The sequence below is a fragment of the Manduca sexta genome, chromosome 21 (genome assembly GCF_014839805.1).
Source record: "Manduca sexta isolate Smith_Timp_Sample1 chromosome 21, JHU_Msex_v1.0, whole genome shotgun sequence".
Lineage (NCBI taxonomy): Eukaryota > Metazoa > Arthropoda > Insecta > Lepidoptera > Sphingidae > Manduca > Manduca sexta.
Window position 1 is genome coordinate 2622607 of NC_051135.1, and position 135709 is coordinate 2758315.

Consider the following 135709-nt stretch of genomic DNA (forward strand, 5'->3'; position numbering starts at 1 on the left):
AACTAAATAACTCATTTGCGGAAATGTTAAAGGAAACATATTGTAATCAATGAAAGAGTAAGAAGACAAGAAAGATGTTTGTAGTTCCCCGAGCTTATGCGATAGATGTCGGGCTTGTAGTAATATAAAATAGAGATCAAGCGAAAAAAAAAATAAATTAAAAAAATTATAGAGATTACTTTGCTTTAAGGAGAGTTTAACTAAAAACATTAAACAAACCATCTTACAAACAAGTACCTACTTGATATTTTTAACAGTGGAATCAAATAATGTTAATTATAATTTATCTACAAAATAAATATCAAGATTATGGGGTTTTTAAAACATATTTATAAAACAATTTAATATTACGGAAACTTTGCGTTAATTACCGAAGTTATTTAATCCTTTATGTCAAGTATGCAATGTATTTTAATCAACCTCTGAGCCGCATACACTTGGAAACAGCCACCCACCTGCAATACCACAAATTCTTTTTTTAAACTTAATAGCTGTAACGTCTAACCAATGTTAACTATTTCTTAATTATATACTTTTGTTTTATAAATATGTTAAAAATACCTTTTTTATTTACGTGTACGAAACTAGCTGTTGATCATAACTCCTGAAAGACCTTTACCTGTTATAAATACTATGTATTTTTTTTTGGAATTAAAAGTGGTCTTTATCCGTGGTCCATGTATGAAAAAAAAATCATCCGAAGCCGTTCAACGGTATTGGCGTTGCTTCTAACAAACATTCAAACATATTTAAAAACTTTTGAATTTATAATAATTAGCAACACAGTTTTTTGTTAATTACTTAATTGTTGCTACAATTGTAATGTGGAGGGCGATATAGTCTTTGTCTTCTTTTTCATAACTTTTAAAGTATACACTTAAGTTCACTGCGATTATAAATAATGAAATAGGTGCACTTTGTAATTATTAAATATAATTAATATTATTACTTCGTAGGATGACTAAACGTATTAATCATCCAAAATGAAGTCCTATGATTCGTTAAAATTTCATGCCAAAACTCACCAACGCTGTGTAATGGAATGTTTTCAGTCGCGGCCCGCCCATGTTTAAAAGCTGTCAAGCACCAAGATCTCAAGTTCAGAAATACTCTACACTCATACAAAACAGACCAAAGATGCCCCATCACATATTTTTTTTATGCCACAATACCACCCGGGCCGATCTCGTCTTTGATATTGGTTGAAAAACGGCTACAAGATATCTCTACCATATGTAAATCACTATACCGCTTAATTTGTATGCTTAAATAATTGACACGTTTGATGCACATGTTAGTATTGTAGTAGTATTTTATAGTAAATTTTAAGAAAAAAAAAACTGTTTTACTCAATTTCAATTGTTTCAAAACGCTGGACTAATAGTCTAAGATCCTGCTGCAGAATTAGTGCGCTCATCGAGTATATGTTAAAAACTACATTCTTACACATATTTATGCTTAGAAGAATATAAATCTACTAGGTTGCCTATTAAAACTTGGCCGCAAATATTTTTAATTAAATTATTGTTAATTGATTTTTCGGAAAACATTTCATTCATTTGTTTTTCAAATAAAATATCGTCCACTTCATGACAATACACATAAAGACTCTGAAAAACCGCGGTTGCCGTTGCGCACTTGGCCGCACCTCTTCGCAGCCAGGTGTAAGCAGGTATGATTATGATACATTTACTCGTTCATAATGTATATTTATTAGCTATACATCAAATTAAAGCTGAATTTTTTCTGTTGATCATGATACACGGTTGCCTAATTAAATCTGGCCGCAAATAAAGGCTGCCGACTCTTAAAAATGATAAATATTGAAGGTAGAGTGAAAGAGAGCTAGCGCGTTATATTACCAGTCAGAAAAGGATAACATACATAGCATGTAGTACATAATAAGGTTATATTCCCGTGACACACGTCATGTAGCTGTCATGTTTGCCGGCAAACATTCCGATGCTAAATGGGTTAATAAACTTCGAATAAAATTCATGAAGATGAAGGCGTGTTTTCTGTGTGAGATAAAAATGCAATGTACTTGACTTTGATGATGCATCATTCAAAAAGTGTTTGCTAATGTTATTATTTCGTCGTAAAAAATATAAATACAATGATATTATATTAACAATTGAATCTACCTATGACTTTGGATATCATACAGCGTGTCTTAAAATAATTACAGTTTTAAAGCATAAAGATACAGAAGAATTCTACATGGTTTCTGGGAGATTCAGCTCCAATGCAAGTTGAAAATGTCCTCTGTGATTCCACGAACAAATCTTCCGATAATAACGATGATTATGATATTTCTAGCGATGAAAGTTATGAAAGTGATAGCTTCTATGATAGTGAAAATGAAAGCTCTGATGGTTCAGATTTTTAAATAAAATTTACGGATAGATAAGATACGTTTGTTTAATTTTTGAGTTACTTAAATGCTTCATTTATATGTAATAAGTTATTGAATACTTTAATAAAATATAATATTTACTCAAACAGTACTTGCACAATAAAATTTTATTTTACGTGAGTAACCCTAATTTTATTTTTAATGGATAGTAATTTATTGTGGTAATTTTACATTTATCAGGTTGAGAAGACATTTTTGGAGTATTTATTAAGTTGTATCTACTATTGTTTTAACTGGTGGTTGAGAACACGATCATCAGGCGTATGCGCAATGGCTCAAAAGTGTCGTACAGCTAGTACTCGCTATCCTTTTCTGACTGGTAATATTACGCGCTAGCTCTCTTTCACTCTACCTTCAATATTTATCATTTTTAAGAGTCGGCAACCCTTATTTGCGGCTAGATTTAATTAGGCAACCGTGTATCATGATCAACAGAAAAAATTCAGCTTTAATTTGATGTATAGCTAATAAATATACATTATGAACGAGTAAATGTATCATAGTCATACCTGCTTACACCTGGCTGCGAAGAGGTGCGGCCAAGTGCGCAACGGCAACCGTGGTTTTTCAGAGTCTTTATGTGTATTGTCATGAAGTGGACGCTATTTTATTTGAAAAACAAATGAATGAAATGTTTTCCGAAAAATCAATTAACAATAATTTAATTAAAAATATTTGCGGCCAAGTTTTAATAGGCAACTTAGTAGATATATATTCTTCTAAGCATAAATATGTGTAAGAATGTAGTTTTTAACATGTACTCGATGAGTGCACTAATTCTGCAGTGGGATCTCGTACTATAAGAACGGTTTGCAGCCCGTACGGTTTTTTATACTTATTCTTTCTGAAATATATATCCATACTTCTAAATAAGAAAGTAAATGTGTCTGTCCATCTGGCTTTAACGTTTTCACGGCTGAAACACTTGTAATGGAAGGATTAATATATGTTGAGACGTGTTAACGGTTTTAGGTTATTTATTTGACTACCTTCATTATACTGACTAAATACTATACATTACATGACTTATATACTAACTACACATACTGCACACTGAATCGATAATGATCAAATTTGGCATGGAGATAGTTTGAGATCCAAAAAGGACATAGGCAATAGATAGTATGTTTATATAGAGAAAATATATAGCGTGACTTTTCAGAAAATCTTTTTGACGCGGTTGGAGCCGCGTGCAAAAATTAGTGAGTATATAAACCCTGACACACATTTAAATTACTATATAAAACATGCCAATGATGTCACTTTATCCAAATAATGCAAAATTTAAAGTGCATTGTGTGGGTATTTAGTGCCCTGTTTTGCTGATAGGGGATATTAATTTAAGCCTAAAATAAAGGCAAAGGAGCCTACATAAAAACTCTACATTTTAATAAAATTTGGAATAAAATATGTATTTTTTAAACAAGACCGTTAATAAGTGCTTTTAGCGATGTTTATTTTTTATACTCACCTACACTCACGTCTTTTATCCCCGATTTGGTAGGCAGAAGAACTACTAATGCACCCACTTTCAGCCGTGTGTAGTCCGGTTCCATAATGTGATTGGGGATGATATTTTTGTTTTTTTTATTTTGTTCCGGCAATTAATTATAATCTCGTGCAATTATGATGTAACGTTTTCCTAGTAACTCTTAAAAGACATTTTTTTATTTATTTATTAACACTTTGTACACATGGTATACAGGCGGACTTAATGCCATGGGCATTCTCTCCCAGTCAACCTTGGGGTGGTGTAGAGAGGACGGAAGTAGGTGTATAATAAAAAAAAGTGAAAAACAAATAAGAAGAGTAATATATTTTACTTTTGGAACGTAATATTTGTTTATTGAACAAAGTAGTAAAACTATAATATTTTATTAAATCAAACCACAAGTAGAAACTACTACCAACTTACTATTTTTATCGACATAATACCTATGTAAAAAAATGAGGAATGTAAAGCCAAGGTTTCGATAAAGATCATTCAATTTCCGACGCTATTTTGATCCTTTAATATTTTAGATACAGTACCCGATACTGATATTATCTATTAGGAGCTAGAATTTAGTTATACAGTAAAATATTGACATTGCGTTACTTAATAAATTCACAAGAATATAAGTTTTGAAAATAACACAAAAAATACTCCAATCTTTGAAGTAAAATAAAAAGTGTAAGTTTAGAACAAAGTAAGCAATTTTAATTTTATACATACTAATGTTTCTATTACTACTCGAAGACAATTAATCGTAGCCGCAACATCACGAAAATACTCTCATGAACACACCATTTTCGCACCAAACTACAAAATGTTAAAAAAGTCAGAAAAGTAAAACTGGCATTTTTGGTGAAAATGATCTTCTTTCATTGATGATTTTCGCACAATATTAGCAAAGGAAGACCAGGGTGTAGTTTCATTTATTAAGGCAATATCAATATGACCATAGTATACTTTTTTTATTATAATTTTTTTCATTTGTATGAAGATATGCTAACAAATTTAATCTGTCTTGATTTGTGTATTTTAGTGTCTGTGGTTCGATTTACCAAAACTTAAAACTGAACTATACATCGACACCAGCACATCAATGTACAGGAACACACATTAATAAATTTAATATAAGTACGAAAATCCTTCATTATTCCGTACAAAATATCTGTCGTTATTTTTGATTTGGTACGTATTTCTGGACCTTTTCTTTTATTATAACAGTTTATTGGATTCTTTGTTAGATTTTGTATAATATTCTTTTTATAGAATTTTAATTGTTACTAATATTTCTAAATTAGGTGCTTAAATATCAAGTCATACAATATTGCTTAAAACTAATGCAACCATACAGACAAACACGCATTTTACGCCGATTGCAAGACAAAAACTAAGCTAATGTTGGTTAAGGTTAGCTCGCATAGCTGAGATATTTTTCATATTGGTAAGCAGACCGCATACTATATAAAGTTATGTATTTTCCATGTATAATACTGCCAGCTACGCGAGATAAGCAAAACTGGCATAGTTCTTGGTCTCGTATCCACATTGATCCTACTTTTGTATATTTGTTTAGGTCTTTATATGTTCATTAGAAATAAACGCATAAACAACAAAAATGTTGAATGAAATTTCTTACATAGATTCACGAAAAGTTCTAGTTTAACATGACTAGGCTTTTTCAATGGTACCCCAAAATTATACACTGTGATTTTTAATTCTGAGAATATTATCACGCGGATGGACCGTTGAGCAAAAGAACTTAAAAGTTTACGTAATTTCTATTGTTTGTGTTCCTGTAAAAGACGTATTTCGTACTTATTATCAACTTTTTGTCTAATTTTGTGACAAATCTCTATTGACATACGAAGCACATATGTTGTGCTAGATGCTCTGTTGCTTGTAAACGAGTAGTTCCCTGCAGTTATTTCTGCTATAATTCCACAAAACTACTACTGAATCTGCAGTCTCACCGGAATATGTAAGAACAAAGAATACCTGTGTATTGTGCACACACTTGTGCACTATAATATCTCCTGCGTGGTTGATCTCCGTTTAGATTACCCGCCGTGGCCGACATTCGGTTAAAAAGAAACTATCACTGTTGCTGCTACATCTCCGACAAGCAGAATACTGCTTGCGGATGCTGCAATTGTATTTTAGCCAGTATTATTAGGTAAAAAGAGACTATTATCCAATACCTCGGGTGACAAGCGCAATATAGACACATGCAGTGCTTTGTAATTCAAATATTGGGCTGTGTTTAGGCTGTTTACACTAGTAAACAGCACACAGACGGATACCTGTCTACTAAAACAGGTATCCGTCTGTAGAGGTTTTAATCGTCTTATACAGTTAAATTAAAACTGAATCCGGGTAAATATTACATGCTTCTTAAAATATGTAGAATATTAGTACTAAATCTAATTTTTTATGTTTCTATATATATTAATAAGATGGTGCGTTTCTCGTATAATTTTTTTCTTTACAGTGCTAGGTTTAAGTATCATATGTTGGAAGAATATTGAATCCTGAATAATTACCCATACTTATATAATGGCTGTCACCGATCACAGTTCAATGCCATCCAGTTATTGGTACTTTGTTATGTCGGAGTATGAGTAATAACAATATGTTAAGAGTATCTCTATATTAGATCTCTACATGTTACCGACGTACTTATTAGATAATCTTAAATAAAAATAGTTAATAGTTTCTGTATTTTAAGACTCAGTAAACCCATCTGTCATATGACAAATAAATTTATTACAATACCAGTAAGAAAAGTTAATAATTAACAAATTATTTTGGTGAAAAAATCGCATACCAAGAAATAAATAATTGATAATTTTACCTGATATGAGGAATTATATAATATCTAATTAAAATATTTATGTTTATCTGAAAAATAAATCAAAATAACATGACAAACTCAACGTCAATTTCAATTAGTCCACCCCGAACCAACCATATAATTTAATAAAACCCATTGAGTACTACAATTTTCGTCTGTCCCGCCATAATCGTACAAACTTTGTGAACCAAGCAACGCGGCCCTCGCCCCGCCTCTTTCATCATGGTGGTACCTCGTGCTCTTAGCATATCATTTCAACTGTCACAACTAACAAACATCTGCTTATCTCCGGCCGAACGAGATATCTACATATAACAACACGCGGAGTGGAGAGAGATAACGGCTAATGTGCGAGTGAGATGACTACATTTCAAGGTGCACTCCATACCGGCGACGCGTTAGTCAATAGAAACTAAAATAATATTCATTTACATTGCAACTGCAACCTTATCACTATTGTGAGAAAGTGGTATTTGCATTGTACAAGTGCATCGGCGGTGTCATTCGAATGGAGACCGGTTAGACAAGGTGCGATATACGTTTATTACATTATGTAGAAAAGGAGAGAAAATTTAAGGAAACGCTGGCCATGTTGCAATAAAGTTTTCCAAATCCTCAGTAATGAAGTTTGCAGTGCGTATAAAAGATGGCGCTACGCGTTCTTTTTGCGAAGAATATCCAGGTATAATGTACTAAAGCACAAATATTGCACAAGTAAGTGTAGTTTTTATTGACGACATAACATTATTTAATACTTTTTTAGGTATTTTCTTCACCTGTATATAATATTTACATGAAATTATATAATATAGGCATATAAAAGCTACGTACACAAGCCTTATAAGGTTAGATATTCTTACATTACACATCATAAAAACTAACATTATCTTCATTCATGGAATTTGCTTGAAGTATATACTATATATGTAGGTATATGTAACACTAGATAGTAGGTATTAATATCTATTTATACATAATGCAGTATAAAGTAGATATAAATAACACACAAAGCTAGTATATAAAATATATTGTACCAGAAAGTAAAGTACCAAATATGCTTGTTATCTATGCAGATAATGCTTATCAGTCTATATTATTTTCTAGTAGGTACCTATACTAAGCACGTTAACCTATTACTAAATCATTGTATATCTGATAGGATCATCAAACATTTAAAACAACATGATAGTATACCACATCTTAACATTTACCTCGTGAAAAAGATTTTTATGCCTCTAAATAAATTCACCGTTTACACACCTTCAACACTTTAAATTACGTGACAGATACGCGCAATTAATTACATCGAACACAAAAATAAACGCTGTATTTATTTAAATTTCAGCCGCCCAAACGTTTCGATAGCATAAATTAAACGCGAACAACGTGGAAACGGCAAATGGGCGTGTTTAGTGAACTTTGAACGGTGTGTATATTTTTATCAGTTCCCGAACGGCATTCCGAGCTTTAAATATTCAAATTCGGTACTCACAGTTTGTTTTCTACGGCGTGGAAACGTCAAACTCGTAGGAAAACACATCGCGTGACGTCGAGGCGGCGGAGAGCGGCGACGTCCGCGCGACAACACAGACTACGACACGTTTAACCTTGTTTTTATGCGAAAAAACGCATGTATTCACACAAAAAACACTTTCATATTTCGGTAAAAGTACGGAGCGAACCGAGATGTGTCGTCCGTGGCCGCGTTCGCATCTAAACGGCCCGAGTTTTATGTTAGATTACAGACGTAACTTTTATAGATCCTCGGTGCTATATAACGCGGTGGGCGGGTGCAGGGGAGACTGGCCCTTGCGTGATTGTTTGAGAGGCTATATTGCCGTGTGCCGGTGGTTGCACGGGTGTCATTAAATGTCGCGCGCCGAGGGGCGCGGCGTGCGGAGGTGTGCGACTAAAGTTTTGGGTATTGATTGAATATGAGTCGGATTAGTGGCTAATCATCAACAATTGGCTATTGGGAGTATTAATTGATGCAGGCGAACACGTGACGGTCGTAGGGTAGAATTATATTTATTTTTGGAATTATTTTCACGCCCTGTTAACGAAATATTGTGTAGCTCCTAAACTAATATCACTAGAGCTTAGAGGCGTGTAATATTACAGAAACCGTTTCATTTTACATTTATATCAAGGTATATTTCAAAGATAAACAAAGTAAATCACACAATCACTGGAAGATTAATGAGACATGTACTTACGTAAGTAAATTGGTTGATAGACCCATCACATAAACCGGGCTGGAGTTAATCTAACCGCAGCCGGGCTAAGCCCGGTGTCGTGAGTCGACACTATCAGAGCAAGTTAGTGGGACATTGTCGTGCATTCCACGAATGTCTATATCGTGGGCGTATCTATCTCCGTATCTATTACGTAAGTTGAGATGGTTAGTTACATGTTGTATACTTTGTATAAATTTAATTGGAACGTGAATTTACTTACATTGAGGTAGATTGCGGAGTATAGTAGAGTTTTAAGTGTTAGATTATTTATTAACTACCTTATTAGTTTTTGTACACATGATTATCTCATAAAAGTATTATCATATTGTGTAATATTTAATATTGAACGTAATATACATAGACTCAGGATGAAATTTTGATTACCCGTAATCTTATTAAAAGTTAAGCAGTGGCGAAGGGTGACATATTCCTAAAGAGTACCCGACAAAATGTGTAGGTACTACTAATAAGAATAAATGCGGTTTGTACATATTTCAAATGATAATGAAATTTTACATATGGTTAATTTTATAATGGTTATATGGACTCTTTGGCATTGGAAGTATCTATATAAACTGATTGTAAATCTATCTATAAAAAATTATTTAGAATAGATATATAAATGTTCTGTCATTCCAAATAATCACTTTTAAATGTATCCTACATCCATCATGGATAAAAATGTATGGGACAGACAGACGGACAAGTAAAACAAATATAGAGTCTGAATTACATTAACACGTCGGCGATATCGGATCGATCGCTGGCATGCAATCAACTCGCTCTGTATTCACATCATTTCCAGTGCGTTGCCGGACAAAAAAACTATGTACGCATCGCAAATACCATATAAAATATAAAGATATTTTATTACAATTCTACGAACGTGTAGAACGAACTCAAGTTTTTATCTATACTAATAATGTAGTGATATAAGATTTGATGTGCTTTTTTTTAATTGAGTAATTGAAAAACTTAGGTGTGGGGACCCGAATTCGAATCCCGGGACAAGCAAACGGATATTTGTTTTTTTTCTCATCAGCCCGGAGTCTGGAATTTGTACCTGATATGGCGATAGGCTCACTCCCGATAACAGCATGGGATGGAACATACTTTGTGAAAAGTGGGTGCTCTCGTTGCATATCTACCTATCCCTTCGGGGATAAAAGCGGGATGTATGTGTATGTGGTAGAGGCTACTTTTTGTCCCGTGAACGGGCGTTAACATGAGCGGAACTGCGAGCAAAAGCTAGTTAACAGCAATCAGTGATTTAAATAAGATAAAGGCTTATTTTTAAATTATCAGATACTACATTATTCATTGGATAAGTTAATATCTTCATACATCATACCTAAAGAAATCAAAAATCTAATAGTAAATAAAATAGTTAATTTATCTCTTTTATATTCAGACAGGTTGTAATTTATTTGACTAAGAACGGTGTGAACGTATATATAGCACATAGGTATATTGTTTTTTTCTTTTAGATCCTTGATAGATGACGTCATCAAATTACGTAAACTACAAAATTTGTTTTTACGTGTAGACTACAATTTCGCATTACAAATAACCTACTTAAACAATCTTAAGTGCGAAAAAAATATTGATTTCATATTATTCCTTTCTAGAATCAAAAAAAATCACACTGAATACAAAAAAGCCTTTTATTTTACGCACCTTTCCTTCTTATGTCAAAAGCAATGAATATAAAAAACACACACATTTCACTTTTTCTTTTATGAATACAACCAACCACACAACACCGAGAAGCAGTTGCAACTAAGGTGCAAAGTCCTACCGACCGTTACCAAACATCAAAATAGAATAACTAATTGCGTTTTTATCGCTCTTAGCACTAAGATCTTAATTATACCTACTCTAAGTCAACAACTTGTTTATATGATTTCTCTAAAATGTAAAATACTGACTGTATCTCTACTGCCACTATGACGCACCTCTGGTTGATATTCAATATATACCTAGATATTGTAGATAGGTATATATTAACTACAAATAGGTATAAATTCTTAAAAAAATATTGGCTAACTTTAAGATGGATTATGAAAGTTGATATCTCACCTTACGCTGTTCTTACCCAATTTTGATTCCATTTAAATAAAAAAATTAAATGAAATAAATATCATTATTTAATATCATTAAAACTGAACACATACGAATATGTTGGCCTCCAGTGTACTTCTACATCAAACCCTCTCAGTTTTTCTCTCGCATACTATAGGTGTCTCCTTCACATCCTCACTCACATGTACAACGATAAATGTTTCTACCTGCTCGCCCGCGCCATACCACGTACCTACGAATACGGAATAACAAAACGCTTTTGAGGAATATATATTTTTCTTTTCAAAGAACATTATTCCAGCTTATTGAATGCTTTATATATTAATACACATACCTACTATCCCAGCTTAATATAAGACTATATACAATGTTTAATTTACCAAAACAATTTATTATCGCAGCGCTGAATTTAACATTAATTTCATAAGCTGTTAAACGAAATACAGCCGAATTTAAGCAGAATACCCGGCTAATATCTTCATTATGCAATCTTAACATTTTATTATAATTCTCAACCCTTCCTTGGAAATGGTAAGGAAAGCGGAAATTTCCTAATGCCGCAGAAAGACCGCCATTAGGGGGTCTTAAGACTAACGCTTTAGTTCCCTCGGAGGCATTGCCAAAACAAAGAGCTGTGCAGACGGGTTGGGAGGGAAGATAGGGGAGGGCCGGGAGGGAGATGGGGTCGTGGCTCCAGGGTTGTAACAGTTTTACGATCGGATATAGGGAGTGCTCATGCGCTCTCCTCACGTCTAGTATTTGCATCAGATTATCGACGGGATGTCCAGTAGGTAACGGGCAGGTCGGTACGAGTTAAGGACGCTTCGCTTCCTTTTATTGTGTAAACTTGTATAAAATATTCATGGCTGTAAAATAAACAAGGAGTTTAACATTTGTAGAGATGTATGAAATATGGCTGTACATTTATCAAACAGTCTTTTTCAAGATTTTTTTAATATCAAATACAAAATATGTAGGTATAATTCCGAATAAACGTTTTAAGTTTTCATAATCTTCAAATTAATTTTCTTAACAATTTCTTAGTAGTTTTCAAAGTTAGTTGTTTATACCATTCTTATTAATAGCACAACCGTCTCAAATGATCCCAACGATATGATTCTAAGAATCTGTTAAATAAATTAATCTGCAGAATGAACACAATGGCTTGATTGTAACAAGCTAAAGTTTGTGGTTTCTTTCGCATCTTTCGGTTAAAAGTAAATAAAACCTATCAAAAAATTTCGGTAGCATTATACACTAACCAAAATATTCAACTGCAATAGTTAATAGTCACCATAGAGCCAAAGCTTTAAGTTAACCAATCCGAGTACCTCCTAGGATATACACTATATACCCTCGTCATTGTCTTTCTTAAATAAATGGGCGTCAATGACCCGTACACATTCATATCTATTATTTCATTACATATGTCTATAATTCACAATCTAATCAATTGACTACGGACGGAAAAATGTCACGAATCAATTGTTCATAATGCGATATGACATTTTTAATTAAAGGGCTTATTAAAATGACATTTTGTTACGGAGAAAATAATGAGTATGAAAGTTTTTATGAGTCTTCTTTGTCTTAATAAATAAATAAAGATATCTATGAAGAGAAAAATGTAAATTGTAAAGTTATAATAAGTTCTTCTAGTTTTATTAAAATGATTAAACATACTATTAAACGGATTATATATTTTCTTATATAAATTACATTTGAACACTAAACAAGACAGGTATCTTATTCTACTCGTATAAACTAATAGTTAAACGAATTATTTATTTATTATCAAACATCAATAAATGCGGAACAAGTGGAACTATTTGCCAGCCACACACATCTAATTAACATGTTTATTATGTGTTATTAAATGCTATTAATACATTAAATTAATGTTTCTCTGTCAATACATTAGCAATAAATTGTGTATTGAATCGATACCTAACAAGTCACATTATAGCTAATGAAACTGATTCCATAAATTCTCAAAAGCGTTTTACCACACAGACAGACAAATGAAGAAAAACAACTGAGTCTAAAAACAAACCGAGACCATTGGACGAATAAGTGCGATCCGACTAAAGGTTGGCATTCATAAAGGAAACCAAACGCCGTACGACTGGATTTTATCCGACAATTTAGGAGACAACTCTGACATTGTCTGCGATCCGGATCAGGGCTACATTGTTGCAGGCTGTAGGGTTGTTAGCCTTGTATTATTCTTATGAACAATCATGTCATCGGTGCACCTGAGTCTGTGACTCAGATATATTGGGTTTATTTTTATAAAATAAATTGTAGGTATATAAAATGTATTATTGTAAATTCACAGTGAAATATTGGTCTATTACAAGGTAGTGTAATCTATTTTTGCAAAAACTATGTTGAGTTGCATGTGCAAATACAAAACCTCTTTATGTTATATTATTTAAATTGTTGGAATTAGAAAATCTAGTTTGCTTTCACTCCCTAAGCACGCTTATTCTGCTGTATAACTCTACCAGGGCCGCCCATAGACCAAGAAACAAATCAGATAAAGGACATTTTATTTTTAAAAAAGTATATGAAAAAATAATAAGAGAAATGACCATTGATTTAATATGGAACAAATACAAACTGACTGTCGAACGAGACAATAAATGTTTACGAAAATATCGCCTATTCTGAGTATTATTATTTTACCAACATTTTTATATTGCTTTAATAAATTCTGTATGAATAAATAGACCGTTTATTACATTGTTGAAATGTCAGCAGCCCTGATTGCAATCTCGAATACATTTTATGTCGGTGTTGATATCGTAGTATTTACATACGGGTACATACTTGTAAATGCAATGTCTGCTTTTAAAATACACATCCAATGCACTCTACTTTATAGTTTTGTTTGTTTTTATTAAGTATATTTAAAAAGGAAAAACATATTTCTTCGCTAACAAACTGTGACAAAATTCTTCAATCCGCTGTGCACTTAAATTGATATTTATTGTTTTGTAAATTAATGTTTATATTACAAAGTATGGAATATGTGGTAGATAATTTGTTAAAAGTATTCTAATAGTATTAGAATCAATAGTATATTTATGAAATGTAATACACTTTTCACACAATATTCAAGCCTTAACTAGATATTTCATCCACAAAAGGAATGTCAAAAATATCTATGATAGCACTATCACTCCACACAAAATTGAAAACAAAACGCAATAATGAAATAAACTTTAACACTAGATTCACTGATAACTGTTACGATTGACCATCAAAAACATTTTGGCAATTCCCAGCGTAGGAAGGCCGTAGTAGCCGTTGATTTACATCATAATAGTCACCCCCACCGGGTGGGAACAAAAATTGTTAGCGACCTACTTTCTAAATTATTCTATTGTGTTCCACAGGAGAAATCCACGGGAAGTTTTATATTTAAATATGAAAGAAAGTTTTGTTTTGGCGTTTATTTGTATTGAGTTGGCATATATTCTGGCGTAGATGGACAAATTAGAATACCTACTTCTGTATTACCAAGTGAAGCCATAAAATTACGTTTAAAATCAAATATTTTATTTATATAACGTGCTGTATTTGCAAAAGAAAACTTGTGTTAGTGATTTATTATGTTCAAGTTAAAACATATTATACAGCATATTTTCATACGATAAGGTGATAAATGGTAAGCCTAACGCTACATCGCACAGATATCCCAATTGTATGGTGTACACCACAATATAGTCTTTTAATGTTGTTGAGGTGGATTTGAAGTCCAAGACGATCACTTAGCGATTTTGTATTTGAGTTCACAAAAGTGATTGTTAAAAACAATTAAAATGTAGGTAATGTTAACTGTGATGGCGTCAGGTGAACTGATGCGAATACATTGATATAATGAAAGTGACATAGCAACGTAAAATGCTGACTCGCCCGTATATCTATAGGTACATGGCGAGTTACAATGTGTGGTTTGTAAAGTAACCGTACACCAATCTAAGACAAATTATATGTCTTTTTTGTTATAATAGAATAATTTCAAAAAATTATAATAGTCCGGCCTGGAAATCAAAACCCGGACTTCTAATTCACGAATCGAATTCACTACCTAACGCCGATTCTTTTCCAACAAGGCGGGAAATAATTAAATTTTATAGCTTTTTAAAGGCTGAAACAATAATTTACAACCAGAATCTCTTATCACAAAAATCGTGACAAAATTTGCATGTGATTTTAATGTTACGCGAATTAATATACAAATGCATAGATAATATGAGTTTAACCTTTATAGGACCATGGTATTATTATAACTTAATTGATTAATTAAATGACTTTAAGGCTTATTAAAAAACAATAAATCAATTTAATGTAAGCAATTCCAACATAATACAGTAATTAATTAATGGCAGCTGAAAATGATACTGTTTTTATAGAGTACTTTATAAAGCGCAGTTAAATTGTAATTTAATTGACATAAATATCTAGACACGTGGCTATATAAGTTTATAATATGTTCCTTATTATATTATGTATTCGATAGTTTCTTCGGATCTTGGGTGGTATATGCATTAAGTATTGCATTACAACTTCAATTTATAATTTATACAACTAATATTCCATTTAAGTGTAAATTCAAGAGAAGTGGTAATACAGGAAGGTAGAATTAATATAATGTTACGCCACACTATTTGATATTATGCATATGCGAGGTAATGTGTACTTAAATACACGTCTGCAAGGCAGATAGCATGCATGCAATTTAATAGATATGAGTTGTGACAGCTAACAAGTAAATATATTATCATAAACATGACAAGGAACTATTATAGGCACTAATGCCCAACGCGGTAAATGGAGATGATTCCTTACTTATAATGTACCTATACATACTTATATATACTATGTAATAATTTCCAGTTTTTAATATTTGATATTTATTTTTTAATTAGAAAATATATGTTATGTTTACGATAACGATTCTTATGAGGAAAAGAAGCATATACATTATTTTTAATATCTATATTTTATTAATTCTAATACTAACCGCGTGACAAACTTACCTTACGTACTTGATAGTTATATTATAGTAATTCAGTTCAGTATTTCATGAAACATCATTTCATGTATGTACATAATATAATTAATTCAATTACAATAAATGAGGCTATTATAATGCATTATTATTTAAAAACCCATTTTTAAAACAAAATACAATCACTGTGCTTTAAAATTCATCTAAAATTATAAATACGCCGCAGAATACAAAACACCATATACAAAAGAGAAATCTAAGAAAAAATACTTCACACGTAAACGGAAATTATATAAATTTGTATTCAAATTGGATATATTCTTAGAATATCTATTGCTGAGTCCACATCTATGGGGTATATAAAAATCCGGGACGCTTACAGCCTTCCGTTGTTATGGTAATGAGAATGGAATGCTGACTCTGTGAGGGTGGACGGACGTTTACGTTAAGTGAGTGGACTGAATATCCTTATTGGTTTATTGGCAGTGGATATGAACTGTGAGTTTTGGGTTTGATTTCTTGGGCGAAGAAATAAAATTTGAATGCGTCGATTTAAAAAACATTTGCGACTTAATATTGAAATTTATATCTAAATACCTTTTGTTCGCTTCTTTACCCGAGTTAAAAAGGTTTTCGGGATAAAACTCCCGATATATATTTCCCCGGGATACAAAAGAGCCGTTTAGAGCGTTACAGTGGTTCACCCGTGACAGCAAAACATACAGATTGGATTCCACTTTTATAATTATAAGTAAGAATGGACATAGAGATAGGTTCACTAAGTAAATTCATACAAAGGAAAATATAAAATATTACTATATTTGTTACGTCTCTGTCGACTCCTAGATGTTGATAATGTAATGTAAGTAAATTCTTTATAGACAAACGAAAACAAAAATAGATCTATAATTTTTTGTTACGACATGGAAACAATTGAATTAAATATATGCCAAAATTAATTGAAAATGTTTAATTGAAAAGGTGTGAAAATGTTCGTTAAAAATAAACGTAAAATCAGCTGAACGTATTTGGATGAAATTTGGCATATAGGTAGACTATGTCCTGGATTACATAGGCTAATTTTTATTTAGGTAATTTGCTAACATGGAAAAAAAATGTACTGGTGTCGTTATAAATTACTATGGGTGTTACGAACTTTTGTAGCTAAACAGATTCTTCGTTCCAGTAATACCTAGTAAGCTATAAAACCTAAATTAACATATACATAACATATACATACGTGAATAGGTACCTATTTATTTAAAATACGTTTCTGTAGGGAACAGACAGCTAAGCATGCATAATATATTTTATTTTGTAGAAAACGAGTAACATGTACACACATCTAACTTTCTATTACCTCAACTATCAATTCAAATCTTTGTATCTGTCGATGCTCATCTTTTCGAAATTTCTGTCGAACACAGAAAAGTAGAGATCGAATCACATTTTTATGCAAATAAGTATCGATGCCCGAAACACAATAACCCTTCGGTTCGATTGAAACAAATTGCTTTTGGGTTGCTTTTATGATAATTTTGTGAAAGTTCAACATAAGGACAGTTGTAAATGTTTTTACATTTGCGAGGACCAACAATATATTGTTTAGTAAAGCGTTACTTTTAAGATTTTATGCAAATTATACAATATCTTTGTTATGCTTATTATGTTGCGTGGGAGTGCGATAGTTTGTTGTGTAAAACATAATGCGATGCTGCAATTCTTTTTGTTCGACTATATGTATTAAAAACCACTTGATTATATACATAAGTAATATTACATAATAGTACTACAACCTAAAGAGGTTGTAAGAAAGAGGTATAAGAAAATATATAGGTATACATATATGGAAAAAATAACAAACTTTTATATTACTATCTACCTGGTATATGAGTAGTCATAAATATATATAAATAAGTATTGGATGATACATTTAAGAAATGCATCTACTATCATAATATCATCTATTATCAAAATTTTATTATGAGCTGATGTTATTACTTACCTACTGTACTCACATATTGTTTTGTAACTTATATAAAATCTAATAATCACTAGAACGTTTTGCATACCGCATTTATACATATTAGTAGGTATCTATATGTTGTGTCGGATTCCCCTTTGGAAAATTTCACTCATCGCCACTGTAACCTATAAGTAATATGAAGCTACATGCCGATTATTTATTCTTTATCAATTGTCATTTTTAAGCGGCGATAGCCTAGTTAGGTGTGCCGAGACGAATGTCCACAGATTCAATGCCCAACGGCACCCACCTCTGACTTTTCTAAAATTATGTGTATTCTTTGTAAATTATCACTGAAAGAAAACATTGTGAGGAAACCTGCATACCTGAGAAGTTCTCTGAAGGAATTTTGAGGATGTGTAAAGTCTACCTATCCGCATTATGCCAGCGTGGTGGACTAAGGCCTTATCCCTCTCAGTAGTATAAGAGGCCCGTGCCCAGCAGTGGGACAGTATATAATACAGAACTGACATCATTTTCAAACATTAACGTATTTTATAGATGATATAATTATTTTATAATAATTATGTATATAAGGTCGTAAAGAAAACAAAAATCATTCTCAGTTAACATTAACTTCACACTCTAATTGTAAACGCAGAACGTCTTTAGTTTATGAACACATAGTATCAATAATTATGTATTGAACAATAAATATTATCTAATATAACCTCCCTTGGATACAAAATTGACCTACAAGTATAATAATAACCACTAAGTAAACACATCTTACTTTGTATTATAAACATTTATCAACTGACACCAAGACACTGAAGTTACTTATATCTATGACGCGTAACATAATATTCCTAACGTGGGTCAGTATTATCGGATACACAGACATACAAATAAAAGACGTTATCTCGATATAGAAACCGGTTAACATCCTCCACTCGACTGGAAAGCGCAGTGTTTGTACATAATGTCTGGAGCATCGACGTATTTTAGGCGCCAAATGTAAGTATATAAACTTCGTTATCTACATGAACATGTATATTAAACAGTTTTCTCGCGACTAACAAGAATTTTTAACGTCAATTTGTATGTACAAGCTTTTCGCTAAAAACAGTTATATTAGTTGCTTATCGTTTTGAATCAAAGATACATTATTATACATTTTTAGTTCTACAGATGTCATGTGGGACAATCTGAATTTGATTTTCCAAAACAATTTACAATGTCTACTCATGTTGATACTAACGAAGTTTGTCTCAAGCTACTCACGTGGTTGCAGCCGGCAGTCGCGTAGCAACAAGTCGCGTCTCAACTACACAATGCACCGTGTCCTTCCGTTTTGACACTATCACTCGCGTATCTACACTCGCGAATGCGGACTGATTTTTTTCTCGGGTAACGGCCCATTAAACTCGTAGATTTCTATCTCGCTCACAACGCGATAGCATTAAGAAGCGAGACAAAGAAAGGTTGTGGTTTATGGGTTGTTGATAGAATTGGTATCCGCTCGGTAACGTACCGCCGTGTTGCATATTTTTATGCGCGGTAACCTTGTCGGGTGACGAAATTGAACCTCGATCATTGCAAATAAGGGTGTGATGTGAATTTATAATGAATTCTTATCTAGAAAGTGAAACTCTTGCGAATCTATTTTTATATTACTAATACAGGATAGGTTAATGGTTAAAAAGTGACGTTGGAAGTTAAATATGATTATATAAAAATACATAAAACTACTTAAAAGTTTTGGTGTTCTCGCCCTAAAAACTCTACTTATAATATACGAATACATAATATAAGCTGATGAAGATGTATCTAATTCTATATTTAAATATAACTTATATTTGTATACCCTATATCCTCACATAACAATGAAATGTTAGAAGAGATACGTTTTGAAGTTACAAGCCTTCCCGCGCTTAAACTAATTTACATATAAATTTAGTCTTAAATTATCAACAGTCAAATCAACTACATTTAAACTACTCACCATATCAAACACGACCTCGAATGATATACCTCGCCGCCAAAAACTCTATGCATTTTGAAAAAAAAACTGAGTACGCGCGTACAAGGCCACGTCGCACGGAATTATAACGCCGAAAGATGTTTAGGAAATATAGGCGTCACCCAGAGCGCAGCCGTACATCTTGCTTTATATCGTCTCTACCAGTATTGGAGAGCAGAACATCAAACGACGTTATGGCCCCCGGACGTGCCGACCGCTCTGCGCCGACAGGGATGGAAATATAAGAGAAAATGGGTAGAGGGATATTTTTGCAGTTTCAATACTTTTATTATTCGCTACACAAACAAACATCCGGATGAACTATAAGTATGCTCTACACGTAATATCGAGTTATTGCCAAGAGCATGGTTTGGTGACAAGTTCTGAGAATTCGCCGCCGTTTTTAGGCGTAGCTACATCGCTGACATTTTAAAACGCTGAGAGAACGTCAGCGTAGTTCTCTTATCGTAGCATTAATATGTATACAGAGATATAAACGCTACGCGTCGTAGTCTTCCGTAGACTTATCTAACGAGTAAATGGGTTCAAATATCTCAACTTATCTTATACTTTAATACAAAAATTAAGTAATATACGAAATGTATAAGTATATTCTAAATTTATTGACCGTTAACAATAATATTTAAAGTCAGGAATTCAAACGGGGTATGCGGGCGCTAATTAAGATATAATTAGAAAATTATTTATACTGGTCACATAGAGTGAATAGTTTTATTTTATTGACAATAAGATACTATATTTATAACGGTTTGAAATATTTCAACCATTCCGATGCTAATATAAAAATACCTACTCGCTTCAGACACGCAACTCAGAACGTTTTATTTACATTCGCACAAATTGAATCCTTGGTTCAGTGCCAAGAGGAAGCTCGTTCACATATTCATCTGCCAGAGGGGGCAGGGGAGTGCAGGGAGGTAGGAGGGTTGAGATTCGTTTTGCCTAATAGCGGGCGCGGTGGGAAGGGCACACTCAATTACGTAGAGTGAGCCGAGGTGTCCCGAAACGCTCGGTACATTATTACATTATCTGATAAACGGTTAGAAACTCGACAATTTCCCTCGTGTGTAAATTTACTTTTTTATTTTAAAGATACGGTTGTCACGAACTTGCACATTTTTAAATTATAAGTTTTTATTAGGAAACATTAGTAATGAACATCAATATCATAAATAAGTAAAACAATGACATTATTGTTTAAAAAAATATTTGTAATCTTTAAAAAATAAAAACGTTAATCGCAATTTATAAGTGACATAATTGTCTTCTAAATTATAATCTAGACGTAACAAGCTCTTAAACCAATCAAAATATTGAAAAAACTGTAATATTTAATGTTCCTTACAATTTCTAAGGACAGCGAAGAAATTCTCTTAATTAACAGTTTACGTCGCCGAGAGTAGGTACGCGGCACGTACATAGAGCAGTGAGTTTAGGCAGATGTCTTAACTTTGGTATAAAGTGTTTATTTTATCTTTCCCCAGAGGTTGTTCACGTCTTTAGTACAGTTGAATATTCCGGTTCATAATTACGAAAGTGTGACCATAAAATTTTGATGTCAACGCCACTGTATGGTTTGGACTTATAATTACGTTTCTCTGTATTGGACGGCTTCGATTTTAATTTTCAAGTCCATAATAAGAAGATACTCTCGTCTTATCTTTATCGAAAATATTGGGATTTCGAAATGGTTATACGAATTCGTAATGGAGTATATTGTTGGCATTTTAGTATGTTTTCGGACATGTTTAAAATCGAAGTGCAAGTGTCTTTTATATTGCAGCGCCGTTTTGGGCATCGAATCACTATATATTTTTGTTTATGTTATTAAAATTATTCGTGAAAAGGGTACAGGGGCAATGATGTGACGCAAAAGCAGAATAAGATAAAATTAAACACATTCAATACAAAAGGCACATAGGTATATACGAAATTAATATTTTAACTATTTTCTATAGTACGACAAATAATATATTTGTGCTATAGAAATTAATGCACTCAAAAGTGAATATTCTTTAAAATATGAAACTGTTTTAACATCACAAGACGTGGTGTAAAATAAGCTTTTTCTAACTCCTTTTATTTTTATATTATAGAGAGTGTCTAAAATTTTAATATTGAATATTGAAAATATTTTTCAATAAGCATGTCGGTTATTGACATTTTATAAAACATTGTCAGTTTCAATGCGGCATTAAAAATGTCAAGTGCATGAAAAAACTTAAAAACTTTTTTCAAAAGATGCGACCATGTAGCAGGTGTGTTATAAATTAAATTGCCGCTCGATACGCCTGGGTTAATATTATATGGACCTAAGTCCGAAGAATTTATACCATAAATTAGTTTTATCCCGTAATGCCGATCAATATTTTATGCTCATTTTACGAACAAATCACCGTAAGTGAATAACAAAATAAGCCATGCTTATGTTATTTTTATTATTTTCCCGATTATTAATACATGGATTAGGCGACAAGGTACATATGAAATGACCGTTGAATATCAACGTGACATGAGGGAAAAATATTTAACATAATATTTCCTTACCCGAACCCAATAACACTTAAAAGCGGATTTCATTAATGCATATTAACTTTGTATTTGCCAGACACTTTGTTGTTAATGTTACTGCTTAAGTTATCAGATAAAAATGTACTGGCCGAGTATAATATTATGCTGTCGATATTTTATAATAATCATGAAGCGCGGGCGCAGATTCAGGGCTGAGAACGAGTAGGGTTCTTTACACCGACCAATAGGAACGAGTTCCACATTTAAACTGTAAAGCGTCCAACAATAAAGGTCTCCGATATCAATGTAAAAAAGGAACAGGGAAGGTTTTTGATAAACTGGTGGTGTAATATGAAGTTGTTTCGGTTCGGTTCATTTATATGCTAATCGGTGAGGAGGCGGCTTGCTCCAGAATAACCGGTAGAGCGGCGCGGGCGCAGCGTAGGTGCATACCGCGCCGGTTACATTGTACAAACTTGAGTTTATTTATAAAGCTCCGTACAGATCTGTATCGCGTTCCTTTTATAATCCAATGTTCCCATCGGGTAAGATATTACTATGGTTCGAGACACGCCTAACGAATTTTATTTTAGTGGCTTTACCTATAATTAAATATTATATATTATTATGTATCACTTAGTTTTCCCATTCATAAATGATAATAAAGAGAGTGATATTTTCAAATAAGTCATTAAATAATAAAAAAATTCACAATTAATTATTAAATCGTGTGAAAATTAAAATAAAAATACAAATCAAACGCTAAATTCAAATTTTTATACTCATTCCTATTTAATTTAAAAATATATTCACGTGACGGCAATTCTTTAAAACGGATAACTAATTAATTCTGTAAATATCCAATTAGACTTTAAATATACCCATCATTTACTAAATAACTATGAATAATGTATATTCAGAGTCTTGTAGGAATAGCCATTAAATATCTATATTTGAACACCTATTTTGAATTCATTCACTGATATTCTTGCGTAAATTTGCTTAAAAATGGCCTTATAAATATCCTGGCTTATATTGTCATCTAAGTGGCAGATTGGTTGGAATTTAAAATATATATTTTGTATTCGTGCCTAGTAGATATGCATAATTTATGTTAATCTAAAACAATAATGTCATGATATTCTTCCCACCTACGATGATCCTTTTACATAAAAACAAACGCACCGTATGTGAATTTTTTTATGTGCTTAATATGTTGGCTTTATTATTTTAGTCTGTTATTACTTCCTTATCTATTTATATTTCATAGTAAAATACAATATTAGATCTTCCATGCTAGTTGAAAGCTTAACCAAATTAACATCTGGAAATACGTCAACAGATGGCGCTTTTGTATAAATATAACAATATTCCAAAACTCACGCAAACTATCTTATATTATTTGTTGAACATTTTAATCTTAAAATACATTTTTCTTTCGTCAGTACATCGTAAAAATATTATTTCTGTCTCTAACGCTGCCCTCCCTAATTTTTGTTACAGGTACTTATTGAGGGCGACACTAGCAAGCTACGAACAAGAAAGCTTTCTTCATTACAGTTTCTGAAAACTAGAATTTGTTCAATATACACATAAATATTTATACACCAAAGTAATGTATAAACATTTTTTTTCTTTTTTATAAATAAAACACAATCGGTAATTAAAAGCTCGTTTTATTGTTTGATAACATTGTTGCTAAAATTATCGAGTCACGTACTGATTTAAGAAAACATTACGCTAATATTTATTTAGTCAATGTTCATCGTATTTATATTTATTAGTGTCTGACACTATGAGTTGAATGTTCTTTTAAATATGTACAGTCAGCCATAAAAGTAGCTGAGCAAAACTTTAGTTTTTCATCGTCTAGACACGTAAAGTTTAATTGTTTTTTTGGAAAGAAAAGAAAATTGTTGTTAAGAATACAATATTGGACTGGCGATTTGGAATTTTAAAATTTGTTCAGTAACTTATGTGAGTGACTGTACAAGGTAAAGTAAACGTATGCATAGTCTTATGCATAGTAATTGCATTTGGTAGTGGACACTGACTTTGTTGTTTAACTTAATGACAACATCAATTTATTAATAATAGATTTTGTTCAATGTATATATGAACTTGCAGATAATATGTCGTCTTGCGGACACTGCAAAGTGATTCCATTGGTCGTAGTAAGGCACCCAGCTAGAGTAGCGTCTGACGGAAATGGTTATAGTCGTCAGTCGATACAATTATATCGCGTTTGCTATTATTTAAACTTACCAGTAACACGCTCGCTTTCAGGTCGCTTCTAAACAGTGGGTCTTGATAAATAATTTAACTCCATGAAAAAAATATTGCGCTTTTATAGAAACGGCTTAAAAAAATATTTCTATAAATTAATTGATGGATAATTATTGAAGCTAATAGATTAAATACATTTTAGGGGTGTAAGAAATTTTTAAATCCTTTCATAAAAAGCTATAGAGCCTTACTTTAGATATTAATGGCGGGCTCTACCATTGCCCCGACTTTCATAGAAAACCTGTGTAAAGTCAAAACTTTACTATTTCCCTTTATATGATGATATTTTTGGGGACCCAAAAAGCTCCTCCCTTACTTAATCCATATTCCTTTCAATGCCGACAACGCAGGGTTCTTCTAGCATTATAAGTGTCCTATGGGCGATGAACACATCAGCTCTACCACGAGAACGTTCGCGGAGTTATGCCAGTAAAAATAAAAAAATATATATGTCTAATATAATCAGCAATTTATAACCTTAATTATAAACTGGAATAGAATTATGCTGCGTGGTAAGGAACAAGCAGATGGAGTATTTTAAATTCATATGAGCTTCCGAGAAGGAAAGGAAAGGTAAAATCTTTTATTCGAAACAATTTTTGAGAATAAGTATTTGACGTCATTCACGATACCTTTTAATCACAAATTTAAAACATACTGTCTGTGGTTTTGACCACATTTTAAAGTTTGTACAAGGCTTATATTTTTTTACAGTATTATTTATTTTATTTGCCTCTACGATTTTGAGCTGTAGTATTCATTATGTTTGGAATCTTAACTCCCAAATCGCTTTATTTACAGGCATAATTAAAATAAGATTTAATTATAAGTCGGGATCACCGTGCAACAGAGAACGTTTATTCGTATATTTTTATAAAAAGAAATCGTAGTTATTTTTAAGTTAATACATACATTTTTTGAACATAAAATAAACTTGTTATTATTCTTATGTCCTGTCTGTTATAATAAGTTGGAATTTATCTAATTAACAACCGAAAGGACCCAGTCTGCAAACATTTCAGGACTCCATTAACGTTTGTTTTATTGACACAATACCTTGGAATAAGCGCATACCATGTTCATCACTCATTGCACCTAGATTTTTTTTGTAACTTAAAGTGCATCTTCAATGATATATTGCAATTCAATATTTATAAATATTTAACAATTAATTGACCAGGCTTTCATAATATTAAGGCAACCGTATATTACGCAAATAAATCAGTGTCTTGAATAAAAGCCAAATAATTATTTTTAGGTGTTCAAAATTATTAACGGGTCTGATATTAACTTCCTACAATAATGTTCTACGATTCTGCCCTAAAAATCCAACTTTTACAATTATCTTCCATATATATTATTTCAGTATAAGTTACACAATTATATAGAAAATACGTTCCAATTTTTTTCTGGGAAATTTCGAGTGATGTCTGAAATTTGAAAATTTTTATTTTGTATTCAGTTTTTTAATCGTAAAACCTGAGATTGGATGAACGACGAATGTCCACAAGTTCAAAACGCAAGGGCACATTCCTCTGAGTTTTCTAAAAAAAATATGTGTGTATTCTTTAAAAGCGAAGGAAAATATCGTGAGGAAACCTGGGTGTGTGAGGTGTACTACTAGGACAGCGTGGTGAACTAAGCCCTAATCCCTCTCAGTAGTAGAGAAGGCTCGTGCCCAGCAGTGGGACAGTATATAATACAGGGCTGATGATGATTCTAAACAATATTTTATTTACTTGTAAATCGTATGTGATTTCTATAGTAGATTACAAGTACCACCTTGGGTTAGGTTTTACGTGTTACAATAATATATCTGGGTTAAGTTATGAAAAATAAATGTCATATGAAATTTTTAATACTGTCAGTCTCTAATACGTTAGTCAAAATTACCTTTTGTAGGTGAAAAGTGATTCCTGATTTCCTCGACTGCCTACCTCTTTGGCGATAAAGGTGCGACATTAAATTTGACTATACAATACCTAGTTGATTTAAAAACTTCAGATAGCATTCATATTTGGAATTATCCAATATTTGAATTGGAATTTTGTAGGAATTAAATAATGATAGCTAGATGTCGTAAATACTGCTTTTTATACATTATATATTTTCATATTAAACCTACTTATTGACATTCGGTTTTCCATTATGAATACCTTAATCATTCTATTTTTAAAACTGGGTTTTATTTTAGACCATTGTGTTGTCAAATTAGATTCTACGTTTTTTATAAAGCATCGAGATTTCAAGGATGATACTGATAAAAATCATTTCATTACTGTACAACATATTGTACAAAGTGATGTAGGTCCACGTTTTAAAACAAATAATAGTCAAAGATTATTTCATTTTATACTTTTATTACCTTCTGGGAGCAGGTGCTCAAGTATTAAAGTACTATAACTTACGTTTTCTCAAGTCTGGTCAGCTACTTACCAGTTCAACAAGAGGGTTTAAAAAGAAAATAAACCAAGACACGACGAAGTATTTAATTTCTTCACCTTTCGTACATTCTTTTCTAAATTCGTCATAAAACTGTCGAGAGCACATTTATATTTTATTATACTTAACAAAACCTCACATTTTTTGCCGTGATTAACTACATTAATTTATCTGTACAATAATAGTTAAGAGACCTTTAATTAAAATTATATAGTTTAGATAAGTATGGTACTACGTGTAGTGTCTACTGAATCGTTGAATACACAGTCCGTAATATTGTAAGCGACGTCATTGTGAATGTTTATCTGAAAAGCAAATTACTGTATGTTCAGAGGTTACAGTTACTGTATCGATTTAAATGAGGTTTCAGCGAGAAACTTTGCTTTTCAGACAAACGAGATAAATAAATTCGGAATTATAATTTATTAACAATACAATATATTTAAATATTATAATCACTTACATTATCCGATTCGTCTAAGGAAGAATGCAAGGTATTCCTTGTCCTCATTTATGTAGAAATTCGGTCACCTAGACGAGGTCGCCATTTTGTACAAAAAACACCTAATTTTATTCACTATCATATTTACGGGACAATACAGATATAATGAAATAGATTCGAGTAAACTACTAAGTTTACAATAAAACATTTATTAGGTAGGTACATAGATATAAAATAGGTAGGTAGCTAAATAGTACAAAGATGATATTTAAAACTGGGATGATTTTTTGTCAATTACATACATTTATAATCAAAATAATAATACACAATGTTTAAAACGCATAAATCGTTAAATGGAGAGCAAGATAATTCACAGATTGCATATAAGTGTATAAATAAATAATAAAATATTCAACTAAAACAAAAAATAAAAGTAATAGACAGGCTAAAGCGAACAGTGATACGATTAAACGAGGACAAAATTAATGCACTTGCCCATATTACCTAATTGATTATAACATCAACTTCAATATTTAAAAAAAGTCATAACAGTAACTTAATGTATAAAATCTACTGGAACCGAGTTAAAGCTTTGTCAGAAATCCATAATTTAATTAACAAAATTTACGAATTATTAGATAAGAAATAAAACAGCAATAAATATTTGATCTTGTAGCGACTGCTATTTTTGCTAATGGATCTATATTTAAATAGATAATTGTGATGCGTCGATGGTAGTAATAGGTAAGTATCTATAACTATAACGGCTGCTTTTACACCTATATAATTATATAAAATATTATACACGTCGAAGAAATATCTATAACTGCCACCAAAGCAACCCGAGTAGTTCAACAATTTGGTAACGAAAATAAAAGTTAACTGATTAAAACTAGTCCACCCTCTGAACAGCGATACGAATACAACAATAAGCAGTCTCACAAAATATTTTACAAAATTTATTTTCAATAAACTATCTAGAAACTATTTATCCATCGGTGACGTCTTTAATATTTTGTAATTCGTACTTAAATAAATTTCAAATACATAATTAGCGCTATTACTAGACATTATTCATATCAGGAATCGATATCTATTCACTTAGTCTCGTTAAAATTACAAGAACATAATTAATACTATACACAAATCGACAACACATCATTTTACCTTAGCGTGAGATTCTCTGGGACTCGAGGCGCGGCCGGCGCCGAGGAACCGACAAAGCGTCCGCACTTCAACCAACTACGGTACAGCCGATACAACGTCTCTCTAGTCTACGGGGTAACAAACATTGGACGTTAATTCAATCCTTTAAGTACGACCACATTCCACACTTGAGTCCTATGGAACTTCTCCTTTCCAGTAGATCACGCAACGCGTTTAACTTGCTATACCGTGATGAAGGGGGTAAGTCCCAGAGAAAGGCGCGGGTCACTGATGGTGTTTGGAGGGCGGAGGGTGGTGCAGCGCAACGTGGTGCGGCGCATGGTGGTGCCCGCCGTGGTGGTTATGGTTGTTCGCGTTCGAATTGTTGTTGTTGTTCTGAGCCGCCTGAGCCGCCTGTCGCTGCGAATTCTTCTTGTTCTTCATTCGTCTATTCTGGAACCATATCTTCACCTGTCTCTCCGTCAGGTTAAGGTTTCGCGCGAGCTCCCACCTTTTCTGTTTCGACACGTAAGCGTTAAAGAGGAACTCTTTCTCTAGTTCGAGAGTCTGGAACTTTGAATAAGGTTTGCGTTTTTTGCGCACCGTCACTTGGCCGGTCCAATCCAATGGGTTCGAGGATCCGCACCCGACGCCGACCCCGACGGACATCGACAGGGAACCTGCACAAACACCACGGTTATTTTGGTTGTAAGAAACAGCCGAGCTAAATTAGAGTTGAATACACATACAGTACAAACATTTGCGCTAGTCAAGTCATGGAGAGAGCGGACGAGTAAATATCTGTTGGCACGACTGCACAGCTTTGGAAACTAAACAAAGACAGTACTGAGAAATTTGTTATGAAATGTAAGACGGATGAGATCACGTTTTCCTTTCGGACGGTTGGTCCCTTTGACGTTATCGTTTAATTAGCTAGAACCGAATGCGTTTGGGCCGCACATCATGTTTTAAATGCGCAATTTCTATGCAATGATCATAGAAACAATCGAAGACTCGTGTACGGCGCGTTAGAAGTTTCACATAGCGCGATTTATGTGACCGGTCCTTTTGATGAGATCACCGCTAGTAAACTTTGTATGCGCCCCGCGACCTTCTCGATATTCGATGCGTGCAACACACTGCACCATTTCCTATTATTCGAAACGGTACTCATATAACCATTGCGAAATATATGCTTCATTGTCTAGTATGAATGCGTTGTGTTGTAAGTAAGAGCAGATTTACATCTCCGTGTCTGACAAAGATGTTCTTTGAAATGAACACGACACGAGCCTCGTATATTATACCGGACATTGACCATGATGAGACTTTAAAAAGATTTTTATAATTTCTTAATATTGCTAGTTTTGCAAGGTAAAAAAGTACTTTAACTATTTAATTTTTGAATAATTTTGACTAATAAGGTGTTCATGAATAAAAAAATATGTTAAGATAATACATTGACAACCGATTTCCAAATATATATATCATGGAAATGAAATACACGGTCCGCAAGACATCGTTTTACAATCTGCGTACCTCGGCGCATCGTAAAACTGCCCTACCGCAACAAATTTAACCCAAGTAAGGCTTACTTATCGTATTATTCCTTTACTAAATATGAAGTATATGTTTAAGTTAATTATCTCTTTATAGTTGAAGCTAAATATCATTTGACCCGTGGACATCTCATATGAGATAAATAGTTAATTAAACAAGTACCACTCTCTATTCATTACGTAATACTTAATGTCTGACGATTATTATCAAGTGTATTTGAAATAAGATGTGTTTATGGTTGCTTAATTTTGTACAAAAATATTTTCAACTGATATTAATTATGTAAAATGTAAAATTAATTTTGATATTTAATCAATGATGGCAATTGTTTTGTTTTTGTAATATTCTTGATTAGTGTCTTCAATTGTTGATTAAGAAAAGACAAAAAAATATATTGAAAGATATTAACATTTATAATAATTTGTTCAAACACACAATAAATTATCCCCGTAAATACACTGTTTTCATCGAAATACCTTTTTAAAAGCCTCGACTGATTGAAAGAAATAAACATCAATAATTATATTGCCTTATAATAGTGTTCGAGTGTATTTTTATTTCTCGTACGACAGAAGCCAATTGTTTAAAGAGAACGTAATGACAGTTCAGTTGTCAATTATGAGGGAATAGGTAGCGATCACTGGCAATAAAAGTGCGGGTTCTCTGCGTCCATAAAAGCTACCTACCCGCCGCCGAGCATTGTCTAGAGTCCCGCAGATACTTCGCATTCTTACTAAAGGATTTTAGTGGATATGTAAAAGGGATACGGTTCAAAATCATCTGCACGAACTCCTTATACGTTTGTGCTTAAGGACCAAGTAAGTATGTTCGAAATTTAAAAAATGCTAACATTTGAATAACAATGCTTAAGGACAACGTGTCTGCATACTTTGTAGTATGCAAATGTGATGCCGAAAACATGTTTGTAAAAAAAAATATGGACATATCAGAACTATGAACTTGATGAGGTGAGATATAGTATGCAGTAATCCAGAGCAGGCAATCTGCAACCGCGAAGTATGAAAACGGTACGCACCAACGCGTCTCACTAACGGAGCTGTTCCACAACCGTTTACTAAGCCGTAAATGCACAAATCAAAGTCAATGTCAACCTCAGGTGGGCCGTAAACACACAATCATAAAGTGACGCGAACACTCGTATAACTTTTTCAACAATTGTTTCCATTTAATGGCCCATTATATGCGCGTTTTACGCAAAATTATGTCAAGTTACACCTCTGCCGTAACAGAAGCGCGATAAACCCATCTTTATGGTTAGGCGGCGATCGAAAGTGAACTAGCAGTGAGCGTTTATGAATGGAGTCTTTTTATTGCTCTCATATTGACATGGCGGTTGTAGTTTAGTAATTACTACTTACTAGCGCGATTTGGGGAAGAAACCAGTATTATTGCATGTCTGTGACGTCGACGCGGTTTTATGATTCATAAAAGTGATATGTATCTACGCGAGCGGCCGGTTCACGTCTGAGCCGTATGCACCGGCCGGCCCGCGTGCGCTCGGAAGCAATCCTCAGGCTCCTAGTTTTTTATCGTCTCATCAACCTGTAATGTGTTTATTGTAGCAATATTTGGTTTATTACCACTACTCAAAGATCGGTTTATTGTCTTAACGCTCAGGTATCGTGTTTATTTATTAGTTATACATTTTTATTGACGCTTTATTTTACGTAAACTTTAATTTATTGTCGGTTGTATAGCGCCGTTTTACATTGCCTATAAAAAGGTGCTTACGGTACGTTTTTAAACATTTGTAGCACGTGTTTCGTTCATTCATCAAATTTATAGTGGCCTGTGGGAAAATGTTTTGTTTACGAGTTTTAGGTGGCTTTAAAGGAAAGAAAGGATGACATACCGTACTCACGACAAACATGTTTATATTTACATAAACAGAACTAGCTCAGATATCATAAATCGTAACTCAGCGGTCTATATCAACGCTAATCTTACCTGTTGATACTCTGATCTAATTTTATGATATCTAGTGATGTACTGAACTTCAACCTCGCGTGTTATACTCACATAATTTGATCCCCGTGAGCGTGATAATTGAAATGCATTCCCCTTATACCATCCATCGCGTAGAGATTCGTGAACTGCGTTGTGCAATCGTACCAATCAGCTGTCTTCGATTAGGTAAAGAATGCGGAGCCGAATATTGTGCGTGTGGTGTCGAGTGTTGACACGACACCCCCACACAGCGAGCGAGATGAAGAGCGAAACATCTCTGTGTGCGTGACCCACACATGCGAACCGCGTGCCTGTGTGTGGGTGAGGCAGCGCCATCTATTGGCAAGTGGCACTCAACTAACGGGTCAAGGTTGACAAACCCGTAATTATTTACAAATCAACTTATCAAATTCAGCTTTACATAGTCCTAAAAATATCAAAAATACAAAAACACTACAATATTCTAACAACACTTTCACAAACAATAAAATCTCCAAAACTTTACGAATCACGTTTGTAGACACCGACTCGTTGCTCTATGTTTATAAATTTCGAAAAATGTTATTCTGGCCGATGTGTTTTGTACTCGTGCCACCGATAACTATTAGTATTACAAACAGGATGCAGTCGAGAAACGTTAACACAAAGTTTTGGAAAAGTAATATATAAGTAATTGGATTTACTAACCGGGTAGAGTGCCTGGAGGCGGGTACGGCGCGCTGGAGACAGCGTCTGGTGCGTAATTTCGCAGGCCATAAGCATCATGTGAGGAGAAGCCGGACGCCTCGGAGACCGCTGTCCGACGTTCATCACCTCCGACATAAGGTAGCGGCTGGTCGCCGCGGGGAGCTCCGTATGGATAATTCCAGCATGACTGCGAGAATCCCTGGTGACATCCGCCATCAGTGTAGGGTTTATATTCGCCACTGCCCGTTGGCCAGAATGGCAATGTCGACTTGCGTTCCCTCTCCACAGGTAAATTATAGTAGGTAGGAGCACTCGGATACTGGTGCTCAAAGGAGCCCGGCGCGTCAGGCGGATAGCCCCATGGCTGCTGCGCGTGCCTGATGACTCCGGGTTCGGGCTCGTATCTCTTGGCCGGGATGTGCAGCGGCGGCTGAGGCGGGTTGGAGCCGACCGAGGCCGGCGAGGCGCTGGAGGCGGAGGGTGGCGCCGCGGCCGGTGCAGCCGGTGGCGAGCCGCCGGGGGGCGACGCGTGCGCCTCCTCGTAGAGCGCGCCGCCGACCCCGTTCATCATGGTCCACCAGGCCGGCCCGGCGGAGTGGCCGGATGCGGGCGCTGGCGACGCGGCAGCCGCGTCGCAGGGCGCGCCGAGGCCCCCGACATGGTTGTCAGGGTACAGGGTGGCGGCCGGGCAAGCCACGGGGGATCGGGAGAGAGACCGGCCGGTTCACGCGCGTCGCGGGCACATCGCACCGCGGACACACGCGTCCCACACGCCGAAGCGGCACATGAAAATTAAAACGCGATTCCCGATTTAGCCAGCCGACCGGACGAGTGTTGACCGCGCCGTAAACTCTCCAAAACTATAGTTCAGCTCTGAAGGGGTTTTTATAAACTTATTTATCAAACAGTCACTGATATGATAAGCTGTCTCGTAACCTCGACAATATTAAGTCCATTTGTTGTCAAACTGTCTTTAAATTATGTTTTATTTTCTAAGTCCGTAGCACACTTCTTCGTTTAAGGCCGTTAATGCCGAATAGAGCAGCGGTGACGCAACAGTTTCTTATTTAGTTGAGCCGAATGTATGTGAGTGCGGCGTGCGTTGTTGTCGCGAGCTCGTCGTATGTATCGGGCCGGGAGCGAGTAACGATGAATACGCGAAGCGCGCGTTCGGCGGCGCGGTCGAGCGCGGAGTGGCAGCGGCGTGTGCCAGTGTGACGGCGCACACACGCGCGCATCTTGATGCCGCACGGCCATCTAGCGGCGGGCGGCAGAACCAAGCCGACTCACTTTGCTTGCTCTAGCTCGTAGGCGGGCGGGCTGGCCACGCGCCCAATTTACTCCGCTAACCTATACTACAATAAAATACTGCATTTGAACGCGACTCTACATTTAAACATATTTTTTTAAGGTTACGCACTTTCCCATGGTGGTGACAATATTGTTTCCCATATAGTCCGAATGCATAATATTATGTATTTTTTGTCGCAAGATTAGCTCTACATTAGTACAAATGTGTACGATCTGAAGTTTTTAACGAGTAGTGTCACGCCGGGACGCTCAAAGGGTTGTCGAAAGCGGAGGCGCGGGTGCGTACTAAAGCGATTAATGGAGGCAAAATAGCCATAAACTGCCGTTTAACCAAACTGCAAGCGTCACTTTGGCCATCGTCGAGTTACCAATAAAAAACGCGAGACTTTATGACGGCAACTCACTCACATTTTATTGTGAGTATAAACTTAATTTTATCGTCTGTTAATTTCACCACAAATAATGCTAGGCACTAGATTAAATTATATAATTTTATTTTATGACTATTGTCAGTGGCAAGGCCGCGGTAATAATTTGATATTTCACTTTTTTAGTGGAGTTCAGTGACATAATTTCTTATTGTTGTTTTCTAAAAACATTTTACTACCAACATTTTTAACTTGCTTATAAAAATCGTATATTTTGGTCTATTATTCATATAATGAAGATGATTTAATATTTAATGCTTGCTTCCTAACACGTGCTTTCAGAAATAATAAATTATAGAGTTAAAAACATTTGTTCATAATCTAATTTTAAACGTAAAATTAGCAATCTTAAATAATGAAACAATTAAGATTACATACGTCATTTAAAAAACGTCATAAATTTGTGATTGTGGCAAATCATTACGAACACAAAAATTTTTTTTGTCGACGTCAAAATATATCAAGATCAATAAAGATATCTCATAGCATAACCAAATTAGTAAAAATATTTAGTTTTGCGTATAAACGTAAAAAATATTACGTATGTCAACTCTCATTGTTGTTATGCTCGATTCTCACAATTAGTATAAGACAAAAAACTACTATGTTGAAGTTAAAACAAAGATAATTACAGTTATTTTATATAATTTTACTTATTAATAAAGTAATTAAGAAACAATAGACGTAACTAGTAAAAATATGCTAGTATCATTTTTTCCTCAACTCTTCCTTATTTGTATTGAATTTTAAGATCCTATCTCTCCATATCCATTGAGTTATGTAGTTACTGATGGATTTCAATAGAAACTTTGGTAACTGCGAGGCTAGTTACGAGTTTTAGCACGTTGACTACTCAACATCAAATATGAACTATTGTTCATATTTGAAATATACTCCATGATATTTAATGGAGTATGTTTCAATAAAAACATTTATCCTTTCACCTTACCATACTTTGGATAAACACACTATTTCTATTACTTTATTATTTGACTGAATTAATTCTATTTAAAATTTATTTACTAATTGCACAATGAAAATAGTCATTATAATTCTGATAAATCTTTGAACTTAATTGTAAACACTTCTCTTAAACCTAATCGAAGAGGCTGCCACGGACTATATACCTGGTGCAAAAAGTGCCCATAACGCCGACAACATCACCACGCTGTATAGAAAGAGATATCTGCTTTTAATTGGTGTCTTGATTTTCTTAATTAATTGGTATCAATCATATAAACAATATTGAATTGGAACCTAAATTACCTTCAGATATCCTATCCTTTACAATCTCAACCGCCATTTTAAAATGGCATCCAAACAAATAGAGGTCATAACACATTGTCAACGGAGAAATTTGTTAATAACCTTATACGTAAGACACACCCCTCAACTCGAAGCAAAAGGGAACAATAGCTCGTAACACCAATAAATTCGTTCACAATATTTCACACCTTTAGAACATGTAATGTTTACACAAGACACGGCTATAAAACATATCAGTTAACAAAAGAAAAACATACATGACGCCGTAAGTAATGTGAAGTCTTGTTAACATGCCAACTTAACATACGTATTATGGTAATGGCTGCTGAATTGTCAAAATATAATGCCGATCTTGTACACTGCTTGTAGTGTAAGCGACTAGCGTTAATTGAGAAAGACGAATTTTGATATAGGCCGATTTTCCAATAATTTGTATAAATTAATATGAAATCGAGCTACTAACCATTGGTAATGTTTTTACGAACGGCGATTTTTTTTGCATTTTCTATTTTATACCGTGAATAACTTTTATCAGGCGACTGAAAAAAATTGATTTTATCTATCTTCTTGAGGTTTTATTAAAAACTCTTATACATTGTAGAAAAATAATATTATGCACAAATTTTATTGATATTTAACTATCATGTAAAACATTGATGATCTTTGACCATAATATTATTATCATCTATGAATAAATGCATGACTTTTATAAAAAAAATCAGCGTGTCATCTTCTTATTAATATTATAAATGAGAAAATTTGAAAAAATGTTTGGATGTTTGTTAGAAGTAAACTTAGAAACAGCTGAATAGATTTTGATGAAATTTGATACACGAATAGACCATGTTCTGGATTAACACATATGCTACTTATCATCCCGATAATATGCTCCCATGAGAAATAATGTTTTTATTTAATTGTATTTTAAGAATACGACGTTGGCGTCTTAAATTGTTTTAGGAAGGTTTGTAGCGGAAGAGGCTTTTTACGGATAAAGCCGCGGGCAACACCTAGTATCTCATAAAATGAATACGTTTTAGCACCTAGGAGCTAGATAAAATCTTGCAATGATTATTTAAATATTAAACATAATTTATAAAGTCTTAGTTTTGTAATTTGATGTTATCTTTATACTATATCGTATCGATTTATAACACGTAAAAACTATTTTATGCCAAAAATAACACCTTTAGCATAAAACAGAGTAAATACAAAAAACAACGTTTAATATTAAAACAACTTTGTAAATAACCATGTCTTAAATTTAAAGAATTTTTCGTTCTTACTTACAAGTTATAAAACGCTACCTCTTATAACTCAACATGTATGGTAACAATAACGTTAATTTCCCACACTTAGTACATTGTGACGTGGTTGTAATTATGTGCTCGACAATAGCTAACGCCGTTGAACGACACTAAAGCGATAAATTCGCAACATTTTGTGAACGTGTCAGCAAAACTAATAACAAGGATTATTGTGCTTTATTGAAATTTTAAGTTTATTTTAATTTATTGGAGCACCTTGCTTTATAGTGTTATAGTTACTGGTTTGTATTTTTATAAAATAGTTTGGAACTTTAACGTATTTTTTGGTTTATTTTAGTTTTATGTGCATTAGGCATTTTCTTATAAGCATAGTACGTAGCTGTATATTATTTACTTTTTACAATGTAGGGTTTTAATTCATATATTAATTAGTGCCGAGTTTGATCTAGTTTTATTTGTTTGCCAAATATATATACTCTTAAATATTCCATCGACTGTACTGAAAAATACTGTCTATAACACGCGCCATGTCACTCACACAGGAGAAAGCGCTCTAAATAGTTTCAAAATGAAAATAACATTATCTGTTGCTGCGCACAAACAAGCAGACGCGATTCAAGCGCGTTGAATGACATATACAAACATAGGAACAAGTGTGCGCCTGCGCCCGTCTATAAATATTTACGTTAGGAAACTCTACAGGCCAATGGTCGCCCATACATCGCACGTAAATAAAAGTACGCTTTCTTATCTCAAACATGTGTGCTTGCGCAAACGCAGCGTTTGGGACTATGTATACGAAGTAATATTTAAAATAAAGTCTCATGCAGCGACTTATTTCCTGTGATTTGTGTGCTAGTTTTGTTCTTTGTTCGAATTTTAAACGTCATCGTGTTTTGATTGAAAATAGTTTTATTTCTCGAGTTAGATAAATTTTATACATATACCTATTAAATTTACTAATTCGATTTTTTTGATAAGATCTTGTTATGGATTCCTATATTGATAACTTAACCTCAACTAGTAATAATATTCATAAAATGATAATTATTCTCATACTTATAGTAGGCGAATGAAACAGAAAAGAGTAGCCGCTTCCCTGATAAGAAGCTATACATAAAATTTCTACTACACTTGGGTGGTAGTAACGGTATACGTTTTAAAACGTATTTACCGGTACATTAAATAGAGTCTTATGCCGCGTATTGACATGAGCCAATTCTGAAACTTGTTCGAAGCCGATATCGAAGGTCTGGCTTTCTCCGACCTCGTGTTAAATCGCTTGTAAAACTTCAGTTACCTGATTAGAAACTGTTTGCCACCGTGCAGAATCGAGGTTACGAGTGACAGCTTTCTTTCATTTTCGAGGAATAGAGAGGTTTTATATTTATGTCTGGGGGACAGTTTTTATTTTGACATTATATGTATATTAATAAAATTATTTACCCATATGACTATATGACACAATATGGACGCGTAATTGATTATTTTATATAAGCATGCAAATACATATACAATGTAATAAAACTTAAATTGTATGGAATGAAACAGATTCTAAACACGTACAACAAAAAATTTAAAATAAACTGTAAAATATTTGAAGCTTAAAAATTATAATATATTTTTTTATTAATTTTGAATTATTGATTAAATACCAAATGACATAATGTAATAGCAGAATGTAACAATCACCTTGTCGTAAACTGGCTAGCGACGTTTGCGTAAAAGGGCACGGTAACCTGCGAACAAAATGAAACAAAATTGTTTTATATAAACATGATAAATAAGCTAAATGGAAAATAAATTTAAAGCTTGTCAAGTATGCTAAGCGATTGAAATACTTATTGCATAAATTACTCATATAAATCTTGCAATCAATCGAGATAATGAATAATTATAATTATTATGCATTCGCTGCATTTTTATTATATTGCGTTTAAAAAAAGTAATTAACGAGCTATACCAGTTACTTTAATTAATTACAATTTGTCACAATTACATCTTAATTAATTAAATAATAAAATTTTATTTATTGTGCATGCATTTTTGTATTTAATTTGTTTTACATAAAGTATAATTTGCAAACTACAACTTCATTTGATTTTATTTATTGCATAATTATCATTTTATTTTCGAATGAGGGAAAACTGTAAATAATAATACCAACCCCATGGCATATACTTTTTTACTGTTGGGCACAAGACTTTATTGTACTTTATTTACTACTGAGGGCCTTAATCCAACAAGCTGGCTTAATAATACTTGGCAGACATTACATGCCTTCCAAATTCTAGGAGAGAATACTAGGGTATGTAGGTTTCTTCGTGATGTTTTCCTACAGCGTTAAAGCAAACGACAGTTGATAAACACTATGCACATAATTTCGAAGTCAGTGGTGTCTTGGTTTACAAACCTGGAGACATTCGTTTCGATAGTCCCTTCCATTCCCAACTAAGATATCTTCACTTTAAATAACAATTTCTTATTCGACTACATAATATTGCACGGCAAACATAATCGCCTCACATAATTTATCTCTAAATATTCTCTATATGTTAGACATTTCCATTTTATTCAAACCAATCGGAGGACGTTCACTCTTAACGCTTGCCCATAAATAAGTGTTAAAATATAGAGCAAGATATTTTACACATCTATTTTTATCTCCCCTCTTTAACATTTTACATCAACGAATTGGTAACAAGCTACATTATTTAACATTTGATCGAAGAACTCTGGCTGTTAGCTCACAAATATCCCATTGACGTCTATGGTTTCAATTCATTCCCTAACTCCGGTTTGGTACAAAATAAATCCTTTCTAAGACATTCGATATGGTAGAAAGTCACGAAGTTTACATAAAATAAGTGATTTGCTCCGAACGCTATGTTTTTTGCCGATATTTCATGGGGGTTGTATACCCGCCTATGTTCGAGAGTGAAAAAAACATGTTTACAAGCCTTTTTAGGTAATGTGCATGCGTGTTGTCGCTCGTAAAAATCTGTTTTGTGTTACCTAACAATTACGGAGGAGTGTTCCGTGATAATTGATTTACGTTTCTTTCCCATAAAATATAGAATCTTATGGGCAAAATATATATTTTAGAATATAGACTAGTAGGTATAATATTACTATAAACTTTAGATAAACATAATTTATTACTTGCAACAAAAATTAATTCTATATCAAATAATTGTAATAACCAAAATTAGGGCTGCTTGATAGGAATAATCCTTCACTTTAATGGTTTTAAATCATTTGTAAGCATACATCTGCGCAAATAACACGGAATTAGCGGTTAAATCCGATGCTAATTGGAAAACTTTCTCATCCCTAACTCCCTTCATCTAAGTTTCAACTCATTCCAACTCCGTCTAAAAGTTCCCGGTTAATCCAGACGCGTCCTATCCCGGTATTTTTCGTCAAGTACGAGTAAATAGAACATCAGAACTATGGCGTAGTCCACTCGACGTGACATTTACGACTCAATCCCAAAAGCACAGGCCGCCAGCCGGACAAACGGGTACACAATCACCAATTTAATTAGACCCTCCCTTAGTTCAACGCTACTTTCGGAAATACGTCCGAAATAGATTATAAATGTGGCATGGGAGCTCTTTTTACGCTAGTTCAATGTTGAATTCAATAGGCCCAGTGACAGGACGAGTTCGGCCGCATATTACAAGCTGTCAAGTCGCGTTATCGTACCCACAAGTATATGTTATCGGAATGTCTCTCCCACGGTTGGACGGGCAAGCGACTGAGTGCTTATACCGAATGAATTTATTGACGATGAGTATCTTAATTAAACAGCGAGACGCAATCAAAGAAAAATCTTTAAAATATTTTTTTTATTTACAGTATTTTGTTACGGTATCAAGAGTCTACGCTTAATTAAATGGAAAGAAAGAAAGAACTTCTTACTTTCTTTCTGAGCTTAATTAAATACATTTCCATTTGGCATTCTCATCGGCTAAACTAGCAAGAAAGTAGTAGATAAAATATACCTACTACATACGAGGTCATAGCAATTTGAAGAGAAATGTATCACACACAATTAGAGTGTGTATAGGTTGTTTATACTATGTATTTACAATAACAACATCGGGAGTGGGCGGAGGTCCGAGAGGTTAATGGTGCGAAAACTGACTGGATCATATCCCTGGGTTTACGACACGAGAGTAAATGGCCGATTCATTTGCAATTCTAACTGCGACTTAGCTATGAATCGCTTGTGCTCCTCAAATGTACCCAAATATACCCTTGGATGTTTTAAATTATGTGCGAATTTAAATTGGTAAATATTTAGTAAAATAATATTCAAATCTTATTATAAGTTTAAATTAATGCAAACAAAATTTACATTAAATGTCAGTAAATATTATTTTAGCTTAGATAATAATACCCATTTAAGAGATTTAGTAGTGAAGAAATTAATTTAATATATTTTAGATAAGGTTTCGTTTATACGAACTAAAAATAAACACGAAAATCATTCAACGGAAAAATACAAGTTCAACGTAAGGCCATCGTAGATATAAGACAATGCCTCAATCTACACAAAGTGAATGCATATTACTACTAACTATGAATGAAACAACGCCTACGAATTAATTTTCCACGCCCGATGGCCATACATTACTGTTTGTACAACTATATCGATTGGTCGGTGGTCTTCTTTATTTAGTATTCTAATCACTATCGTAGACCGATGCTATCTTCAAGGACACATATTGTGATTCGTAATCGTTGTCCCGACCGGAATAGATCGAGCTACAGATACGAGAATGGCCGATCGATGGATCAGAATGTCTATGAATTCCATGTTGCGTTTGCGTGGAGCGATTTTCATGCGTCAAACAGATTTGAATTTACTGTTTGCAATACCTATGTAAATTTATCGAGCATCAGATTCTGCCTTTCGGAAGTGAGTATTAAAATAAGCTTCCAAGGCTGCCGTGAAAATGTAAAAATATTGTAAGCACGAAGCGGGGAATGTTATAAAATATGTGAATACAGGGTTTGTTCCAAATATCTTAACGTTTAGTATACAGCCACCAATAACGTGAAATTTTTATGTTTCGAAAACTAATATAGCAATGAAATTAAGTGGAATTATTTTGTAATTTTTCCTAAACGTTTACAAATTCTATCTTCATATTTCAATGCGCTAACTTAATTTCTTCTAGATACTTTGTTTTCAAAAATATCTGCACATGATGGCAGTCAAATCCTTGTGAACACATTTGACAATATACATCCGTCTCTCTCAATTCTTATTGAAATAAAAGAGGTAGACAGGTCCTCTAAAATTCCGAAGGTGGATTGGGTCACTGCAGATTACATCGTCGACGTGAATAACACAATCGCAACACTGTTGTGAAGTTGATTTCTTTTAATAACCACCGAACATAAATTAATCTTTGAATTTAAGTGACAAAGCGACGACTTGGCCGCATTAAAATGAACCATATTACATCCCGAATGCAACAACTAATTATGTATTATAGATTTTAAACAACTTAATTAAACTTGTATGCTATAAATTATTTCGGCATGTTCTGGCAATTAAGTGTAAAACATTTATATTTTTAATATTCTTTTTATTCCATATAAATCATGTAAGATTCCTACTGGGTATCGTAAAGTACCAAATCATTAAGCTTAAATAAGCAAAGCGTACTTAAGCAATAATTATAATTAAAACTGCAAATATTTTCCAATTCCTTGCAAGCAAAGAATCACTATAGATGACATAATTTGCAATTGCGATTAACAAACAAAGAAAAATCTTTAACCCTACAATGTTGACTGCGACATTCTTGACATTTTTCCGTTGTTATTCTCATGTTATTTCACTAAAAGTAATATAAAGAACATTGTACAGATATAGTCTAAATGACTTCGAGGCATATGCAATAAAAATGCAAATTATCCGGTGGGCCGACGCAGTAATAAGCGAGGGATGCACGCTTGTGATTGCACTTCTTTTATTTAAGTTGCTACCTGAGGATTCGTTTTTTTTTGGATGAAGTTTTTAAGCCAGTGTTAAAATGAAACTCATTGGTTCATTATCAACGACTAATTGATTAATAAAGTGGGTAGGATAGATAGAAAATTACGTTAATATTTTTCTTATAATCGATGTCAAGCGATTTTTTTAATCTCAGAGATACGAAAATATACCTTTCACCTAAGGCGAAGAAACTTTTGTTAGTTCTAAAAATATTGATCAGTTTTATGTTCATAAATATTAACAAGACAATAATTATATTAATAAAATATTTTCGGTATCGTGAGAAACTCTACCTATACTTAGAAAAAAGAAAATGAAAACAAAGAGTACGAAATATAATTATAAAAACAATTCCGCCGAAAAGAAACGCAATTTTCATAAAAACACCAGTCAGTAATGAAGGCTTAGCGTTAATTGTGGACTGTGATTAAGCTTGAAAAATGAAATGCGACTTTGAAAGATGAGAAATAAAGTTAAAATTCAAACCTTAGTATCATGTTCTGTGTGGCGTCGCCGCCTCACCTGTTAGTAAGGTCGACCGCGAGGAAGCCGCGCTCGATCCTTACCGGCAACTCTCCTGAAACAAACAGAATAAATAAAGATATTTTTGAATTTAGAATTACCCAAGTCATGACTGCTTTGTTGGCGTAGTTGTATTGCGGTACGGCTACAGTGCAGTCTTGGGTTCGATCTCTGGGTCGAGAAAAGTTATATTGGGTTTTTCTACTCAGTATCAGCCTGGAGTCTGGAATTTGTGCCCGATATGGCAATAGGCTCGCCCCTTTTACATTATGGGACGGAATACGCACGGCGAAAAGTGCGTACACTAGTGATGCCTCTGCCTACCCTTTCAGGGATAAAATGTGTGAATGTGTGTGAGCACGTCAGGACACCATTTTGGCAGACAATATTAAGCTCAACCATATAAATAATTGCTTACATGTATATTACACTCTTTTTAACAGGGTAAGAAGAAAAAACATTACAATATTTCATATACTATATTTCATATACTATAACTTGGAATATTGTAAATTCCAGCTACCTAAACATACAAAATGAGGTATCAAATTATAATTAAATTTTAAAGTGTGATAGGTCATTCATACATTCACATTAAGAAAAGGATACTGGCCCACCAACCTACACTGTAATATTGTTGCACAAACGACTACAGTAAATTAGTCAAACACACTTATAGAAGTTTACTGCGTAGTAAAACTTTAAAAATATTACAATTATCTTGCAACGTAGCCCTTAACAGGACAAGTGTACATAATATACGTCGCTTATTTTATGTTTTTCTCAAAGATCCAATTGAACAATATTTTCTTTGTTTCACTACAATGTAATGTAATTACTGAGAACTCAACGGTTGAATGCCGTAGAAAATTGTATTTCTTAGCTTCTTACATATTTAAAACCATATTTACACTTAAGGTTTTTTCCTTGTTTACAAATTTATGACCAATAACGTACATCTAAATTAAATTAAAAAAAGAATAATCATTGAAGTTAAAATATCTTATAAATATATTATCGATATACGAAATACGTGACACACGAAACTGTGTATACTTGTTTCAATAAGCATTATGCAGTTACTTTGAGAAACCTCTAGACACTATTTACAGCATAATATCAAGGCGATAGCCTCAATGCACGTTGCCAATGTGTCGTAGTAAAACAGGAGTTCTCAATCGATAATACATTATGTTTTGAGGCAATATCTTTACAGTAATATCAGCAAAACTTTCACTCGAAAGTATTAAAGTTATACGCACTTTACCGTTATACAAGTACTGATGATGGAATTAAATGAAAATATTAATCTTTATTAATTTTAATCGCTGTATTTATTCCTATTATAATTTTAGATAAAAATAATTAAATGCCGTCATAAAAGAACTATAACAAGGTATATCTTTGATATCCTTAATCACAAATACAACATTTAAAAAAGGTAAACATAAATTAATGGTAATAACAAAAAATATGTGTATTAATTATAAAGATTTTAGACCAAGCATTAACGCGCAAAGCATGTTTTATTTGAGGTCTCACGGCAAACTTAAAGGTCCGATAACGTTAAAGCTACTTGGCATAACTTGTGATAAATATGTAAAATCATATGCATATTGATTAAAAAAAATTAATTCAATTTATATTTTTTGGAAGCTTTTAGAGGTGATTAAATTTTTTTTCTTTATCTCGAAAGTTGAACGGGCGAATCGTAAAAATCGCGTGTCTTTTATAAAGCCGGTCCGAGTGGTTACACACAAAATTGTGTGCATTTACAAAGTAGTAGTAACTAATTAGGTAAAAGGCATCGCGTCGTATCGATTGTTTTGCTATCAGTCCTAGCGTGTTTCCATTAGCTTTCAAGGAAAATGGGAGTGTGATACGGCAACCCTCCCTACATAAGCTCTAGAAATCTCAGCAATAAATGCCCGCAAGCGCTAAATTTATATTTATCGTTTGTTCCACTTAAGGTATAAGATTGAAAACTGTTCGCGACATTTTCCTCGGTAATTTGTCCGAGCGTTTTTTCTTGGAGAGCAATAAAATATTTACGGGGTCCCGATGAATTCTGGAGTGGATTCGCGAACGTCCTCATTCTTCCGCTTCGACAGATTAATTCATTTTCATGAACAAACAGACATAAATATTCAATATTTATTCATTGAGTATTTTACGAGCTGATGAGAAAAAACAATGGCTGGTCTCATTATATCAATGTGCTGGATAAACAAAACGCTATGATTTTTATTACAGACGTCTTGGGTATTACGTTGATTAATTCAGTTAAAATTTTCCAAATAAATTAATTGCTTTGAATCATAACCTTTGTTGATTAATAAATAACACGAACATTGTTTTTAGCTGTACCTACATTTTCTATTTACCTACATATATTTATTATGGTATCCGAGTAACATATGTATATAATAATATAAATATAAAACTTCACGCGAGTACTAACAATGCAAAAAACCAGTGCATTGCACTTGAGCCTTTCTCAGAAGTGCAATATCAGAGATCTCTGTCGGCTGCCAGTCGTTATTCTGCGGATGCAACGATGCACTTTCAGATAGCATTCACCGGCACGCCCATGTACCTATATAACTATTGCCCTACAGATTTTAACCCTTAAATCTTCACTAACGCAAAACGCATATTTAACAAGAAAATAATAGTTCTTCCTTATTTTATAATATTCCCTAATGTAATTAACATGTTTGATTACTTCATCAATTTATGATATTACAATTTTTTTGAAATCATGCAGTTTTAAATTCATTACACATGAGACAGTTTCATTTGTATATTTTCTATTTGTAATATTTTTAAATCAACTGAACAGAAATACTTTATCGATATAAAGATTCTAATAACACGTTCTATCGACAGATATATTTATTTATTGGAAAATATATAAAAATCGAGGTAATTTAAAGTATAATAAGACAATTTATTCGATTTTTATGGTTTGAATAAACGCATATCTGTCAATAGGTGTTAGTCTATCTTATAAACAACAAGAAAAACGTCTTGAAGACATGTAAAGCTTACGCATTAACATATTTACATACATAGATATCTGGTTTTACTGGCATATATTTCACCTTGTGAACAGAATTCCAATGGATAGGTAACAGGTTCCTCAAAAGTGGACATTTTTCATGTGTTAGATAGAGTACAAAGTTAATAATCCATTTTAATTTTTATAAAAAATATCATATTATTATGAATAGAAGAGGGAGAGTAGAAAATTCACAAAATATAATCTAGAATTTATTAGTCATTTCCCGAAGCGTTTTACAATGTGAGGCTACACACACTCAACCATTTAACACGCTCTAAACATTTGAGTTTTATTCTTATTTATGTCATATACTGTTTTATGTTTCCTTTATAAATCATTTCACATCGAACGTTTACAGAAGTGTTAAAAAGTCGTCATCAACATTGCTATCGTTTTCGTTTCGTGTGAAACGACAATAATTTATTAGAAAACTTTGTTGTTAGCTTATTTAGTTAGATGAAGTGACTTTTGGCACGCTAGTATTTGTCACGCTACTTACCATGTTAGGTAACGAAATATAATTTTATTTCTCAATTACGTGATGTGGTACATAAATGGAGTTATTTATTAAAAATATTATTTCAAATTGTACTAAAGAAAGGCAGAGAAATGAACTGGATGACATGACGTCTTACTAAGATTAATTTAAATAGTTAACATTTTAAAAACTACTTTATATTGTAGAGACTACAATTTAAAATAAAGCTAACAACATTTTTAAAAACTTCTTAAAAATATACTAAATCACGTGTATAATATCCCCACGATTACAAAAAAACATATTTTTGCGTAATATTAAAATACCTTACACCAAGCAACATTGCGAGGTTTAAACGTAAGTTATTGTTATGCGAAAGACAAACTGCATGCGAGTGCATTATGGCATTTATGAACGACATGGAACGCAAGGACATGATATAAATGTGTGTTTGTTTATCTTAATATGCGGGGTCACGACCAAATATGATATCTGCGACATGACTCACGTAAGTCTCATGCAAGAGTAATCACGTCATGAAAATACTTGAAAAAATATTTGTGTTGGAAAAGGTACTTTGTGGGTATATAAATTGCAACTTATTTTGAATATGATTGATTTACTAATTACAAAAATTGTTTCGGTATAGTGTATTAGTATCTATGAGTGGCTTTTAGTCTCACAACATTAAGTCCAAAATAAAATATATATTTTATTGGAAAATTTTTTGTCTTGTTCGTCAGCTCAATGCCCTCTGCGCTTGAAGTCATCTCAATCTTATTCTTACTGATATTATAAACCCAAAAGTTTGAGAAAATGTTTGTATGTTTGTTAGTAGAAAACGGAGTAATAACTAAATTTATTGGAATAAAAATTTTACACAGGTGTAGACCATGTTGTGATTTAACACATAAGCTACTTTTATTCCGGTAATTTGCATCTATGGGAAATAAAAAGATTGGACTATGAGTATTAAATGCATGGCAGAGGCGCCATTCACTATTTTAGGGACTTTTGTGGCAAAAAAGAGACGGGCACAGCCGCCAGCAACACCTAGTAAGTCATAAATAAAAAATAGACTAAACAAAATAAAATATGCTACACAAAAATTAATGTATCCTAAAAAATACTGAAATACAATTATTTCGTTAAACTAGTTTTACGTTACTTACGCTATTATAAAAATACTACGAAGTTATTATTACACACAAAGCACCAAGGCTTCATAACAAGATTCCCATGTGATAAAATTCTTTATGTACAATGAAAAAAATACCATAACATAAGTTCATACGCTAGGAAACAACCCACATAAACTACATATAGGAAAAAGTAAATGTCTATAACTTTAAAAATTGTCTTCAGGGCCTCGCTAGCATAAACTATTAGACTAATAATCAAACACAATGCTCCCATATATCATCTATCTTCTAGATCAGACTATCTCCAACAAAAAAATATAGTGGAGTAGGTATCCGAACTCATAGTAAGAAGACATTATCTCGCTAACTTGATTAAATTGTCTCCAATATAAAAAATAGTACGCTACGCACCCGAATTCATTGTAATAAGACAGAGCGAAGAGGGGGTCCGCAATGATTCAATATAATCCGACCGGCACATATGTCTCAGACTTATGTCGACTTTTATTAAACCGACTTATTTGGGAAAACAATATACGGGGGAAGAAATGTTCGTTGTATTTAGTCTGTGGGACTTTTTATTGATCTGTCACTTGTTTATGTATCAATTACTTAAGTGAATTGCACTTACATGAACAGGGTATTACTGATTGAATGTACCTAATACCTATAAGCTTACCTCTATATACGTAACTTACCTACTGATATATTATTACTACATTAACTACGTATGTATTATCATAGAAATTATCTAAGTCTACCATCATTTGCAACCTAATATTTTGTCAAAGCTGTTCCAGTATTTAATGCATTTGAATAATTGTATACTAAACTATTTTCACATTTACGCACCGTCTAAATATAGTTACGAAAATTCGTTACATCTGGAGTGAAAATTATTTTAGCAAAACTCACAATTTTGGTACATCTGCGATGAGCTTAACAAGAACGAGCCAGCGGCGCGCTTTTCATCTTTGAAGCGCAACATTTACATTTTCGTCTCATTTATTTGCTATTTCGGGCCGAGCCCTCCCTCTGCGTCCCCACTCACCCCTCCCACGCCCTCACTCCAATGAATAAGTCTCAGCGTGCGTCAGACGAGAGTAAAACGAAATTGGGAAGGAACGCTCTATAAAGTCTAATTAAGTTTGAAGTGAATGCACAAATGTAAGGAAATATAAAAATGTCCATAATAAAGGGAATTTATTTTGCGGCGAACGCTATTCTGAAGAATTTTAAGTATGTTTTGTCTAGGTGACTAATTCATTGGGTTTATGAGGAACGAATGAACGCGTAGTAGTATTATATGTTATAAAACAATCTCTCATCCTTTTAAATACCCGTAAATCATTCTTCATTGAAAGTAAATCAAAACCAACAAAACAATACCTTTCGACGCTTAAATAAAAGAGGAAGCTTGACAGCGCATGATCAGAATGTAATCGCCTAATTCCGGTTTTTATTAAGATATTTTTACGAAGAAAAAGCCGACGTTTTGTTATTCCATAGCCGTTTCATATAAAAATAAGACGTCCCTTGGAACAAACCTTTGTTTTGGGGCGGCGCTCGGCTCTCTAATAGATATTATTTGGTCGCCACCCTCTGTTAGTTGACATTCGTGGCTTGCATTTGGCAGGATGCAACTGTATGGCGTGATTAGATTTTTAACTAACAAGCATCTAATTACTTTGGAGAATTTCCTTAGTTTACACTTCAGTCTGGGTTGAGATATTCTTACATGCGATATTAAAATTTTAATTATATTATAATATATTAGAAGATATCATTCACCGTAATATGCAATATTTGTTAACAAATCAATAAATTCTTACTAGTCGCATTTTTGTGATAAGCTGTTTTAAAGTAGGTATATAAAAGTGTTTAATTATGTACTTATAACTGCAGTGTGAGAATATCCATACAACTAACTGTAATTCAGCGCCAGTCGTCAATATTAATTCAATGTATTACTAAAATACACAATAGGACCAATCAGCCGGAATATTTATTTGCATGATATCTATTGCTATAACACACCTTATTACAAATATACCTAAGGTGAAATATTTAATAAAATCTCTCATAATTATTATAACAATTTCAACCATCAAATACATCTCGAAAAGTTTAAAATTCCATGCGTATAAGCAATAAGGGAGCGAGTTATATAAAATTTTGAACGCACACATCGGCCCAGATTTTTGTGATAGAAATATTGGAGCCGAACCTCCCCCGAATATAAATCGCTTTGTTATATTTTCCGAGACATTGGGATTCATGGAGTTTGTGGAGCTTGACGATATGGTTTTACACAAATAACGTTTTATGCTTTGTATTCGCACTGTTATAGAATGGTAAAAATAGTGTAAAAATATAAATACAAAGTTGTATACTTCGATATCAATAATATTATATAAAACTTTGCTAAGCTGTGCCTTTTAAATAGACGTGAATTTTTAATCGAATAATTCTATGGAATTGATTTTATAAATTCTAGGTGTTCCTAAATAATATACGGAAAAAATATATATTACTTAAACTGCATTAATACTATATTACAAGTCATGACTCAAACATGTAGCTATACAAAAAAAATCAAGCAAATGACTCTTCGAAGTCTAAAATCAAGGTTTTAAATTAATATAAATCATTAATTAGCCTTTAAAATTCAACAAAATACAAGCAAAAATTTAAATAAATATATACTTTTTGTTCAAACATGACACATAAATGCATTATAGGTGACTACATTATCATCAACTATTTTACATCTTAGTATTCAATTATAACTAAGATACGCAAATATGCTAATCCCCACACGCTAAATGTTGACCGACCTTTATAGGTAAATTGAAATGTCACCTTTTTTCGACCATTATTAAATTAACATAATCTTATTGATAACTTACCGGTCATAATTTAAAACACATTATAAACATATATTTGCATACAAATTTCGGGCAAATGAAGACATTTTGTAATATATTATGTTTATGTTAATTATGAGTTTTTTTTCTAATCCGGTTAACGTTTTGTTTCAAAATAGTTTCATGTGTGTTCCGCAATATGTCATTATATTAATATAGTTTGTCGTAGTTATACCGCACTCAATATACTACTTACCGTTTTGCTATTTTATAACTGCATACTTGTATATTACCCAACTTCCTTTATACATTCTATATGTATTAAAAATTCAATAAGTTTCGATTACTTTTAGCATTCTAATTTAAAGGCCTTAAAATATTAGAATGGTATCAATTTCCGTAGGTATTTTATATTGGACCGAGCCAATGTCCGACGCTGCATTAACAGTTCAGTAGATAATTTTATTCCATCTACGGCTAAAGTGGACCTCCACTAAAAGCCATCTGAGACAGTAACGTACTTTCATTTCTAAAAAGAGAAGCACTTGCTTTTACAAGCACTAAAGCGCAATATCGTCGCTTTTCATGATAAACGTAAATAATGGAAGCAAGCGAGACTCAAATACCCAGTGGATTTGCATACACCGTGTTATGTTCCTGTATTCGCAAAGCAAACATTGCGAGTAAACAGGATATCTTTGAACAATCAATTCGTATTACATAAACGAAACTTACGTACTAAAACAGGGAATAAACGAGCCACTGAAATGAAACAAATAGAAGTACTAAAACAATGTATCAAGAATCAGTTTAAACATAATATTTTAAAATGAAATATTCGCATCTATATAAGCTAAAAAAATAGCTTTAAAAAAATAAAACATAGAGCACAAAAATACGCAAATTAAATACGTTATGACATATATTATCTACACACCTATTATCTTGTTGAGTCCCACAGCACTATGCCTATTTCTGTGACATTACTATGTTCTAATTTTAATAAAAAAAGGCCTTAGAAACCTTGGCCTGCCCGGCCTCTACTCGACTTAATCTGCCTACGTAAATAAAATATTATAGGCCATAGCCAGAACCAGTTCGAGAGCAACAGTCGAGTTGATACCAAGTTATTAACATTAGTATGTAAATCAGCCATTTCCTACAGTACCAGCCAGCGGAGCCTTTATCTTCTCGTTAAGTACGAGATAAGTAAAGTGGATTTCTTTTTTCCGTAATCGTCCCCGGCACCTTGATTTTTTTTTGTTTAAAAATATTCACTGCTAATAGCTTATTCATTAAATTAAATATGTTAATATCGGAATTAAGACGTTTCGGTTGATTGGGGTCTTCGTAACTGCGTATTTCTCTATGTATTGTTAATGTAAATTAAGTTATTGTGAAACCGGATTGTATTTTGGTTAATTAGTGAAGAAGCCAACAGAAACGAAAGCTTAAAGAATTTTAGAAATCTATTGTATCTACGCCTACATTGGTATGCAAATTGACGTATTTTCTAACTATTTGTTTATCACTCAAAACGGCACAAAAAGCTATTCAATGTTATTAATGAGGTTATAAATTAACGGAAGAATAAAGGGGTAACAAAGCGGCGTTGCGTAACATGGAACAAAGGGCGAAAGGCAGTATGAATATGAATGGGCTGTTTGGTGAAATTGGACCGACAAGAACGTCGAAAGAAGCTACTTTTGTCTATTTTTTCATGACGGCAAAATTTTTTGCCGCGGCGAAATTGTAGCAATGATAAAACTCATTTCATATTCTGAGGATAAAGCATTTTTTTCATTGCAGAATTCTCTTATTTCTTTAATCAAGTCTGTTGGAAGTTAATGAAGGTTTCATAATATTCGATTTATTCGTGTAAATTGCACGTACGTTTACAACTTGATATAAACGATCCGTGACGTGTTATGAGTCATAAATCCTATTTACCATTATATAAAAATCATTTTCTGAGACGTGATATCGTTATCATTGTTTCGCTTGCCATTTGTAGTAAAATGTTACGATAGAAATATTATATTGGTGTGCGTATATACCTAGGTAGTTTTATTTGTAAATGTGAAAGTAACTATCGACGCATTATCGGCTCTAAAAGATAAATAAGTGACAATTATAATCAGGTATTTATGAACAGTGACTTTTTAACACTAAATTATTTCGTTTTTATTATTAACTCCTACTTAAAAAATGTATGCTTAATTAAGATAAATTATAAAGTTATATTACTAAACTCCGCTCGCAGCTTCGCCCGCGTGGATTTCGGACTTCAAAAATGGAGGGGGTGCTCAATTTGTCGGGATGTTTTTTTAATATATGGTGGTATGCAGGTGGTCCGATTGTCCGGTCAGGGTCTGATGATGGGATCCTGGTGAAATCGAAAGAATCTTATAGAATGATTCAGTATTCACGCATGATGGCTTATTATTAGCGTATTTCATGTATAACTTTGGTGTTTCTATACCGATTTCTATGATTCTTTTTTATGAAATATTTAATAATGTTAACTTTTTTAATTAGGGATGACTGAGAGTGTTATAAACGTAAGAGTAGACAAATATAATGAGAATGCTTCGAACTGCTAAGCTATCGGGAGTTACACGTGTTATTGTGAGTCAACCATAAAAGATAGACATATGCTGTCGTGGGATATATTTTACATAATTTTAAGGAGAACATTTCCGTCATACATGATATCTGCGTAGCTTTAACCATTAAGGTTGCACACGCGACGGAAGCTTAAAAAATGGAGTAACTTCTCCCGTTTTCCTAACATTTCCCTTCACTGCTCTGCTCCTATTAATTGTAGCGTGATGAAAAGTATACTATAACCAGCGCAGGAGTATGACAAATAATTATACCAGGTTTCGTTAAAATCCGTCGAGTAGTTTTTGTTTCTATAACGGTTATACAGACAGACAGACAGACAGACAGACAAAAAATTTACTAATTGCATTTTTGGCATCAGTATCGATCCCTAATCACCCCCTGATAGTTATTTTGGAAATATATTTCATGTACAGAATTGACCTCTCTACAGATTTATTATAAATATAGAAGAAGAAGTATAGATAAAATCTAGAATTCATAAATCTAAACTGATCTCTACTAATAATATATCTTCAGTAATTAAAAAGTTATTTAATTATACCTTGTATTATTGATAAGTTAATACACATCAGTAAAATAAAGGGTGTAAAAGATTTCCTGAACAATGAATAAACTTCATATGTTTTCGCAGCGAGTTTCCTCAATTGTTTCGGGCAGATATTTATTAAATTACCAGGAAGGACGTTACTCTGTAACAGTGAGCTAAGCTCGGCTCGGATCCGCTTAATAAGGGCGCTCTACTATACTAATATGGAATAGCCTCCTGTTAAAATTATTTTTTAGTGTGTAGGTATGTTTTAACTATCAATTAATTATATTCTTGTATCAACTTGCTCTAAGTTGCACTGGTAGAGAATATTTCAAAGAATCCGGATCTATGAAATTATAAGCATAAAGTTAAAGCAGCCTAAAGAATTATAACATAATATTATGATGGGCCGGTTTATAAATAAATTTTCTTTGCAATATTATAAGAACAAATGAGACGCCTAAAACATGTGAGTACTATGTTTTCTATTAAGTACCTACTCTATTATCATCGGCCAGTATTTCATAATATCACAACCATATAAATATGGGAACATGCTAATAAATACTGTATAATTCTATTATAAGCAGTTATACAACATTTTGTTTCGATTCCTCTGACAAAATTTTATTTATTTATTTCTTTGCACTTCATATACAAAAATGTACATAGGCGGACTTAATTCCGTAGGCATTCACTCCAAATCAAAATTAGCTTTAAAATTTTCACGAAACCTAGCGAAAGAAACACTGAATAAATATTACAGGCATATACAGAGATTGTTAATGAGGCGGCTAATGTATATTCAATATTTAATGTATTTAACTGATTCATATGAAACATCCACGATATTGAGTGCTCATATAAAGGAACACCGCACCCGTAGCTCCCGACGCGTCCGGAAACGTTATCTCGCTAGAACTAAACAACTCACTCCAAGTGAAATGTTAATATGCCACACGAATATCATCTCTACCAAACGCCCTTGATGTTCCAATTTCTATTTTATTCTTTGCAAGTTAAGGTCGAATATTTACTGCTATAAAAAGGAGTGAAATACTATTTTGCTGTAAATGAGAAAGTTTGCTGGCTCAGTAAACCTCTTCACGACGTTAACCAGTTACCACAAAACTGAAACTATTCAAATAACTCGAAGGTAGAGCTATCTCTTCCACGCATAACATACGATGGGTTGTTTTTAGAAATTAAGACGTGGATTATTGTACTTTATTTGTTCGGGTAAATACTTAATCATTTTTAAATAGAAACATCTGTTTTTAATTTGTACCAAATATTTGCTTTTAGTTTTGTTCAAGATTTTTCCGCGAATAAGTTGTCAATCAACATCTTGATTGATAGATCAAAAGTTGCAAAGTGTTTACAGCTAAACAAGCATTATTGGGCCTTGATGTAAATTAAATCAAAAACAGTTTTAAAGATGTGGTAACGCCGTAATTTTTCTTTTAATTTAAGAGTGGAAAAATGTTATTTCATTAAAATTACGAGACATCGGATTGTCAGTTACGGTCGTGGCTGTATGTGCTGAATCGGCGAACGCCAAGCGGATCGTAAATCTTGTGAATTCTGCGTCGGATGAAAATACACGACACAGTCCCGAAGCGGAGCCACATTGCCCGTTAAACTGGATGCCAGCTCTCGAATTTAAAAAAATCGGTACTTGAAAACATTTTCTTGTAAAATTAATTGACTATCTTGTCTTACATAGATAAATTGTATTCAAGGGTCGGTAGTTGAAAGTTCCCACTACAAAATATTGCAAAAATTCCCTTTTCTTTTTTATTATAATAGAAATTTTTTTTGTTTAAATTTTAAATGTCAATAAAAATACTAAAGTTGGTTTAGCTACTTGTAAAAAAGCATACTTTAATAAGCCCCAACACGCCTGATTTAAATATGCAGAAGAAGTACTTATTTATAAATATTCACTTATATTACTACTTTGTCCGTCCCACTGCAATCTATAGGCAATCCTTACCCGTACAAACGGTCAATGGGCTTCAAATCACATCTCTTACAAATATAACACTGGCGGCCATATTGTTTCGCTAGCCAATAAGAGAGCGCGATACGTCGAAACAAACATGGCGGACAGGTACGTACCTACTCGCTCGCGTCATTCTCTATTCTGACACGACAGCGATTGAACCCATTTGTTGGATTAAAATACAGATTTCATTTTTTTCTTTAGTAAAGAGTTTAATTGATGAAAAAAGTACTCCTTATGTATAAAAAAGAAAGGATAATTATATTATTGTCGTTATTACAAAATATCATCAACGCAACTCGTTCTTTAACTTTATACAACATAGTAATAGATAAAATTATTTTAATATTATTTTAGTATAATCGTATTATGATGGTATAGCTAGTTATATATAAAGTTATAAGTAAGTAATACTACCGACGGTCACATTTTTTTCCTTTAATATATACTTTTATAAATCTCATAGTACAAACAACAGCACCTCTAACTACTCTTTTCGCTATAGGGACCTAAAGCGTAAATGTTTAAAAATGTTTCTATTACGTAGAGTCGTAATTTTAGATACATGCATTCATAATAAATTTCCTCAAAGTTTTAGGTCGACAAAATAATTTTTGATTGCTTCAGAAATACGTTCAATATTTGTCATGTAACAATTAACACAAAATTACAATCGCCCAACATGTTACATAAACATTTAATTCACAATAACACGATAACATGTCTTGCAAGTATTTAGGTTCAAGTGCAATATAATATGTTGATAACTGTGAAATGTGTGAACAGATGTTCAGGGTGAATGCCCCGGCACCGTGCGCCCGCGCATCCAGAATCGTTGATTTATGTATTTATTGCCTCCATAGTTTGTATCGATACTTAGATAAATTGAATATTGTTTATAGTTTAACTTATAATAAACTTGTAAAAACTACAATCTATAAAACATTCTGTTTTATTTAATGTTAACATTTATAACGTATCATAATTCTGTATGATTAAGTATTGATTTATTATAAAAGTTGTAGTTGCCTATTCGTTAAATTTTGACGCATTAGTTAACATGCATAAAAAAATATTATGGCGTATAATAATCAGTAACTTAAAATCCAGATTAAATATTCAGACGTACCTATATCCTTTTAGGCCAATAAGCACTCTATTTTAAGAAAAAAACAACTCAAAACCATAGATAATATTACTGCATCCCGTATTCAAGGTACCAATTTTCTACCACAAGATAACTACACCGAACAGCCAAGTCTCTTTGTCTCCAAGACTATCATTTCGTAGATAATAAGTACTTTCGTTGTAACAGAAGGGCAGAGGAGCGAGGTGATTTAAGAAAATTACATTATAAAAAGAATAAAAAATATCCCGAGGGACAAGGGCGAGGCGGCGTCGCTTCAAAGGCATTATTATAAAAATGTACCAATTTAAATTCAAAACATAAAGTAGCACTGCCAATGGTTCAAGTCCACTAGGTATCTTATTATAGAGGGTCGGTTTGGAAACAAATTTATTTTAAATGTTGTTTAGTCACGCACCAAATTACTATAACACCTGAACTTTAAAAAAAATCTATGAGCGTTATACATTATGAAATATAAGTTGTTTTTTATTTAAATATTATTTTAATTGACATTGGAATAAACGGAATATTATTGTACTTATTAATATGCTCTAATTAAAGATGCTTGCTATCATGTTATAATTGGAATATCTTGTTGGCAAGTTCATATTTCGTTTTAGTACCATTTGTAATTAATAAATTTCATATTACTAAGGTTTATTAATAAATAATTTTGGTGTGCCTCATTTTGTGATTAAATGGTTCCTAAATAATTTAAGTAACATTTTAATGTTCTATAATACAATATCGCAACGCCAGCGGTGCGCTTTTAATTTAAACAAATTTAATCAGTGCATATAATAGTAAAATTCTTTAATCATTGAGATCCGTAATTGAAAAAATAAAAATAAAATAAAGCTATTCATTCAACAATTCTTATAGAGCTTCGTCCATGTAGCGAGTTTTACTGCAGCCTTTTTCTTAAATTGGAAAAGCAGACAGGGTTCACGACGTAGCAAGAACTTGTACAATAAAAACTTTTCTTTGTTACCCTGATACTATCAGTATTGGTAAAAGAACTCTTTCATTCAACTCCTAACGCCTCTATTCAGGGGAAATGACTGAGTCCACAACTTTAAATGACGGAAAGGATCTATGCTTATGTAGCTAACATAAAGTTTTTTTGTCGGTCTCAGAGGCGTTTAAAAGACTTCATAATTTTTCGTGAATAAGTTTGAAGTTTTTATATTTTTGGAGATGTACAAAGTTTTATCATAGAATTAGATAATTTTATTTGAAAATAAGGTATATATTACATATTTATTCGGACAGATATGAATATTCGGAAGAATACAAAATAAAATATTTCATAGTAGTTTTTGTTTTGTATTTCACGCTACTTTAATATATTTCCGTTATATATCACAAAGTTAATTACGAACGCTACATGCACATCTAATTATCCGATATATTAAAATTCTATTATCTCTGAATACATCTAATTAACTATATTTATACCATAAGATGCACCATAACGACTAAAGGTATATAACCCACCTAATCCCATTTTATAATTCAAATAAAACAGTGTAACAAATTCCGTACCGCTTCGGCCTCGGGGTACAATTACAAAATATTCTCTCGAGATTCCAATTAAAGCGTGCCATCCGCAAAATTCCACGAGGTCGGAAACTTTCCGAATAGCGCCCCATCCGTAACACCGGGAGATAATTGCTCGCCCTACATTCCTCGAATGTCTCACCGGCAACAGTTTCTTGTTCCCGATTCAGATTAAATGCTGACGCAGTATTCATGTGGTTTGAAGCAAATTTATCGCGTCAAATTTTTTATCATTTGAAACTGGGAAGTAGATAAATATTTTTATAACTTCAATAATTGTAGCAAGCGATATTGGATAGCCAAATGCTACTTTAAAGTATTATTTTTTCACACGTTAGAATACTTTGCGTTTAAAAAAAACTTTTTGTATAAACAATCATGAATTATTATATATATACTATACTTACACAATTTACATGAAATTAACTTGCATGAACTTTAACTCAGTACTTCCAAGACGTATCAATCAACATAGTTCATAATGTTGAGTGTAAGGAACTTGCAACCGCTTAATCCCTGAGGCGGTGCTCTTAACACGCAACGCCAATATTTATAAATAATAACATAAAACAATATAGCAGTTGCTCTTAAGAGAACTACATAAAGTTCGCCCTAAGAATAAATGGATTATTTGTGTCCGCCGCACGCCATCTAGCGGGGGGCGCGTGAAACAGTATGAGTTATTGTTATTGCATGGATTTCCCCACTTCCGAACGTAATATTTTTACTTACACCCTACTTACAAGGAAGCGTCGTAAAGCCCGGAAATATATTTATTAAATTTATTGTATTGAATCTCAGACGCCTTGAGTGGTTAATTTAATATGCGGGAGTGTGTCTCAAACGCAAAGTAATTGCATTATAAGTAATTGTTATTTCAATGAATATTGTAATAAGACCGCTTGTTATATAAAACTAGCTATTGCCCGCGGCTCCGCCCGCGTTATAAAGTTTTTCAGGCTAAAGTTTTCCGTTATAAAATTAGTAGTTTCCCGGGAGCCTCTCAAACTGTCTCCATACCAAATTTCATCTTAATACGTTGGGTAGTTTTTGAGTTTAACACGTTCAGGCAGACAGATGCAGCGGGGACTTTGTTTTATAATATATTTTTAGAACTTTTAAGAGGAATAATCCCGTCATACATCATTGTTGCATAACTTTAACCGTTTACGCAGCGCACGCAACGGAAGCTCTCAAAACTAATAATTTTTCCCCGTTTTTGCAACATTTTTCATTACTGCTCCGCTCCGATTGGTCATAGCGTGATGATATATAGCCTATAGCACTCCAGGAACAAAGGGCTATCCAACACAAAAAGATTTTTCAGTTCAAACACGGTAGTTCCTGAGATTAGCCATTACTGCTCCGCTCCTATTAGTCATAGCGTGATGATATATAGCCTATAGCACTCCAGGAACAAAGTGCTATCCAACACAAAAATATTGTTTTCAGTTCGATCTGATAGTTCCTGAGATTAGCCATTACTGCTCCGCTCCTATTGGTCATAGCGTGATGATATATACCCCTTATAGTACTCCACGAACAAAGAACTATCCAACACAATTTTTTTTTCAGTTTGAACCGGTAGTTCCTGAGATTAGCCATTACTGCTCCGCTCCTATTGGTCATAGTGTGATGATATATAGCATATAGCACTGCACTAATAAAGAGCTATCCAACACAAAAATATTTTTCAGTTCGAACCGGTAGTTCCTGAGATTAGTCATTACTGCTCCGCTCCTATTGGTCATAGCGTGATGATATATAGCCTATAGCATTCCACGAACAAAGGGCTATCCAACACAAAAAGAATTTTTCAGTTTGGACCGGTAGTTCCTGAGATTAGCCATTACTGCCCCGCTCCTATTGGGTATAGCGTGATGATATATAGCCTATAGCACTCCACGAACAAAGGGCTATCCAACGCAAAAAGAATTTTTCAATTTGGACTGGTAGTTCCTGAGATAAGCGCGTTCAAACAAACAAACAAACAAACAAACAAACAAACTCTTCAGCTTTATATAATAGTATAGATAATAACCAACACAAGCATCATGCGCTAAACAGAATCCATAAAATAGGACTATGTGTGTTATCTTTTTGTAAAATTAAGAAACTATCAATCTTGAAGTAGCGTCAAAGAATCCTACAAAACTGTCTTATTGAAGTAAACGATAGTGCTTATTAGCAGTAACGAGGCCGTAAAGTCGTTCGTTAGCTAAGGTTGGCTAGCATGCCCATAACTTAGCGGCAATATGGGAACACCCGCGTCGTACGCTACCGAAAAGCCAATTATAAGGGAAAATATTCACCTAATTATACGAGGGATTGTGTGATATGCATCGCGTGCAATTGGTTTATTTCGATATCTTGGGGGAATGCGGTAGCTGGAATACTTTTAAGTCAGACTCAACAGTAAAGATGTTATATATAACTATTTTAGCTATACATGTATATGCAAGATTTATATTTTTCAACTGAAGTTAGGAAGTACGTGAGTTATTTATAATTAATCACCACCTTCTAGGGCGACATGTTCTTAGTGGGAACGTTATTTATTCTCTAGAAAATTGCAATTGAAATTGGAGCTTTTATGCCTTAGACGACATAAAAACAATCATGGGTGTATGTTATGCAAAGCATTTGTATATAGGTTGTCTGAAAACCGATGATGGGTAACATTAAAGCTGATCCATTTATTGTAAATAAAAATTCGGCAACGACTCTACATTTTCAAATTGTATAACCACTCTGACAAATGAATATGTTTTAGTAGATTAATTGCTTATATTTTTAATACCAAATTTTTTTTCTTGACGCTTACAATACTGTGAAGTCTACCAATATTATGATAAAACATGATATAAACGTGGTGTTGAAAAGTGCATTAAAAAAAAACAAAGCAAAGGGGCCGTAGTAGCCCGCCAGCTTTCCTTTGTTCAATAATTGTAATAGAGATAAGGAAATGAGTTCAAGTGTGTAGATTTATAAACTAGAGGTTAACGAACGATAAGTTAATTTTAAGGCACGACAACATCAAGCTTTGTACACAAACAAAATAATTCATGAAACGCAATGTAATGAATATAGTTTACTATTTTACAAGTAAATACCGAAATAAATATTGCAAGTCACTCTTCTGATAGTGAGAACGACAAGCTCTTTAAAAATAATGACACAAGGCAGAATTTTGAATGACAAAATTCAGTTATATTGCATTCAACATGCGATATTACAATAAATCTCACAATGCTTATAGTAAAGCCAAAACAGCAATTATACTGAGTTTAGAATGTTAATTTCAACATATTGCTTTAGGAACAAAAGAATATAGGTAATATATTTCCTTTTACCCCGGCTAACCTGCATTATAAATATTTATAGAAATCCAAAAGAAGAAACAAACTAGACATATATATTTAAATATAAATACAGTAACGTCCCACAGAAATACCTATCCCTATGTAATCACGAGATAATTAACAGCTATAAATTAAGAGTTTTAAGATCATTAAACCGTTCTGTCGGGCGTATCCAGTCCTTGAATAAAATACGCCCGGAGACCACACACAACGGGTAATTTTGGACTTACAATTTATTTAATACCATGCCATGAATCCATTACAAATGAACTAGATTAAAATGTTAACGTGAACCGTGGAAAATGTATGGGTATCAATTCTTAGGAGCATTGGATTTGGTTTATAGGTTTGAGAAAATGAAATTGATGTAAGTATAGATGTAGGGTGTTGTAAATCGTTAAATGTATGAATTTTCAGAACAAAATGAACATAAATTAATAAATTCTTGCGAGGCTTAAGTATGTATAGATCGGTGTAGCATCCATAACCCATTTAAACATAAATAAAAACCAACGTACCCACATAAAATTTACAAACGAAAAAACACTCACGGAAATATTTTTTTTAAATAAAAACGTTGCCAACCATGTCCGCAAACATATTTCTTGTAAACGAAATCAGCGTGTGAGCCACATCAAAAAGTTGATCAGAATTTACCTAGTTACTGTTTTCCATCGGCATCTGGGTGCGCCGCGTGGCGGCAGCCGCTTGGCCTCGCGCCAAACGCCACCCAACCGTACGTTCGTAGTGTTTACATTAGGATTAATTTTTAGAACAAAAACAATGTTATATTCGAACATCATTCCGACACAACGCGACACTACACTCACGTATAAAATCTAAATGTACACTGACTGCACTCGGCTTTCTCTTTGCTCGCAAAAAAACTAATTTGAATTTTTATAGAAAATTGGGTCAACACGCCTTTCTAGGAAGCGTTTGCGCAGCCGACGCATTGTCTATTCGAATGTAAATCCTTTTAATGGTGAAAGGAGTTTTTGTTACGATATTTTAATATTTTGAAAATATCTGTAATATAATATTTCTGTATTGGATAAGAAGTAGTGGGTAATGCTGCCTTTAAAAATACAGAAAAAATACCAAATACTAATCGTAATAACTACTATTTAGATAGGTACTAATATATTTTCTATTTAATGTTAAATGTTTATTATTATTTCGATAAAATTGATTGTAGCTGTAAAATAAAGTGCATTCACACATAATCCAGATACGGTAGCACGTTGGTCACTAGGCGACAAGCGGCTTAACTATTTTTAAAAGCTAACTCTCAAATCATTTTATTACAAAATATGCACGATACTGCATAATGCTAGTCAAGTTGAGACATCACCATGGTGCACATTAATTGAACTAGCGACAATGCCCTTCAAAGGGGAACAGGACTGGACTTGACTCTACTCGGCGATAGAAACAGACAAAGCAAATGTACTCACTCAAATAGATTCTAGCATAATATGAATACAAGCTTACCATGAACTATCCAAAAACTATACCAACCATAAATATAACTGATTATATAAAATTCCCATGAATTCCTAATATTCCTTTAGTTTTCTTGATGTTTAAAATAAACAAAATAGTTATCATTTGTAAAAAAAAAATATTATTGTAGGAAGTAAAAATATTATTTAAAGAATCCAGTACGGAAACGCTCCGTACATTAGCCTTTTGAAGTATAAACGTAAACTGAGATATTGTGTTTGGCGCCATCTATGTCATAACGGATGAACTTAAAGCTAGAAGCTTAAAGCTCTTCGACTTTATAACATCTCTGTACAGATAATATTATGATTGAACTGATATGCATATCGGTATTTTAATTATTATTATATTCCAGTACCTAACGATGTCTATATATATTTTATTAAAAATGCTATAAGTATATTTTTTTGTTTTAAGATACGGACATATATTTTTTATTTAAGTTTAGCCACTAGTCACAAATAGGTGTATTGGTTAAAGTACCTATTTTTTACTATTTGAATCATAATATACATATAAATTTGAAATAGGTGAGACATACAATCTGACCACTAAACATTTTTGTTTGGTGGTCAATTTGCTTTTGCAAATAAACACTTAATTTAATATCACTCAAAAATTTACCTTAACACAGGATTCATATGTGCAGGCTCTCATATCTCAACTAGTATTCCCCGTAATGTGCTACGAAGAAACCTACTAATAAATTTTCTCACAAAGCTCAGTATTAATGAATGTTGCTTATCTTTATATTTCTGTGTGACGTTAAATGGTCACTGGTATTGGTGGTTAAAACCAAAAAAAAAACTAATATTAAATAATTAAATTAAAACATAATACAAAATCTACGCTGTCGTGGGAATAAAATAGTATTTCCTTTTAGGCACTTGTGACAGAACATCTCTACAGAACAAACTATTATGGTACAACGCCATCTATAGCAAATTGGTGGTATTACGAGGATAGGAAACGAAACAGAGGTTTTGAACATTTTGTGTCAGAATGACAAAAATATAAACATCGCTGTCAAACATATTTTATAAACTTTAATTAATTATTGATAATAATTAAGTAGAGTCATGAGACTCTTAATGTCCTTTGTCTGTTCCGAATTCACTTTGTGCATATAAATGCACCAAGTGAATTCGAAACAGACAGGATATTAATATTTTTCGGATTCATTAATAAATAAACCCCAATTCTTGACAATATTAATATCAACATTTTGTTTATTTTAAAGAAATTTTTTAGTTAGACATTTTTTTATATTTATCATTAATATTGCATTGGTAAATTAATGTTTTAATAATTATTTTCAATTCAAATAACACAAGAGGCTATGAAATTTTGAGGAATTAGTTTTAAAATAAAAGTTATAATAATATAATCTCATATAAGAAATTTCATGTACATGGTGTGCTTTCCATTTTTTCAATATTTTCGACAACAAAACATTATACTTACCGTAATGCGTTCATTTAAATCAATGACCCGCCAAATGTTCAATACAACTGAAATCAAGACCCACCCAGCCAAATGTACGACGAAAGCTCACATACAAAACTTTCCTTGTGTGCTTCGAAATTTTTGTTGTGCCCCTAGCTCGTCCTCGCGACGCCATTTTAGTTTATCCCCATCTCTCTTTGCCACAATGTACAATCCATAAGTAGAATGAGAAGGAAAGAATTATTTTATCTCCCTTTATCAATGAGTTGACGATCGGAGTTTTTAGAGAAGGGGAATGAAAAATTAAAAGTAGAAGTATGGCCACAATTTTCGATGCATTGGTAGGTTCGTTGTGAACGGGCGGAGATTTAAGATAATGTGATGTGTGTAATGGCGGACTAATGCATCGGATACGACGAACGAGATTTAAATTCCGTAGGCGAGACAATTATTAAATGTTATGTTAAGTAAATTTTATATTAGTTCATAATATATGGAATTACAATAATTATGAATCAGAGTCACTTCGCTGTCGGAATAAGATAAATAATTTTTCGACGCAAGTCATGTTAAAATATGTACTTGAAATATTATTTTGTTTGAATGTGCTACTTAACCTAACCTTTACCCCTATCTAATATAATATTAGAATTAGGTATATAAAAATCTTATCGAATCTATTATCCTCTCCTCGTTTTCCTTTTAAACTCTATCTCTCGTTACTCTCTCTCCTCCCCTTTACTTCTATTTCTTACCCCTATAAAACTAATGTCATCTAGGACTGTAAGAGCAAAAAGTCTACGAATGATGTGCTAACGCCATTGAAATCGTAGTTGAGTTGATGACAAAAAAGGAGAGAAAGGAAAACATAATTAAAATAAACTTACCTTTTAGGCAACGTCTTGTAACGCCTTTGAGGTTTTTTTTTCAATTCATACCATCTTGACAGGATCTGGAAAAGAAACAGTAAAATATTATTAAATTTGATACACTTATAAATCAAAAATGTGTGACAACAATTTTTTTCAAGTATTAATTTTTGAAGATTGATTAGGTTAAAGTAAATTTTTCGTATTAGTGTAAGAAACGATATTTCATAAATAAAATGGTTGGTGCGGTGGTGTATTTTCTCTAATTTTCATTTCTTGTAGCGCGATAGTTTAATATAATGTTATTATAAAAAAAACTATATTATTCCTATAGCACTTATTTTCTACTAGATTTAATTAAAATTTTAATTAACTACTATATTCGTTATTATATTTAAATCTTATTACTATTGAAACTATCCGCTTCAATTATCCGCTTAAATACATAAGTTTAGAAGAAAATCCAGTGACGAAGCGAACGAACTTCACATAAATTAACGTGCCAGTACACAGTGCAGTAACATCGATTATTTATAGCCACATACCACGGAGATAATCTCTACTAAGTGCACGTTTTACCGGTTGTTGCCGGTGTCTCGCCACTTCGCTTTATGGTAAGTTAAGCAAATATTAATGGCGATGGATTTATGATGCCTACCTTTAAAGATAGTGCCGCTTCTCGTTTCTTGAAAATTTTATTTCAATGTTAATGATTAAAGAATTATAATTCAAATTCATGTAAATGGTTAGAAAGTGATTTAGATCGTAAGAAATAAGCAGCGATAGCCAATTTTTAAAAATATTACTTTACTTTGGTTATGAAAATATCCCTGAAGTTTGAAAAAATATGAACATACAACCAGGAGAACATAAGTCTTCAAGACAGAGGTCAAACTGTCTTAAGTAAATCCCAACAACATTGTAACAACGTCGCTAATCAAATACGCTATCAGCGACAGGTTCAATATACGAGCAATAAAAATATTAACAACTTACCTACACTAGCAAAGGTCAGATGCAAGCACGGGCAAGACGCAACTCGCAGACCAGTCTCGCTTCGTGATTGATAAGCAATAAAGCCGGATTTATTACAAGAATGCCATAAACGCACGCCTAAATGGCTAATCATCTATTAATCGCAATTTAACGCATCAACACTGTCAAATAATACTTGAAAGAACAACCGATAAAAGTTTATTGCGCAATCGTAGCGCGTGAGCTGTGGCATGCGCGTGCGCTTCTAAGCTTTGTATGAATCTTCCAAAAAAATAATGTTCATACGAAAAATAACTAATTCGATGTAAGTTGAAATTTTTTATAATGTGGCTGATGATGGCATATTCTTAAATCTTTTTATTTATGTTCGATTGCCACAGAATTATTTCATGTGTAATTTTTAATCCATTTTCCCAGATTCACTTATAGTTCCTAATGGATTGGCCTTCTTTTGAATAATCCTAAAACCTATACCAAATATTGTGGAGAAAATGTAAACAAAATACATTTTGTATCCACCCCATTTTAGACGGATTTTCACAAGTTTGAATAACGGATCAACCAGGTCGCTAAACTGCAAACACAAAATATAAGTTGCAACACTATCCAATACTTTCCATTACAAAGCTCTAGAGAGCACTGAAATGCGCTGATCATTCTGAATCTTTATATATTATATTGTAATCACACTAACTAATAACTCTGAATGCATAACATAACAGCATTTGCATACTACTTTGCTTTACAAATACATACAGCACTGATATTTCTCCGGAAGAACTTTCCAATTTCAGAGACTTTAAACCTACCGTTACTTGGTGATGTTTTACATATTGTTATAATAATAATACCAACTTTTGTATTATATATTGTCCCACTGCTGGGCAGGGGTGTCCTCTACTACTGAGAGGGTTTAGATCTTAGTTCATTACCGACCTGGTGCGTGTTGAAAGAATTCACATACCCTCGAACTTCTAATGTTGCTTAGGTATGAAGATTTCCTCATTCATTTAATTTATTTTGTTATTTTAAATATAAAAGAATATTGAAATATGACGTCATCAATAAAAAATAAAAACAACTTTAACCCTATAAGGAAGGACCGTAACCTACCGCAAAAGCTGGACATTATGTGAGTAGGCAGTATAATTCCTTTGTTTATCGCTTACAACTGCCCACTCTTGGACGTTGAACTTTAAATCGATTGATTACGGTTTTTTAATGGTTGAACGCGAATATTTGTTAATATTTCATTGTTTGGTCCATTGTTTTGGTACTGCGGCACTTGCTTTCTTCGAAGTATTGAGTTGGTTAAATAGTACCTATAATATAATTTTGTGTAGGTACCTATTGATTCCTTCGAACAACTTTATAATAAGTACATGATTATAACCTCTATAGAAATCAGTTTGTAAATAAAAATAAAAGATAATCTGTCATTTTTTTTAATAATATTGATTGTTGAAGCCATACTTAGTATGAGTACTTTAATTTAAAAAAATTGCGATGTTTTTAAATTTATTTTTATTTAGAAAACCAAGGAATTTTCATTTCAAAGCTATAAAACTATCTGTAATCTATAAAATAAATTTCACGTAACCTCTAGCAATGGCTTTCATAGATGAGCGATTTTATTTTCTCCACGCCGTTTGCAGATGAAGCGAACGACTGGAATTGTGTGTTTGAGCGTAAAAATGGCGAGTAAGCAAAAGTCCGAAATATGCTCTATTTTTGCTTTTAGGTTCAAATAGTTTGTTAGAGTGAAATTAACTATTAATATGGGGATTATATTAAAAATACCTACTGAAGATTGCTAAGGAAAACATTTACAGGAAAGAAAAATCTAGCATCTAAAACAAAGTTATCATTATCTATATAGTTTAGAAGAAGCATTACTTTAAAATTCTAAGAATTAACATTGGCACGGAATATTTGCTAGAAATTAGTGATGTATGTGAATTACTCATACAGCATACATATGTTATGAGTATTCGTTGTAAAACCGCGATGAATCTCGCCATATTCTCGGCGCATAAATACCAATGTATGGAATGGCTATTAGATACGTAATGTTCCATTCAAAGGCGCGGGCAACGTATCTCGATCGCCCAAACACCGGTTGTTTAGTGATGTTGTAAATCAAATCATCAATTATCGACAATCGTTTACACTCGTGACGCCGCCGTGTAAACAATCCCGGACGTTAAAACTGCTACCTACGTTTTACGACTATTCAATTTGGGGGAAAATCGATTTTATTCGCTAGCTTTTCAATCGATTCACGTGTAAAGTCGCTCGGTGATCGCGCCGGGCGATGTTTGGATTTTGATTTTTTTTACTTCAGTAAGGAAGTGGTTGGCGGATACAGCGTGAACGAGGAAGATGCGCGAGGTAAACAACAGCGTTGTAAACTATGGTTTATTTACTTAACCCTTACATCAATTTTGGGAGGGAAACTTTACGTACCTTGACCGCTTCCAGAATCTGGTCTATGGACAGAACACACTTATTTATAGTTATGACTCAGAGTTACGTGAAACGATGGTCGACACATTTTACTAACTAAACTTCATTGAGATTGGCACTTTCATATATAATCACTCTTAATTTCGGTGCCGAGTGTGAGCACCGAAGAACAACTGAATGGTCGTCCATCTACGATATCACATATTTATGCCGCGAACAAAACACAACAAATTGATATGTTTATCTACAAAAGAACTATAAACTCATTCAGAGCGGGCCCACCCTTTAGCGAGGGGATCCACCCTTCTGATTAAAAAAATTGCAAAATATAACACAAATCATAAAAAGTTCCCCCATAAGATCCCATGCTATCTACGGTGGATATAATTTTTGGCTAACTCGTAGTTCCGGGGAAATGGTCTGTGAAGCATTGAGATTCAAATTTTTGTTATACATTATTCATGATAAAGTTTAAATATGCGAGGTTGTATATACTGGGACATGATTACATGTAGGGAAATTTGTTCTACTGACAATAAATATATTTTGTATAATGTAGATATTTTTTTTTTAAATAAATATTTATATCTACCATATTAAACTAAAAACAGTTACAGAGTCACGTGGTAAAGAATTTAGCTTTCACATGTATTTATCAAAGTTTTGTTTTCATCAAATACCTATATTACAAAAACTTTGGTTGAAACTAATGTGAAATCTTACCGAAACTTATTCAGAATATATAGAATACAATTCAGTGAATACGGATTCATTGGCTTATACTCATTCACACTATATACTTTTACACAACCAACTACGTTTAATTACCCGCACTATACTAAATCATTTTCACACCAGCAATTTTGAACTAACCCTTAAACGAATCACATGGCTATTAAAAATATAACCCCTCACAAAACAGGGGTGTTCCACGTTATATTTTGATAGCTTGATGGGAAAAGTTAAAATAGTTTCTGAATACTCGCATTTAACACAATGGTTAATTACTCGCATGAGAGTTGAGATTAATTTGAAAATTACGTTCAAAGTATGCGATGAAGATAATCAACTTGAGATCTAGAGATATCACTATAATAGCAATAAAAACATAATTGCAATGCTTTATAAGTTGAGTGTTGATTCGTCTCGATAGGAGGCGTTGAAACCTTTTATTGCCATGTCTGTGATGTAGGAAGATACGAAATCATAGACTTATAAAATTAGTTGGTTAATTGAAAAATTGCTAGTTGTGGTTGCCTGTGAGAGGGTAATATGATTTGTTTAAGTTCTTAATCTATCGCCTACTGACGATTCAATAAAATATAAATAATCTCCAAAAGCATTACTGAGGTTTAATTAATAACAGTAATGTTTATTTATCCAAAATATAGATAAGTACTGAGTACATAATTCTCTTTAACGGTGATGCCCACACCAGGCTATACCTGTATCATTGACATTGGTTGTAGTATAACGAGTTCATTCAATGTAAGTAATCTGCAGGTTAGAAAAGCAGAAATGGCTAGAGATCTGATACTATCATATCTGTCTAGATTTGACTTTCATTAGACACTGAAATAGTTGAGTAATTGTTTCCTTTTAAGAATTTTATATTAAACGTTAATTTTATTCGTACGTAAATTTAATATTAATCAAATGTGTCTACAAATATTGTTGTTTCACGCGTTACTTAGACGCACAACTCTATATATAAACGGGCGTTTTTGTTTCTCCGGTTAGTTGGGGCACTAATTCTGGTGCGTTTACGACTGCCAGATCGGGCGTTCCAGATGCCGCTCCCACGCCGACACTGTCCCTTCACAGTGAATCACACTAAATGAAACAACCATTCTGTTACACCTACTTGAATCGATAAATTTTTATGAACGAAGCGATACATATAAAAATATAGATGATTAAAATATCATTTAAAATTGCCAAATCCCTTGTTTCACAATGGCAGATGGCTTTTGTGAATTAGTAAAATGAATCGCTACAATATGTATTCAAATATCATTTTTATTATCTATAATGTTTTACCTCCACGAAAGGATATTATCGTTATGTGTTCAATATGTGTATGATATATCAAACCCTGTATCAGTATTGATATTATCTTCAACTACAACTCTGTACTACATATATTACCTTGGTGACGTACTTGTAATGCGTACGTAGTATAAATCCAACCGCCGCGCTAAGGTCCTGGGTTCGAAACCCAAGTCAGTCCAAAAATAATAATGACTGGATCTTTCCATCTAATAATTACTCAGTTGCAGGAAGTTAGCGGTTTGATCTCCCGTTCGCCCTATGCCTCGAAAAACACGTTAAAGTATCGTCTAATATCTCTTAGGTCATATTGGATTCCCGCCTCCCTTGCCGATGGGAATGAAGGAACAGAGACTGCCCCTGTGTATTAAACACACGCTTGTACACTGATCGCCGTTGAGATATACGGTTTGGAGGGATTCATTTCATAGTATTGTAATTTGTAGTAACTAAATGAACTCCACAATGGTCAGAAAATTTTCCTCTTATTATGCATTAAGTTTTTTTAAATAATGTTATATAAAACAATACAAAGCAGACCATTACAATATAGAACTAAAAAATATTATCAGGCGTCCATATACAATTATAAAAAAAAAAACACATTCAATAATTTACTAACCCCATCCCAATTAAATATGTGAACGCTCTCGATTGAGTTTCATGGTATATATTCCCGATGCCCGCATTAACCTAAGTGGATAAACGTGTTGTAGATAATACAAGCCGAGATTTTTGTTTGTTTATCTAAACATTTTTACGGACTCATCCTTCAGTGCAGGCTTTAAATTAATTTATTTAATTGGACTACAAATATTACGTTGGCGATATTTAAATCAAAATACTTTTCAATTTTATTATGTTATTTGCTGTTGCAAATGATTTCATTGTTATTTATATGTAGATGGTATTTCAAGTTACCAACAACAATAATTTATATAAATTTTTCACCTTAATTAAAACACACAGTATCTGATCCCAAAATAAGATTATAAGTACAATTTTCAAATTCTAAGTTGGAATGTTAACTTTCTTAGTCCCTTAAACGATCTTTTATAAAATATCTAATAATAATAAACACACTATTTAGTCAAATATTTACATACGCAATTATCTTTAATCCATTGATTGCATATAAAAATAAATAGTGAGAAGCAATGAAACCAGAGTGTTGAATTAAATAACACGCGTCCGACGATCATAATGCATAAGCTACCTATTCGTTATAAATCTCAACTTTTTATGTACCATTAAAAACGGTTTTATTAGTTATTAACACGTGTTAAACGGGTAAAAGACTAAAACATTTGTAGAAAACTCCGGTCATTAACATACGAGTGTGATGCACTAAATGTCTATTGACGAATCGTAATGATTAGCGGATAGTGGTTGCCTCAGAGTAAGTACAAGGAGCGCGAGGGCCTACACAATGTTCCCAGTCATTATTATAATGAGAGTTTGTTACTTTAGATGTACAGGATAGTGTCCAAAACTATTTGATTTTTAAAATTATTTTATTTATTGAAATGTACATTATCATTGAATGCTAAAGTTTTAAAGTGCTAGAGTTTTTTTACTTAGGGATTTTAAGCGGGTAGAGTCGTAAGCAAAACCAAGTTAATAAGTACCAGTGGCGGAAAGTGAAATTTTCCAAAATAGAACCCGGCACTACATATAGGTACTAGGCACTAATGCTGTCTGCAAATCGTCCTGATGATAATTTGATTCTACAAAAAGTGAAGCCGGCAGATATCAGATTATAGGGGGACTTCGCTACTAATAGGAATACACTTAAGTATGTCAAAGGATAATATTTACCATTTGCATAAAGCTAAATAATGTATATAAGCTAAGAAAATCTAACTCAAAGAAGTTTAATAGATAATTATAATTCAAAAAATTATTACAGTCGTTTTCGAGGATGCCTTTATAAATGTAATATTATGGCGGAATAGTATATATTTTGTTATACTTACAATATTAGGCGAAGTCTAAAGTATTTGCTAAAAAAATATATTTAAAGAGTCTTCTTTAGCAATATAATATCACTGTATTAGCAATAAGTTAACAAAACGCGGAAGAAACACGTCCTTTTACCTCGTGTCTTTAGAGTTAATTTATTCATTAATTTTATACTGTATTTTAAATATAATTTTGTTTTATCTTTACTTCTTTTTATATAATAATATAGTAAAAATCTTAAATAATAGCATCGTGAGTCAATTCTTACGTATAGAATACATTAATGAATTATTCATATAACCATTTTACTCGATTTCTATATATAAAAGATAATCGTACTATAAAATAGAATAGTATATTTTGAAACCTCATCTATTTTTAAGTGTGAAGTTTACAGTCCAAAAGTGTCGGCTTAGGAAAAAAATATAGTTTTTAATGGTAGCAATAATGTTATTTAACACGATATCAAATTACCTAACATTAATAACCGACGTAAATCAATTATTCGTTTCAAACAGTCATCGACTTTTAAATCGTAATAAAATGTACAAACGGCAGTCAATTTATTTATTGCCTTTAAGTTGTAAAACGATATTACACGCTATAATGACGTGTGTTATTGGCATTTATTTCAACCATTTTACCATCAATGACCACTTGTTCACAGTTTATGATTATTGTTTAATTAAAAGCAAATTAGGTTTACAAAATAAACTCATTGATTGCGTTTGAGTTGCGGTCGCTTCGGTCTCTTACGTGAACCTGAAAAGTCATACTATACTATTCAGAAGGTAAGTATTATGTATATTATCTACGTGGTACATAAGGACGCAAACAAGAGATGTCGCTACATTGTTGTCGAATGCCACATGCACCGGACCTAATAAAGTGCTTGATTTATTTATTACTCCACACAAAATGTCAACAATGCAACAATTTAAAAGTGAAACGAAAAGGATTCAAGAAAGGGTATAGTATTGTGCGCCTATCCTGTTATGCAAATCAGTACTCTGAAACCGAAAGTGGAGTCGCATCCTAACAAAGCATCGGGTTTGCGTAACGCACACATAAATTATTGATACGCATTAGGCAAATTACCAAAGCCTTCACATGAATACAATTTGAAAACTGGACAAAACTTGTTCCAAACCAGCAAAAAATTCCGATATCATCGTCCTCTATTATCCAAGCGCAGTCGTTAACTCACAAAGAGAAATTTGCATAATTGGAATCAGAGATTTGGTAAAATATTTTCGTTTTTGTGGTAATGACACTTTCGTTTTCGTAACGTTCGACAGTTTTATTTGGAGTAACGTTTTTGCATCGTAAGTACGTTTGTGAGTGCGTGATCTTCTATAATTTAGACAGCGGAATATTTCAGTACGGCGAAAGCGAGCGTGAAAAGCTTTCATAAATAGCGATTGTGTCGTACATATCTCGATAAGTAATACTAGTTGTTGTGATTTATATTCCTGTGTGTTCGTGTTACCGGATAGTTAAGTTTTTAGTGCCACGATAGAGGGTTCGGCTGAGTGTAGTCGACGATTTGTTTATCGGTAAAGCCGAGGCGACGACAGCCGACGACACGATATCACCTATGTAGTATGTACCTGGGATCCTTTTATGTGTAAGTGTTACGTTTAGTGCCTCATTTATAGCTTTTTGGTTGCGTCGAACTATCATAGGTGAGTAAGAGCAGCGTGAGAATTTTTTCCCTCCAAGATTTATATTTTACGGCTTTTTAATCTCTTCTTTGATATATATATTATACTAAGTGAGTGAGTCGAGAGATTAAAATATTTTAGTAAATATAAATTACAGATGGATGTTATGTGTTTACGACGTATATCAAAGTTAGTATGTACACATACTAATCATAAAATGCACAAATTCTTCTACAGAAATAATCAAGGTGGATAATAACAGAGTGCTAACAACGTATCGTAGTCTGAATAACGTGTATCTACAGACTTAAAAATATATACCGAAGGTTATATAAATACGTAGACCACATAGAGCAGCATGACCTCACACAACTTTGATAACTCACACGTTCTTCATAAAGTTTTTTACAACTATATTCTACTAGAGTTGTCACAAAGGCGACCACAATGGCAAACTCAATAAAAGATGGCGTCAAAAACCGCACGAACTCATTCATCAGGAGGGAGCTGTCATAAAATAGAATTACTCGGCCGGATCACAGGCTGTCTCGGCCATGATTACTATGAATCACCATAAATCAATCCCTCAGAGGCCCGCAGCCCAACTAATTGCACTAGATCTCGTTGCTATAATAAATCAAACATTTTGGTATGTGCGGGCACAATTTTTTTATAGGTCGGTTTTGGATGTCGTAAATCGCGACTGAAACTTTTGGGTTTAATGACGCGACTTTTATTTTATAAAATATTTGCTCTCTTTCCAATTTATTTTCTCTGGGTATGTGTGATTTATTATTAAGATTTCAGTCCTAAAAACTTTGGCTCTATTAAAGTTATGAGTATTTATATTTTTATTAACTACGTTTAAATTAAAATTACATTAAAATCATTTATATATTCTTTTCAAAACCTTAATAAACCTATTAATACTGAACATATTTTTCAAGTAATAAGAAAGAACACATCACACTACTTGTGCAAAAAGATTTTAATTTAACGCTCTTTCACATTTCATTAGTGAACATTATTGTGTTTTATAACGTTTAAATCCAATTTCATTGTTTAATTACTGTAACCGATATTATTATATGACTTAAATATACGCTTGTCAAGTGTAATAATGTAACAAATATATTTCATTTAATTAAATAATAATGTAACAAATATATTTTATTTAATTAAATAAAAAGCTAACAACTCAAGTGTACTAGAAAACTTAGTTAACTCCGAAGATGTCATTTTGATTTCTGTAAAATAAAATTCAAGACTTGAGTAATAAAGTTATAGCTAAAAAATACTTTCGACAGACTGGCTGCTAAACTAACCCGCATTACCTATATTAAGTTGAATCAAAATATTTTGTAGCAAAAATATTTCTATATTTTACCTCAACGTATTTTTAAATCATCATAAGAAATACTGCATAACAAGTTATCGTTATTTTATATCCTAGACAAAAGGTTGACGAAACTATGACGAGACTGTTTCCATTTAGTTTAGGTTTTAGGTACTGCTTGTAAAAAGCAAAACATATAACAGAACAATATTGATACGATCAATACTTTATTGATCAATCATATAACAATAAAAATGTCTATCAATAAAAAACGGCACGAGTCGACAACTTCACACCTACAAAATTCATCGAGTTAATCCCACTTAATTGAGTCTCTCTCAGAAACCAATAAACGGTTATTGAGTGTACCAATAAAGTCTCACAATTAATGCCGTATCGGATACGTTATCTATAGATATATAAACCTATAGTCTGACAGAACCCTTGAGGCGATGGCAAATATAGTATTTCTGCAGCACTTTCATATGCCTTTTACTAGCTTCAAGCACTATAGTTGTACTCAGAGTGATAAAAGTTGATGGTTAAGGTTCAATTTCCTTTGCTTTTTGTTAACCGCTAAATCCTTAAAGTGCTCTAATAATTAATACTCAGACATAGTTTTTAGGACGCAGTACGCAGCTTTTTAATGCTTCTGCTGCTTAAAATATAAAGTTAAAGGAAAGCATTAACTGTTCTCAGGGCACTGAAGCTCTTATACCATAAATAAGTCTGGCATTCGAGAACCTCGCCCGGTATTTTACGTGCATTGGCAAATACTTAGGTACAATGCGACAATAAACCTTACGGAATCTAAAATGTGCTAAATAAAGGTCACTGGCTACAGTAAATTGCACTTTATTTCTTGAAAATAATCACTATATTCGATTGAAACTGTTTTATAATACACGTTCACTGCAATGCCAAGCAATGGCGACTCACGATTCAAAAACAGATTTATGATCGCTACGATAACGGGTCCGCGATAAAAAATTTGCCGTTCTAAGGATAATGTGTAAAGGTATGTATAAAAATGTATAATGAATTATCAATATCGTGTATTGTATTCGAAGTTACAAATAAATATGAGAAATATTTCGTAACGCGTCCTTTTTTAATTTAAATGACATTAAAAAAATCTAATTAACTTACTTATAACATTTTAAAAAATTGAACGCACTTCGACGTCGTTTTCGTAGTTTATAACTACATAACAAAACTCATCTACAGATCTAGAATAGAGATCAATAAACAGAGCTTCAATAACTCTTTTAGCTTCAATAATTAATGCGACCTAATATTGAATACTTATTTAAAGAGAAAATTTATGAAACGTGCAACTAGAAACACGATAATTGTTCACGAATTTTTGTCGTGGCGATTAGTAAATAATAAAAATATGTCTTGTGATAATTTAAGTCACGATGTATAGGTAACGAAGGATTCCAGAAACTTTACGGGTAGAGTACCTACCTCAGTACCTATTAAGATTACATTAATAAGTTAGAATAAGCCATTATTTGTTACGTTGTTCTATGTACTTTCATACTAATAATAAATTAATTAAAAAGATAAAATATCCGTACTGAGAAGTCAGTTAACTTATACCTACCTATGCTATAAGTAGTCAATTAAAAAAACATTCTATATTATTAAAAAAATCGGGAAATTCTATTTTCAGGAGTACGTGGAAAGAAAATAATTAAATAACTATAAAATTAATTTAAAAAACATAACACAATTATAAAAAAAAAGTCTTAATAATGTTGATGTTATCGTTTATCTATTAATTAAACAAAAATTAAAAGATTTTCATTATTGAATGCGAGATTTACTATCTAAACTATATACAAAACGTTTAAAAATAAATGAAAATATGATTCATAGTAGAATTTCCGTAATAAACGGAACATAAAATATTTTTAACGTTATTTATAACTGGAAAATCTGAAAGATTTTATATGATACGCTGAAAATACTCTTTCATTCAGTATATGTGGGTAGATAGTATTCCTTAGATCGAGAACGAGTACCTAAATACTGCGTTGTCTAACTATAAACACTATAAATAAGTGCAGATGAAAGACTGAGCCGACCTCAGATCCAAGGTCAGAGCAACTGTATAGGTACAAACGTAATATTGTTTCCACCCGTGGGAGTACATACTTATTACGAATGCTTTGTACGTGTTAGAAAATACACATGCTGAATATACAAAGAGACTCAATGTATACACCTATATTCAGTCTCTTTGTAATGCTCTAGGATTACTGTATAGGTACAGACATAATATACTATAATTTTTAAACATCTTATAAGTGAGAGTAGAGAGGGAATGTCAAGGCAATTATTCCATTTTCAAATTAAAACTAGTAATTTAATCCACTATTAAATGTACGCCACTAGCCATGAGTACAATGTAAATTAATACTCTTAATTATGGAAAAAATAGGTAGGCTACTATATAAAGTGACAACGTTAATTTATAATTAACACCTCGATGGCGCAGTTATATTACAGTAATACTGCAATGCTGAGGACTCGGGTTTGATCCCCAGGTCTGGTAAAGTCGTATTGAGTTTTTCTAGAAATTCTTAGGCGCATTTCCGCTACTTTGTGTCAAATGTCAGCAATACAATTAACAGCGTCTGTATAGCGCGTTAAAGTGTCATTTTGTCTGACAAAATCCGCATTAATATTGCTATTTTGCCGTCGAGACATACGACCTATTATTTTAAATGCTTTTTTTAAACATATATAATTTGTATTTCTATTTTTATGTAAGATAATTATCATAATCGAAAGTAAGATTCGTTCAACGAAATTTCAACAGCCATCACCGCATGGGCTCGACGCACACTTGGCCTGTTTATATTATTTTTATTTTTCATTTACACTCAACTTCCAGTCCTTTGATATCTGTATGTAAAAATTTTCAATATAAAGCTTAAACAGCTTGGAACCATGTTTTCAGATATAAAAAAAATGGCTCATAAATGTATTGAAATAAATTGTTAAAATTAAATCTGTATAACATCGCATTAGTTTCAACTGTTATTATAATATATGTATAAATATATAAATAAATAAAAACATGTTATTGGTTGCCTTAAACCCTTTTAATATTTGTTAGTATATTCGCCATTATTACACATGCTGAGAAAAAATCATCAGACTACATACAACGGTTTTGAAATCTAATCATAGAACCTTTTCAATATACAACGGTCAGATAACATGTAGCAGGCATAGAGTGTAATTTGCACCTCTCATGCTGAAGCCTTTCGAATTATCGACTCTATTGTCCTAATTATATACTAATGAAATTATATGGATTTTATGTTTTTCTTCGGAGTTATAAGCATGCCTTCATAATGTGAACAATAAACGATCATGTGCCACATGCAGAAGTGTTGAAACCATATGCCTCCGCTTCGTACAATAAATAAATATAGGTTGAATTAGATAGGTAAATAAAACAATTTAAATGTTTTATGCGTTAATCTAATTTTGCAAGCGGTCAATATAATTTTTATAGTTTATAAAATTACTCACTATTGATCCATAAACCTTTTAATTCTTCTAACACATAATGACTCAGAGTCATAACTTTAATGTAAAGTTATAAACATCGAATACTCTTGTAGCACTGAGAAATCAATGTCCGTTTATATTGTACGATAAGAGCGTGAATGTCGATAGCGCGCGAAAACAAGTCCTGACAATGATTTTCCATCGAAAACGGCTTGTAATCTTATCGCTTCACTGAAACACTTTCGTTTATGAAATTTAAATTCCAACTCGATATTCGGCCGCCATGTTGTAAGGCGTGCGTAAGCGCCTGTGCGCCGCGAGCACCGCGAAATTACAGCCGGCGCGCGCACCGCCGCTGGCGCGTTTAAAAATAAAATAAAGTTAAAACAACGTCATATTGTGAACGTGTGTGAGAGAGGGCCGGTATTTATTTATAGGCTAGTAGCTATGTAAATATAACAACCGACTCCAGTAGATTTCTTGCGGTTTGCGAAACGTCTTAATTCGTACGGCTTGCAACTCACGCCGGCAACCTACTTTATGTCCGGACTCCATGGGCCCATGACTCACTGTGTTTCGTTCTCTTTAATGTTCCTCATTTTCTTTACAATATAGTCATAACATAAACTTATATTGAAACAGATGACATAGCATAGTATTATAAGAAATGAGACCTAACTATTTCACTACCTTCTATCATTGTATCACTTCATATTCTTGGATAAAATGCTATGAAATAATAAAAAAAAATGTCAACGAAATAAATATCCAAGACTATTTTAATGATAAGTAAAAGTGATAATTATGTAAAACTTTTTAATTACGCACAATAACTGTTATCGTAAACTTTTATTCATTAGTGGCTTCCGCTTTACTTCAAGGACGTTTACTTATTAGGGGAATTTTACATACATAATCAGTCAATTTATATAATTGAGTCTTTGTCTAATGTAAGCTGGTTAATGTTAACTTTAAATTTAAGAAATATAATTGTATTCCGTTAATGAAACGTATTAAAATTTAAGCAAAGTTTGGATAATATTATCCAATATAATAAGGTTAGTACATATCTACTTTAATTCAGAAAAGTTTTGATGAAAAAAGCGGGATTTATTGAGCAAGGTATTCTGATGAAACCCATGTAATGTCTTCAAATTCGAAATGATACACCATTATTTCTTTCATTTTTTTTTGTTATTCATAAGAATCGTATACAAGTAACTAAACCAACTATCTTATGAAACCTTAATAAACCGTACCTATATAAAGATTAGAGTAGACGTGCGGGATTAGGCCCGAGATATTGCGAGCGATATTTCAGAGCGCGGCGCGGGCGGCCCGGGCAACGACCTCGCGCCCCACGCCCGGCAAACCAGGGCTGCCAGATGCACGTTCTATAAAACCTGAATTTATAAACAAAAACCACATTAGGGTAATCATACGTTGACATGGCAAGCTAAGTTTCATGTATGTACCTACCTGCGTACTAAGGATTACTTATCAGTATTATGGTAGAATGTAAAGGAATCGGGGCTTTTCACAAACATTTCATTACATAACATAAAAGATACTTAGATACTTAGTGCTGTATTGAAAATATTTGAAACAGGAAATAAGGGTCTATGGGTTGCTGGTTTTGTTTCAATAAACAATTTAAAGAAGGTTTTATTTAATTTATGGAAACAAGACACATAATAATTATTATGAAGATAATTTCTAAATAGCGCAATCAATCAATGCAGATATTGTAATTATGTTCCTTATAAATAATAATGTTATGTTTTAATTAGATGAGAATATAAATTTCGGTGCAGTTTAAAGTAATTTTCAATATAAGGCAGTATTAAATTATTGTAAGCTTATTTCTTCTCTTAAAATAAGCTCTGCATCTCTAACACGTTTCTTTGCGATGCGTACACTTCAACTTAAGCGTATTAAGATAGGCAATAATGTATATTAAATTTTAACTTATTATTATATTTATTTGTAGCTCTTTTTTCATACACTGTTTTAAAATTTCTTTCAGTCGCCCGTTTAAAAAACTGCCGACCCTACTAAAACTGAGCTTTGCGTCCGCTTTTTAATTTTACCTCGCAGCTGACAGACGCCTGTATAAACACACCCTTAAATATACAGTTACTAATATATATAGTTATCCACGTATTCCCGCATAGCACAGAATCTTTATGTTCAATAATTTGAGGAAGATCGGATAGGTCGTAAACTTGATAACGGACCGTAATCTCTACTTTAAAGTTCACGACTTCGATTCGTTTAGAAATATTGATCTCTGAACTCCGAATTTTCTTGGGATTATTACGGTTGAGTAACTTTCTATCGCTTATCACTGTAAGTATATTTATGTTTCGAAGACAAGCTTAATTTTTTTTTATCGCTGTACAGGGAATAAATATACAAAATTTTAAAGTATATCCTTTAGGTATTCTAAATTTAAATATCTCCTTTATAAAATTAAAATGAAAAAATTCATTGTTGAAAAATGTTAAAATAGGAAACTTCTCAAGATAAAGGCATAGTAACTGATGCAGTTATATTAAGTTTCATCTCACGAACCTAAATGACCAGTAAAAATATAAAATACCACCCATTTCCGTAAAACAAGAACCAGTTATCAGATTTAATAAACATAGCGATGTCATACCACGAAAAAATCAACAGGCTTGTACTCGAAATGAGATCGGTATCAGGGGCCATAAAAATTTTAATTGTAAGCAAGGAATAGGGAGGTAATCATTCGCGGAACCGATATAGATGTACGAAAATATACGACTCAATTTAAAAAACTTTAATAAATTATGTCGACAGTACAACGCGTTGGAATTTTAGGAAATTGTGTTAAACGTTTTCGAGAGATTTCTTCTGATGATTATATCTAAGTTGAGAAACTCCCCCAACGACCTGCCCTTCGCAACCCCCGACAATAAATATGTCAGACGAAGATATTACATGACTTGGCTCCGTCTTAAGTAAATTATTACAGTACAACTTTCCTGATGAGTTCGCTGTGCCTACCGAATAACTTTTTACTTTTTATTACTGCGTAGGATTAAGAGTTGATTCATTCCGTTTCGTGCTGTTTATGTAGTAAATTTGTGAGGAAATAATTTATACTGCATTGAACGGTAAATCGCGACGTTGGGACGTGAATGTAGTATCATTTCGGAGGTATTAAGATTTATAATTTATGGATCAGGTATAAGTACCTAAGGTTTCTGTTCGCGAATGAGAACGCATTCATACGAAGGTTTGAGATACATCAATAATAATTTAACGAATGAGTTGCTAATCTAAATAAGTAAGTATTAGAATATGATGAAATTTCACAAATTGAAACTTTTTTGATGAATGAAATTTTATTGGTGACTATGCTTGTAATAATTATTATATGTAGATGTCAACATGTTAAACAAACATACAATTTTCTGAAACAACAGCGGAAAATTCAAAACATTAACCGCCGTATTCTATTCATTTAAAAAAGAAAGACGTGTCAAGACACGGAGAAAAACACTTAAAAATACATTGTCTCTCCGCACTCCTTACAAAGCAAACAAAACATTTTCCCGCAACAAAAAAAATCAGGAAAAAGCGCGCCGGAGAAAAACAACGACGTCCATAAAAGAAAGAGCGGACTCGGCGGCGAATTGCGCGTTGCTCAGCGATACGCCATTGGCCGGCGGTGCGCTCCCCGCGCGCGCCCCTGCCCCTCCGGCCCCGACCGTAACTCACTGTTCACTTGTTTTTACAGCCGCCATTTTGTGACGTTCGCCCGGTCGGCGGGCGGCGCGCTAATCCATACCCGCTCACGAGCGACCGGTACCGATCCGATACCGGTATTTGTGTGCGTGACCCGACCGGTTCACATTTTTTATAAACCACTGGTGGTAAGAAATGATAGCCAGCAGAAATGATTCCTTGGAACGAAATGAACTTTATTTGAATTTGATTTTATTTAATGGTATTACGGGATAAGTAGTTATCACGACATAGCATCTAGGTATTAAGAAATAACTTATATAATACTTAATAGAGCAGATAATTAGATAAGTATTAAAATAATAAACATTTATTCTTCGTTACTTCTATAAAAATATAATATCGAAACTGCATTCCAAATAAACTTTCTTAATCACATGGCAGGAGAATACAATGATATTCTACTTTATATAATTTTATCAGTTAGTTATTAGTGAAACATGAATGCTAAGAGTTTGGAAGCTTTTTAATCACATTTTTTATGCCGTAAATTAAACCTAAACCACATGAAACAAGCAGAAATTACAATTTAATTATAGAACTCGCCAAAACATTATGTACTACATAGATACATCAGCATCCATTAGTGTCGCGTCATTAACTCAGTCCCATTGTGCGTATCTCCCCGACCCTAATGAGCGGCCGCATCCATAGATGCATGAACCCCTGTAATGTCGTATCTTAACGTCTTAATCCCCGTCATTAGGACGCGCCCACACTTAACTACATTTCGGTGAAGCGACCGAAATTAGGAATGGGAATTGCTTCGTTATATATTATGTTTTTAGGAAACAACGCGAGAAACATGATGGTACACAAAAATTTGAGGATGATAAATATAGATGGGATGCACAGCTTCCGTAGTTAGTGATTTTATTTCTATTAAAACTTTATTAATTAATAGGTATCTTGAAAATGATATTTATTTATCTTATAATATTAGATACAGCTTTTAATAGTTATTTAGTTACGTATTATAAGTCATAATAATTTTTTTTTATACATCGTTTCTTCATCACAAAACAATGACGTCATCATGCGTTTGAATTGATATAGCTTCAATTTAAGTATAACCTAATATATCGAATTAACTAGGAAATTATTCAATAGAGAATTGTCAAACCCTTTCAGAACTAAGTCAAGTTAAGAGTGTCTGATGATGTGGATTGTGGCACGGTCAAAGTTTTACGGTGACCGTTTATAGCAGTAAAAGTGAAACGATGCTGTTAAGAGAGCAATTGTCGCACTACTCGAAACAACCCTTTGCGTTAAAGTTCTAAGTTCATTTCTGTACCTTAATGTAGGTTAGCTTGGCTTTCATAAAACATTTTGTATTTGGCTTAAAACCTATTTTTACTAGCTCTGTCTGATTATTTTATTAAGTAAGAATTTGATTGTTTATAGTGAGGTCTTCAACGTATTAAAATTAGTTTATATTAAGTCTGTCAATCGATGTTCTTATTTCAATATATAAGTTTTATATTATCTATGTGGTAAAGATAAAATAAGTAAAAGAAAATAATTCAAGTTAAACATCTGAAATATAATACATGTATTTGTTACAAAATGAATTGGCAAAGAAACATACAAAAATCCAAAACTCTTTCTTTTTTATGATGCAACATGTACATAGGTGCAATGTACATATTGCATTCATTGCCACTTTCACATTAATGAGTGCTAAGCACACTAGCTCAAAGTGCAGTGAAAATATTAATGGACAGGTCAGCCGGGAGATGGCTAGCCACTGTGAATATTCTATGTGGCTTAACAGGTATTGACTTTTAATACAACTAACCCAATACCTGGTGTAATAAATATTCATATTGCTGTTAATATGCTTAAATAATCTCTTATACATAAAGCATCAATAACTAAAAATATATTTTAGTAAAAGGTTACGTGTTTGCACTAAATTTAATATTTTAGTAGATTTATTTAAAGATTAAAATAAAACTAAATAATTACAATCAAAATTAGATAACATTTCAATTTAATTCTCTGAATCATAATACTTATATCTATGAATGACAGAAACACTCATAAAAATAAACATTTACAATTATATAGTAATGGTTGTCGATGAGCAATAAAACGTTGATTGAAAATGCTGCCCAATACGTTTCTTGAGTTAATTAGTGGCGAATGTTTATTGTTTATATCATGAGTCACTACTAATTAAAATTTAATAGACAAAATAGATTTCACCCGATTGGTGCCAGTGTTAGTATTAGTCGAATTAAAAGCGACGATTCTAATAACATTTTAATAGATAATAAATACTTTAAATGTTATTTCTACTGGTACAATTTTGCGCAGGCAATAGTAATTTTTATCCTCTTAGCTGGATCTTTTTTTATCGTTTGAATGAATATTTAACTTAAAACTTAACATTTTGTCTACTACTATTTTAATACGTAGTTATTCTGAGTTAAATATAGAAGCGAGTTTGAACGTCCGTAAATGTAAAATAGGCAGGATTTAATGAAAAAGACAAAGGAAATTAACATAGAAAATAACATACAAGCTAATTTTCCTCATTTACAACTATTAAAATAACCTAAAATTCGTGTCATTAAACTATGTGCAGTTGAGTAATATTATGAACTTATGTTCATAATGTTACTCAACTGGTTACTTTCACAACAAAATATAGATTGTAGATTATATATTTTTATTTTTAACTGCTAACTATGAAATTTTTTCTTACGTATCCAGAGTATCTAAGTTAAAATAGGCTATTACGTTGGCTGCTCCACAATATTTTGTACACCTACTGCGTCTAACCGTAAAGTCACCTGAAAGATTGATGACTTTAGAAGCACCTTTCTTAAAATATCGTCGTGCAGAGGAGCGAGGGGAAAGCGAGGTGCCATATGTTGCTTATGGTTTTGTGGGCAGCTATTTGCGCGTTAAATAGGACATCGAGCGCGAATGTGAACCTTATTACAAAGGGAAATATGAAAATTGGAGTTAAGATATAGAACAGGGTAGGTTGGCTAGCGTTAAAGGTGACACCCGAACTGTCGATACATTTCACAATTGTCGTAAACTCCTGTAGACGGAAGGGGAGAGCAGTAAAATTATCATTTTATGCCGTTCGACGACTGAAATGACACGGGAATGCTGTAAAACTGATTTATTGGATACATCCCGAGAGTCACATGCTGAATTTTTGATGATATCTTTGTTTTTAGATAACAATATCGGACTAGGATTTTATATTTTTTATGAAGAGATTCGTTTTTTTATTATTCCAATATTAACAATCAGTAATCCATCCTCAGTGGCTCTGTAGGAATTTCTTACCAGGCAACAAATAAAATGCCTTGGAAAATATCAGCCTATAGATATAAACTAAACTGGTTGAGGTATAGACTAAATAAATTGTTTTTGAACGCGTTTATACGTCCACTAGGACTTTTGCTGCCACTATCGCTACTCTATGGAGAATTCTACCTATTTATCTTTCTACCCCGTAACGTAGAGCACGCCACTTAAGTGTAAGCCTTGTCTACACAAATATATCACATACACGGCGCATAAAACTGAGCCACAAACTACGCCCCGATAAATTTCAGTTATTGTAAGACGAACACACATTCATATATATTGTGAAGGTTTAACATACAACAACCGCACTATTTATGCGATACAATAAACAGTTTACAAAAAAATATTCAAAAGTTTTTCGGTGTTTAGTCATAGGAAATATAAGTTATATAATGACTATAAGTAGTACGCAAACTTGAAACTGCAAATGGAAGATATACAGCAAAAGTATAGGTGTATCTAATTACGGGCATGTACGCATTAAAATGTCGGCTGCCGTCGGTCATTTCGACAATTTGATTAAGTCGCCTGGCTACCGGCACATTTTATTGCCCTATATTTTCTGATTAGGGCCGCCGGCCGACCTACGTCCCGACTCCCGTCACTAATGAACACTGATGAGGGTTGGGATCCTGAAATATTTAGTCTGTCATTACTTGAGAAGACATTTTTGTCAATACATTAGTAATGTGCTAGCAATTTCTTTGAATACATCTAACAGATAAGCGTCGTTGGGTTTTCAAATATGATGAAAGATTATATCGGTAAGAATGACGTGTTTTTATTTTATAATTAACCGTAGAAAAAAATACCGGGCCTGCTCCAGACAAATCACACCAGACAGAATAAATCTCTATTAACTATACAAACTATAAACTGGCAGATAAACGCCCGTTTATATCATTAAGTCACTATAAAAAAATACTATAAAAAACGCATAATCAATTTGTACGTCAGCGCGATAAATGAATGAGAAAGCATTTGTCGCGACCTCTCGACTCGCGAAAAACGTATTAAACAAACAGTGCAGTAAAAATAAATCTAACTGCCTATAAAAACTGCCATAACTATCACTTAAACGCTATTGTGCTAGCACCGACTTTTATCTCGGGATCCGACAAAACGCAAGTCGCAACATTGTGAATACTCAGCTTTGACGAAGAAAAATTCTTGTAAAATCGGGCTGCTATGTCCGTATACTGATGTCGTAAGCTGGCACCGAATGTTATTAAACAACAATTTATTGAGTGGATGGCCAAGCGTAAAGTACATGTGCATATTCACAATATTCATAAATAAAAATGAATTAGGTAATTTATTCACATCTGAAAACCTCTTCACAGTGTCTGTTTTATTTTAGTATATTTAAATATTTATCAATGTAATAAAATACATACTTTATACGCACATAATAGGTTTATAATCATTTACATTCATTTACATACTTAAGGCGCCGTATTTTATGTAAGGAATGACCAACGTTGGTTCTATCTGACGCCTTGCCGCCATGTTGTCACACAGAATCATTACACTATCTTCGGCGGTACCATTTTCTTACCGAATATCAATAAATTAGATAAGGGATAGTTATATAGGCACCTGAGACCCAACCGGCCAACAAGCTTTCTCGGAGAACGTATAGATACGCTCTCTGCGTAATGTTTATCGTGAAGCCGACCTAACACAATAATAATAAAGAGAGTTTATTAGACCTCTCGCCACGAAGCGTTATCGACTTCAATTAAATATCATTTTTATTAGGAAACGCCCAGCGGTCAATACTTTATTTTGTGTGTGTGTTTTTTATCATCGTTTTACATACCGTCTGGGATTTTATTAGTCCCCGACAATGTTACGTGGGTGTAAGCCACATAAATTATAAATATAAAATCATTTTACTTACCAATTTTAATCCATAATCATGTATACCACCGGTCCATTCATCTGTAATAGAGAAAAGAAAACGTTAGGTGCATAAATAATACGTACGCTTCTATTCGCGAGGAACATTTACGATTTGAATGATTATAATTAATAATATCGCATCATTATACAAACGCCTTTCTCATATAAATCATACAGAAAAATTGTTTATAGCATTATTTATTTAAACGCTAAGACAGCATCATGAACCATAAAACGGGGTGTGAGCACGCGGCCTTCGCAACAATGAATACGAAAAAACCAAACGGAGATCGCTTTTCTTCAATGGTTACTTTATATGCAAATTCCTTGCAATAAAAGAGGGAACCCTTCTTTCCTAGCTTTTATATAAAGAGCGCAAGTCTCGAATCCGACGTTTTATGTATTCGCGAATCGACGCTGTTTTATTGGTATCGACTATCGATTCGATTCCTCAGCAGTCGAGAATTCGGAAGTAATGCCCGCTATTTCGAGTATTTCGTCGGCTAGTGTCGTGCCTATTCGATCGCTATCAAAATTTGATTGCCCGGTTAAAGCCTCCATTTATATGCAGTTGTTTTGCTCCCTTTACGTAAAAGTAAACTGAAATGATACAAACTTGAAATACAATTCAATAATGTACTCGTTTAAATTCAGATTTGTATCTTGACATGACAATTATTATGATAAGCTTATTAAAGTGGAAGACACGAACGTTATTGTACTTCTGCTTTTAGTATGATATCCAAGCATGGTTTCATGGCTATCGCATTCCATTCGTGCTTAGATACTGCCGTTACTCACAACGGTTAATGACAACTCAATAATATATTAAAAGCGTAGTATACAAACAATGAATCAAATAAAACTAAATTTAATTAAAACAAAGCTATTGAATGTTATAAAGTTTACATGTTTATAAAATCATAATTTTTAATATTTTTGTCATCTAAATATACAACAGTAAACATATAAATATATTAGCGTGTATATGTCTACCTACGTATTACATTCTTGGAGGCTGTAAGGGCAAGAGCAGTGTTCACGTCGTCTGACAAGGATCTTATATTTCCATAAAACGTACACTTTACGAGCGTACATCGCGCTCTCCGGTGCGCCTCGTTTCCCTCTTAGACCGAATTTCTTTTTGGTATTTACTTCAGTACATAAAGTTCCTTTTGTACTAAAACAGTATATTGTGGTTTTGTTTTGATAAGAAATTATTATTGTAGAGAGTTTAGACGTTAATCATAGAGTCTTGTGGTATAAAGCTTTAATAATCCCAAAGATAAACAATATTTTGTATTCGCTTCAATTCAAAATTATAATATATAGGGGTTTGGGATTACATTCGTTCTATATAATGTAATTATAGGTCAATGTGACATGAACTGTAGTTAACCAAGAGTTGCTAGCGGCTGCGGCCGCGTGAAATGCCTTGCCTGCCACAAAAGTCCCTAAAACACTATAGCGATTCGTAATGCCACCTATACGACCAAATCCATTCAGTTCAGCTGTTTTTCAGTCTACATTTAACAAGCATCCAAACATTTTCACAAAAAAATCACATTAATAATATTAGTGGGAGTAAGATTAAAGTAAATTTAAAATGTTAATATAATTTGTAGTCAATTAATAGTATTGTAGTATTGTACTTAATATAATACTTTCCATTTTTTTATTACTTGTATGTACGGCTGGATGTATACAATATTATGATTTAACATGTATTAAGTAAGTAATAAAATGTTCATATTATACAGGTGTTTAATTATTTCCAAAGAATTTGTATTTTCAAAATATTTTCTACCTAAATATTTTGATAGAGCCATTCACATTCATTATTTTCTCGGTTCCCGCCTATATTTTTGGTATCTAAGCAGGTAGTGGAGATGTTAAACTGCCAATCTTACATATTTATGAAGATAACATCTTACTGAGAAACCGCAGGTGCCAATATTATGTACGTCATATACTTCTTCTATTCGCCGTAGAGTCGTACGTTAATAATAAAAATATTATAAGATTTTATCGGTCTAACTGTTTGTGTGTCCATGACAATATCAGTTGAATAAAATTAACAATCTCACCACATCACAAATTAATAGAATGTCACAGAGAACATTAAACGTAGAAGCGGTTCCCGTACGATCTGCTTTACGATCTGTAGCTTTAATAAAAATATCTAATAACATTCCTACACCGTGTTCCATATTACCCATGGCGTTTATCATAAGCACCCCACCTACGTACCCTAAGCATGATATATGTAACTATCCAATTACTTATGTTGGCGTTGGTTTTTTTATCAAATGAGATGCTATTCAATCTCCTAAATTATTACACATAAGATTGCCGCCTTATTTTTTTTCTTCTCCCAATGAGCATGTAACTAGAACCGTGTTGGCTCCACTATAAACTTCATAACAAACTGCCACACGAAGCCATATCTTGTATATATTATGAGCTTTTTCGTTTAAGCCAGAACGTCTGGTTGACCGTTCCAAAAAGTTGTATAATTAAACACAATTCAAACGACATGGGTCTTTTCTATGGTTATAATAAAGGTGTTTTTGCATAGACCGCGTTTCGGTAATAAGGTGCTAAGAATAACGAAGAGGAACGCCCTTTAGATGTTTTACTTAACTGTTAATAACACGGAGGTGTAGATATAAAATGCCGACTTACTTGACTTTAAATGTATTATTTTAAGATTTTTAAAAGAAATCTCGTTGGATATTTTAATGTGTTCCTTTTTTATATCGTTTGGTTACATATCCAAATTCTGGTTTTTATACGAGGAGGCTTAATTAAAGCATATTTAATGCAAGTCCAAAGAAGATGCCTTCGTACGTAGATGAACCTTTTAAGTATGCATGTTATAGTTTAAAAACAAGTAAAAAAGGCGACGAAGTTTAGGTAACTCTACAATAGTCGTGCGTTTGTTCATCGTCATTGTATTTCAACTGCTAATTAATTATTATTAAACTTACCGCGCCTCTTGGGAAAATTTGTGAGACCTAGGAATTGAAAAACCGGCTATACAGCTCAAAGTACATAGTACAAGCTTCTTCTACTTATATCAGCTGTAATAAATATATCATCCTTAAAACGTATTTAATTGTTCTTTGTTCTCAGAGTAAAACATTCAGTTAAAATACACATAACAAATATACTTTGTAAAGGTACAAAATGTTCTCAGTAATCACCATGCCACCCACTTGGAGTGCATCACTCAACGGACTAATAAACGTAACTCCAGAAAGAACGAGGGGACTTACCCAAGTTTTCAAGTGCAGCATTTTGTAGTAAAATTATAACTGCGATAAAACTGAGGTATTCATCGGAGGTACTTGTATATGTAGATAAACTAATGTAAAGAGCTCTGGATTTATACCTTTCAGCTTACCTATGAATAATTTGAGACTGATGACTTTCAAAATCCACGTAGGCACGTATCCTTGTTATACTTTGAACCTAATATTGTAGTCGCTCGAAACTCTCTCGATGCTCTTGGAATAATAAAAACTGAATTATAAATAAACACCTTCTTTTGCGAGTCCAATCGTTACCAGGCGAGTAGTACTACAGTTCTCCTCATTACGACAATGTTGCTTCGAACATCTAAATTACCTATTGAACAGCGCCTGTCCGCTTGAGTTATAGTAGCATAAATTAACTGCACGCCCTCCGCGATCAGTGGACTACAGAATCCCGCTGTTCGGAGTTCAGTTATGCCTTATAAAAGCCATTACCAAAAATATTCGATTATGATCCAGTTTCTTACCGGTTATTGGATGTCGAAACCATTTTTGTTGGTTTTATGGACCCTGTCCCATGTTGTGTGCTTTTTAGCTTAATTTACGGGATTGCCAAATAATTTTATTAATTTACGTTGTTCAAATACAACTGAATTAATTTTGTATAGCTTTTTTATATGGTAAAGGAATGAAGTACACAAAAGTATTGTCAGAAAGGACATTACGTTTGGCCGGGTAGGACCGCTGCGTCACGTCCAAATCAACGTTAGCATTTCTTTTGTGAACGCTCCGAATTGCCGACATAAAACTCGGAGACCTGTTTTGCTACGTGATGTCTTCAGTATTTTTACTGCTTATATTTCTCGATATATTCTTATCAGTACTGAACTAGGTCCCTCCAAAAGGCGTCGTAAAAATATATTGTGTAAAGTTTGTGAAGTAAGGGAACGAACGAAGCAACTTTCCGAGTTTCTGTAATTAATGTTGCAAGAAGATATTGCCGGGAAAAGTTTTTTCATCATGCTCGAGGCAGCGGCGCGATGAGCGCCCCCGCGGTGTTACGTCGTAAAAACATACAACTTAATAAATAAAGTGGAATTGGTAAAGATTTATCACGAGGTCCACGTAGCGATTCATTGAGTACGCTGTACCGTTTTTGCCATATCTGCGTGGATAAGTAGTAAAAAATAGAGATATACATCATAGGAGTGGTCCGCCTCTCATATACTCGTACAAATGGGTGTATGAAATATTTTGACGTTTCTCAGTAGACACGGCACATTTGGAACGAATAGAAGGCGCGGGTGTTCCTTCGTGGAAACAATCCTGTTATTTATCGCATGTGATCTACACATGCCGGCCATGTAGACTCGTTCTTGCGTAAGTAGAGTTCCCATAGTTTTTTATATAACAAACCCTGACTTTGAATTATTTTCTTATTGATCAGAAGAATGTAATACTTTTAAAATTGTCCTATTATTATATTATAATTTTATAGCCACTGAATCGAACATCCTTACAAATAATTGGTATTAATTATTTTTTCTGTTAGTAGAGCAGTTACTATTGATATTTACTTCAACCTAATACTCACTTATTGCCTTTATTTTTATTCATCAATTTCAATTTTATTTAAACATATATATTCACACGCAGGTATATAAAATATGCCATGCAATACAGTAAAAAAAATGTAAAATTCAAGCGATGGTTACATTCAAACCACGTATGAGGTGGCAGGTGATACCAAGAGATACACGACCGTCCAAGTTTTATTGTTATACCCACTCTGCGAATTGAATTTGAAACAAGCGAGCACCGATCAATACTAGACGACGTGGCCGGGCTTCGTCCCGGCTATTTACCTACCCACATAGCTATAAGTGTATCTACAGCTGTGGAGACTGCAGCTCTGAATTATTATTCAGCATATTTTATATAACTGCTATAAAGTTTTGATATTAAAATATCTGTAGCTAGTGCAAAGAAAATGTCTGGGATTTTTGTACAATATCAAAATTGCGGTAACAGCTTATATTACAATACTTTATTGCTAAAGTAACTTAATAAAAACACGTTTCCATAATATAAATTCCATGTCTTCCATAAGCTGTGAACTATAAAGTGCAAATTACAAATGCTCCCAAAATTACAAAATAATGTGTATAACTAGGGCCTAGCTCTTCCTGTAACTTGACAATTAAATGTCGGAGCACTCAGTAATGGACAACAGAACATAACGCAAATGACTTTTTAACTTACCTACTCCAGTTCAAGAAACATAAAACTAATTAAGTACCATTTAAAACAATGTTTACGTCATGGTAATATCGAAGATAAATAATTCGGCTTTGTAAACAATTTTCTAACGATCGATAGACAATCATCGCGAGTTCTGATTCTACGTAAGCAGTATTAAACTAACTTTAAAATCCAACAAATTAAAATATATAGTAACTGTTAAACATACCACGGCAAGGAATTTCCTTTTAAAAGAACAAACATGTTTCGAAAGAATTTAAATAGGGAGTAGGCATCCGTGTAAATACCTGACCCGAATTACTTAGAAAAGTTCGTGCTTTTCATCCAATTTTAATTTTGTTTTAGAGCCCGGCTTCGGGTTGGGCTTACTCCGTCGCTATTATCTCACCCATTTTATCTCCAATGTAATCTTGTTAAGAGTCCCTTCCCCCTTGCCCCCTCTTTTCCCCTACAGCCCTCTACTGCCGAGAGAAGCAATAATGCTGAAATCCCCGGTTTTCGGCGCTTAAACTAAGCCACGCATTACCAAGGAATCCTTAGCAAAATTAGTTTTTCATCTACTTACTCGTATGTACGTATAATACAAGCTTAAAAATTAAAGGAGTACAGTTTTTGGTTTTTAGAATTTCAACTTTTGATAAATCAGGATTTTATTAAACTGAAACCTACTGGGCCGCAGGGTTCTTCAAGACGTTTATAACCTACTAACTGAAGAGACCCTAACAGAAGAGATTGATTCCAACAACACACTTTCCTAGATATCTTTAACTTTTTATACGTCACAGTCGATCTACGTTGTCTATAAAAATCTTCTTTCCATATGACAATCTGATTGAACTGTCCAATCTGTCTTTTCGACATTTATATATTTTTATATCATCACATTATTTTTATGTGATTTTTTTTATAATAATGCCATTCAAATTACCCGATGTGGACAGATGCTGTGGTTGTGTCACGGATCTGAAGGCCGCGGCCGCGATTATAGCTGTTCTCGGAATAGTTAGTAATTATCTATGTTCATAGTAATTAGAAAGGCTCATGCGAATACAATCAAGTAGTGGGCACGGATGAGCAGTGTAAAATTATACTTTGCTGGTAATAACAATAACGTTCAATTTTGTGTATCTATCTAAATATTTAGGATTACACTTAGTACAATTCATCAGCTATCATGATCTGTGTTTCAAATTTCATGCAAATTATTTCAACGATTGCTGCATTTATTTCGTACAAACATCCAAACATATTCAAAAACTTTGAATCAAATCCAACCTTAATTATTATTATAATCAATTAAATAAATAATTAATTAATTAAATTATTTATTATCACCCGTTTCAGGTGACGAGTCCGACGGTATCATGGGCAGTTGTGCGTCACTCTTATGTGATTAGAGTGTCTTGCTTTATAACTACCAGCGCAACAAGACCCGACATAGTAGACATAAACCTTAACAATATTGTAAGCAATTACTGTAATCAATTAATTTTATATACAATTTATATTATAATAACCACCGCTTAGATAATAGTTGTACAAGCGAACCTATAAAAGAATAGCATTTTTTTCAATGATTTTCTTAAATATAATGTTAATTAATATTAAATAAATTATATAATAAGGATAATATTTATTTATAGACATCATGGATATAGGTAATTTCTACAATTAATGGCTTTTTTGTTTCTAGTTAAGCTTTGGATTTGGCGCTCACGCCGGGTTGGGACCATCCTGCCTTAGTCCTCCTAAACTAAACAAAACTACTTTTCGACTTACCGAAGGAGAACAGTCTACGGATTTTGTGCGCACTACAAAATATCTGGGATGGATTGTCCTGGCTGCAGATATGATTCTTTTATTTTGTAGTGCTAATTTGCTTATTAAGATATTTAAGGTAAATCATATATAAAAGTATATATCATAATATATTACATTATATATTATGATATATACTTTATATATTGAATTAATTTTAATGAATAGGAATACTATTTAACAATGTACACCAAAGAAATTTGTAATCTTATTATATTGTGAAATTTCAGGGGGCATCCAAGCAAGCAGCAAAGTTTTTCATGATTTCAGCCTCAATATCGATGCTGTTTTCATTTATTTATGGCATGCTTTACGTTTCTGCGTGCATATCTGTCGGTGGAGCGTTTCCGGTTTTCGAATTCATCTTTTCATTAGTGGATGTGACGAGTAAGTGAGATCGGCACAGTAATGTACAGTCACCCTCAAATTATGTATACATAGAGACCAAATAAGATAGGAAATTCAAAGTCTAGACTGACCACGAAAATCCTTGCCATTTTGTGATAAAATATGGAATTAATTTCTGGTATTTTCAACGTTAAGTTTAACAACAAAAAAACAAAATTGGCGGCCTCAAAGCAGGTTTTTTATTTGGTCTATAATTTAACTTCGTTTGTTTTCAGTTTGGGCAGTTTGGGTGCATTTTATAGCTGTTATACGCACTTATATTACAAAATATGAGCCTGTAATTGAGAAGACTTCTAAGATTCCATTTTCACTTAACCCCCTAGGACCGTTGTTTAGGTATTAACCTTACGTAACGTATGTATTTTTTATTTTCAGTGTGGCTCTACTTTTTAATAGTGGTTAATTCCTACAGAGACAAAACTACATAAAGGGAGTTCTTGTCTATAATAAGCAAAGAAGATGAAGTGAAATCTAATAATTATTTCCTCCATGAAGAAAAATAGTGGCATATTAGATACCGCATGTTATAAGTCCATTGAGATCATTTGTAATGTGTTTTTATTTTGTATACTTTTTATAATAAATGATCATTTAGAATCGGACTTTAATTATCTAAATTAATTAAGAATACGAGAAGAATTTGCCATAAAATAGTGATGAGAAATTGAGAATAAACAAGTTTTTATTTCAGTTGGATCATAGAGCTAATACTAGGACAATTAAGTTTGGCGAACAATCATATGACGTCCAAAGAGTATTGAGAACCAATTTAGAACGTCACGCTAATTGATGTTTGACGTAAATTGACTAGCAAGATGATAAAAGAGATAGGAAATCGATAGTTCCATGATGGAATTTGACAATTCCATGATCCAGCTGATTCAGAAATAGTATTATTATGGGTATACTGCCGTTCCTTCCAACAGTAAACAGATGCTGTTTTTGTACGAGGAAATTAAAAGTCGCATGTGTTTTTATTGATATTTGGAGTATGGTAAGATATTCACTTAAGTATTCGCAATTCAAATGATTTATGCTTCAAATATTTGTAAAGGAAGGAAAATATATTGATTCCTAGCTTTTGTTTGTGACTACGCCCGAGTGAAATAGTTTGTCCGGGATAAATGTACCCTATATTATTCCCGGGATCTCAAGTGGTTCAACCATGAAAGCGTAATAAACAAAATATATATACCTAACTATACTTATGCTATTTTTTATTTATTTTCAAATATATACCTACAATTGTAAACTTACAGCTAAGCCAAAACACTCACAATGTTACAGTATACTAACAAAAATTTATAATTTCATTTAATTAATGTTTATATGTTTTTTTTTTATAATTTTCAGTTAATAACTTCTCATGAAATTGGCATATTATGTTGGCCCGTATGCCACAATCTGTATGGACAGTCACAAGATCCTGTACATTCGCCATTTATAGTATTTAGATGGATTTTGTTCGCTGTTAATGTGATAGTTCTGGCGAGCAGTTTTGCGTATTTAATAGGAATATTTTGGGTAATTAACACGAATTTATAATTTAATAAAGTACAATTTTATTAATAGGTAATTAAAACAAAGGCTCTAAATTATATTTGCAACTGAGAGTACACTAACATCAGATTTAGACATCTTTGTGCCCGGCAAACCTGCCCTAGACTACCTACAATGATGACATTGGCCACAATATATCAACTATCGTGACATAGAACAGAAGAATATTTACTCACCACTCACCATGAAATAAAAAACTATATTATATTCTAAAAAAACAATACCAAAGTAGGTTAAAATATTTTATATAGAATTGCGAATTATTTTGTTTAGGTGAGAACAATTAATATAAATACTCTATTATAGCTTTTGATTTCAGTCTTTTCCAATAACTGCAAGTATATTCATATGCTGTGGAATCATATCAGCCGTATTTTCGATAACTTTTGCTATCCTTTACGCTGTGGAAATGGGTTATTCAAAATGTACCAACCCAAGCGATGTTTTTGCGTTCAGTATATACGCAGTGTGTATGTATGCCGTGATCTAATTTAATTTGTTTAGTTTTGTATAAACTAATTATGTTTTCTGTTTACAGTATGGTGTTACTTCGTAATAGTCGTAAACTCGTATGATATGAAATGAAGCTTTCAGATATTTATGCATTTAATAAATAAATGTTTGTTCATTTACTTTGTATTTTACGTGTAGAGTAGTTTACTTGTGTCAATAAATAATAAGCCGCGGTTATGTTTGCGATATACATTAATTATTGTGACTTCCAAGATACCTGGTTTAGGATGGTTTTGTTTTAGGTGCATTTTTTTATATAATTTAAATAAATTCGGGATGAATATGCTACTACTTAGATGAAAATAGTTACAGTATCTATATTAAGTTATATGTAATTAAAGATATTTATGGCGCTCACCTCAAAACATCAAAACCTCAGAACAAGAACAAGCATAGAAGGAATCTAAATTACCCTCATATACTTATCCTATTTTTTCAAATAGGCCAAAACCGTTGAAAAGAACGAGACAAATATTATGTTGCTAAGGTCGGCTTGCGTACACTTTAAAATAATCAAATGGTTACCTTTGGTCATCTTTATGATGCCGAATTAAAAAGCAAATAAAATGTCAAATGTTCCAACTTGCCAATCTCAAAATAATGTCACAAACGCGCCCACACAATTTAGTTACGTTATACTTAAAGCGCGTGCTTTTCAAAAGTGGCTACATGTTGTGTAATATTTTTGTTGTTAATTTTAATAAATACACAATGCTGTTTAAGTAAAATATAGCCCTAGGAACAAGCAATGGCCTGCGTTATTGTGGGGTGTAAATCTCATTCTTCTCGTAAAGAAAATGAAACTGAAATCATCAGCTTCCATCGGTGAGTAAACAAAAAACCTAATATATTTGCTTAAACCCTGTACATAAGTGCAAAAGTGTTATTAATTATACTTTATTATGCTGTAGTCATATTATAATCTGCTGTTGGCCATTCGATCGAGTCATTATTAAGTCTTTGTCCTTTTTTACCAATTTACGTAGTCGTGTTCAATAGTGTTGTGCTGCATATTCTGTCGATAACATAGATGTTGGTATATTGTAGTTTACTATTTTGCATAAATTGCCTTTTACTTTCAATATACGGTGGTGTAGTGGTAAAAGCCACTTGGAAACCGTGCGCGAAGGCTGGGGTCGAGGAAACTATCTGATTTTCATAGTGTGTTTCATACAATGTGTTTCATTGCAGATTCCCCACAGATGATGCTATGAGGCAAAAATGGATCGTTGCCATAGCTCGTCCCAATTGACATTGGAAAAAACAGCACCGTGTTTGCTCTAAGCATTTCGACAAAGTTTTATTAACATTGAAATAAGATATCAAACATATGTGACATGAATAATACCGCTGTGTTTTAATTTTACTGTCCCATTTTAGTAATCACACCTCTTGAGTATCTTTTAATGCCTAAGAAAGTCAAAAAAGAACAGAAGGCGTACTGGCTTTCTCCTAGACGTAATTCCGGCCGATTTCTTGTTTGTTACTTACAGCGATGTCCATTCCTTCCGAAATTTCTAAAATTTTCTTAATTTAATAATCTAAATGCTAAACCATTTTTATGTTTAGTAAATGACGTTTCGGAAGGCATGGAAACTGCTGTAAATAGCAAATGAAAATTGGACAAAATTTAGCTCGAAGAACGCCGGTAGTTGTAGTTTGTTGTAATTTAACAGCTTTTTACCGAGTGCTTTTATACACCCAGACTTTTTTTGGTACTTGAATACCAAATCAGGGTTTTGATATCTTTTTTTAGCCTTTATCTAAAATAGCAATTTGCAACGGTTTGTAGTTGACTGACCGAAAAGTGTTTATTTTAGCAGGTCTGTGAATTTACCATAGCCGATAGATAAAGCATTTATCGATATCGATAAGATGTCAGAAGGGATCGCAACACATAAAAATTTCTTGCTGTCTAAGACAGAGTACACTCAAATGTCATAGTGTTACCTACTTCTATGCTTGTCATTGTTCTGAGATCAAAACAGTATAATGCTCTTTGTTTGGCTCTTTGCCTCAACGTCATTTCATGAAATTGACATGCCATTGTAAAAGTATTTTATCATGTATTAATATTTTCACGCAAAAATAATTATAATATATATTTTCCCATCTCCTATTAATGCGTTATCTAGATATTTGAAAATGTCTATTTTCGATCGATTGCCTACAGTTAAAAAGTGCTGCTTTTGCCTTAATCTCAAGTGTGGTACTATATGCGTGGCTGTATGCGGTATGGTAAATATTTAATTTATACTAAATATTATACTAATGCCCTTTAACGAATTCGAAAAAACAATCCAATAAATTATAATATCGAAAGCAAAAGCTTAGATCTAAAAACTTTCAAACTATGTACAGTCCTAAGAAAATACAAAGTTACCTTGTTTTTTATTTACTAGTGTTTACCCACAAATCCAGCAGCGCAAGAATATCTTTGCAATATGTAGCGTACATCAGGTTTTCAGCTCCCTCCTTAAACCTCAGTCTTGCGACAACAAACATGCAGATTACAGGCATATGTTTGCATTAATTATGTACATTATTTATATATAGATAGAGTTTAAATTATTCATTCAGTTATCTTTGCACTTATTTCTATTGATTTCCAGTTTCAACTATTCTGCAGCATATTACTAACAGTTCATAATCGTAGCCGCAATTGTGAAAGTCAGTTTGAGAAGATCATACACATCGTGGCGATTGTGCTTGTAATATTAGACGTTGTATTATGTATACTAAGCATTGGTCTAATAATTGGAATTATAAAGGTTTGTATGATTTATTTCTTAGGCGTCGCACAGATACTGTCAACTTGTCGAGAAACATTACTGCGAAATTGTTTACTCCAGAAACTCATGTGAATGCGTCTGTGCGGAGCCTTTAATTAAATAACAAATATTAACGTAATTTTATTTTCAGAAAATGCCACAAACAGCGACATTGTGGATGTATTCAGTGTGCTTATCAATAATAGGGATGCTTGTGATGGCCTCTTTATTACTAATTGCTGGATTTAGTAGAAAGCAATGCCTCATATTGATTACGGACAGTATATCCACTTTCGTGACATGTTTAAGTAAGTATTTATTAACTTGTAAATTAAGAAATAGAGAGAGTTAACTTCATTTATTCATGTCTTATTCAAATTATTATCTCACATTATAAAATCTGACACAAGCAAGAAAATTAATGCAAGTGAGAAAATTTCAATTTATTAAACACCTAATATTTATGTAGTTTTTTTAAGTATGTACAATAATTATTATTCTAAATAATGGCGACAAGTGGGGACATGGGGGACTGTGTGTAGAATTAACTTGAAACTTGTTTCTTTCAGTTTGGATTTATTTTCTCTTAGTAGTGCGGAGTTACTACCCAAGCATGGTACAGTAAACATCCAAGATACGAAAATAAATTAATTAACAATTTTTTATTTTTATTTGTATAAATATAATATCAATACCCTACATCATTTGTTTTATTTATAGTTACATAGAGTTCTATAAAAAATAGATCTCAATTCGAATAGTAGTCTTTGATGGAAAATTTAAATATATTTTTACCATCCTTATTCTCTATCCCGCACGTTATTTTAACAGTGCGTAACAAGCACGAAACACAACGCATCATGTTTAGGACTATAGAAATTTGGCTTACAGAATACCATTCCACACACATTTCTCGAAGATAACATGACACGGCCGCGTTACGCGTTTACACTACCATACAGAATAAGGGCCCAGGACTTTGAATTTCAAACGCAGATTACAAAGCACTACGTGACACTGCCCTACGCTCGTCCCATTGTGACATTAGATGTTATGTTCATTGTTCATATCACACCCAGTGATATTACGCCTCAGTTATAATCAGTAAACGTATTCTATGTACGTATGGCACAAGAGATACGAAGCCGAAGTAGAATTAAAAATTAAATACCTACCATCTAATTAATAATAGTGACTTCTTCCTACTATTATAAATAAACAACGATAAAATTTATTGTCCACTAAAATTGTTTTATGCTACTTAAAATTTTAAATTAATACACAAAATTGTTTTATTTTAAGAAATAAATTTATATTATAATTTATAACCGGAATAAAGAATAATTAGGATAAAAAAAATTAAATTGAACAAATCCACGTCGAAAATATTTTCTTTGTCGCATGGTCTAAGTATTTTGTACACAGACAAATAATTATTTATGATAGTAGGTACCTACGCCAACAAATTAGATTGGATGATAGTACTCTTTGGTAAAATCATCAAGGCATTTGTCATTGTCATGAAAGATTTATGGAAATAATATATGGAAATTATTATTTGAATAGATTATATAACAATGTCTTTAATTGATAAATTGCCAACTGTAGAAAATGTTGTCTCTGCATTAATCTAAAATGTGGTACTATTTTAATAGCCATATTAGGAATGGTGAGTACAGAAAACTTTAATTTTAGATGTGGAACATAAATCAAGCTGTACCTATCTATACGTTACATTTTCGAATAAACAGAGGCATTTATTATTAAAATAAATTTGACAATTTCGTTAGCGTAGTTGTATTACAGTACAAATGCAGTGCTGAATTTTTGAGTTTGATTCCCACTTCGGGCAGTGATATTGGGTTTTTCTAATCAGTATCAGTTTGGAGTTTGGAATTGGTGCCCGATATGGCGATAGGCTCGCCTCCTATCACATCACGGGACGAAATTGACACGGCGGAGAGTGGGTGCATTATTTCCGTGCGTTGCGAACTCTGCCTTAACGATTCGGGGTTAAAAGGCGTGAGAGTGTGTAAATATATATCCAATTTGTCTAAACGATTATTGTATTTTTTTCACAAAGGCCATATAAAAATGTAATTAAAAATTTAAAGAAACACAAAATTTATTCAGTATGTGTGGGACTATACAATATATTAGGTACACTGGGTATGAGACAAATGTTCCTACTGCTACGAGTTGTATTATAACACGTAGAATTATAAATAATTTGCACAAATAATTAAATTGTAATCGGCCGATGTCTGTATATTAAAGATATTGAAGAAAACCTATTATGAGAGGTCTTTATCAGAGCAGCAGTAACGAAAAATATATTTTAAAAAATTTCAATGTTTTTTTCATCGCTAGAGATTTAACTTAAAATATAGGTCCCATCTTATCCCGGGAAAATATAAACTGAGACTTTTATCCTAAAAAAACTTTTCCACGTAGGCGTTGTCTCGAACAACAACTAGCCGAAAATAAAATTAAAAGATGGTATTTATATAAATCTGATTCAATTTTAATTTTATTTAGCCTGTGTTTTTCTCTGCAGTTCAGTGTCGGCATCGGAGCGGCGCGGTTACTCACACACGACTGTCTCGCGGCCGAGCGTGGCACGTTGGCAAACGTGATAAAAATATATGCCTATGCCGTAGCCGTGGTGCAAATTTTATTACTAATCACCAGCATTATATTAATTATAGGCGTCATCATAGTGAGTAATGAAATAATCGTAGACTAGAAATGCTTGGGCCATATACCTCACTGTAAACTTATTTTTCAGTCGGCCCACTCGACTGGGAGCTCAGTGTCTGGCAGCTTTGTTGCCGAGTTTTTACGCTGAATAACTTTACTAAACAATGAATGCGACCACGTTTTCTAGATCTTCCAAATACCTTTCTTTCACAAAAAATAATTAAGCCAAACTTTAATATTTGACGTGGCTTAACGATATATTGAGGCACAATGTGATTCCAATAAAAGAAGCATGTCAGTATTTTGATCATCAATTAACAGCGTAATTTTATTGAACTTCCTTAGAGGCAAATTATTTTGAAACTTTGCTAATTATTTACATTTTTTAAAGTGTTTGCACATATGATATACAGGGAGCTTAATGCCATTGGCATTCTCTCCCAGTCAACCTTAACGTGGTGCAGAGATAAATGGAGACAGGTGTATAATAAAAAAATATAATAACAATAATAATTAAATAAAATAAATTTATATGTACTTATATATTAATAAATATATACGTAACCATATAAATAAATACACTAATAAGGCTTACGAGGAGAGCTGGCTCTTCAGCTTACAATAACAGCCGATCTCTTATTATATTAAAGCTATTGTTACATGTAATTTCATAAACAATTATTATGTTTGTACAGGGTAACCGGACTACGGCAACATGGTTCATATATGCTGGTTTCGCCGCTATTATTGTTTTAGTGATTGGAGTTATTCTTTTGATCGTCAATAGATTAGTTAGCAGTCTCTGCCCATTACCGCTCATAGAAATAATTTCTTCTATAGTGACGTGTTTAGGTGAGTATCATATTATAGCACACTGTTTAAATAAATATATAAAGTAAGTGCTATCTTAAGTGATAGATCTACGATGTACGAGGTATTTTCGTCCTCATAAATGACACTGCAAGACTGGGGTTTTGTATCAGAATTCTACCAGATGTATGGCAATAGCATCCTATCGTCTCTTTCACAAAAATGTAGGTAATAATGTTCTTACAGGAAATAAAGAGATATCGGTACTCTTATATTACACAAACAACTCAAGTGTAACTTATAACGAGTTTTTTTAAATTGATTTGCGTGTTTGTAAAAAAAAATGTTTTATAATTATTCAATATATTACTACAATATGCTGTAAAATTATTATAATGTCATGTTAATGAAACCCATTTTATATACTTTTAAACTCTAACTTTTCATTTATTTTCAGTTTGGATATATTTTATAGCCGTAGTGAAAAGTTACCAATCAGAAATGTAGCCAGAGGAACGAACATTATTTGAGTTCATATTTTAATAATAGATTTATTAAAGTGTTTATTAAACCAATAAGTACGTAAGTTTGTTTCATTTATTATATTATATTAAATCGTGTATTTATAGAATGCGAATGTAAACACACCTACAATAACATAGTTTTATTAATTCACCAAAAACAATTAATGTAGAGACAGTTTGGAGGTAAATATTTTCATTTTATCCACAGTGTCAACCCTAGCCTTTAATATCGGTACAAATGCGGCGATATACGTCAACGGGGCAAAGATATTACTCGACGGTATCTTGGAAATGTTAATTAAAGGGGTCCCGTAGTTTCGGTCAAAGCATCCGCCCCTACTCATTAAGCCAAAATCCAGGCATCAGCATAAATGTCACTCGGAGAGGAGGTTTTAATTATCGCCCGCGCCCGACCCACCGGCGAGTCGATCTCGTAAAAGGGTTTACATTAGATATCCCATTATGTATCCCTAATCATGTGCCTTCGTTTAAAATGTGTTTGAATTGAGCCTTATGTATATTGGACGAAGATCCGCTATGTAGGTGTATTAGGTGTATAGCTTTGAAGAGCTGTTGAAATTAATAACAAATCCGTGTGTAATTTGTTGTTAAATATAATAAATAAGGATATATTATGATAACTTTTTGATTAATTAAAGGTCATAGACGTAACTGTAAAAAGTTATTCAGCTATAGAAACCAAAAGTTTAGAGATAACAGGTTTTCTAAAATATCATTTCTAAATTATGAGTTTTTAACAATATCATTCGTATTAAATAGCGTTCAATGATGATCAAAACATACGTATTTTTATATTTCAACATTCAAGAACCTTCTTCTAAATACATGGTTTAGCAATTTTCAGAAAAATATATGTCACGTCGCGATCCCAAGCGGAACGTAAAAGAAAACTATATAAAAGTAAAAAGAAAGTTCCCTCGGACGGCGTTCCTGTCTCCGTCGGTTTTATTACTGGAAGCACGTGACACGAACAGCGATCTCGCTTTTGGAATCTCAAAGGAATATAGTTCTGTTTTACATTACAGAATATACAAAGAGTTATATTTAAAGCCCTGGGAAGGACATAGCCTACTTTTTATATACTTGGCGGGAAAATATAAAACTTCTATCTTGAATAAAACTCTTTCACAAGTGAGAAATTGTATTTTACGTAACACAATATATAAAGCAATTTAATTTCCTACTTTACTTGAGACCCTTAGCTATGTTCACCCTACTATAAATTTCAATAACGTTATAACGTTAGTAGGTATATATACCTCGACCTTATTTTACTGTAAATCTATTGAATTTATATCAATCTCTGATCGCCTTTGTTTTAATGGCGAATTTCTTTAATCCCCTTTTTAGAGCTCATTTCATGAAAGTCAATATTAAAGTAGTTTGGTTTAATTATAAAAGATGTATCGTCATGGTTTTAGATTGACATTCACAGCAGAAACAATCGTTGTATGCCTAACATACCTTTAACGAAAATTATATTATTATCATTACGCTAACGTTATAAAATACATTATTTGTTTTTATGAAAAATATATAATTAATTTGTTTCTATAATGTTTTGAATAAGTACAACGGCTTTTACCAATACCTATGTTATATTGCCATTGCTCCTTGGCGGTTTGTAATAGCATGATTACTTTTTATAACAAAATAAATTTAAATTGTTATTGACTGTGATCGCTTTACAAAATAATTAATAGGTGTAATTTACGTATTGTAAGGTTATTTTTATTACGCTGTTAGCTATTGTATTCAGTTCCAATTTAATTTATTATATATTATGAGTTATAATCGGTTTTTGTATTGTTGTATATCAACAATTATAATATTATAATTAATCACTTTATATCAAACAATTTTATAGCGCAGTTCTTCTTATGCTAATTAGTATGCCTAATGCATATTAATGTATGTACAAATAGCTATAAAATCATCATAAATATACGTTTACCATATCATCGTCATCATAATAAAACTTGAAGAAAACGGACACCTTATTCTAATGGGATTGTGGGTATAAAAATTTCATTTTATTGTTACATAGTTTTAATAAAACTAATACGTAACTAATATTATGTATATTCATTTGATTATTGTAGTTTCATTCATACAATTTACCACTGTAAATAAAGTTCGCTATACCAATCCAAAATCAACTCTGAAATACATAGTGACTTTAATTACACGATTTCGATCGACATTTACACTCATTACTCAAACAAAAGATAACATTACAGTAAACAAAACAAGAATCTAAATTCCAAATGACACAGTTTGGAAGGCACGCGGCGTATACAGTAATGTTATGCATAACAAAGCGGGAGGATGGGGACAAAGGTCCCGACGTCCCTCGGGCGTTATTCATAACCGACATAAAAGGGACACCCTCTTTGTGATATAAGAAAACATTTTAGTTGTAAAAAGATGCTATCTGTTCGCGTACTAAGGAATATAATGCTTTGTTAGCGGAGTCGCTAGGTATAGTTTAGGACGGTAACTTTATGTTTACAGATATCAATCAAGTTAGTTCCACTATCTGCCTGCGTTAATACGAGATTAAAGTGTATCAAACTAAGCATTTCTTTCATTAAATAAACGCTACTCGCTGAATATAATTAATAATGATCATATAGAAATATATAATTTCTTTGTTAAATATGCTCCCAAATAAATTGTAAGCAAAATATTGCTATATTTATTGTCTAATATGTAGCCTAGCCTGAGTATGTTAGTGGCGTAACACACAGGTAAATAAAGATTGAGAATCAAGCTTTAAGCATAAGCTTTTATCTCTAAGTCCAGTCCCGAGTCGTTTGGTTCATTTCGAAGAACTTTAGAGTACTCCAGTGAACTGATTTTGTTCTTAAATTGTAGCATATTATTATTTATTTAATTGTGTTAAGTACTAACCACGGCGGAAGTCAAATTAAATGTCAACCCTATAGAGCGGAAGTAACCGGAATGTTTTGTTTCTTGAAAGTTGAAAAAATAGTGCTCTTAAATTTATTTGTAGGCACACAATAATTAAGATAATCTTCTGAAAATATTAGCAAATACGATTTTTATTTTAGCGGATTAAGACTATTATATTTCATATCATTATGAATGTGGCTTGAGGTAGAAAATAGAGAAAACCAACTTATTTGTTTAAATTTAAATCTTTAATACCAATTTATAAATAATTAGCTATAGCTCGTCCAGTAATATATTTTATAAGTTAACAATACACATGATAATTGGTAATTTGAGAAACTCAACATATACTACATTTAATATTATTTTTACGCTACTACCAGGTAACAAATGATAACTGGAAGAACCCTGAGATTAAAAGTGTTTGTACACTACATAACAGGTATATAAGGTGACAGATTTCTATGTATAAAAAAATTATCACTTGTTATACAAAAGTAAAGCGGGATTTGGAAAAACACATCGCCGCCGGAAAACTCCCGACGGAACAAATTCATCCATTGCTTTTATATTATGTTTTAGTAGTGATTTTAGTATTAAACCTTATGTGTTAATACTCATATTACAATCAACATATTAAAATATATCTTACAATAGTATGATTGAAACATAGGAAGTACCTAACTTCGCTATACATGTTGCACAAAATTATTAAGGTAAGTAAACTATTCGGTCTAAATATTGCGTCAGACATAATTAAACGATAATTAATATGTTTAGTAATTACTAACCATTAGATATTCTACTCTAACATTCCCAAATAGGGAAAAACAGGAAGTTTTTCCCGATTACATCTATATGGACGCTGCAATGGCTGAACAGCGCCATCTCTACCATTATACGGTAAAAGGTAAATCCTAAAGCGCATGCGTCAACAAAAATGGCCGCCGATCAATACGTCCCACCACCACCCTGACTCATCCCCGTGACCTTTGATATCCTTTAATTTAAGCAAAAACACGCCTTATATCAAGGCGGTAAGAACGTAGTTTTGTCGGTTGGTAGATAAATCTTGTCCCTATCTTTTGTTTGTGAGGTGGGTAGGGAAAGTATGGCTTCCGTCGTAGTTATAGATATCTAATAGATACCTAGATACGTACGCTACGTATACCGTACACAACTAATTTCCGTTGGCATGCTCAGATCGATATTCGAATAGTAAAGCACTGTTTTGCAATACGTATTATAGAGTTATAAAATGAATTATGGTAGTATGGATACCGACTTAGGATATTTAGAAAAATAAGTTGTAGCTACAGGACTCTTTAATTTAAGACAATGTTTTATATATTAATAAAATGGAATTAAGCTTTTAATGATTGGTATTCTTATTACATGAGTAAATCATATGATAAATAAGATGGAAAATACGAAGCAGGTATGACTTAAAAATTAAAAAAATATTCTAATCAAATAGAATATTGGAATGTTGTTAATTTGTTATTTCAAATTACATAAGCAATGGTAACAACGTAAAATGGTCTTGAGGAGGATGAAAGAGTGTGTCCGCTCTAGGAATAAGGGGACTCCTTTCTCTCCTTCATGCCGTTTTCCTACGTCGTTTTTTACTGGTGGTAAGTCCCTCATATATAAAGGGTTGTTTGGGTAGATACAACCAGAATGTCTATTTCTGTCACCAAGCAGCAGTATGTATGTACTTACTATGCACTGTTGTATTTCGGTTTGAAAGATATAGTAGCCAGCGTAATTACTGGACACTATGAGACTTGAAATCTTATGTCGTGGTAACGAGCGCAAAAAAAGCGACGATAGCCCAGTTGGGTGTGGAATGGATTGCTGAGACGAATTTTATGCAGGTTCAAAACCCAAGACCATAGACACAATACAACTTTGTCGTTTCTAAACTTATAATATGTGTATTCTTTGTGAATTATCGCTTGCTTTAACGGTAAGGAAAACATCGTGAGGAAACCTACATATCTAAGAAGTTGTCGATTGGAATATTAAGGGTGTGTAAAGTCTACCAATCTAAACTAGCCTAGCGTGGTAGACAAGGGCCTAATCCCTCTCAGGAATAAAGAAGACCCGTGCCTAGCAGTGAGACAATATATAATACAAGATCAATATTATTACTATTATTTTACGAGCCAAAAGAAATTCCACGCAGTAGGTACTTTGTAATTCAAAGTTCTGTATGATGTTGCATTGTTTATGGCTGGTCATATCGCTTACCATTAGATAAACAAAATGCGTCATTAACTACAATAGAAAAATATATTTCGTTGGCAGGGCGCAAAGGAACCTTGCTATTGATTGCAACAGTCGCGTATCGTAATATGTAAGACCGACATAATATTGCTTAATATAATTATAGTATGAGCATAATAATGCTACTTACAATCTGATGTGGTTCATAATATCCACAAAACACAAGATGTGGGATCAGGCCTTCATATAGGTAACTAACTACCTATATTCTTGTATTGATGCAACATCTACTATGAATTTAAAATCAGTGAAGATAGATAAGCTTAAGTGGTATATTAGTTTTTGTGACATCCATCTCATAATGGACATTGCAATGTAGTTTTAATGCTATTAAATTTAAGGTATAAAGTCGAATAGCTAAGTCTAAAATATTATTACGTCAATAATTACGTAAGTAGGTATATTATATTATACTTAATATAATGATTTAGTTATGTAGAAAGGACCGGCTTGATAAAAAATAAGGACCATCTAAGTACCTGCTTCACCGTCTTATTACCTGTTAAAAATAGGTACAAAAAGTGTGACAGATATCTAATAATTAGGGGCTTTGATTTAGAGATTTAAATGTGCTCTATTTTTTAACTTTAGGTTGAAATTCATTGTCACTTCTAATTTAGGTGAGATAGTCTATTCATAAACATAATGATCACTTAAATAATGCATCCTAATTAATTGTACGTTGAAAAGAAATACCCGTGCCAAATATATCCACATACTACCCAAAACTGCAACTGCAACCTCATATTACTAAAGCCCGCTTTTGTCAAAATCCACTAACTCAACGTTTTGTTGGAAGATGCGATAGTCAACGATTTTACTGAAAAGGTCAAAGGTAAAAGATCCTGTTATAAATCGATTGGAGGCACTAGAACCGGACCGTTCTTTCTTCCTGGCTGATTAAAACCAGAAAGAACCAGTATTTCTTTGCTTTGCCACATTGCTTTATCACGAACGAAGGAATGATTTAAATATTCGAAATTGATTCACTTATTACCAAAACACCAATTAACAAAAATAAAAATATTTAATGTTATGCCGACATAAGCTCCATATAAATATTTATAACCAGCTTCTTATTCCTTATTTGATTAAAACACTTCGTTAGAAGCACTAAAGAAATTACGAAATACTATTATTCCAAGAGAAGAAAAAATATAAATGCACTGTAGCGCACTCTAGGAATCTATGTGATGAATTAAATTGTGTGTGTGACATCTAAGTAAGGGATCGTAGGGTTTTTGTCAACTGATAGACTATATGCTTCTGAATAGGGTTCGCTTTTAAATAATTGTAACAAAATTAATCAAAAAATTGAGAGTGTCACATTCTACAATTATTTTATTATTATTAATTAATATAAATATTATATCCTCTCAGAGGCTAATTTTGAGCAAAAACCTTAAACTGTGTCCACATCTAAACAACACTTAATTAAAATCGTTCTGAGGAAAATCATATTTTTTCTTTCTCAACATACATACGAGGTGAATAATTAAACTTCTTATTCATGGAAATGTTTATAAATTTTTGTTTATATCTCATTATTAAAAAATAAGCTCTAAAATGTTTTCCTTTTCTGTACAACGCCCTCTATTGGTGTGATGTTGAATTACGCTGTCTTTTGATAGAGAATTTGTAACCGCTTATGGCGACATCTGTTGAAACCATCCCGAAATACTTCACTATGTTACAAGGAAGCTTTTAACAAATTCACCCTTTAAAATGTCAAATACGGAACTCAATAATATTCTGTTATTAGATGCAATAGAGAGATGTCTACAACGAATTTAAATAAGACACATGAATAAAATTATTTTTACAAACACCTATTTATTTTTCTTTTAAATAATTCATTTATTAGATACCTACCTAAATACAGTAAAAATTAAAATAATAATTATTTTGTAGAACACTTCTTTTTTAATATAACAATAAATAAATGTTAATACATTCAGATAATTCTAAATTAATGATTAATTGTACCTAAGTACATCATTATAGAAATTATTCATTATAACTATAGCACAAATATCTTTTAACCTGACATTCTGCGTTGCTAAGCAACCAGCGAAAGCTCAAAAATGGAATGTCGGGAACGAGTCGAATTCGTATTGGTCCATTTCGGCGCCATTTGCCAAAGGGCAGGGCTTTTTTAAGCCACGCCCACAGTAACCACCCAAATACAAGCCGCCCATACCTTCTGCCATCTTTGCGGCTGTCAACTTCATTTTAGGGTGGAGCTTAAAATGTAATCCGGCGAAGTTAAATAAGTTAAACTTTGAGAGTGTTCTTTATGATTTTGTGTATCATCCTAAAAAGTAGGGTAATAGTACCTTTTCACCTTCATTCGTCAGCTTGTCTGCCATGTTGGTGAGAGGCAGTTCATTGTAGAATATGATTACATTTGGAATTCGTGAATGAGGGCAAACCGCTTCTCCCCACGCAAGTTGTGTTGTGGAGTTGTAGGTATTTACGAGGTATTTTACCACAATCAGGTAGGTACGAAACAAAGTATTTTTAAATACTGAAATATACAGGGTAAAATGTAAAATTCGATAATTTAAATGCTTAATAATAAAATACTTAAAGGTATTTATACCCATACCTACTTGCCTTAAATATTTATAAATCTACACTAATAAATAAATATTCATTAAGAACGTTTTTTAGTCCAAGATTTGAAAATTAAAAAATATTAATAAACAATTATTTAATTAAATTATTTAAAAAACGTACCAAGCTAGGTCTATGGATATGTTGCAGGTAAGTTACGATATACTCATACGTAGTTCGCGTTAGGTAAGCGTATATTATTTATGTATAAAGAAATATTTGTAATATAGGTATAGGTACCTAATGAAAAAAAAATCGATTAATCGGAAATAAAACGGTAAAAATTTACGTATGCAAACGATAGGATAACTAGCTGCCATATGTACGAAAGACAAGGAATCTAACCTCCGTACGTATTATTACTTTGATAATTATTTATAAAATATAAATAATTGAAGACTAATCTAACCAGTAACGTGTATCTACACTAAATACAATGGTATTAAAACAAAATTACAAAACAAGACTAAACTAGCACACATACAATAAAACGAAAGCCAATAATTTGTAAGAACACGTAACAACTACAATTTTACTATCCATTTGTAACCGTTTACGAGAAATAACCAACTTTTAGAGCCGTGCGTTCGATTTATCGACTCAAAAGTTCATAACGTTAAGAATTATTGGCCATTTGGAGCGTTGAGTCTGCTGCGCTCTACGATAAATAGCTAAGCTCTTACAAATACAGATATCGGTGAAAGTTGTAAAGATTCTCAAAATGTTTTATGTTATTCATGCGTCTATTTTGTATGTTGTTACTGTGTATGAAAATTTATTTTTGTGAGTTTGAAGTGGGTATTTTAACTGGTCATAGTGACACCCTGCATCTGTTGCTAAGTGGAGTCCAGATAGAATGTCAACTAACAAAAGATAGCCCTCACGCGTCGACACAACTATGCCGGTCCTTTCAACCGAATATACACAGGCTGATCCTGGTACGCGACGCACGTGGTACACTATGAGGGATTTAGCACCTTGTGTGTGATACAGTCGCTACCCAAGCGGATACAAATATCCTACCACAGTGATTTCAATAAGAAAATAATTATGACACGTACTTCAGCATCCTACAGGTCTACGTCTTTAAAGAAAGAAAAGTTTAATGTTTATAAACATTATCTACTTTCAATAACCTTTGCCGCGGTTAATGTAATTGGCTTTATCGTGATTTGCAAAGTTTAACACAATAAGTATTGCTTTCCTTGAAATGGTCAAAAAATATCGCAAAGACTAATAAGGAATCCCGTGTTGTCGGATAAAGTAGACTACCACTGTTAAACAATTCCTGTATGACGCCGCATATTGCAGCGTCCAATTAAAATCAAACAACTTTTAACTTTTTGGTCTTCTCTCTTTGAACCTTTAAGATTTATTGTTACTGACATAGGAAATAAACTAATAGGTGAGAAAGCTTATGCTAAATGTCATCTGTAATTAGGTGCACTCAGTTATTGTCAAACATAAAAGCGCTAATGGTAGAGTCATTGTAGATGCGTTATCTCCAAGAACCTATATTGATTAGTTAGTACCTAATTGTTATCAGATAATGTGAATAAAACGATTTTAATCGGCTATTAAAATGAATTTTAAAGGAGCATGCAGAGGCGCAACCAGGGTATCCACTTTTTTCCAAATGTGTTTCGTCCCGTAGTGTGTAGGGGGCGAGCCTATTGCCATATCGGACACAAATCTCAGACTTCGGGCTGATACTGAACAATTGAGTAACACATTAACCTCGTAACGTTAGATGGTACTTAAACTTCAAATAGTCACAATTTTCGTGTCTGTACTCTACAAATACCTATATTTAAATCTGCTAATGTTAAGTGCCAATTAAATTGATTGTAAGCCATATGAACTAAGCTTGTTAATATGGATCAGATATTTGAGAAAATAACAAAAATCAAAATACAGGTATGTAACGTCAGTTATTGTTAATACTATATTGAAGACTATACTCACAATAAACGCATTAAACATGCATATTAAACCTAAATAAATTAAATGGGAAGTAAACACATGTATCCGAACACACAGACACTGGTAAACGCACACAAATAGGTACGCTACCGCGTCGACTCAGTTAATTTCCCGCTTAGTTAACTTTACTACCGACCACTGATTGGATATTGATTAGAATCCGCCGTTTCACTACTTTAAATGTCGATTCTTTCCCGAAATAACACCGTACACTACACATTTACACTCACTACGCGATTGTAATTACCTTGGCGGTGCTTTATTACCTATGTTGATTAAATAAAACATACCATAAAATGGTTTTAAATCGAAATGTACACCCAAAGGTGTATCAATAAAATTAAAACACGTCAATGACTAATACAATGTAGTATTTGATTTATTTAGGGCTCCACTATTATTAATTGTAAATTTCGAACAACCTCACTTTTCATAAATACTCAGGGGAAGGAATAATTTATCAATTAGCCTTTTATTCATTTCTTTAAATTTATTAAACCAACCATAGCACCTAGGGCAAAGGACAGAATTTTATTCAGCAGATTGTGATTCCTTACCACCAAGTTATTCATTTGACCTCCTACTATGAAAAGAAAACGTAGCAAGTTATTACTAACTAGCAATGGCGAAAGGTGACATTTTCCGAAAGAGAACCTGACACAACATATACGTACTAATGCGGTCTGCAAATCGTTCTAATGGTAATTAGATTCTACGTTAATCCTACACAGAAGGGAAGCCGGTAGGAATCGAGTTATATAGATCCTTCGCCACTGCTAACTAGATAGTACCTGCGGCTTCAGCCACGTGAAAAAGATTTCCATGATAAGTACTTTCACGGATTCTATAGCCCTATAGTAATGTAGCTACATTACTCCTAATAGGAAGCTTCCTATTAATGAAAGGAAATCCTGAAATTAGCGCGTTCAAACAAACAAATTGTTCAACTCTATATATTAGTATAAATTTAAACTGAAAATACAAACTACCTTCTGCTAATATTCGCTATAAATTTACAATAGTGTGAACATACTACATCACACAATTTCTCTAATAAACGTGTGAGCCATTAACACGTTATATTAAAATTAGTCATATTTACATTCGATGTAAGCTACTGATTATAAAATAACCGCGGTCACGGGGCATGTATGTAAAGATTTATGATTGTGAGAATTACTTGACACTGTTTTTAGTTTTGTATCACAAATACAGTTTCTTTTATAAAATTAATTTGAATTACGTTAGTTTTCTTGTAATATTTCTTAATTAGTTAAATAATGTATTAATTAAGGCATGTTCATACTTTGACGGAAAAAAAACTTTATATTCTTATACCAAATACTTTCTCGATGCTTGACGAAACCTGATGATAGATAAACGTATAGTGACAATATCTCATCGCAAAAACATTAAGTACTCTTTCACTAGAACAACTGTCGAAGGACTCAACCATGATTCAAAATATTGAAAACATAAAAAACCTAATGGGGATGGTTTCTCAAAGTACTCTTGACTCGATCAAAATATTGTTTGTTGTGTTATAGTTACATGACATGCCAATAAAAACAAATGAACTCATATCGTAAACTTTCAGCCGTTGCTATAAATTAAAGTCAAACTAAAATCAACAAAATTCCGAGTTACTTCATACAAGTAACTACAGTAGTTATACAAACGCTCTATCAAAACGCCTATAAACATTCATATGTAAAACTGCTACAATAATAACAAATCGTAAACTACACGAACTTATAAATGACGTTTAAAAATTGACCTCCCATCAGAATCGCTTTACAACCTTCATTGCGCAAGAGGGATTTCTCGTTCCTAATCCACTACTTGGGTGTCTAGTTTTATGTCGGACGATACAAAGTGCAATAAACTACACGTCTCTCAGTCCACTCGTATCTGAAGAATGTTTTAAACGAAAACGACACTTATATTTATAGATGTAGAGGTTATTATGGTGTCAAAAGAACGATTGCTGCTGGCTAAAGATGGAGCCGCGCACGTGGGTGAATCAACGCCCGGCCATTATGACTTTACGGCCAGTGTCATTCATTTAGCGAACGTCGTATGACAGATGGATTAAAAACAACATCCTCTATAATTAGAATGAAGATTTTTCATTTCTTCCTTAGTCTAATTTCATAGAAATTTGATTGTACGTCTATAACACCTTGCACTCACAAAAAAAATGAAATTATTGCCAGTTAAGACGGCATCATTATCAAGAAAAACATATAAATTATGATGCGGGCTTAACTGGTATCATTATTCATTTGTTTTTCTTTTAATCGCGCTTCGAAACTACTAAATATAAATTTATGTACTTTTAATTCTAACAAAATAAATGTGATTACTGATATTATAACTTCTAACACCACTTCTCTACATATGAAGATACTGCATCAAAATATCTATATGGACGTTTTGTATTTTTTTATAATAACTATTATTTATGGCTATATCGTTTACGAATATAATTGACATGATTTCCTCATTCGGTAACAAGATAGTTCGATTGAACAGTAGCTCTTGGTAGCAAATTGCTTAATAACTCTAACGTACAAATTGAAGATAGCTTACAACGCCCCAGTTAGGAACTAAATTGCTTAATCGACTTTTTCTTCAGACGTAAATTGCAGTGTAGAACAAAGTACAAATCAAATAAAACTGTTTTATGTGATTGTAAAATAATTAAAAGTTTATAACCATAATTATAGGCAAAATTAGTTTCGCTAACTAAACGTAAAAAGGTGCAATTAGTCCAAGAAAGTTCTTCGTTGTTGTTTATATTTTTGAACATGTTATACGGGATCATTTTGATATTGCGTTACTAATACAATTATATTCTCATCTTTTTAAATACATATAACACTTTAAAATAAGTTACTCGAACCGTTGATGTAAAATAAAAAAAATTAAGTTACGAACAAAATATACATCAATAAAAAGGAATTTTAATTTAACACACCATAATGACACTACTTCTATAACGGAAACGTCCTGAGTGGACTAGAATACATCCAATAAGACTGCCCACTATAATTCTAGTTTCAATCAATTGTCGTGATGCCTTATTCATTGATATTTATTTTGGATTATTCAACCCATAAAAAAATATTATTGATAACAAAGGCCAAAAAGAAATTGTTTGTATATAGCTTAACCGGGGAAAAAACTCGCTATGTTGTATTAAAATATGGACCAAATTTCATGTACCTACTGGCAGCATTGAATTTAAAACAAAATGCAAAAATGGCGCCCGCAAAGCAGGTTTTCTTTTACATTCCTGATCAAGCTATAATATATTCTGAGAAGTAAATATATATTGAAAATTTATTTCGTGTATGTTTAATACCGGAAACAACAATTACATCATTCATTATTCCAAATAAATTACTATTTAATTGACTATATATTATTGACTTATAAAATGCACAAACAAATTAATACACAAATGATGTAATTTGCATAAAAAGATTAGGCGCTACAGTTTATGTATATTATGTCAATAACACTATACCAGTTAGCATTACCTATTTCGTATTAACAGTTTATGATTGTAAATACTAATAATAATGTAACACAAAACGTTACTGCAGGCCTATGTTAACAAAAATGTTGAACTGCGAGTTATTTAATTGCATAATTTTATAAGTTCAACTAAATAGTTCAAAATAAATGGATTATTATTAATAGAAAGTCACTTAGTATTGAGAAAGAAGAAATCTACAATTATTTAGTATATGCATTATTTATAATATTTTTTTATTTCATAACTTAGTTTATGAGGATATTAAGTACTTATATCGACAATAATCAAAAGATTTTTTTAACTAATTACTACGTAGATTAAAATCAACATATTGAAACCATACTTATTGATTATTAAATTATTATAAAATTCGTTAGCATCTACCTAGGAACAGGTTTGCGTTAAAACATGGAGGAAAATCTGAAATTATAATAAAGATGTGATATTACATAATATATTGTGATATAAATGTACTACATTTGTAAACAAACAATAAGTTTATGTAACCAATTATTCATTGATTATGTTTCTATAAAACTGACGCAATACATAGAGACTTAATAACGTACAAATATCAGAATATCAAATTATAAGTCATGTTATGTTTAAATATTGCAAAGCTTATAAAAATACCTAAAATGACTGAAGGACATTACTATCATTAATCAAAATTAATTTTTATGTCATTTACGCTGTACGCCGTTATTTAAGTATGAATCTATGTTCTCTTTTATTTGCTATCGCTAATTTTATTTTATGCCGCTCCAGGTTTAGTCGATTGGATTTCATCTTATCCCATGTTAACGGTGATGTGCGTGCATTAGCTTATATAACTATTGTGACTATGTACAAGAAAGACTTGGAAAAAATACAAGAAGTACTGAACAATTGATGACCAAAAAAGAAAAGCCCGGAGTTTCTTTCTGCCTTTCTTCTTCGGGTAGTCATCACTTAGGTAGCTAGTGAAAGGCTGGTGGGTTAGCTAGGCTAGGGCTCATGTCCTCACCGGTGAGGATCGCGACGCGTTACCCTTCTATTTCCCCTACTTGCCAGCCCGAGCTGGTTACTTCGTACTTTTGTACCTAGTCTTTTGTATAAACTTTATCCCTAATTTAAAATCTCCATAGTTATATAAGTGATTTTAATAGTTGTTTAGAAATAATAATTATTCTTATTCTTTGTTTTGACGTATCATAAGTGCAACTTTGTTCGCCTACGTGATAAATAAAGTATTTTTATAATGTAAATGCGCCGTCCGACGGCTCTCATCTAGTCACAAGTCAAAATGTAAATTGATGTGTAGGTAACAACAATACTTATGGTAATTGTAAAAATAAGTATTAGTGATATTTTACATACAGTCTAGTGTTTTAATTTGTTTTATATATTATTGTGAATAAGAGTGTCTATTATTTTGTTACGTTAATAAAACTTAAATTTTTATCATATTTCTGCGATATAAATTTCTTTTCAAATCTATTAGCTTTTAATGGCGCGCTATGCTACACTATCTAATAAACATAGCACTAAGTTAAAGGTTAGCTTTGTCTTATAAGAATATAATTACGCCACGAATTGACTATAAACCATGCATGTTTTAAAATAAATAAAACTTATATATTATTAACCCTTATTAAATATAAGGCTTTGTACAAACCACAGTATCACGTGTGCGTGTGTGTGTGTGACGGATAACAACTAATCGTCAATTAAGAACTGCTCATTGACCTTTGTTCTCGACCTCCAACACAATTAACGCGAATCAGTTCCTACAGTCACCAAAACGTGAGATCACAAAACAATATACAAACAACAAACTCTTTGTTGAAACACAAAAACTTTGTTGAGTCGAAACGAACTAGCACAAACGTGTCGAATTACGGGCAAAGAAACCCAAAGGGTTCCCGGCTCCGTGTCCCGCGCTGTTTGCACCACAAACATCGGCATACGACTGAGCAATTATCACTTACCTGCGACACGCGATCACAGCACTGCACAGATTTATCGTCGATAAACTAGTATCATCACTTTTACTGGTGTAGTAAATTAATTATGTGCACTATTTATGGTTGCGCGCGCGTTTTGTCGTGCGACGGAACGCGGCCAGCCGCGGCGGAGTCGTGCGACGTAGTGTGCGCCTCTGGGCGGGCGGGGCTTGCTCTCAAGTCGCGCGCCTGCCTTCGTCCGAGAAGCGCGCGCCGATTCATCCCTCGCTTAGGTAATCGGACCTCGAGAAATGTATCATCGACCCCCTCGGATCTTTCCTCACTTTTTGTGTAGGTACGTATGTATATAAAGTTGAAGACAGATAAGATGCCCTTCGTAATCCAAAGAAAACGGTGCTTCAAAACGTTTGTGTATTCATATGCGAATAATTATACATATACCTAACTAAATAAAAAGATAATTGTATAGGAATTTTTACCCTGCCTACAATTTATTGACCATTGCTCACTGGCTTGCCGCGTTAATTGGAAAATAAATAATCTTGCGATACGCGGATAGGTAGGGACGTGTAATTCGGCCAAATTGTAGTCGTAAAATCAGTTCCGCTTCTCTTGGCAGCATCGACATTTAACAGTGCATTCACTGCGCCGTTATAAAAGTAACTACAACGGGCACTTATCGCGGTCATCATTATTTAAATTTCGATCGATGATGATAAGTAGGCCGTTCGACTCACACGCTTTCATTATAATCTTATGCTTACCCATAATAACGCTTAGAATAAACGTATTCAAGATTAGTGTACAGATTGCCAAAAACAAAGTAAGACCTCTTTTTTGTACGTATGTTCAACGAATTAGTTAATATTAGCATAACATTATTTGTGCAACAAGAAATTAAGGAATTAACAATGCTATTTGTATGTATTTATGCTATTTCTGCACCGTATTTTAATTACTGAATATAGGTATTATTTAATGTGTACATATTTGAACAGCAGATCTATGCAAATACATAAAAAACTGACAATAAAAAATTAACCATGCTTTGTTATTAACTTAATTGTTATCATGATTATGATTTTGTATAGTGTAAAATATTAATAAATTATAATCATTAACATAGATTAAAGATTAATCTAAGATATTAAAGACTTACGTACCTAATTTTAATATACCCAGAAAATAGATTTGATGAGCGTCTGGATTAATAAGATAAATATGAATAGTATTTTGAGAAGCAAGACCTATTTTTTGTATACAATTAGCACGAATCAGTTCCACACAGTGCTTTTATAGTTTAACAATGGAGTCAAAATTAATTATAAACTACAAATTATACGATTTAGATACATAGGAAAATTACGAAATTGACCACCATATAAAGAGTTGACTAATAAGGTTTTTACTGGTGGTAGATCTCTCATATGTGATAGTCGCCTGGGTAGGTACTACCACAATCCGTATTTCTGCCGCCAAGCAGCAGTGTGAAGTCACTGTTGTGTTCGGGTTTAAAGGACATTGTAGCCAGTGTAACTACTGGACATCTCATGCCTCAGGATGGCGAGTGCAGTGGAATACCAAACAATACTTTGTAATTCAAGGTGTTGGATAGTGTTTCTACTGTTTATGGGTAATCGTATCGCTTACCATCAGGCGAAAGGTAAGCTCATCTCGTCAATCAAAGGAATAAAAAAAGTTACATACGCATCTATGAGCATCTACTATACTTTCGTTCAATTAAAGTTCTAACACCTGTCGCACGGTTCAAAATACGTGCCACTAACGGTGAATAAGAAATTAGGCAACATTACACACAATTTTCATTATTACCGTCGTCAGCAAAACTCACAAAGTTTTTTTTTATGTTCAGCGTCAGCGATTTTATTATGTGTAATTGAGGTTTGAATTAAAGAGATTGTTATCGCACTGAGGCGGAATCTCTTAGATGGTGTTTATTCATTTTTAATGCTTAACTTTTTGTTATAATGGCTAATAAGGCCACCAGTCAATTATTTTATATTTTTGTTGCTGTAACTAAATTATTTTAACGCTTCACTGTCGCCTTGAGAATTTAAATCTAGTAATACCCATACGATTTTTATCTCAGCAGTGGGTAGATTGGTGCAACAACTTTCCTTCATGTGTATTCCATCTCATCATGTGATAAGGGCCAAATCTATCGCTATATCGAACATAAATTCCAGACTCCGGGCTGATGCTGAAAAGAAAAATCAATATCACCTTCCCAAGCCGAATCGAACCCGAGACCTCAGCTCTACAGTCGCACCGTAATACAAATTCGCTGCCAAGCCAATATTTATTAATATGTTTACACATCATTAGTATTGTAATACAAATAGCTACTACTTACGTAACATGCCTACGTAATATATATTATTAACTAGTTGACCCGACAGACGTTGTCCTGTCTTAACTATGAATTTGCCGCGCGCATTCTGTCAATAGCTAACAGTTATTTCAAACAATTGAAAGTTATAATATTTTCGTTAAGTTTTCTTAAATGTTCTTATATTCCACGCATTTTTTTTTCATGTTTTCTTTCAAAAGAACCTCCTAACAATAACAAACACAATAAAAATTAGTGAAATCGGTGCAGCTGTTCACGCGTGATTGCGTGACCAAGGGAAATAGGGATTCATTTTTATGTATATAGATTACAGTATTGAAATCGCTATTAAATATCAATAATTTTTATGCAAAATTAGAACCTACGTACTAGGTAAGCAAATAAGAAAAAATGTAATACTGATTTATTTACATTTAATTCCTTAAGTCTGTTTATCCTACAAACATCGGCCCTAAATGCAAAGCTTTAAGTCAAATATGACCTCTGTCAGTAAGAACACAATGTAACTATCTACAATTCAAATAGATGAGTATTCTTGAATTTATATGCAAATAAGATAATCGGATTAGCAACAAAGATGTAACATAACTTGTAATAAATAACATTCTTAATGCGCTCACTGAAGGCTTTATAGCCATGTAACATTTTCATATAAAAGCCAATTATGTGAATAAATATTTCAATACTAAAAATATCTAACTGATAGTATAAAATTATACGAATTATGAGAAGTGCATTATATAAATACATTGTCATTTACACTAATTTATTATACTAAAACTATTTTTGACTAACACTCTTGTTTGACTTGATTGAATTTTTTCGTTACATACGTCACAATCTTCAGTCTCGGATAATTAAAATGTATTTTTCACTACCAAAATAAATTTATTTGAAGACCCCACCTAAGGATTGGTGTTTGAAACTTAAAAGTTTTATACATTTAGCTACCTTACTTACCTTTTGGGCACTTTTCTTGCCATTACTGAACGATTTTGTCTTCTTAATTACTACTCTACCTGAAAATTACTGTTATTTCGTTCAGAAATTTACAACAATTTCGTTCAGAAAGTTTCAATAAACAAATTTACGTTTGGTTATTGAAACGTTTGCAGGTTGAATATAAAGTTCCTTTGAAAATAACTGTTAAAGTATCGCTTTAATTTTAGTAACAAATATTTTCACTTAATCTTTCAGGTTATATCTTATAGCTATAAATCTATGTGAATATTGAGACAGGAAATAACATATTACTATCGTCTTGAAATAAATACTTTTCTCATTTCAACAAAATTATACTGAGTACTTATTATATTCTTCCATAAGTAATTTGTATAAATTGTAGTAAAAGGCAGATTGTGTTCACTATAGGTACCTCCAATAAAAAAATCAAGTCAGTTACTAATGGTAATCGTAACTTACAGTTAAGTGGAAAACGCGTTTTATTAACAACTAGTTTTCTTAACATCGCAATGTGCGAAGCATAATCATTTAAAATTATCTTTAGAATCACAATTAATTAATATAATTCATGTGTAAAATGATTTAAGATCGCACTTTGACATTAGTATGATTTAGCTCCTCTACACGTTGGCCAATATAAGTGCAAATAGTTATGGCCAACCTGTGGTCAACATACGAACGTGAGATTTGTTTAATTTAGCAAGTATTTGTAAGTGCGGTAGGCATGCACGTTAGTACACGCTAATTATCAGTCTTTCCCCAAACATCATTAATCAAGGGATGTTGGAAGCATGATTGTCGACGCAGCGACACATTAGCCAAGCATTGGCTCATATATTGGCAAATGTATGGAGGAGCCATTTGGTAGAAAGCCGCGGTCGGTCAGCAGGCGGCCGCCGCGCCGGGGTGATTGCGTGCCACATTCCACTGTGTATTGACTCGGCCGAGTCTCGCCACACGCCGACACAAAGTAACTTACGGACACTGAGCTAAGCCTACGAGTGTACGGACAACAGAAAAACTGATTGTATATAGATCTAGGAATATTTCCGAGTGAAATTTTACTATACTAACATGTTTAATTAAAATTGTGGACTAATAAAATTTATGAATACGTTTCTATTTTAGTTCAGATTCTATTTTAGTCGTAAAACATAATTAATTAATGTGTAAAGATCTGCATGGAAAAAATCCAGCTGACAAATATCTCGGTATTCAAACTATATTTAGATACAGGCCTTAATATGCACTGCTGGTCAACAAAAAATCATCAACTAAATACCATCTGCGCTCTATTATCTCTATTTACCTATCAATTCCTTTTTATACCAAGAACGCGTTGAAACAAAAGAAAAGTCGTTGAGCAGATGTCACACACCAAATCCATTAAAAATACTTCAATATATCCATAGATTTTAATGAATTGCCTACTTTAGCTGCAGACCGTACGCCTAAAGTGCGATGTTGATGGCGCGGCTGTTTGCAAAGTGCGCCGCTAATTGCACACCCGACGTCGCACCTTTCAGCTGATCTTACAACCTTTAAAAAGTATCTAGTAGGCGGCCAATGGTTTTAATATTTTCACTAAAATCAAATGGATAGCAGCTTTCCACTAATCGGGAATTAGCATAAATTATTTCATCATAAATCATTTTCTATTTTTATACATGAAAATATAAATTGTGTAACTTTTTTCGAAGTTAATTTATAACTGCAGATTTAATTGATATTGCCCTTCACCGTTGACAGATTTTTAAAAGTCACTAAATAATTTCGCAGCGAAACTGAATTTAAATTGGCAGAAATTATACCTACAGCAAATCTGTAAATCTCAAGCAATATCACAAAGTTGTAAATAACTTTTTAATATTAATCGTAATTCAGAAATCCGTCCGGTCCCTATCTCAAGTAATTTCGGAACGAAGTGGATTGTTTTTCTTTGGTCCCCGATTGGATTTATCTCGAGTTTTATGACGTCTCGCATCCCCGTCGTAAAGTTTAATACAGGCCGGCTACCGCTCTCTACTAACTACTTAACTATACTTAGATATGACAACAATATGCGGTATTTGTAGGCATTCTTCAAATTGTTTCTTAAATGAGGGACTTGTTAGCATTTATTATACTTAAAACATCCTTGAATTTTCGTTTAATTTAAAGTAATATATTTTGTTACATGACGTTTGTGCTACGAAAACATATCATAGGATTTTTAATTACATTAAAGGTTTCATTCCACTGGATATAAGACTGACAAAAGCATGGAACAAATAAAATTGGTTCAGAGATATTTGAAAAAAAAAATCGATGTTATTTTTTACACATGATTCGTCAAACACAACAAGGCACATGTTTATCAATACACAAATAAACAGAAAAAGCGACAAACGCCGACAAAACATCACATTTGAATAACAAAGTCAATTCGGTAGTGCTTTTAACATCTTTTGCATACCGTAACGTAAATATTTATCCGTACAAAAGTTCGAAGGATCCATGACAATATGCGTCCAGTTGGCTTTCACTTTCAATTTTTTTAGGAAACCCTTCCACAAACTAGCTACTGTTGGCAACTCATTTGCATAACACTGAACAAAACAATAAAACACGCGTTTATTTGAACGCGAAAAGTGAAAACGGGGTTCAAGGTGAGGCGGTGTGTTGTGGCCAGTCGAAGTTTCGGTTTATGATGCAGTGCACGTCATTCATGTTTGTGCTTGATTACAACTATTTGTAAAATTGTGATTGTGGAAGTGCGAAACGAATGCTAAAACAGAGCGATCCGTGTAATCGGAATGCTTGAGGTAATATCTTTTAATACACTCTATTCTTATTCGAGTTAATCATGCAATCGAATGCATGTCATTAAAGTCTATCCGCGGCAGATCACATGAAATAATTCCGCCCTTGACCTACCTTTTTGTTCCTAAGCTTCCACTTATAAGCTGCTACCTATTAACAGACTATCAACTTTGTAATTATTTCTTAATTTTTCTGTTGTTTACTTCACATATTAGCTGATGATGACTATAGAATTAACTACGAGATGCAGTTAGCGAAGATCCTGTCACAGTCATACTTTTTAAAAAATTACCTAAATTTCAAAATAGAGTTTTAAGAGAATAGTAATAAGATTTAGTATTCTTCCTTCTTATTTGATTTACATAAGACATTCTGGTCCTACGGCATTGCTATAAGGATCTGTTAACAAGTCAGATACACACGGAATGTTTGCTCATTTCGTTACATCATTTTGAGTCGGCTCACACATGTTCCAATATTTAGTATGCGCGAGACTTAAGGTCCGATATTTAACATTAAATATTAGTTTGTTTTCGAGACCCGGCGGCTTTTTTGAAGCACTTCGCAGTTACGTGAAGGTGTCAAATGTTGATTAGACAGTAATTGTTTGCCTTCAAACAAATAAAAGAGTTTACGGCCTTTTTTTGTTAAATTTACTCCATATGACAACTCTAATGAAATCACAACGTCCAATTAAACTTTAAACTTAAATTTTGTTCAGTCAGTATATTCCTATTCCTAAGAAACATAAATAGCGAAGAAGTACTCAATGGCTATTACAATACAAACGTTTTTGTGTTTTATTAGAAGTAAAACATGTATTGTCCAAGGTTGAGGCATTTATGACGTAATTTAGAGCAAGAACTCAAATTCTATTGTAAAACAAAAATATCAAATACCGCACTATGAAAATTATCCACTCTTATACGAGAAATCTCACAATACAAATCCACGTTTGCGTCTTATACAATGACTAATACCTATAATAACAATTCTATCATATTTATGATTGCCTTTATAGGGTTTTAAGATACATAATTGTGGAATGCTGCAGTCTTTCACGGTTTATTTCCTTTATTCATTTTATACATGGATACATATAGAGCTTATAAGCTCTAAGACCATAAACTATTCATTTTGATTACAGTTAGTCATACAAATAATACAAGACATAGCATTACGCTTTTCGTACTCTTCAGGGGTAGACAGTACTGTAAGTATTAGGTCCCATGTCATTGAGGGCGAGCAAAGATTTCAACGACCCAAAGAGATCTACAGTTCGAAGAACAAGCACTGACTTATAAAAATAAAAAAACACCTTAATGATCAGTGCAATTAAGCCGATAAAATTGGGTCAAGGGATTTGTATAAGGCAATAAAGCTTGTTTTAAATTCCACATCAGCTGGAGAGCGCAAGGCATAATAGGTGCGGTTTCGTTTATTGGTGGATCATATAACTTGGTCGATGTGCATGGCCCAGCCGAGCCTGTTAGTCCAATTTGGAACGCATGTGAGTGAAGTCACTATTTTTACTTTTGTATAACGATATGTGTTTAAATATTGTGCTCTATTTGCCGTGCTATGGTTCCCCTGTGAAGTTTTGAATTCTGAGCAGCTGGTAAGGTTTCACGATGTATAATCATTATTCTAGAAATGTTTATCGTTTTATCCGACTGTATATACCTATATATAAAGATATTTCGTTTAACCTTGTAGATGCTAGTCGCGTTCGTTACATTGAACTTAAATCATATACCACCTTCTCTGTAACCTCGACGTAATAAAACCTTTAAGAACTGTCAAGACCAATCAAACTTGATAGGTTGATAGTATGTTGAATATCGTGGAATGTAAACATTTTAAACGTATTCATAGGCTTTCTGTTATAAATACACTCTTCCGTAGAATAAGGGCCTCAATTTTTTTGTCTATCAAGACGAAACGGCGTTACAATATAGAGTAAATTGTCTTCATACATTTTGATCTAAAGTAGCTTTTATTTTAACACGAATGATATCACAAATAATATCAGTTTGCGGTCCACCTATTCTATACTGTATGATATCGCTGACCTACTCACTCTACTTCATGCATCAAGCGGCATCCAATGAAAACAACAGCATGGCTTCATTTATGAAATTCTAATGACTACGTCTTGGGAATGTGCTACGGATAAAAAAGAAATAAAGGCTTAAGATAACATCTACATCAATCTTCACAAAAACAGAGAAAATTTATCGAACACATTTTCAGCACGATATGAAAAAGTATATTAATTTTCGAATAATTAGATATTTCCTCCGTAACCTATTTTTCACTTGATTTTCTATCATTTTAGAAGCAGGATATATTGTGATATCTTATTTTGTCACACATTCCTTACCAGGATACAGGAAAACTTCTAGGCTTTGTCAAAACAAAATCGACAAACAAAAATGAATTTTAAGGCCACTTAAATAAGAGTCTGGGGTGTCATTTTGTAAAACGATACTACCGCAACACCAGTCGCACTCCACCCTAACTCCTGATTTTCTCTTACCTACTATATTATGATTTTTAAAAAAGACCGTACTCTGCAAGTTTCGTCGCATTAAGCCACGATATCACATGTGAATTTTTTTTTTCTATTGCTTTAAAACATAACAGCTAATAAAATAATGTCGTTCTCACCAAAACACCTAAAACAGAGTAATTATCCATTAATTATATAAGCATACAGTAGGAAAACAGAAAACATGCGGGTAGGCAGTAAAATTACTTTGTAAAGGTAACTGTTTTGATGACAATTACGAAATAGTAAGTCCGTCATTGTTTTCCCAGTGGGTCGACGTTTACACGTGAGTTCGTGTTTTGCGGACGTGTCAGTTTTCACATGTTCTGATTAAATATCCACGGTTACATGCATTTAGGCACACGTAAGAGGCACATGTTGAATGCTAATTATATATAGCTATTTTGAAATGTTCTAATTCAATTTAATTTACTAGAAAATCATATACCTTTAATTAAAATTCCTTCTCGTTAAATATAAATCAAAAGCGAATTGAATATTTAATTCAGCATTATGTAAGTTGCGGTGGCATATAAAATAATAAATCTAACACGATTTAAATTTATTTATCGATGAGCGCTATGCTAGAGAGTACCTAATTTTTGATACACAAAAAAGACACACTACTCATAACACTGCAAAAGTAATATATTTTCCGCCAATTTGAAAAGGATAAAAAAATCATTATACGTAATATATAAAAAAATATATACTGCTTGTTTAAACATGGTGGAAGTAATAGACAGTATATCAATATCAAGTAAAAAGTACTCATAATAGTTATATACAGTATTATTATACAAAAATACATAAAGATATAAATATGCTCGTTTGCACAAATTTGTTTTCATTTTCAACTATGCAGTTCAGTAAACAGCATTTTCACATATTAAAAGTTAATAATAACATGCAATCAAACACTATCATCCATTAATATATTTCCCCCCAATTTAAAATTATAAATACACCACAATCTTTAAATACTGCAAAGCGATAAATGTAGATAAAACTACTTAAATGTCGTTCCCAAATCATTGAGACCAACTTCACATAATTTACTTGCCATAAATAAGTTTTTTGGTGTTCCAAAATAATATTTTATCAAGCCAACGCAGGCGGTTCGGTATCTCATTTTAATCTGGGTGGGTATTTTAAGTCGATAAATTTGGCTGTCACGGCGCAGCACATGTGTATAAGATAAGGTAAGGCTCACCCCGCCTCTCGGTATAAGTCCATAAAATATTAGCCTGCTTGAGACATTTATGGGCCGGTTTCAGATAGGTTACGCGGCACCATTTTTTGAAACTCGGCTCTATTTCTACGTGGGTGTGTTATGTAGACATTAAAAATGGAATAAATATTTCGGAATATATGTTTGTGGTCTGATGAATAATTTTAAAATTCGTATGGATTATTAACTTTTAAAGATAATGTTTATGATATGTTTGGTACAAAATATTCATGATATATCTCCAGCAGTAAAGGCTTTATATTCAATTAAAAATCATTGTAAGTACAGAAAAAAGGTGTTTGCAATAAAATAATATTTACTACACCCGAAATATGGCTTAGGTACTTAAAATCACACTTTACAATAACCTTAGTGACTAAACACGCCTACATTTTAAAACAGGGATTTTTCTTCAATACATGTATTTAAATACAATGTAGGCTTCTTTGTAATGCGTATTCATTTTTTTATTTCAATTAATAAAACACTCGAATAACTTTTTAAGACACGTTCAAACGAAACTTTGATTTATACCTACCGCCTTTAAGCCGAGATTATGTTCACTACAGTTTTTTATTTCATATTATTCGCAACTTTGTTACGTACACTAACTTAACAAAAATATGGCGTATTAAATCGCATAAAGAAAACAGTGTTTTTCAGAAATATAGTTGGGGGATAAAGGAAAGTTGTAAGGACGTCGTAACTTTGGACATAAAGCTTTTGAATGGAAAGAATCTATCGCGAGAGAATTGTTAATAAAGATATAGAGAGCAATGTATTACGGGACATTAGTGACGTTTTATGACGGTAATCATAGCCGAAGTGATGAATGCACCCGTAGCTTCGACGACAATGATTTCATATTATTTTGTTGCAATTTATCAAATTCATTTGATGTTTTATGGTTATCAACATTGTAACAAAGAGAAATGCGGTACCTATTATAATAGTCAGTTGGTTTTACATGTATGTTTACTTAGTTAAATGATGCTTCTATTTTATCGTATTATGTGGTCTGTATTAAATTCTCTCACGGCTGAGTACCGTTTAAGTATAAGAGACTGAGTGCGATAAGTTCCTTTAGGTATTCCTATACATATTTTTATTTACTCTGAGCGTAAAAGACTGTAGGAAGGCGTCTTGGTTACAACCCGAGATATATCAATGACTCAAGAAAGATTACCGTCCAAGTCTCACAAAAATTATTTTCTTTTCAATTTAGTAATTTTACTGATGTAACGCTGACTCTACGGTTTTATTAAATTAATATATGACAACTAAAATTAAACAGTTTGCTGTAATAAAAAACTTACATACTTGAAAACATTCCGCGGTAAAATCGGGTTTTTCATGTAACTTAGTTACCTAAAGCGAGCGAGCAGTACATGGCTTCAGCAACAAAAAAATTTCAAAGTTAATGGATCGAACGGGAGGGCGGATGAGGCGAAGATTTATCTTTTTCAATATGGTGTGGGAACGTCTCGCCGAGACGCATTCGTTTTGTGATTTCAAGTGGCTTTTATTTATGAAGATACGGTTCATCGTGATCCTTTTTGAGCAAAAAACTTACATAAAAAATGTATATTATGTTTTTACTGGAAAATAAATTAATCTGTTGATTTGAACACTAAATTCTAATAACAACTACATTTACCATGCCTGATAATTAAATGCACAATCCCGAACTCAATAAAAAAATAATTTCCATATATAAACAAAACCGATTCGAATTAAACTTTGTTTGACCGAAATCACTATTTAACCATTGACCTTAAACCCCAAATCGTTCAATCCCACGGCCGTTATACACCACTCATTGCTGTCGTAAACTCATTAAGCCACATAACCGACCAATCGAGCTTTCCAATCATGAAATTAAAATTACGTCCCCTTTTATGGCCAGCCGTTACGAGCTGCGAAAAAGGGGCATAAATAAAAAGGGGAATAAATAACACACCTTCAAAGCTGCACGCGAAGCGAGCCCGAGAACGTAGTCGTAAATTATTCGCTTATAGCCCCAACAGCCGATCAATACCATTCATTAAGGAAAATGTAGCTCCGTGTTTCGGTATCGGTCATTCGTGGTCTTAAAAGCTTTTCGGAGTAGGTACTTAGCAACGCGAATGTGGTTGAAAGCTTGAACATTTCTAATATATTGTTCGTTTACAGTAAATATCAACAATGCAGGAACGATTGCAGTAACCTCAAACGTGACCAGTATGCCGTTTTTGCGTCACTTTCGAATTATTTCAGTATTTAGATAGTAACTTTTATGTGTAATTTCATAATATCCATTTCTTATAGTGTTATGCAGTTGAATAGTAGCAAACGAAGTTTTCATAATAGACAAAATAAAAAGTCGTCATTTATTGATTCGAATTTTATAAAATTCCTGCTTTATGGCAGGTTCGAAGTATACATAAAATGTATATAGAAATATAATGGTATGCACACATCGCATTGCTATCGTGTGTTCGCCAAGCTAATTAGTTTCCCTCAAAGATAAATACGCAAACAAATATTGCTTTCATTGTTATAATTGGGTGGGTTGATATAAATAAGTAAAGGGCAGATGCCGGGCGTTGGGTACCCTTCGTTCTCGGAGGGTAAGCCCGGACCGATCGATGCAGCTCCTCTCAGAGTGCGTGAAACCAGTTACCTAACTGCGTGAGATATACGTATTTCAAAATATACTTTATTCTCCGTAAAAAGATGCAAATAGAATTATTTATTAATTATATTAAATAATTATTAAAGCATAATTTAAAATTCTAAGAATATTTTTAGTCTGTTTTCAGGACGAAAATACATTACAAGGTAATATTATATTACAAGGTAACTATGAAATAACTAGACAACTCTACATTATAATAAATCGCCAGCAATCGAGCTGACGTGTCCCACGGTGATAAATAAATACCATCTTTTGTGAACTCCAATTTCAGAGGAAAGTAGCATTAAACTGTTTAGAAAAAGAATGATTTGGTAGTCTTCTCTCGATCTCCAATCGCACTAACTGTATGTAAAGATAGTTATGGTACAGCGCAGCGTGCATCGGCCATTCATAGCATAAATATAACTTGTTTCAGTGCAACTCCATGTTCATACTTACAGCATACTTATGCCTATAAAAGCACGATGTACAAAGTATGATCAACTGAATACATTACGTTGAAAATGCTAAATGTAATTAATCGAATAGTAAATTTAAACAGGTATAAAACTTTACACATCCAGCTGAAATTAAACTCATTTGCATATGAAGCGAAATGTCAAGACTATAAAAGCATGTTCAAAACAAAGGTCGTTGGCATTTCGGTGAGCCTGCAGGCCTTTTCAATGCAATTGTACCAATTAAGTCGAACAGTTGAAAGTGAAACTCACAAAACCGGGCGGCATCGGCAGTTGCGAGCGTTTTTTCACCGTATATTTACATATTTATTGGGGCACATTTTATGGAGGCGGCGGAAAAAAACCTCCGCTCGTTTAATGGACAAAAAGGGTGGCTCAGTGTATATTTATTTTGTCGCATCCTTTTTTATGTTCCAAAGGACGTAGCTTGTGTATTTTTCGGCACCAACTCGACACATTTGGCGACGCACTTTGCATAAAAATATTGGATCGTAAAATCTATTCCATTCCGCGGAATCGGGACGCATGTGTGGCTCAAGATAATATTGAAATCGTGCTGAAATAAGGTTTTATGGACACATACGTCGCGATTGCGATATGAATGAATGATGATGAGAGACCATTAATATATGATTTGTGCACACCTGCCATGCCGTCATTTATGGACGTTTATAATTCAGTAGGTGACATATTAGAGTGTATATCGAACGCCTATATACCGGACACTATAATTTGTAACTATTAAACTACTAGCTTTTGCCCGCGGCTCCGCCCGCGTTATATAGTTTTCAGGCTAAAATTTTCCGTTATAAAAGTAGTAGTTTCCGGAGCCTATGTTCTTCCCAGGTTCTCAAACTGTCTCCATACGAAATTTCATCTTAATACGTTGGGTAGTTTTTGAGTTTAACCCGTTCAGGCAGACAGATGCAGCGGGGACTTTGTTTTATAATATATTTTTAGAACTTTTAAGAGGAATAATCCCGTATACATTATTGTTGCATAACTGTAACCGTTTACGCAGCGCACGCAACGGAAGCTCTCAAAACTAATAATTTTTCCCTGTTTTTGCAACAGCCATTACTGCTCCGCTCCTGATTGGTCATAGCGTGATGATATATAGCCTATAGCACTCCAGGAACAAAGGGCTATCCAA

General features: G+C 32.9%; 4 protein-coding genes across 5 annotated transcripts; 3 read left to right on the plus strand and 1 right to left on the minus strand.

Annotated features, from left to right (window-relative positions):
- Positions 1 to 27378: 27378 nt before the first annotated feature.
- On the minus strand, positions 27379 to 121683 carry LOC115444954 (homeobox protein abdominal-B). 2 transcript variants are annotated; one of them, XM_030170975.2, is made up of 7 exons: positions 121528 to 121683; positions 89564 to 89604; positions 66565 to 66629; positions 43926 to 44016; positions 39116 to 39162; positions 33151 to 33762; positions 27379 to 29615 (listed from the first exon to the last, which is right to left on the minus strand). In XM_030170975.2, exons 4-7 carry the CDS (start codon positions 43934 to 43936, stop codon positions 29221 to 29223), a joined length of 1065 nt encoding a protein of 354 aa, XP_030026835.1. In that variant the 5' UTR covers positions 43937 to 44016; positions 66565 to 66629; positions 89564 to 89604; positions 121528 to 121683; the 3' UTR covers positions 27379 to 29220. The 2 variants fall into 2 exon arrangements, with proteins under 2 accessions (XP_030026835.1, XP_030026827.1); XM_030170967.2 differs by lacking the exons at positions 89564 to 89604; positions 121528 to 121683 and adding an exon at positions 80572 to 80928.
- LOC119190037 lies at positions 95921 to 97907 on the plus strand. The gene is made up of 5 exons (XM_037441047.1): positions 95921 to 96086; positions 96429 to 96548; positions 96778 to 96981; positions 97133 to 97289; positions 97686 to 97907. Exons 1-5 carry the CDS (start codon positions 95997 to 95999, stop codon positions 97736 to 97738), a joined length of 624 nt encoding a protein of 207 aa, XP_037296944.1. The 5' UTR covers positions 95921 to 95996; the 3' UTR covers positions 97739 to 97907.
- On the plus strand, positions 101373 to 102779 carry LOC119190076. Its single transcript, XM_037441127.1, has 4 exons — positions 101373 to 101621; positions 101996 to 102154; positions 102306 to 102462; positions 102724 to 102779. Exons 1-4 carry the CDS (start codon positions 101529 to 101531, stop codon positions 102777 to 102779), a joined length of 465 nt encoding a protein of 154 aa, XP_037297024.1. The 5' UTR covers positions 101373 to 101528.
- LOC115444988 lies at positions 103769 to 106230 on the plus strand. Its single transcript, XM_030171022.2, has 4 exons — positions 103769 to 103823; positions 104712 to 104873; positions 105550 to 105706; positions 106122 to 106230. The coding sequence occupies exons 1-4, from the start codon at positions 103821 to 103823 to the stop codon at positions 106169 to 106171; spliced, it is 372 nt and encodes a 123-aa protein (XP_030026882.2). The 5' UTR covers positions 103769 to 103820; the 3' UTR covers positions 106172 to 106230.
- Positions 121684 to 135709: the final 14026 nt, after the last annotated feature.

Bases quoted from the DNA above. Each gene is read 5' to 3' on its own strand.
- LOC119190076 (XM_037441127.1), top strand. From the start codon at position 101,529: ATGTCTATTTTCGATCGATTGCCTACAGTTAAAAAGTGCTGCTTTTGC. The intron at 102,155-102,305 runs GTTTGTATGATT...TTTTATTTTCAG, and splicing joins TAATAATTGGAATTATAAAG to AAAATGCCACAAACAGCGAC. The intron at 102,463-102,723 runs GTAAGTATTTAT...TGTTTCTTTCAG, and splicing joins CACTTTCGTGACATGTTTAA to TTTGGATTTATTTTCTCTTA.
- LOC119190037 (XM_037441047.1), top strand. From the start codon at position 95,997: ATGCCATTCAAATTACCCGATGTGGACAGATGCTGTGGTTGTGTCACG. The intron at 96,087-96,428 runs GTTAGTAATTAT...CACCCGTTTCAG, and splicing joins TTATAGCTGTTCTCGGAATA to GTGACGAGTCCGACGGTATC. The intron at 96,549-96,777 runs GTAAGCAATTAC...TTTTGTTTCTAG, and splicing joins ACATAAACCTTAACAATATT to TTAAGCTTTGGATTTGGCGC.
- LOC115444954 (XM_030170975.2), bottom strand. The intron at 33,763-39,115 runs GTGATTGTTACA...CCGCGTCGCCAG, and splicing joins GCTAGCCAGTTTACGACAAG to CGCCCGCATCCGGCCACTCC. The intron at 29,616-33,150 runs GTTAGTAAATCC...GTGTTTGTGCAG, and splicing joins GCCTCCAGGCACTCTACCCG to GTTCCCTGTCGATGTCCGTC.
- LOC115444988 (XM_030171022.2), top strand. The intron at 104,874-105,549 runs GTGAGTAATGAA...ATGTTTGTACAG, and splicing joins TAATTATAGGCGTCATCATA to GGTAACCGGACTACGGCAAC. The intron at 105,707-106,121 runs GTGAGTATCATA...ATTTATTTTCAG, and splicing joins TTCTATAGTGACGTGTTTAG to TTTGGATATATTTTATAGCC.